At 39.3% G+C, this 115,078-nt stretch overlaps 2 protein-coding genes across 2 annotated transcripts; one reads left to right on the top strand and one right to left on the bottom strand.

Annotated features, from left to right (window-relative positions):
- Positions 1-1,140: 1,140 nt before the first annotated feature.
- On the top strand, positions 1,141-98,226 carry kctd16b (potassium channel tetramerization domain containing 16b). The gene is made up of 2 exons (XM_085364617.1): positions 1,141-2,469; positions 97,364-98,226. Exons 1-2 carry the CDS (start codon positions 1,632-1,634, stop codon positions 97,825-97,827), a joined length of 1,302 nt encoding a protein of 433 aa, XP_085220743.1. The 5' UTR covers positions 1,141-1,631; the 3' UTR covers positions 97,828-98,226.
- On the bottom strand, positions 15,668-18,049 carry LOC146624479 (uncharacterized; the record flags this gene model as incomplete). Its single annotated transcript, XM_085364826.1, has 5 exons — positions 15,668-15,883; positions 16,327-16,416; positions 16,866-17,021; positions 17,122-17,197; positions 17,937-18,049. Coding segments are annotated over 5 exons (651 nt in total), but the record flags the coding sequence as incomplete, so codon positions are not given.
- Positions 98,227-115,078: the final 16,852 nt, after the last annotated feature.

Here is a 115,078-nt window from a genome sequence, read left to right as displayed (position 1 = left end):
AACAGTTCTAAAGTGGAAACTGCAAATATGTTGCACGACAGTAACGCACTATGGTAAAAATAAACGTGTCCTGTAATGATGTATTTAAACTAAATGCCATGCAAATGGATTCAAGCTGCGGGTCAAATTACAGCATTGTGCTCTCGTTATAATAATGGCACAGCGATGGATGGAACATTTCTTCCTCTATGCACTGTAAGCGGCTGGGAAATCTTAAAAAATATATATTTTTCATTGCAGCTCCTTAACCTACGACAGCACCAGTTTCCCCACATTTGCATACAGCGGTGCTAGTATTACAAATGGCATAGGCTAATATAGCAAACTTTAGTGTGCTGTATATTCAAATAGGGACAAATGATTTTTGCTCACATGCGGGGTTTACTTACACAGATGCCTGCGTTTGCATGCGGGTACATGTAGGAGAGAAGGGGCAACACTGAAGACACCACCCAACTCTGTAGGGGAAGGGAGGCGGTACAAGTGTATGCGAAGGAGAGTGAGGAGAGTGTATGTTAGGGTGTGTGTGCTGAGGGAAGGGGGAAGGGGCTGAGGGAGAGAGAGAGAAAGAGAAACAGAGAGATAGAGAGAGAGAGAGAGAGAGAGAGAGAGAGAGAGAGAGAGAGAGAGAGAGATGCTCGTTTCAGTACCGCGGACAGTTCCCGGTAATGCAGCCAACAGTGGTTCGGTCCTTTCTACTGCTTTAAAGAAAGAAAAAGAAATCCAAACGGAGGTTTTAACACCTCTTCAGGACATAAAAAAAGAAAAGAAAAAGAGTCGTATATGGGTTTTATTGTGTGTGTGTTTTTTTAATGAATAGGAGGGTACTTTAAATCAGCGCGCACCAGGCGACATGTCTGGATGTTGTGACAAGCTACAGACAAAATGATTAGAGGACTGTGTTTGCAATCTCTGCGAGGTTTCTCGTCACTGAAAGGCTTTTTTCCTCCTCCTGTCAGTCTCTACAACCTTCAAAATCGTCTGCTCTTGAAAGGAAGTTAAAGAAAAAAAACAACAAAACAAAAAGAGAAAAGTGACAGCGTCGCATTTGCACCTTTTTCATTTCTGGCTAGATTCTAAAATAAGTTGTTCGACTTTTTTTCTGGTTACGTGCGTTTGTGGAAAAGGACATATTCCTATTGGATGTTACTTTCAAAAACTAAAAAGGCAAGCAAGGCAAGTGCTTCCCCCCCTCCATCCGGTCAAATAGCCTTCTTCCAGCACTCACTGGTTTTCCATGTAGGCTAATGCTCTTTTCCCAGAGGCGAAGGGAGTCCCACAACCACTAATGCAGTCAGCTTTTTGATGCGCCAGAATACACTCATCCTCTCTTACAACGACGATTCTTTACTCCATTCAAGTTGCTCTTTTCAGTTTTGCCGTCGAGACTACGAAGTGACATCTTCCTCTCCATTTTCGACAACTGTTAAAGACTGGTAGGTGATAATGGCAATGCAGCCATGAAAAATGCTCATTCGGATCGCTGTGAGATGAAGTTGGAGGTCCTGCGTCAAAATAACAGGGGGCTCAGCTCGGGCAACTTTTGACACGGACCCATCGCTTTTTTCTTTCTTTCTTTCTTTTTTGAGACTTGTGGTTGAAAGAGGTGTGTAGCCTGCTTGGAGCTGTTCATGACGGAAACGATGGCGCTGAGTCTAAACTGCAGGACTAATCCCAAAGAGCAGGCATCAGTTCAGAACAGTTTCCCAGATGTTGTTGAATTAAACGTCGGGGGACAGGTTTATTACACGCGTCACTCAACTTTGGTAAGCACCCCGAATTCGCTGCTCGGTAAGCTATTTTCTTCTAAAAAAGACGCATCTAACGACTTAGCAAGAGACCCCAAGGGTCGATATTTCATTGACAGAGATGGCTTTTTATTCCGGTACGTGTTGGACTACCTCCGGGATAAGCAAGTTGTCCTCCCGGACCACTTCCCGGAAAAAGGGAGGCTCAGAAAAGAGGCTGAATACTTCCAGCTGCCCGACCTGGTGAAGCTGCTGACCCCTGAGGATATCAAGCAAAGCCCGGACGACTACTTCCACAGCGACTATGAAGATGGGTCCCAGGGTAGCGACCACCGGCAGTGCCCGCCACCCTCTCTCGTTCCCGCGGACAGAAAGAGCGGGTTCATCACTGTGGGGTATCGAGGGTCGTGCACCATGGGCCGTGAGAGTCAGAGTGACGCCAAGTTCAGGAGGGTACCTCGGATACTAATATGCGGCAGGGTAGCCCTTGCCAAAGAAGTGTTTGGGGAGACGCTGAACGAGAGCAGGGACCCGGACAGGACCCCGGATCGGTACACCTCCCGGTTTTACCTCAAGTTCAAGCACCTGGAGAGAGCTTTTGACATGCTGTCGGAGTGTGGTTTCCAAATGGTGGCCTGCAACTCGTCAGTCACAGCTTCGTTCGTCAACCAGCACACAGAGGACAAGATCTGGTCCAGCTACACAGAATACGTTTTCTACCGTAAGTCACAGTGGTGCTTTAGTGAACGAAAGGTCACCGTTTGCAGGCGTGCACGCACACGCAAACTTGGAACGCCGCTAGAAGGCGCACATGGGTTGTCAGCTGGCGTGAGGGGAATATCTAGCTCTGGGGATGGGTGGGCCTTCCTAGCTGTGGACTCTTTTGACTGGTGTGAGCGTGCCAGTCACTTTATAGTGGGTGGTGAGATCCGATTGTCTGTATGGCAGTGCTCTTACACCTGACTTCTGCCAGCAGATTTGCTCGTTGACCAGCAGCCTGGAAGATTTCCACGATAAAGAACCATTATATATAAATTCCTTGCATGGATTCCACATTTCTGTGCCCTGTAGGTAGCCTGGATCTTCCTCTTTAAATGCAAGCACAGCTGCAGAGTCAGGTTTGCATTCTCAGTTGAAGTTTGTGGAGCGAAACCCATTAGAGATCATTTCCTGTGTTCCGATTCTGGCGTGTTCAAATCTATTACAGCATGCTGCAGCCTTCAGTGGGCTCTTATATTTCAAACGATTTAACCAGATTTTAAACATTTCACAACCATCTGAGCCAAGGCAGTTGTGAGAGCAGTGATTCATCAATGCTTGCCATTTCTTATCATGGTACAATTTGCTATTCCACCTCCTCTCTGCTTTTATCCAGCCCATCTTTTCAACTTCTTGCATTCCCTCATAGCTTTTGCTACTGCTTTCCTTCCATTTTTCCATCTTTGCTGCTCAGTAGCTGCTGGCAGAGTGGTAGTAAAGAAGATGTCATCATGACTGTTATACTGGCTCTCATAAGATTTTACGAGGCAACAAAAACATCCATATTTTTTAATCTGAGAGTATATAATTGATGACAAATGTCATACTGATACTCTGGATGTGCTTAAGTTTTCAGTACCTGACTACTTAGATGGCAAAGCTTTTGTCACACAACCCCTGAAATGGTAGCAGGGGGGCATTTTTAAGAAACCAAGAACAATTCTGGAAATAAAAAGGCCTCAGATTTGATTTGACATAAGATAAAACTAAGTCACTCAACTACCTCACTGCATTTGATCAGGAATTATATCATAGCATTATGAGTACATGTAGACTATGGGATCCTATACTGCTCATAGTTACCATCCCGTTCAGTTTCTTAATGTGGAAACAATGTTTGGTTCATAGGTTTTTTGGAAAATGGCACATTTTGTTTTAAATTTTGCCACTGTACACCTAAACAGAGTGTTTTAAATAAAAAAATCAGTTTGTTGGTTATTGGATGGATATTTCAAAGGATTTTATTTCAGTCAAGGAGAAATAGTCCTGCAGTCATGCACTTTACTTGTCTTCTGTGGTCTTTCTATGCACCAGATTGTTGATTTTGCCACTCTTAAAGTTTTTCCTATCTCCCTCATAGCTCTATTTGGGGTTTCCAGTTTAATGATGGCCTCCTTTATTTGCATTGACATCTCTGGGCATCTCATCTTGAGATGTCAGAGAAAAGCTGAAACTGCAAATTACAAGTTCAACGCTTGGAATCAACTCAACATGTTTTATATGCATAATTTTGCCATGAAATAATAAGGGAAGAGACCTCATTTGGCCATAAAACGTCTTGTCATTCAATTCAGATTACTTCTGAGCGTCTGAAAAGGACTATGTATAAAAATGGCTGCAAGTCCTAAAAAATGATTGCACTTCTTTTATGAAACTTTTTTGAGTTAAAGCTGAAAGTCTGCAGTTCAATCACATATTGACTATTTCAATTAAAACTGTGCTGGTCTATATGTGCAACTGAATGTATCAACAGTTTTATATTAAATTTAAGTCTTGTCACATAAGCAAGGTACAGAGGACAGCATCGTGAATATAGATGCAAATAAAACATTTTAAAGCTGACAGCAGTGTTGTGCCAGATATCATCACGTAAAAAAATAAAGGAGAATATGTTTCAGTGTTGTCAAAAAAGGTTACAGTTCTAAAAAATAAGAGTTGTGACCCGACTTATCTCCCAGGTAACACTCGTAATGCTGCAATCTCTCGGTTTAGTATTTTGTGAATACGTGTTCATTTTGCCGATAATTACATTATATTCTATGCAGAGTTCTGACTGGCATCCTTTTTATCCCAGCAGAAAAAGAAAACAGTGCAAATCAGCTTGTCTGTTGCAGTTTTTAGCAGCAGCCATGTTCTAAATTCCTATTCCATCCTCATTCCCAAAACATTTGTAATTACATAGCAGACCGTTCTCCTACTTTAAAGAACTGCAATAAAGCATTGGACACTGTTTTATATTCATAAGATTTTGTATTTCAAAAGGTAGGCATCTAACCCAGTTTTTTAGCACCACTGGCTTTGTTGTCTCATCTCAATGCCCAATCCTCCAGATGTTTGGCAAGCGAAAAGAGTTCTGAGCTAATCTGCACAAATTTTTACATATAACATTACATTCTAAAACGCTTATTTTTTAACATGTTCATACAATAAAATAAGGCCTTTATTAAATATTACAATAATCTTTTTTTGTGCATCAACAAACTTGTCATTGCCCCCAAACTTATGGACCTGACTGTTTTGCCTTTGTCCAGAACTATGGAGAATTTTAAATCAAACATTCAAGGTGCGATTGAAATGCAGACGTTCATATTTAATTCAAGGGGTTTAACTAAAGTTTTGTTTTTAGTGTTTAGGGTTTATAGTAATTGGTACACATAGTCCAACATTTTCAGAGGCTTGAAAGTAACTGGACACACTAACATCTTTCAGAAATTTTTAAATGAGTGCCTGATGTTTAGAATCCAGGGACATAACAAGATACTGTGTTTTGTCCCTTGAGATGCTCTGCTAGGGCTTTACCATCAGCTGAGACTTGTTTGTGGGTCTTTGCACTTGGTTTTGTATTTACTAACTGAGAAACATGCTTTAATGGGTTGAGATCAGGTGACTGACTTGGCCATTGCATTGAGAAACCCTTGGGTTGCTTTTACAGTATGCTTTGGGTCATTATCCATTTGTACTGCAAAGTGCTGCGCTGTTAGTGTTGCAGCATTTGGCTGAATCTGAGGACAGTATAACACCGTACACTTCACAATTCATCCTTCTATTTGTATGAGGAGTCACTTTATCAACAAACACTAATGGCAGCCTGTTTGACATGAGCTTTCTTTCCTTTTAGTTTTTTCTCCTCACATAATTCATTCTGCTATTTTTAATCTTGTCTGATCTTGTAGGTTGTTTTAGATATTCTCGACAAAGTCTAATCTGGCCTTCCTGTTATCAATTCTTTTAAAAAAATATCAAATTGTTGATTTGGCCCCCCTCTGTGAAAGGTTTATTTGGGGCTTTCTTCCTAACAAATATTGTCCTCTCTTGTGTACGTGTGTCCTCATGTCACACACATAAAACTGCTTGTCATTCAATTCTAGTATCTTCTGCATGTTGTGTCACTTGTTGATTAATTTGGAATGGTAAGTGGACTGATTCTTATGTAGCACTTTTCTACTTTGCCTGAGCACTCAAAACGCTTTATGTAACTTACCCCATCCACAACAGCTTCTGCTGAAGTGCTTTCTATCTAACAGTTGCAAACATTCATACTCCTATGGATGCATCAGAGAACATCTTGTGGTTAGTATCTTGCCCAGGGATATTTGGCATGCACACTGGAACAGCCAGGGATGAAACCATCAACCTTCTGATTAGTAGATGACCTGCTCTACCTCCTGAGCTACAGTCACCTCAGAATCCAGTATAGTGGTGTAGAAAATTATATATTTGAAAAAATAAAATAAAATAAAAAAGGAAAAAAACAAGCAAACTGATGGACCTAACTGCATTTTTTTCCACCTCTGGGATGAGGGCCAGAGCCCCTGGTTTCAAAAAACACAGAGTCATGCATTCATCAGCGGCCTTGGGGAAAACCAATGCTAATCACATCAGTCAAATGAACGTGTGGTCCCAGAGCAAACTGGAGTAATTAAAAAAACAAAACAAAAACAAAAACAAAAGAAAACAAATGAACAATCAAACAGAAAAACGATTTGCAGAACTGTGTCCAGAGCTCTGCATTAAATGCCGGCATAAAGCACAATGACTCGAAGGCTCTTGGCTCTCATAACCTTCAGAAGTAGCACTAACAAGCTAAATAAAGTGGTGTTGAGGGCTGCTCAGATGAACACACACACACACACACACACACACACACACACACACACACACACACACACACACACACACACACACACGCACATTGCTTATACAACATCTGTGGACTGCTGCTGCCTTTCCTTGCTTACTGACAAACAACAAATGCTTCCTGGCTTTGCTGACAAATGTTCAGCTTGTTAGAGGCCACATGCTCAAAGGAGAATGGCAGATGTGCTTTGGCCTGTACTTCACTTCACAGTAGATATGCACACAGGTAAGCATGGCATTACGGAGCTTGTATAATGCTGTGGAATCACTGCAGTCACTGACAGTCCCATGCTTATCTGCCTGTCACATTTTTGGCTCGCTCATCAACCCCCCTGTCTCCCCCACCCCCACTACGCACACACACACACACACACACACACACACACACACACACACACACACACACACACACACACACACACACACACACACACACACACACTCTTCCGCTCCTTCATTGTCTGTCTTCGGTCTCTTTTCTTTTCATGTCACCTCATTTTGCTCTAGTCAGTCATACCCAACTCTTCTCTCTTGTCTTGGTTCCCACTGTCCCTCTCCTCAGCTTCATTTTGCTACATGCGCCGCAGGGGTAAGGAGCGCTGTGGCGGCACCAGTTGCCTTTATATGCCTCACTGAAGCGTCACGCCTTCTGTCTTGCTTCTTATTCACATCTTTGTCTGTGTGACTCTGTAATTGTTTATTTTATCTCCAGATTTCTCATTCCTCATTTGAGGTATTCTATCAGCCTTTTTAGTGTACACTACTGTTAAGTCTGTTAAGTTATGTGTGCCTACTTTTGCTTACTTGTCATCTTAGGCTGTTTATTTTTTATTATTCTTGTTTCACCTTAGTAATGACCCCTGCACTGAGCAAGTTCCATAAAAAAAGATTTTTCCCACAGTGTTCTGGAAAACAAAAGACAAGTCTGCTGTGTATTTAGCCCTTCCTTTAACCTCACTTAACATCTTTTGGATGAATGGCATCATCAGCTGCAGGTCTTACCAATTTCACTGCCTTACTAATGCTTATGTGGCTGAATGGCCCAAATCTCTGCAGCTAGGTTCAAAATGTTGTTAAAAGTATTCCCTGAAAAGTGGAAGTTGTTATGGCATGACACGGAGGCCTGTTGTTTTGTGATGAGCTCTGCAAAAAGCGCATTTGCTGTCGGTGCAATGTTCAGTTGTTTAAAGAGCTTTGGCCATGTAGGCAATCTACCTGACACATCTATGTTACCATTACCAGCTGTGAATCATTTCCCTTAGGCCTCCCAGTGGGTGGTGTACCAAAGCACCCTACAATTAGCTAGCTAGTGTTACCAAAAACCTAATTGCTTGTTTTAGTCAAATGAGTATCTTCAGGGAAAGCAGGCTAAACAAGACAATGCTGTGTCAAGGTTTTTTCTTCCGTTTTTTCCATGGATAAATCTTTGCACAGAAACAGTCTTGATTGTCAGCTATCTTGTTATTTTATATTTAGAACACACACAGAGGACAAAAAAACCCATACACAACAGAAATGACTGATCTTTAGACACATTTGGACAAACACTTGATCATGAAATCTGGTCTTTTAATGAAGCGTTTTAATGAAGGTTTTTGTCTAAAAGCCCTGACGTCGGAAACTAATATGTTCCCCTTTAGGAAAGATATGAAATACATTTTGCATATTTGTTCGCAGACAGCAGCTCTAACTTGTAAATTTCCATCAGATAAGCAGCAAAGCTGTCCTGAGCCATAACATTTACACCACCATACTTTAGGCCAAACAGAGCATTTCAGCATCTCCTGAAAAGTTCTGTTTGACCTGCACCAAACTGTACCAAAGTCTACTGTTGCTTTGGCAAGAAAAATAATTGTGCTGCTAAGATAGCTCAGACAGTAGATAGATACAGTGTGACACCAAAAATTACTAAAGTTATGTGCAGATCCTGTAATGGCATATTAGGGTTGTCATGATTCGAGTTTTGAGGAGAAGACAAACGACTGCATGGTCTCAGTAGATGCCAGAATAGTGATCTTTATTACACACTTCTAAGACAGAAGCATGGGAAGACAAGCGTACAGCCACAGATCTCCGCCGGGCGGCGGCTCTCCATATCTTTTATATTATTCATGATGACGTCACACAGACCTTACTGGAAATGATATCAAGTCCCCACAATCCCAAAAGTTCTCCTTATATAGACATCATATGGTACTTTTAGAGAAAAACAAGTGTGTGATCTGTTGTGCATTTTGTGAAACTGTGAGTCCAACTAGAGGAGATGTCCTGAGACGACCTCCCTTTGTTAATAAGTGTGTATGTGAGGGAACGTGCGTGTGTTACATAAGTCTGTATATATGTGCACGTTAGTGAGGCCTGACTACGTGCATATCTGAATGTAACAGTCCAGCTCGAGTGGAGTGGTGATGTTGCAACAGTTTAAGCAGAGAGAAAGTAAGCTGGTGGAGAATTACCTTATAGCCGATTTACTAAGAAACTAAGAAACTGATAAACTGATGCAGACTAATGAAGTAATAATGAACTTACAACAGTGCATGTAAATGATATCAGTGAGATTAAAATAACATCCATTATCCTAACAACTCCTTTGAAACAATGTAAGACATTCAACATAATACAGGTCAATCCAACAGATCTAATGATTTTCACACTCTTCTAAGTCAGAGGTCTAATGCAAACTAAAACTACATACCATATTATAATGCAACTACTTTGATCTCATATATAAGGTAACATATGATAACAAATTAATCTCCACAGGGTTCTTGGAGACGTCTTTCTGCATCCTTGTCTTCCTGAGTTGAATTTGTTGGTGCTGAATGTAATGGCAGTTGCTTGAAATCTACACCACTTGTAGTTGATTTCCCTCAAGGTAACATAATTAATTCAAAATATTTCAAGAGCTCTTTGGATCCTGGCATCATGACACCACACACTTGAATCTCAAACAGATTAATTAAGACATATTTCACCTGCCACTTCATAAACTGGTTCATATCGTTGACAGTTTAGAACTCCATCCACCCAATCATGCATCCATGCATCCAACCATTTTCTTCTTCTTATCCTGATCTAGATGTGCCGTTTCCCTGAGACCATCCCTTTGTGTATTTAAATCATGGCTATAAGTAGAAAAAGTGAATTGTATGAGTATGTCATTTGTATTAATCTGCACTATTTAAAAAAATGATTGGATATTTGTCCTGTAAAAACATGTTAAGGAAGCAAATCTATCGGCTGTACTTTTTCAGTGACTCCAGATGCTTTGCTTAGGGGCACTGCAACAGTGGATGAAAAGGTAACTTACCTTCTATTCCCAACATTGTCAGCCTTCACTCAGGGAAATTGTATTTTCTTGCCATAAGCTGAACCTCCTTTATCTCTTCCAATCCTCCGTTTGCTTGTTATCCATCACCCTGTATCCTCTTCTCCTCTAATTGTACCTATCAATCTCTTTCTGTTTCAGGCTATTCAAATTCTGAATAGTCTCTGAAGCCTTACAATGCAAAGTGTATTTAGCAATTTGTTGCATGGCTGAAGTGATTGATAATCATCTCTTGTGACAGTTACTTCAGTGAATTGCTAACGTTGACCACAGCAGAACCTTCAAGCAAAACATCTACCATGTGGCAAAAAAAGAAATATTTAAAGTCTTCAGAAAAAAATGATTTTGTTGGATCAGGATGTTTTTCCATCGAGGCTTTATTTTTACCTCCGCGGAACATGCCAGTGAGTGAATTATGTGTCATCACAAATGGCCACTTTCATGCGCCCATGTATGCTGGCGTGTGACACACTATGCCATTAGCTTTTTACGCACAGACGAGTAACTCCTTGTGTGGCAAATGTGATTTGGCAGGTGGCAGCAATTACGGTGTCTGTGCTTGTGTGTGTGTGTATGTGATAATGTGTGACCCATGTTGCACTACCCGAGGCATTTGCACACCCGTTGAGCCGCCAGCTAAAACCACCTGAACTCTACCGCTCTAACATACACGGAAAGACACACTCATCACCATGTGAAACTACATCATGCTAATCCTGCAAGCTTCTCCCAGACCAGTCAGTGATGACATTAGCAGCAGCGGCCCCCGTGCTGCAGGCCTGTAGGAAGTGATTAGCCGAGGAGCAGACAGGCCATGACAGCTCTGAGGAGAGTCTTGATAGAGACAGCTGCTACCCTGGCCTCAGCACCACAGGGGAGTCCACCACCACACACCTCAAGTTTGCGTTATTTAGAGTGAGACAGAATGGGAGAGGAAGCAGGTGGGGGGTACAGTTCAGTGCCTGAAAGAAGGGACAAATACAGATACGGACACTTTTCTTTTCTTCTTACAAATATTTCTGCTTGTATAACTGCTGCTGATACTGCTTGCTCTCGCTCTCTCTATCTACATACATATATATTACTTCAGAAAATTGCTGATTTGACCATTTTCACAAGAATGTTTTTATGTTTCTTAAGCTGCTTATCAGTGACCTATGAATCAAACAAAACATAAAAGACATAAAAAGGCACCAAGCTCAATTGAGAAAAGAACCAGCGTTGAGCACTTCGTTACTAGCAGCTTGTTGCAAACACACAAAATTTGCTCCATTTTTTTTTTCCTCTTTTGTCAAATCTACAAAAATGCCAAAGATAATACAGTTTGACAGGCATAAAATACCAACAAGCTGATTCCCAAAGTGCTATTAGCCAAGACCTTAACATATCTCAGCATGCACGGTGGGCAGAGTATCCTTAATGAGCTTCTGGAAACGGGACTATTGCAGGTCAAGCTGCAGAAATAAAAACAAGCAAAGCAAAATGTCATGTCTTTAGGAAATTGTAAAATAGGGAAAAAAAACCTGACATAGGACTGGGGAGATGCACCTGGTCATCTATACTGTTTGCTGAAATCTTATTGTGAAGCTGGCTTCAAGAAACCATTCTTAATATGAAGGGAAGCAGGCAGAAAAGAGTGAAGTATGCTAAATTACACAAGAATGGGACTGAAAATCAGTGGCAACAGGTCAACTGTTTAAAGTCAAATGTTCAAATTCTCATCAATATGTACAGAGCATGTCACAGGAGAGGTACAACAGTGAGTGTCAACATTCATCGGTAAAACAAGGTAGAGGCTCTATCATGGTTTTGGGCTGTATCTCAGCCAGTGGTGTTGGGAATCTTGTCAAAACCGATGGATATGGAGTTTGATCCACCTTGCAATACCATCTGGAAAGTTAGACCTGTAAGTCTCAGTTTTTGATAATGAATTTCAACACATCTTTGCAAGTTTTAATAAATTGCTCTATTTCCCATTATCTTAGCAAGATATAAAGAAAAGGGGGTTTCTCAAGGCTCAGTATATGTAGACAGACTGTCTTATACCTGGGAACTGGCTATTCTAACTGCTACAGCTGTGTGTTTTTTTCTTTTTTAAAGCTGTCTCAGTTAAAGCCTCAATAGAGCTCCAAGAGGGAGAGAAGGAAAAAAAATGACAAGATAAGAAAGAAAAGAGTTACTTAAAGGTAAACTCTAAAAGTAGTCTAGGGCAAACAAAAAATGAACTAAATTTTCACTTTTGAAATAGAGTTTACTCACCTTTTGAAAGTGATAGAAAATACGTTATGGGATATGTTATAGATAGATGTCTTAAAAAGTAACCCAATCCTGAAACTGTGTATTGTTTTGCATTTATTTAGCCAGTTTCTAATCAATTTGGCACATATAAAAGCAAGAGGGCAACAAGGAAACAAGGAAAGGCCAAGTAGATCATATAGAAAGAAGTACTTGTTTGCATAGCCTCATTTTGAACTTCTCCCTTAGATGTTTGGTGTAGCTAGAGTAACTTTCCATGATCCCCTCCCACTGGAGAATATGGGGAATTACCAAGCTCGGAGACAAAGAAAGAGGAAGAAATACACAAACAAAACAAAGTAACAGTGGAGCATCAACAACAAGCTTTCCTAAGTCCTCGGTGACTCCCTACTCTCTTAGCCGTCTATCAGTCCATTTTCTTTTCCTCTGTGACTCCTGGCACTCTATTCTCTCTGCGGCGGTGGCACAGCTGATATAATGCTGATGCTCTTTCCCGTTGTGTTGAAATAAGTGCACTGTGGTGCGACGAGGTGTGGAGCGTTGCCATAATGACAGAAACTGCAGCTGGAGAGCCTCTTCACAAACTCAACCCACCAGCTGGCTCCTGCAATGCATCAATGCTTTAATAACCCTGCTATGTGCCATTCCAGATTGGCTGTAAATGCAATGTAAAGGGTATACAGCAAGTATAAAACAGCAAAAGTAAGAGGGAGTCTATGACGATGTTTTTTTGCTGCTGGTTCGGTCAATATTGTTTGGAGAGAGATCAAACTAACAGCTTTAGAATCAGCGCAAAAAGGGTGTAAACACAAAGCGCGGACCCGCCGAAACATCAGAATCAGCGAGCTGTCAGCTTTCAGCCTCGACCGTGTCCGTGCCGTCGGGTGAGAAAGGCGACATCTCACTGATTCTGATCTGCAGGTCCGTGCTTTGCGTTTACGTCTTTGTGCAGAAGCCGTGTACCTGCTCTCATTTACTGTTTTAAATGTTTGGTGGTTGTCAAAATTTTGTGACGTTCCACCTGAGATTCTGGAATTTTGGGCAAAATACATTTATATGAAAAAATCGATTCAGGATTTTAATGAATCGATATCACGTTATCCAAGCCAGAATCGATTTTAATCAATGAATCGATTATCAAAACCCACCACTATTTTCTAGCTAGGCAGCAAACCATCCACTACAGCTGTTTCTGCCTCTGAAAGCAGACCAACAGTCGCGATCCTGATCTTTGAGGATGCTGACGAGCTGCCAGTTCAGTCAGTCTAGAAGTATTCAGTGTTCTGCAAGTTCAACTAAAACAGGTGCTAAGATTGATATGAATACATCGATTGCAGCTTTATGGCTAGGAAATGTGCATCTATTGGTGACTGTGGATAGAAGAAGTATAAGGATACAATGAGATGGATGCTAATCTCTGAAACTGCTCTTAGTGGATCATGTTTGTCATTAAATGATAGTTTTATTCTTACACTTCCCTCTAATCCCCCCTTTACGGATTCCCTTTAAGTTGTTGTTTTGAAACAGTCATGTTATTGATCTTGTCAATTTTTTGCCTTTAAGTTCCTTGAATTTTAAAAAAACTTAAAGAAGTTTCTTTATTCAGAGAAAACCTCAAGAATCAGACGATCCCATTTGAGCAAGCATTTGGCTATGGTGGGAAGGAAAAACCCCCTTTAACAGGAAGAAACCTCTAAGCAGAACGAGGCACAGAAAGGGATGTGAGAAAGGGGGCAGCCATCTGCTGTAACTAGTTGGGGGTGATGGAAGTGAGACAAAAGACACACTGTGGAAGAAAGCCAAAGATTAATGATAACTAATGATTAAAAGCAGAGTGAAGTAGAAACACTCAGTGCATCCTAGGAAGCCCATATCAGACAAGATCTATTGCAGGTAATCTGAGCCACCACTAACTATATGTTTTATTAAAAAGGAAAGTTTCTGGCCTAATCTTAAAACTGAAGAGGGTGTCTATCTTCTAAATACAGACTTGGAGCTGGTTCCTCATAGGAGGCATCTAGAAGGCTGCAGACTCTGCTTCTCATTCTACTTTTAAATATCCTTGGAACCACAAGTAAGCTATCAGTCTAAGAGCAAAGAGCTCTATTTGTGTGATATGGTACACTCTAAAAAAAGATCTGCTGGCTTAACGTAAAAAAATTAAGGTAACAATTTGCATGGATCTTTTTAAGTTACTTCAGCTTAGCCACTATAGCGTAAATGCCACAAGAGTTCTCTAGTTAGGCAAACTCTATTCCTTACGTACAAACAACATGATTTGCTTTGTCCTCTACAAGCTTAATTAAGTTGAACCAACTTAATTTTAATTGTTTAAAAAATTACTCCATTTAGTTATTAAAACTTGTTTTTTTACTTTTATTCTACTCAGAAATATCCATGCAAATTGTTACCTTAATTTTTTTGAGTACTAGTAACTTACAATAACTTATAACTTACAATTATACAATAAATTACACATTGAAATTCCAGTTTTATGATCAAACTGTTTATTAGAACACCAGTCCACCATTCCAGACTCATTGACATTTCAATAGCAGACAAAATTGTTGCCTCCATAAAATAAATGACATAAAACACCCCTGTAAATCTGTCTCAAAAAGACTGAACATTTTGACAGTCATGCTCTGATTCAAGTTTGTTTGTGTTAAAGTGATAGTTTAGGTTTTTTTAAGTATGAAGTACATTGTGAGTGTATTACACACAGTAGACAGCAGTCAGCACATTCCTGCCACCAACACGCACGATAGGCTCAGTTTGTTTGTGTGACTTTGGTAAATCTGAACTAACCCGAACTAACACCAAAGTCACCAAATAACACAATTACACTTACTGATCAAGGCAGCAGGAGACCAGCAACTCCTGTGTGCTGTCAGGTAAAATTGCTGTTTTTGTCCATGGACGCTGGTGGGCCAGAGCGATTGAAACAACAAGCAGTAGAACTTCTCTTTCCTCACAGAAAAGGCTGTCTGATAGCAAAATAAAGCAGTAAACATATTCTTGATATAATGTACATTTAAACTGACATCAGTTTTATTAGGATGGAGGCTCATCTTGCGTGCCGGTGGCCCCGTCTGCTTCTCCGTAGGTGGAGCTTACTGACTGCCATCTACTGTGTGTAATACACTCACAATACATATGTACCTCATATACAGCCTCACTTCAAAAGACCCGAGCTATCCTTTTAAAGTGCATTATTTTTTAACTAGGTGTACTTAATGCTCAACGCTCAACTTTACACCTACTGCCTACTGTAAAGTATGTAACACAACACATTGCAAACAACAGTGGAACATTTCCCGTTTAATTTGAGGATAGCCTCACTCTTCACATTTTTTAGTACAACAGTTTACTTTTTAGTGACATTACCTTAGGACTGGCTTTCAGATCATCCAGCTCGAGGAATATCTTTTGAAACACTTCAAAAGTGTTTTTCAAAAGTGTTTTTCAGTTCTTTTGGGTAGCTGAGGTTGAGTGCATATATCAGCCCCATTAGCAAGGCACAGGCTCTGGGTACATCCAGGTCTGCTAGGACTTCTGTTCCTTCAAGTATGATCCTTGCGCTGGCTGGATCAGACGTTGTGGCACCTCTGGTTACAATCTTCATCACTTCATTGGTAATATCCCCGCCACCATCCTGGTAGATCAGAATCAATATAAATGTTTTAAGTAATCATACTTATACATGAGAGTAACACAAAATAGGGCTGCAACTAACAATTTTCTCGATTATCTGATTATGTCTGTGAAGGTTCTCTTTGCAAGCTCCTTTGACGATTATCTGATTAGTTGTTTGGTCCAGAAAATGTCAGAAAATGGTGAAAAATGTCAATGTTTCTCAGAGCCCAATATGATGACCTCAAATGTCAAACATATTCAGTTTGCTGTCATAGAGGAGTAAAGAAACCAGAAACGATTCACATTTATGAAGCTGAAACCAGAGAATTTGGACTTCTTTTTCTAAAATAATTACTTAAACCGATCAATCAATTATCAAAATAGTTGCCGATTAATTTAGAAATCAATTAATAATAGATTAGATCGTACCTCTAATACAAAGTATAGTCATGTCTGATTTACCTGCTCTTTGAAGAGATCCTCCTCCTTTTCCCTGAGATACACCACTAAGCCACGGATAGCGACCTCTCGCCTTCTCTCCACAGAATCGTCCTGTGAATAAGAAAAAGAATGTCGAACTGCTCTTCGAGGAGGATGGGTTTTTGATAATTACATCCAAAAAAAAAAAAGAAAAAAGGATTGACTTTATATGGCCTGAACTGTACCAATTATAGATTTCCAGTGATAATCAAAATAATGAATTGATCATTTCAAAGAGCCATTTCTCTGAAATGATCAATTCATGAACTTGAAAAATCCAGGTAACAAATAGAAAAACTGCAAAATCTTGCAAATTACTCTGCCAATCATGATCCACATCACCTATAATTTGTTTTATTATTAAGTATTTATAGTTTTAATTGATATTTGTGCCTCAAGCTCTAAACAATAATTTGACATAGTTGAGTTGTAAACAGCTACCTTTTAAGACTCAATATCACCTATTGGAAAAAAAAGTGGATTATCCTATTTGAAATAAACTACATTTCATTCATTCATACCTCTAGCAGCATGTTCTGGATGCGCCGAATGCGCATTTTTGCAGCCCCTCCTCTTGAGGACAGCAAGGACATTATTTTCTGAGAGTACTGGTCCAGCTTTGCCATGAATGTTGTCTCCAGGTTAACAGTGGTGATCCTTCTGAATTCTTGGTTTATCTGTATAAAAAAAAAGGCACAAATAGGCACAACATGTTAATGTATACAATTTACTTTAAAAGAATACATACTGCAAATTATCTTATGGAAAAATATTTACCTGAACTGCATCAAAAAGAGCAGGCCATCTTTCTTTCAGGTCATTGATTTTTGGTGCTTGATTGACAACTTCCTGCCTGCGAATGGAGAATGTTATGTTATGTTTCCAAATCAAAGATATTTTTTCTTAAGTGATACAACTGCGCTTATGTATCTGCAGTTAACACCCAAAAGAGCAAAATTATATTTTATGTGCTAATGCACACTCAATGTAATGTCATTAAAACAACTAGTTTATGAATGTTACTTAAGATCTTTCCTGTGGCGTTTCTACAACATGGCGTTCGCTTCCTCGCCCGCGTTTTTTGACTGAACTTTGACACAGGCTGTTCTTCAGCTAGGGCTCAATTAACAAACTTCAATCTCACATAAAAATAACTCTAGGACTTAAACATCAAAATGCATCGATGTTAAACCGAATGTATACTCAGTAACCTACATTTGTTTAGTCATGAATGTAAAATGGCCCAGCCTTTTGCTGGTCAAACCTTCATCAACGCTGCAACGATTTCAAAGTAGAAAGAAGAAAAACATGTATTACCCTGTCTTTGCAGAGTTAAAACTACTGCTACAGAAGCTCAGTGTCAATTAACACCATTTGGCTGCCACCGTAAAACAAAACTTAACAAAGACTAATGTTACGGTCGAATTACTTCACAAGTTAGCCAGAAGTGTAACGTTACTAGCTTATCACCACCACTCGCCGAGGAAGAGTTTAGTGTTGTGTAAAAAGGATTTCTTGCAGTGCGTGTTGATAGAGTTAAAGTTAGAGTTATTAGCTGCTGTGAATAAAACAAGGCAAAAAATTGTACTCACCACAAAGCTTTAACGTTTGATAATGTTCCGTACAAAATGCCGCTTCTCTGCTTTCTCTCTTTGCCTCCGTTTCTTTCGATCAGTGGTCTGAGAGCACAACATGTCCGGGCAAGTCAGCCTTGTACTCAGCTTTTAAAGGACGCTTACGAGATTTTTAAGTTGTATTAACTGAATACACTTTCATGTTAAGTTAACACAGAAATGTCTGTTCAAAATCGATATATTACTGAGCTAAGACTGTTTTCTTTATTTTCATTTCGACCAACTCATTAAATTAAGTTATCAACTGATTACAATGTGTACATGCAACAAACTTAATTTTTTATGCAGAAAAAGCTATTAATTTTAAGCTTTACTTACTAACCCCATGAATCATTTTTTAGAGTGTACAATGAGGTATTTAAGATGGGGCCTGATTATTATTGATTAATTATTGATGGATTTAAACAAACATTTACCTTCATAAGTTGGAGTTAAATGAAGGGGGTTGTAATGTGGCACTTTCTGAGTCCCGTCCAAGGTGCTTCATCTTTTTAATTCATCAGCACCTGCATTCAGCTCCATCAGGAAGAAAACTTCACAAAGAAACCTCACAGTTTGATCATGTTTGGAACCATTTCTTATTCTGTTGTGCCTCATTAGAATCACACATTGTCGCTCACACAGCAGGGGTCCACATCCCGTTTGAGCATATGGTCATACCCTTGTAATTTCATTCCTCTGTGCTTTATATCTTCCTGGGGCAGAATGACAGTGCCATTTCATTTAGAAGCAGCAACGAAGTCTTTATGTGTATTAAGATAGCTAGAGGCACTGGTGTAGTAACTCCAGAGGAAATTATCTCTGGCAGAAATTGCAAAGGTAACTTGTGATACCAGCCGAATGTGTCTTGGTCTTAGAAAAGGCTTTGTTTCAAATTTCCTTCCTTTACCACTGAGAGAAAAGATGCAAATAATTGTCAAATGTCGTTATCCTGAATGTGCTAGAGCCCAAAAGAGGAGAAATAATTAATCTCAAGCCATTACAGTTACATCTTAAACAGATACCTGAAACCATAAGTCATGGAGCTTCCAGAGAAGAGTGTCTGGGCACTTTTACAGTTGTGAATGTCTTAAAGGAGTATATACTATATTTAAGCAGTTAAACACTTTTAGCAGGCAGTACCACTGTTAAGGATTATTCCAAACTTCTACACTGTGTCTCATTAGTAATCCCTCTTTGTCATGTCAGGGTACTCAGCTGCTTGCTAGAGCATACTGTCATCGCCATTTCATTCCTAAGTATCTGTGAAGCTCCCTGTCCATTAAAACACACACACATGCTGTAAGCATATGCATGGCATGCATGCACACATGATCCCTCCTCCCCTCGCACACGCTCGAAGGTTAACTTTATATAAACAGCTCACAGATGAAAAATGGCTCTCATTAGAGAAAAGATTATAAATCAGACCGCTCACTTAAACACACTTAGTGTATCAACAGATACCGGCAATCTTTTCACTGTTGTGTAGCGTACCTACTGCCTATTAATTTCAGCCAGAATGAATTTTGTGCAATGCTTCATTACAAAGTAACACCTACCATGCACACAAATTATTAGACATACCATGCTGAACCTTAAGCCACCTCATCGCCTAACATTTCTGCTGTAATCTGTTTTCTTTGCTTTCATCTGTAGCTCCCTTTTAAGACTGAGGGGGATTTACAGGGTAAATATATCACACTGAGATCAGAGTTCATACCTGAACACAGTTGCACCTCTCTCTCTCTTCTCTAGAAAGCAGAACTTTCAGCTTGTTTACATGCACATGCCTTCATAGGCTGCAGCCTATTTGTCTCATCTGTGTGGGACCTAACTAGAACTAACATGTATACATTCGTATATATATATCTATATATATATATAGATATATATATATATATATAACCCCGACTTACGAAATTAATTCGTTCCCGAGGGTCTTTCATAAGTCGAAAATCGTCGAAGTCGAAGCACCCATCGCGCCTTTTGAGTGAGGCGATGCTGAACAATAGGCTAATTGATAACTAGAATAACAATACGTCATTCAAGTGGAACAGCAAAGCGCAATTACGAAAGCCAAGGGGTTGTCACATGATTCGGAAGGCTTTGTGGGCATTGTGGGCTCGGCCAATCAGAGCCAGTGGATTTTGTAACATGGGCATTTTGCCGTAACACGGGCAACAATATTGCCGTTCAGTGCGTTCGTAACTTGAATTTTTCGTTTAATGCGGTATTCTTAAGTCGGGCTTCCACTGTATATGTGTGAATAAAAACAAAAAGACCACTGAATAATCACTTCTTGGGTTTTTGGTTAGCTTTGCCTGATCAAAGTCCAGTGAAAATGAACAGGTGTTTTTCGACTGATAGTTAGGAGGATTTTTAGAAAACCAAAGCGTCCACTGTAATCCCATCTAGCCCACAGTCTTGTTTACTATTCATGCTATAATGAATTACTGAGAGCTGTTCACAGTAGACTGCCCAGTCCGTGGCAGTCCAAAACAGGTCCCTGGCTGTTTGTTTGAAAAAGTAATGGTTTGCTACTGAGAGCCCTATGTACACATACAACCTGTGTAATGGTCTCCTAACTGCACAAGCCAGTATTACCTGTGTGTAGAAGATGATTTGCTGTCTGTGAACCTGTGTGATTATGGTCTGCAGACAGGAGGTCTGTTGATAAATTGGTTTTGTGGGACAACAGCAACCGCATCAAAGTGCAAACATCCCACAGCACATATGCACAAATGCATGCAAGTACACACTCGCACAGACTATATAGATAAGATCAGACAGCATTCTGGCCCAGAGACACATTGTTTACTACTAGATTAACCTGGCCAAAGCTTTAGAGGGATTAGTAAGCAGTGTGCGCCTTTACAAAAGTCAACACAACCAAGGCACCAACGCTAACAAAAGTCCAATCTGCAGACCTGTCTTTGTGTCTGCATGCAAGTGCCAGCCATACCAGGGACTGATATGATCTCAGGACTGCAGCAGGCTCATTTGTACATGAACATGCTTGTGTGTGCTGGGATGAGAAACAAGCAAATGGAGCAAGACAATTATCTACATCCATCACTTCAGAAACTCATTTAGTCAATTAAAACTGTTACAGGCTGACATTTAGGTGCAATGATCCCATTTTAATAATTAAGACTGTCATGCACACACACACAAACACGCGCACACACAGAAATACACATACACACGCACACACTAAGCTGTTAAAATGGTAGGATCAGAGCAATAATGTAGTTGTCTCATAATATAATGACATGTCCTTGTTGAAGCGCAAATCTCATTCATCCTGATTAGGAGTGTGTGTGTGTTATATTTTCTTGTGAGTGTGTGTGTGTGTGTGTGTGTGTGTGTGTGAGGTGTAACAGGGGACACTAGCCTTTTCAGAGTTCACTCCCCTGTTTTCGTGTGACACTCGAAAACAAATGTCACTCTGCCTTCTGTTATCAGACATCATTCGCCCTTTGCAGACGCTCTTCTTTGTTCTACTTCTTAACTTCACCAAGCCTCACTTCTCTTTCACGGATGAATACACGATGAATACGTGATCAGCTATGCTTTGTTTCTTTTTTCAGCTAAAAAACATTGTGCGGCTGGAGAGATGTGCCACAATGCTCAAACCAACCAATCAAAATTAGACTCAAAAACAGACAAACGCTAAAGAAAAATATTTATATGAAATTGGCAACCATTAATCCAAAAATGAATATTTAAAATAACTATTCAATTTACTTTTGAACTTACAATCTCTTTAAAAATGTTTTGTTTTTTATCGTGTGTGTGATTTTGGGTAGTATGCTAGTGTTAATACCTTCTCAAGGCCTTTGGAGGACTTTGCCTTGTTTGGATTTTTGATTTCCAGCTCCTGTTTACTGGTCAGGTGGTTTGTGTTCTCACTGTAACACTTAGGGCATCGTAATTCTGTGCTGTTAAGCACACCACATGGGCCATCTGGATATTTGTTAATAAAGTTTTCAGTGCAACAGAATATTCTATGTATATTATATAAGCAACTCTTTTGATGATCAAATTACAAAAAAATGCATTTGTAATCAGTTACAGCTACCGAGATGGGATACATCCAAAAATATTCTAATTACCTCTTATAAAAAAATGTGTACAATATTTGTAGACTAAACCAGTCATCTTGTTGCACTGCATGCTTTTGTTCTGCAGGAATACCTTCATTTATATTTGCGGACAACGTGGGTTAGCAAAGTTACTATAATGAACTTGAATGCAACACCATGAAGAGGGGGATTCATTCACATTAGCACAGTTCAATTCATTTTGTAGTAAGCACAAAATGTAGCACTGTTTTTGACAAGTTCTTTTCTATTTTCCTTTTTCAAAATTTCAACCACTTTTTGTCTGCCAGTCCAATCGCTTTGCAACCAGTGAACGAGGCCAGGCTGCCGGCACTGTCGTTCCTTGGAATTCATTAACGTTTTCCCTTTTCAAATCTGTTAGGTTTGTAGCTTGAACCTATTCGCTGGAACGTTAAGACAATATAATTACACTGCAAGCAAGACACAAGTAGGCAAACTTCTTCATGGTACTCGTGCACGGGAGAGAACCGGACAACCGCTTGACTCCAGTTGGTCTCGTCCGTTCTCCCGTATCACTGTCCTTTTATTGAGGTTACATGAATATGCATAAGTTCATTAACATATGACGTCTACATACACAAAGAGTACCTTGCCTCTGTGTGTGTGTGTGTGTGTGTGTGTGTGTGTGTGTGTGTGTGTGTGTGTGTGTGTGTGTGTGTGTGTGTGTGTGTGGACTGCTGATCAAAGGGTCAAACATCCTTGGTCAGGAAGAGGGTAGCCTCCCCCTCACCCTAGATGGTTCATCCTAGATAACACGGTGAGGAAGTCCTGCAGTTCATCTAAACAAAGAGCACTTAGACTAGAACAGACGCAACTACGTTAATCCTACCATAAAATAATAAGACACGGTATGACCTCTCATGCTCCCAAAGTGCTGTCTAATACACACAAAGTTTGCAGACTATCAAGGATCAAAACCTCTACCAATCTACAACTAATTACAAAACTCTAAGCATATATAAGTAAATATTTCTAAGCATAAATGACAATCAACAATACAAATCTAACATTTCCCCCCTTTTTGACCTTTATGCCTGAAAAGTTCCCAGGTATGAATACCTCATGTCTGACAGTTTCAATGCAAACATTTTTATACTCAGCATATGTCAAATCACCCTAAATTACTGAAAAGGTACACAGTTCAACAAATGTATTAGCAGTTATCCCATTCATTGAGCTCATCTCATGGCAAACTGCATCTTACGAGCAAACAAAGAAATTGTTAATTTAATAGTGAAAATAAAAAAGTAACATTTTCAAAAACATCTCAGCTTGGTAATGCTTCCTCCAGGTGTGCACATCACATGTCTCTCTGCAGAGTGGTTTAAGCTCTGCAGGGCGTCATGAATGTCTCTTCCAGTTGTTTCCATCGTTGTCCATAGGACCAGAGTCCAAATGTATGTAGAATAGACATTCAAACATACCAGTTGGTTTTGTTGTTTGTCAACATGGTTCTCAGCTATTTCCAAAGCTGCAGACCTCTCAGCACTCTAGTTTTATGGCCTCCCATTACCTCACTTCAGGCCTTCGTCCTGTGAGGGGGATATTTATGACTCCTTCATTGTCCTTCATTGTCCATACTCTGCAGAAAACACCTCTGTGGAAAGGGTGCAGGGTTGTCTTACTGCTATTATGATCCCAGCAGCCTTCAGAGTGTCATCGTATGCACAGTACAGTGGCACAGCGTTAGGTGATGTTCATAGGAAACTGCTGTTATCACCACCATAGCTTCTGGTTCCTGTGCTTTTCACAGAATCATGATGTCATCCTCGAACTCCTTCTACGCTGTCGATGGAGCTTGGCACGCTCCTCATCCCTCGAGTTTTCATGTTCCAACGCTGCTGAAGGTTTAAGGCAGAGCACGTCGTACACCTTAGTTGTCTTCCTCAGCGTCAATATTGAATCTTTCATTGTATTTAAAATCTTGCTGTGGGAAGTCTCCTCTTGATTTCCTGGAAGCTTAGTAGCACAGCTCTCTGTGTGATGTCTGCTGTGCTGAAGATGATCTCTGATCCTCCTGAAGCCTCTCTCCCATCTTGTGGACGATCCTCTCCTCTATTTTGCAGGCAGTTTCATGGTCCTTGCTGTGGCTCCAAGGTCTGATTTCATGATGGGCCCCAACCAGCTTGATCTTTGACCTCAACCACTGCCTGGTCCTATCAGCTATGCGCTTCTCACTGGGCCTCTGAAGATTTCTCAGGAGATTACTGCTGCACCTGTATTTCCTTGCTAGGAAGACAAACTATTTGGAGAGTATGTCAACAATCATCAAACCACATTCTTTAGTTCAGTGAACTTCACTTATAGGCCATCAAAGCCTCATCTGAACATGGATGCACCACTTGCATAGGTTTAATATTTGTAAATAAAACGGCTAATCACACAAATCACTGCAACAATAATAGTAAACATTGTTTAATGTTAATCCTTGCACTCCACCTCTTGACGCATGGACATTCCCATGCGTCAACTCACCAAACCTGGATCCCTGTCTTAAAGAAAAAGATTAGCTAGATCATATCCCAGGCAACATCAGGGCATCTCCTCTGGAGTAGCTCCGTAACCCTGCAATAAAAGATGTTAGCGTGTGTTGCATATTAAGTTTGCTTAACACCTGGCTCTCCCAGGAGCCTGCATACACACCATCACGGCCTGGAAAACAAAATCTGGAAGTGAAATCAAACTTCATACCTGTAAACAATTGTATCATAAGAGTAATAAGCATTCAACATCAGCAAGACAAGTGTCATGTGCAGGTTTTCTCAAATCAGTAACTACAACTATTACCCTAATTCACCTCAGACATGGATTATCCCATGTACTCTGTTAACATTAATGTAATCAGTGACTTCTCTTAAGCAAAGTCACTCCACTCATATATTATTATTATGGGTTCAAAAGTGGCCAGCAAATGAGCCCATAATAAACTATTCCATAAATACCGTAATCTCTTATTTGTTTTACCCATGTCACTTGTCCGCTTCAGCTGAATCTACTACAGCATTCTCAAAGAAACAAACATTAGCAATACACATTGACTGTGGTCAGACGGAGGTCAGACACAGGTCAACGGGTTCCAGAGGTGCCATAAAAAGACCATAAAGTTAGCCATCTATAGCTGTGGAAAGAAGTAACACCAGTTCTCAACACAGGAAATTTCACACAGGTTATTCACATTATCAAAGTAACCTTCACATTTTCCCATCAACACAACGCAACAGCATCACCACTCATAACCTGTAAACACAGTTTTCCTCACACATAAACCCAGAAATCCTGTAGTAGGAAAAAACATCAACCAGTTGTCCTGGTATAAATCGCATCATCAATTCACATGAAGAACTGGCATGCTGTAAGAAAAGAAAATGCAAATATTAGCGCTTGCGCAGGCGTATGCATACTTTGTCACAGTTATCTCTGTGAGCAACTCAAGCCTATGAATAACACACCTGATAAATGCACAGACACAGAAAATGGCATTTAAAAGGTTAAATCATCATGCAACCTCGAGTGTTGCTGTCATCTTTCTGCTCCTGTAAAAGGAAACACATGGGTTCATCTGCACCTTTGTCAGGTGGGGGTTAACTTCACACAATCATGTTCAGTCAGTCAGTCAGTTATTTTAAAAGTCTTACTCATTCACTCAGTGGTTCCTTCTTTTGCTAATTGTGGAAATTATCATCGCATTCGTTTCCACGCTCAGCAAAACGACGTTATTTCAAAAAGAAAAATAATTTAGACTGGATTTCCTCGTTGAATCCTTTTTGGGGGGGGACTCTCATTTCCTAATTGTCCCAAATAAGTGGCTTTCTCCTGACCCCATTTTAAATGTGGAGAAACTCACTTGCAACAATTTTCTTGACGACGTGTAACGCTTTTAATTCCCGACTTGCAGATCTGCTCAAAGAAAAGAAATTCACAAGCAAAAATCAGTGCTTGTTCAAAAATGAAAAATAAAAAATAACAGAGATTATCAAACCAAACTCTCAGTGCACTGTGAAAGTATCAAAATAAAAAGGCCTTGTTAAGTCATGACACAAGCTCCTCATCTCAGGAGGGTAAATCATACCATTAGCATGGTTTATCATACCATCATACTAATCGGCAGGCTCAACTTCACAACAAAAGAAAAATCATCAGCTAGATTCACTCCAAATCAACCATCAGCTGCACAACACACAACATAAGCCTAATGTCTTATTAGCTATGAGTTTAATTACCAGGTCTGTGCTCTTCACTCATTTAGGCCACAGATCTATTTTATTCAATTTTCCTTTTTCCCTTCATCATAAAACATGTGACATGCTGTCATGCACTTCACAAAACAGTCTGTTCTGACGTATTCAGAGTTGTGTATCTAAATACAGGATTCACTCGCACATCAAAGCAGGAAACTCAGTGTTTTAGAGTCTCCACTCAACACACAACAACTCCAACACATCTCATTCACTCGTACTAGAATTCAGTCACCTTTCATTAATCTAAAACCAATCAACTAATTTGCATATCAGCTATTAACCCACTAAGTTGACAGGACGACAGAAAAGCATGTTCAAAATAGTATCACAAAAGACAATTTCCCTCATACAGTAAATTACATGTGCTGCCTCAATCAAGCAGGAAGCTTCTCCCAATTTACCATTTTAACAACTAAATTTATTGTCTGATCACTGGTTGGTCAAACCAGGATCTTTTTTCTCACAAAAGTTAAATTGTTGTCCTGCAACTTGGAGAGTCAATTTTTTTCTTTAGGATAAATTCAGCATTTGATAACAAGTGTCTGCTAAATTGACACTATTGTAACACTGATGAAAGATAACAAGCTAATTTTCATTACATGTGTTTGTGTTATTAGGCAGGTCTAATGCATGTCTGTGGAGCTGCATCTCCAGCAGAGCATGTTCTTAAAGCTGCCTTTCCTACACACTTCTCTGCTATTATTTAATCATTTCTTAACTAATGTGCTATGAGTCTTCATGAGTCATTTTGTGTTTGGAATTGTTAGTAGGGTTAATGCATGTTCTGCTTGTGTGTGTGTGATTCTGTATATGTTTCTATTTTCGCAATATTTCAGACTCCGTCTCAATTTTCCAACTTAAGCAGTCAGTTTTCTTTTCCCCAGGTTTGCTAACCCAAATTTTGATTTCCCACATTAAATAATTCCTATGTGTTCTCACCTAGTCTTCTCACTCTGTTGTCCTCTCCCACTTCAACAGTCCAACAGCCGGCAGTTCTCCTTCAGCTTTGTCCTGTGTCCCACTGTCTCTTCTTGCCATTTTACTCCACAGGTGGCAAATGTCAAACTCCAACTGTTCAGTTCTCCTCAAACGTTTTCTTCACATGCACAGTGAAGTCACAGCCACTCTCACTATTGTCCTCTGATGCGGTTGACTTCGTGCTAGTGGCTGAAGTGCTGCTGCTGCTGCCTTCCTGGGCGACTTCTTAGCAGCTGCTGCCGGTTTCTTGGCTTTGGCCGCGGCGGGCGTCTTAGCTTTGGTCTCAGTAACCCTGTTCATCTTGAAGGATCCGGAGGCCCCGGTGCCCTTGGTCTGCACCAGAGTGCCCTTCGCCACCAGACTCTTGATGGCGGTCTTGACACGGGCCTTGTTCTTGTCCACATCGTAGCCTCCGGCAGCCAGAGCCTTCTTGAGAGCGGCCACGGCTTTCACAATCAGCTCGCCCACGCTGAGGCCGACCTTCTTGGGCTTGGAAGTCATCATCTTCTTCTTCTTGGCCTGAACCTCGGCGCAGGGCGCAGGGCGTGTTTATGATGGAGCCTTTCCCACCACAGCGCTTGCACGTTGAACGCATCATGAAGGGTCCATTTCTTTCATGTCGCTAGCCAGCATGCTAGCTGCATGTGGCTTGCCCGAGTCACTCAGTCCTTTTTGAGCATTTCAACATGCTGCCACCGCAGAACCTGGCCTCAGATCCAGCAAGCTTAGCGCGCTGATCTCCAAAAAAGTCCCGAAAGCCAGAAAGACGTCAAATAAGTGTCTCGTGCTGAGAACTCAAACAAAAACTATTCTTCACGCCACCATCTTGCTCGCCCTTCCGTGGAATTCATCCAATCAGACAGGAAGATGGGTTTGCTTTCTTCTTCTGCTGCTGTTTATCCACATTGCTGCTGCTTGTTGGGACTTTTTTGCTCAGGACTTGATGCTGTCTCTTTATCATGTTATTGCTTTGGAGCTGCATTCCTTGTCTTCAGGGAGGAGTGAGCTCGCTTGTGAGGTTGAGAAACACATGGCACTGTAAATAAGTCAGCCAGAAACTTGGCCTGCATGTTTCCAATGATGTTAAACTATAACTTTCTTCCGACCGTTGCATGTGGAAAATTGATTCAGGTCTGCTTTTCACCTGAAAGTGACAAACTAAGACATTTCATTATTATCATCACTGCTTAATCAACACACATCTCTCTCTCTCTCTCTCTCTGTCTGTGTTTGTGTGAACAATCCTTTCTTAAAAGCAGAAAATGACATTGTAGTTGTTTTTCGGCTGATCAACACAAAACCTTTTTCCTATGATTATTTCTCTTCGTCTACAATGTAGTAATTTGTCTCTTTTTCACTCTTTTTTTTTTTTCTTCACAATAGCTGGTGGTCTGCAAAATCACCGCTCTCACTCACAATCAGAGGCAATCACTTTTGCACAGTGCACAAAAACACTGTGATGTCAGACACATTCACACTCACTTTTTCATCTGCATAAATAAACCATATGGCTGGAGATATGTGCCATGGTGATCCATAAGCATGATCACCAGTTTATTTAATTATTTTTAATCCAACAAAACAAATAAACAAAAACATGATGCTGATGCTACACACACACACGAGTCAAGGTGCAGAAAAACTGCTCATGGAAACGCTGCACACTCTCTGTTTCCCTCTCTTTGAGTAGTTCTCAGACAGCTCTTGATCTGATAATGTGTAGCTTGCTCATCAGCTCAAAAACAAAAACAAAACTGCAACGCGACATCACACAGTAGTTGCATGCTCTGCCCACAGTGGCAAAGTCTTACACTTTCATATTCAACACAGCTTCTCCATCATGTATTTTTAGATGTTTCATACAGGGTTGAGCATATTAGTTGTTTTCACAGGTGTGCTCTACATCTCAACAATGGCTCATAATAAGACGACAGTCTTCCACACAGGTCAAGTGCCTCTATGCACTTCATGAGTTTAAATATTTACCTATATCACTTCTCCTCACATGTCATTGTACTGAATTTAAGCAACCACAAGTTTAATGTAGGTTACTTTTAACAACTATCCACCTCAATGGTTTGGCACACAGGCTGTTAACATTTTGTGTCAGGAAGGGGTGGGGGGAAAGCCACCCACCAGAGCACAGCTGCTGATGTGGGCTGGCCTTTTCCACACACTCTTCAAGGCTGGTGTGTTTTCTGAAAACTTCTAACATTTGAATCTCTTCCATTTATAAGCCTGCGATTAACCGCACGGCTCAGGTCCGCGTGAAACCCGCGCGACCGCATTCGCGTGCACCCACGCAGCTGTGGAGCCTTCGCTCTCTCTCTTTTATACATAAATACTTTGTGCTGCCAGGAGCAAAGTCCAGCACAAACGTCTTTCTCCCTCTAACTCACTCTTGGTTGCTTAGAAACCCATGATAACAACAACAGTCGGTGTTACAGACCACGTGTTCTGCTCCGCACACACTCACACAACAACAACAACAAAAACGACGACGACGACAACAATGACAACAACACAAAATAGGCCTACTCCGGACTCACACCGGACCGCTCGGGACCCTAACCCAGTTGTGGGACGCTCACCCACTCGCGCGACAAAACCCAATGAAGGGACGCTCGGGACACACACCCAGGGCGATTTCAAAACCGGACACTCACCGGACGCTTGGGACCCTTGGGCGATTTAACCAAAACTTCTTTTTCGGGACACTAACCCAGTTATCGCTCCACAAAGCAGCGAACTTCTCAACGCCTCACAAAATGGCGGAGACTGCACAACGACACGGTTATAGAGTCGGCCTCTTTAAACTTACTTGGCGTTGCTTAGCGTGTAATATCAGCCTGAATCCCGCCGATCGCCATTCATCGAGGAGAAAGACAGACAGCGAATCCACAGGAACTTCCTGGCTGACGTCAGTCTTTCAGCGTGCCTCCCCCCCCCTCGGTGAATGCGATCCCAGGGAGCCGGCACCGAAGGACCAATTAATGTTAGGTTTGTAGCTTGAACCTATTCGCTGGAACGTTAAGACAATATAATTACACTGCAAGCAAGACACAAGTAGGCAAACTTCTTCATGGTACTCGTGCACGGGAGAGAACCGGACAACCGCTTGACTCCAGTTGGTCTCGTCCGTTCTCCCGTATCACTGTCCTTTTATTGAGGTTACATGAATATGCATAAGTTCATTAACATATGACGTCTACATACACAAAGAGTACCTTGCCTCTGTGTGTGTGTGTGTGTGTGTGTGTGTGTGTGTGTGTGTGTGTGTGTGTGTGTGTGTGTGTGTGTGTGTGTGTGTGTGTGTGTGTGTGGACTGCTGATCAAAGGGTCAAACATCCTTGGTCAGGAAGAGGGTAGCCTCCCCCTCACCCTAGATGGTTCATCCTAGATAACACGGTGAGGAAGTCCTGCAGTTCATCTAAACAAAGAGCACTTAGACTAGAACAGACGCAACTACGTTAATCCTACCATAAAATAATAAGACACGGTATGACCTCTCATGCTCCCAAAGTGCTGTCTAATACACACAAAGTTTGCAGACTATCAAGGATCAAAACCTCTACCAATCTACAACTAATTACAAAACTCTAAGCATATATAAGTAAATATTTCTAAGCATAAATGACAATCAACAATACAAATCTAACAAAATCGGTCCGATGTGGACTGTGATGAAAATGTAGTCCACATTAAAATGCTTGCTCATTACATTCAAAACTGCGTAACTAGTAATCTGTGATGTACAGCTACATGCAATGCCCTCCTTCCAAACACTGATAACTTGAACTAAATACATTTTTTAAAAAGGGGAAGCAAAACAGAAAAAGGGACAGCAGAGAAACAAACACATGATGGCTAATCAGAGCACAGCTAACTTTCCAGTAATGGTTTCAGTATATGTCTGCTGCATTACAAAGTTTTCTGTTTTTAGCAGTTTTACAGCTAACGTTATTGCAAACTATCAATGGATGCTTAGATATGGCTCAGTGGCAACACAGAAATATGCTTTGGAATGAAATCTACAAGTGGGCGTTGAGCATATAGGGCACAAGCATATTTTTCTCTGTTTTTTGTTTGTCTTCTCAGGTCTCACCTTCCTCTTCCATATTTCCTGCTGCTTTAAGGATTTGATTCTGAGCCAGTCATACAGATCAGATAGGTTTCAGTTTTCTCCCGAGCATTTAAAACATTGTGGTGTTGTGGTGAGAGCACAGCCTCCTCTCTTCCGTAAACAATCTGCAACTGCTTGTTTTACTGATTCCAAACATTAGACCTGAAGTGAACAGAGTGATATAGCTGCCAGTGTTGCAGCTGCCGACAGATGTTTTTTTTTTAAATTCAGGGTTGAGCTTCTGTCTCATTGTGTAGTCATTTCGCTTATTAGCCTTCGTCTCTCTATTTCCCTCCCTGCATTTCCCCCACCCACGATGGGAGTGTTTGGTAGGTGCTTGAGACCTTTGTTGTTTGCTGACTATATTCCCGTCTGTATTTGCTTCTCCTTAGCCCCCTTCATCCTGCAAGAAATGGGTTTAGCTGTGATTTCATCCTCTCTTTCTGGAAGAATTGCTGCCATTTCTTTCTATTCTCTGTCCTTATCATTATTGCTCTTTGCTTCACTTTTTCGTTCCAAGTGCCCGAGGAATAAAATCAGGGGCAGAGAAAACAACAGTCCCGTTGGTCCTTTTCATTCTGCGGTGTTTTATTTTCTGCTCCTCTCCCACTGACTCAAGCTTTTTATTTCTTTATTTCTTCAGTAGATTCTCAAACCCTTTCTAATGCTTAAGGATGAAAAGATGCACTTCTTGGTCTCTTGCGCCTCTTACATTAATCACATGTAGCATAAATACTAAAGAAAACTTTCAAAGGTCAGATCAAAAAGGGTGGGTAGGACTGAGTTGGTTGTAAGGGAGGCTGGGTCCATCTTCCTGCTCTCAATTGTGAGCAAGTGTTGCCCAGGTGTGTGAAGAGAAAGTCAAGGAAAAGGTCAAAGTTTTTAAGAAATCCATAGGCCTCTTTTGAAACTTTGTTTCAGTTGTTCCTGTTATACTATAGCTTGCATGCATACTAAGACCCCGTCCACTGAAAAATGACATGAACACATGAAGTGATCTTACAATATGGTGATGTATAATGTGTGATCTCCAGGGCTCTATTACCCACAATTAGAGCATACTTCATGACAAAAAAAGCATTTGTCTGTTTCTTCTTGTTTCCGTCCTACAACTTCCCCCAGCTGACGCTCCTACTGAAAGCAATAATACAATCCTGAAAAAAATTGACCCCAGTCTGCCTTTTATCTTTAACTTTTCACATGGCAGAGGCAACAGTGACTTAAATCATGAATAGTGACGTTTAGATGATTTAGATCTTAAATCCACACAAAAACACACACACTGCTTACAGAACTGGTACGGGACAAGACCCATCTTGCATCTCAACAGATTCATCAGTTTAAATCAGTGCAGTTGAAGCAAACTATGCATGTAGTCCATATGCCCTTTTCCCCGCCCATGTCCTTCAGGTCTTCCTGGGTAATCCTGATGTGTTTCCAGGTCAGATGGGGGTATTTAATCCCGCTATAATTTTTTAGGTCTTCTATCAGGTGGATGTGCGCAGACGCTCACAGTCCAATCATAATGTGGCTTCAGCAGTCACCTCAAGGTGACACTCACATTAACAATTTAGTGTTTCCAATTAACTGCATGTCTTTGGACTGTTGGAGAAAGCCAGAGTACCCAGGGAGAACTCACGCAAAAAGGGGGAGAACATGCAAACTACACACAGAAAGACCCTGGCTTGATGGTGGAATTGAGTCTGATATTCATCTCTGACTGACGCTTGCATTTCGAAGCTGCATTTGCTCCTAGCACAACGCAACTGAATCTCTGAATATCTGTCTGGACTGTTGAGTTGCACTTTTGTTAATGTAGGCATCATGTTCTGATAGTTAAAAAAACAAGAGAGTGAGAAAGAAAATAATTCCCGTTATGCTGCATTTTTTAGACGTTTCTGTTGTCACGGTCCCTAAATCCATCCCTAAACTGCTTCAGTTCAACAAACATTTAATAATGAAAGCTTGATTGCTTACAAAGCACAAACACAAACAAGGGAGATGGGGGGGAAAACAAACAAAAGAAGACCATGAGCCAGCCACACAATAGAGTCCATCTTCTCCCCTAAACTAATATTAGTAAGATAAACTAATCAAACTAAAAAACTGCCAGTAACTCCCAACTCAGCTCGTAATTCATAAATAGAAACCGGAGAAGCAGCAGAAGGATACCAGTGCTGTTAGAGGTGATGGAGGGACTGAGGCGTCAACTGCTAACTGCATGCTCTGTCTTTTCTGGCTTTATATGTGTAGCACTGAGGCTTCTGCAGCCAATCAGAAGTACGGATAAATTAGAGGAGAGAGCAGGATGAGAGACAAGGAAGATAGAAACACAATGGAAGGGTAATAAATGTCTGTGCACAAGTATTTTAAAGCTCGGCGATGCTAAATCATTTTTTGCATTTTGGTTTTTTTTTGTTTTATTAAGTGAAAGTAATGAGAAAAAAAAGCAATATTTGATTTCTTTTTAACAATTGGAATTTAATCTCATTTTTTGGACACTTAAATCATCAGATCATTGATGGAGGCTAAAAGAAAACTGGTAAAATGAATGTTGCTTCATTCAAACTATTTTATAATCATTGCTTTGGAGGCACACATTACAAATTGAAGATGCAATTGACTAACCAGCAAGGATATAGACGTATCTCAGCCTTGATTATAACGTGTATTAAAAGCATCAGGTGGCCTTGGAGCAACTTGGGTTTTTTAAAATCTCCCAGTTTTGGTGTTCCCTCTTTTTTCCCTAGTTAACATTTAGCCTTCAGTTGGTTTTCTTTGTGAAGTTTGCTTTTAAATCCAAGTGGTTTTGAACGGTTTGCTTTTGCATACCCATCCCTCCCATTCTGTTTCAGTGACAGTGATGTATTTTGGTCCTCCTGCTTACACAGATAGATGTGTCTCATATTGTAACCCTCATTCTTAAGAGGAAATTGTCAGCCTGTGTAATTGCATGTGTCTCTCTGTAACATAAAGTAAACAGCTGAAAGGAGATCGTGTCAGTCACATTTCTGGCATGTCAGTTTATATTGACTCTCCAGTTTTATGTTCAGCATGTATATATATGACCATATATGACATTCAGATATTGAAATGAAGACACCGCTATCCAAAAGTATCAACAAAATGGAGCACATTATGTTTTCTAGACACATATACTGCTGCTGAGACAGCATGTTTTCATAGCTTCAAAGGGCAATACACTGACTCTCATTCACTTCCTGCAGACTTACTAACATTACTGTAACTACAACTTGTTCAACTCTAGCATTACCTTAATCTTAACTTAACCTTAACCTCTCACTAAGCTTTTCCACAATGACATTCTATTAGGAATTTACAGTAGGTCCCCACAAGATAAGTAATGCGTGCCTGTCCACCCACCTGCGCACACACACACACACACACACACACACACACACACACACACACACACACACACACACACACACACACACACACACACTCAAATGCTTACGGTAAGACAGGAATCCATTATCAGTATGGAGTAGCCGAGAGAGAATGTGAGTGATGTGGTATGAGTGGGTGGGGTGCTAATGTGAATGGATGCTTCTCATATATTGCGTGCAGCCACCAGTCAACTGAAGTGATGACTTTGTGCATTCACGCTGAGCGGAGGACTTCCTGTGATCAACTTGGTTATGGTGTGATGAATGCGAGTCAGAACGACTTCATTTTGGAGAGGCGAGGTACTGGAAGCCTCTGCGGCAGGATGTGATGGCTCTGTTTTTGAATTCAGCTAGGAGTAACTTTCACACTGATAGACTCACCGGAGGTTCTGGTGCAGCAATAATCAAAGTTCATGTCTGGTTTATTTTAAATTGCCGCACGCTGCTGTTGTCCACTCTGTTGTAACGTCGTTGAGTCTGTTTCTTCCAGCTTTTAGTGAATTTAAGTCTGTCACACCCCACATTTCAGGATCTGTGTTTGTTTGAAATGGAAACGGTTGTTTTATTTCATTTTAATGCACTAACAAATAACAGCATGTCAACAATTAACCTGTATACTTAAAAACTGGTGTTTCCTTCATATTCTTGCTGCAAAGACCACTTCTTTTGCATTTTCATTGATTGATCATTCTTTTTTTTTTTTCAAGCATAAAAACAGCAATATTGAAATCGTAAAAAAAAGCCCTTACTAATGTCTGCAGTCTTCCTTATGGGCTGTGCACACAACTGCAGCAACCTCCATCAACAATGCAGGGAGGAAAAAAACCTTCAAAAATGGTCTGTGAATCACTCTTAATATTTCTTGTAAATGTTAATTTTATACTTGGGAAATGATTTAGAATAACTCTGGAACAGTGTTCTCCCAACTGTCTTTGGCTTTTGCGTCTAACAAACTCCAGTTGGGCAGTTCCCATATAAGTCTTTCTGAAAGGCCTCTCAACAGTGAATGAGCGAGTCAATCAGTCACTGCTACCCCTTAGTTTCTTCAGCTGGTGCAAACATTCGTCTAAGCCAGCCAATAATCTCTGTTTGCCCAGGAAATGTTTCTCGCGATTCCACGGCGTTATATGCACCATAAATTGTAAGGTCATGTGTTATGAAAGAGGTTATCTGATCTGGTATTATTAAGTGATATTTCCACTTCATGGGCTGGCTTTCACTGCTGCTTCACGCGCTCATGGATCATCAGATAAGGCAGCGCTTTGACAGGCAAGCTATTGGCTGCCAGTGCCTCTGGAGACTCAGAGACTCCACAGCTCATGCTGGCAGCAGAAATGGCCCTCATGTATGCATAAACACACAGACACAAACATACACACGCACACAGATGCTCAGAAATACAGAAATGCATGCAGAAATACAGACACACAAACAAATAACTGCAGTGGCAGGTAATAACTTTATTACACTCAACCCATTTTCTTATTGTCTGCATAATGAACATATGAGTGGGGTGGTTCTGGCCAGTGGTTGAGAAGATCACGCAGTTTATGGATTGATCTTCTTCCCATGTGCTGAAGTGGCCTTCATATGGATAGTGAATACCAAACGGGTACCAGTTAGTCTAGGTCAGGCAAACACCACAGCATAGCTGACCGCTGCTGGTGCCTGAGCGGCCAGTGAACTGGTGAATGAGTGGAACATTTTCCCAAATAGTGCACACATATTACACTTTCCAATTTTAAAGAAAAAAGGTCATAGCCATGAGGTAGTTGCACTTATGGTGCAAAGGTATGTGAAAATGTGTATAAGAATTGTTACCAAATAACAACAATAACAACAAAAATAAGTATTAAAATTAGCTATAACCTCAAATTTAAAGATTTGGTGAGTGACAATCAAATGATTATTATTTAAGTGTTAATAAGATATTGTATAATATTTAAAGATGTGAATGGTGCAGCTTTTTCCTGATTCTGATCACTACCAATAACTTGGTTTTGGGTATCTGCCAGTGCCAGTGTTTAATTAAAAATCTGTATTCCTCAGCAGAAACTCGCTCTTTTAATGTTTTTAAGAAACCATTAAGTTCGACTTAAACAGCTTCCCTAAATTGGAAAAATTCCCAAACTAAATCTGTGGAATCTTTGGTATTTATTATTTGAATAATAAATGAAAATAGCCCCAGGTAAAAAAAAAAAAGTATTGCATCTGATTTATTTTCACAAGTATTATTTCAGATCAAAGTGAGAGTCATTAGATTACAAACTGCTACCAAGTGTAAAAAATGTATAAGTAATTTTTAATGGCTAAACTGTACAAAGCAGCATATTTGTATTAATGATATATTCTAAAAAATGCAACTAACTAGGGATGAACCAGTGATGTGCTCAGAAAACTGAGAACTTCCCTGAGACCAGCTTGTGAACCAATATCCTAACCAAATATTACTAGTCTGTGCAAAATACTTTTCTGTACTAGATGAAAATTAAATAATAAAATAATCTAAAATTATACAATAATCTAAATTATTTAACAAAATAAAACCTTTCAAAACATCTTGCTGCTGTGGTGTGTAGCCCGTTGTGTTGGCAAATGCAATCTGTCATGTAACTGGACAAATGTGACCTTTAGAGTTTTGAGATGTGATCTGAAACTCAGATTTCCTGAAGCTTCACCAAGTTTGAAAGAAAAACTAACATTCATCAACACACTACTCTTAAGGACTTTTTGCAGATTTAGATTGTTTCTCCTCTTATTGTCAGAGGGCACATCACATGATCAAAGAACAAGTGGGACACTATGAAAAGACGAGATGAAAGAGCAAATGAGTCTTGTTTTCACCAGTGTTCTTTTTAAAGCAGTCTAAAAGCACCCAAAAGTAACTCTCAGTGTAGAATCTCTGAGAGAGAAATGACCTTGAGGTTTGCCTAAAAAACAAAAAGATTCTTCACAGTCTCTTTCAGGGTGGGGGCCTTTGAAGTCATGATTGTTCTGGCTGAAACATACTGGGTGTCTTTTGTACATTATGATACCAGTGCTGATGGCTCCAGGAAATGTCTGGTCCCAAATGGAATTCTCTGTTGAATTCAATTTATGTGTGTTCCAGCGTGCTCTGGGGACCACTAGCTTCACAGCATACTATACAGTGGAAAAGATATATAGCATGGATGTTTCATCCTGATTTCTGCAACACCCAGCCTGGGGCCCAGAGCTGAAATGAACAGGAAGAAGATTGCCTGGTGCATAAGTAAGAGTGCGGGTAGAAGGAGCTGTTGATGGAGTTCCCGCTTGTTTGTCATGTTTTTAATTCCCCTAATGTTATTTGTTATGACTTTTTCATGAGCGCACCATGATTAAAAGTATGAGCTTTGTGTTGACACAATGACAGCTTCAAAATGTGATCTGATAATATCAAAGCAGGAGCACAATCCAAGATTTCTTATTTTTAATCTTCACTTGGCAGCAATTATATAACTTTCATCATAGTCACACCAGATCCTCCATTATTTATGTGAATAAAAAAAAAGGGAAAGAGACAGATATCGGACTGTGAGTGGATATTGTACCGGACAAACATAAAGAAATAGTGCAACATTTTATCTTGAATATGGTGTAATGCTTCATCCTGAAAGATGCTGCCGTGTTGAGTAAATTGTTAAGGGCAAAACAGAATGCAATTATGCCTGTCACAGTCTGGCGAGAGCAGACTGTATGTATAGTGAAGAGTGGACCCAAAATGCAGACACCAAGGAACTTGGATCAAAACTTGAGTATCAACAAAAAGCGAGCCGTTTAATGAGGCTGGCAGAAAAGGTACAAATAAAGGGCAAGGCAAACAGAAATAAAACTAACATTAACCTAAACTGGGAGAACTAAACAAACAACATGGAAAAACCTGGACATGAAACCTAGAAACATGGCATGGAGAACATGGCGTGAACAACAGACGACCTGACAATCACACACTGAAAACAGAGGACTTAAATACACAGGAGGTGATTAGGGGAAGTGGAGACACATGAGGAAACAGCTGGCACACATGAACATAATGACGTCACAGTGGGAGAGTAAAACTGAACATGATGAACACAGAACACCAGACCTCTTCACAATAAAACAGGAAACATAATGAGACATAGACATGACAACCCGAACTTGACAACGTAAGACACAGACATGAAACGCATAAAGAGCAGGGGAGATTTAACATGGTTGGAAACACGAGGGGAAAATAATAACTAGAAACACTTAGGCATAATAATACAAACTTGATAACAAATGACACGCAGCATGAAACACGAAGGTTGAGGGGAAACTTAAATACAGGGGAAGAAAACACAAGGAGTCTAATAACCAAATGAACTTAGATAACCTAATGAACAAAATAAACTCAAACTTAAAACGCTGGGTCAAAAGACCCAGGTTCATGACAATGCCGTCTGACTGCATGGTTATATTTCCATTTTCAGCATGTTTCCTCACATGGAATTTGCAAGTGATTAAGTAGGCTATTTATTTCTCTGCTTGTTTCATGAGTTAAAGAGGTTGTATGTGGGTTTTGTTCTTAGTCCCACAGTGTCCCTAATGCGCTGTTTGCTGTAGCCTTTCGCCTTATGTTATCAAGAAAGATGCAAGCTGTATTCACCTCTGTATTTAGTGATTGTATAATATCTGAACTAAAAGATTGGTTCAATTTATGATTTCTATGCAAACTTGATTTGCATAAAAGCACAAAATTACACCAGCCGCTTCCAACAACAGACACACTAATTTGCATGTTAGTACATGATTGGGTAAGTGCTGACCATCTGCCTGACATTAGAGGAGTGACTGGATGATTGCATTTGATGACAATTAGGACACACTAGAGTCTAGTGCCAAAAAAGACATGACCAAGATATTTTGTACAGTTACCCGAACATCTTGTCCAGAGTGCTCTCTTATGAGAGAGTCTACCATTATCAACACTAGGTGAGGGATAGTTAACTCAAAATGAAGCTGTCTTTTGCAGTGCCATCTAACTCCACTGTCTTTCTCTCACCACGATTTAAGAAAAAGTAGTTCTGACAAATGTGCACTGTGTCAGCCTTTGCATGTATCCTGCTTCTAAATTCTCCAACCTAAAAATCTTAGAAACATGGTATTTAACCAGCGCTCCTCATCACCTTAAAACCGACACAAAGGATGAACACTCAGTAAAAAACTTAAATGTCATTAGGTCCTCTTAAATAAGAGATATTTAGAGAATGATTTCTACAATGATTTCACACCAAAAATATTTAAAGTGAAGCTCCTTCCCTTTTTAGTATTTAAATTATTAGTATTAAAATTCAGATTTGTATTTAAAAGAGATTTCAAGTGACTTTGGCTCACTGGCTTGTTTTGTAAACTGCAACTATGCTGTTTTTGTTCACTAGTAGTAAATTACAGCTGCTTTTTTCATGAACTAAGTTCTAATTAACTCTCTGTATACAGCAGCACCACCACAGTGACGGTGTTACAGAACAGCATATAATTCGAGCAGAACAGGTTGAGTTCCTCTAAGAATTAGTACCATAACCATTGACTGGAAACCTTAACACTAAAAAAAAAGATCTACGGTCTCGGCAGACTGTTCGATGTGTACATAGGTAACAGATTCGTCATTTCTTCTTCATAAGATATATCATGATTCTGTTTGATATATCAGAATCATGATATATCTTGATTCTGATATAGGGATGCACCGATACCGATACTGGTATCGGGTATCGGGGCTGATACTGTAAAATGTGTGTGTACTCATACTCGTAAAAGTTAACCGATACCATGAACCGATACTAACTTATTTCATTAATCAGAGGGTGGCTTGTCATTTTTGTTGTAGTTTTTTAGATTCGCCACTAGGGGGACATCCCGCGCTAAAGAGGCACAGGGTTAGACGAGTCAGACTGGCAGCTCCAGATAAAAAAAGAGAAACTGGAGGCTGCTGTAGCTAGGCTAAACAAAATGTCAGCAGTGTGGACCGGAACAGCCAACTTTAACTCAGGTTTTGGAAAAGCGATGAAAAATGTCAAGACAAAATCCACGGGCAGTTAAAATAACAGAGGCTCTGACTCAGTTTATCGCTCTGGATGACCAGCTAATGCCAGTTGTGGAAAACATAGGATTCTTCTCAGCATACTCGAGCTGCGATATGAAATTCCCAGCTGCCCACACATCAGGGAGATAATGGTGCCAAAACTTTCTAAAGAGGTAAAGACAAGCAGTGTGTGCGCGATGTCAGTCTTTGGTTTAACGGCACAGTGGACTGATGATCCACGGGCAGATGGGGAGTTCGTTTGTCAATGCCAAATACTTTCGTTATTTTGTTTGCAATAATTTAACAGAAGTGCTTATTTTTCACTTGAAATTTTTTTGTGGTCATTTTTATTAAGATATTATTTATTATCGGCAGAGAATAAAATAAAACCTGTCTTCCAATTCATTGCGTGTGTGTGTGTGTGTGTGTGTGGGTGGTAGAAGTATCGGTTTTTGTACTCTGTATCCGCAAGTACTCAGATCCAAGTATCGGTATCGTATCGGTTTGAAAAAATTGGTATCGTTGCATCCCTATTCTAATATATCATGAATGCAGACATGTATGTCACACATACAGTAGAGCTGGGCGATAGAACGATAACGATATGTATCGCGATATAACTTTTACTCGATAGAGAAATTAAGCTATCGCGATAGACCTCGCCGCTCTTGTCCTCTAAAAAAAAAAAAAAAAAAAAAAAAAAAGGTCAGCCAATCCAAATTAAGTAGCGCAGAGCCGAACCAATCACAGCCGCAGCGTCACGTTGCGTGGCTTGTTACGTACAGCACAAGTGCCAAGCCGCACGTGTGTTTGTTTGGGAAGCAGCCAGCGGGTAATGGAGCCAGCGCGTAATGGAGGAAATGAGTGTGCCGACTAGAAAAATCAACCGAGCGTGACCGAAGAGAAAACAGATGATGGTTCCAATGCCGGAGAGATTGTCGAACGGAAGAGCCATAGAAGTTCCGTAGTGTGAAGGTATTTCGGCTATTTCAAGTCTGACAAAAAACAGAGTAACGTGCACTGTAAATTGTGCCGAAAGCAAGTCTGGAAATACAATAAACTGGAGCATGCGTCACACTGTGCGCCACGTTATTGTTTCGGTGAAATGAATTTCTACAATACTGTTACTGTTAATTCTACTCTCTGCAGTGTTTAAATGCTTACATATACACACAGTTACTGTCCCTCCACACATACGACTCGGTTCTGCTTCTATGCCCCAGCTTTGTTTACTTTTTCCCACCGAGGCTTCTAGACTTCTGATTGGCCAACATTTCTGCACGGTTAGGAATCTAGCGCCACCTGCTGCTTTGGCATGTTCATAGCAGCGTTTTCCTTCATTTCTCCCTTTATGTGCGGACGGGATTATTTTTTAAAACGAAAACGGAAAATCTCCGTTTTCAAAAATACCCGTGTACGTGTGGACGTAGCCTCAGTCTCTGACTGGAAGCGCTAATTCGTCATTCGGCTTTTGTCAGACTAAAGTAACTGTTAAAACTGTTTGAAAAGCTAAGCTATACAACAAGGAGAGATTGAGAATTTCCTTTTAGTTCTCAGTTTATTTGATATTGACAAAAGTTAGTCAGTTTTGTCTGTTCTTCTGTAAAACAAACTAAGATTTATTTTTAGAATTAATATTTTGTTTCTAAGTGGAATTGACAATTTAGTCTGTTTCGTTTGTTCTATTTTGAAACTTAAACGCTTTAGCGGCTGCCTTTTGTGTAGTTTGCAATATTTGCCTTTATTTATCTGAAAAAGTCTCATGTTCCTTAAGTACATCTACCCTGTTGAACTTATTATGGGAAATAAATATTTAAATAAAAACAAGCTGCTGATTATTTCACATTTTACTTGTGAGCAACGGCACATTTAAATCTTACAAATATAGTTATTTGGCTCATATCGTGATAGATATCGTTATCGCCTGAAATGAAAAAAACATATCGTGATATGAAAAAATCTCATATCGCCCAGCTCTAACATACAGACACATATTTGTAGACATGTGTCTGTATGTGTGACATCACACATACATCACACATACAGACACATGTCTACAAACGAACACATAGACCTATAATTCATATATAATGTATATGCAATGCATAACTATTTGGCTAATGCTCAGTCATTTCCTTGAAAGAAAATATAGTGTCGCAGAGACACAGATAATAATAATAGAGAACTTTGGTTTGAAGCAACTTTACAATTGCATGCTATTAATGAATTAATTAGAGGCCGCTTTCTGTGAGAAGGAGGGAGGCACACAATGGCAGATAGAGTGAGTGCGTTTGAATTTCTTTTAAGCAAAATGCCACCAATACCCTCTGTGGCTGGAGGGCGAATCCTCCCTTAATAACAGTGAAGTGTGAGTGAGGTTGTTGCCGCTTTATAATCAGCAACTTTACCTTATCCAGGAAATTAATCTTAATATTCCTCCTCAAGCATGCTCTTTATAGCAGCACAATTTATATTCATATCATCACCTCAGGGGAGTTTTCAGAACAACAACTCACTACAGAGCAGCTTCACTGAAGCAATTGGACACTGTGTCTTGTGCTCACGAACATTCTGCATGTAACCATCCACCTAACCTTTAGGTAAACCAAATTGTGTTGTAAATGCCAACTGGGCTGCTATCGATAAGGTGAAAGAAAAAGGTTAAATGGTTAAAAGAATTTATTTAAAAAAAAAGATGTACACAGTGAGGCAAATTAAAATTTTTATGTGAAAGTAGCTTCTGTGTTTCTCATGCTGTTAATTGACATGACAAGATTATGTCCTACTGCCCAAGACTATGCACCTTTGCTTTTATTCAGACAACAAAAAGCCTTTTCATTTCAACTTTATTTTATTAGGAACTCTGAAGTATAAAATGTCAAAGGCATGGACTTGAAAGACTGCTGGGAGCTTTGCGGTTTTAATTTGATATTTGACATGTCATGGAATGTATTTTCTTTGTACTTAATGCATAGAAGAAACGTTTGAAGTACAATGTTTGCTAGATTAGAGTGTGGAGCTTATAGCTTGTGGCACGTATCCTTGTCTTTGCAGTGCTTTCTGAGAATTGTGTGACTTCTGAGAGATGGTGGCAATACATGAGTTTCTGGATATTCTATAAAACAGCGATACTCCATCAATCTACCCATACCCATCAGCCGTATGTTCTTAACAGGGGAGCAACTGGGAATTTGAAGTACAGTACAAAGTACTGCACTTAAGATAATGCTAATGCTTTTAAAGTCAGGTGGTTAAAAGTAAAAGTATTACCAAACTGATTTAAGTATATATGGTAAAGGAAGAAGAAGAAGGAGGGATGCAATGCCCCTTGTAAGGTAAGCTTTTAGATAAGGGAGTAAAAAAGACAAGAAAGGAAATTGGGTGAATAAAGAAAAAACAAATATTAGCAGTATCTTAGGCTGTGCTATCTTCTGTAGAATAGTGCAAAAGTGAAAGTAAGTTAGATATCTTGCTATAATACGCTCTGTCTGTATGATTGTTTATTTCTTTGTCTGCAAACTTTTCCTAGACCATTAGGAGGAAGACACACAGGTCCATTATAGGCCACTGAAGGTTCTTAACTATGTCATAAATTATAGTATCATCATGTTGCCAAGAAACCACCCCAGAATAGGGTAAAACAGCCTGGTTTTAGCAATTATACATCTGTTAACATGTTATAAAAAATAGTATCATTTTTGTTACAGTAAAATCAAATTTAGATACAAAAACTGTTTTATATAACTATTGAACTATATACTTGATTTATTATTGCCTGGCAAACACCTAATAGGGGCTAAAATTACTAACTTTTAGTATACAAATAACATCTACCATTCTCCCCCCCCCCTTTCTCAGTGTGATTATTTTGACCAGTTTACCAATGACACGAACAGTCCCAGTAATGCACATGTACTAGCAGGTTAAATGAATGAATATATCTGGAAAAAAACAAATAAAAATTAGCCCCTAAAGGCAGGGTGGATGTTAAAAAAAGTCAAAAAAAAAACTTTAGTAAACACAAATTTAATACCAGTGCATTTATTTTATTTTATTTTATTTAGCTCAGGGTTGTTATTTATATATATCTTTTCATGTCTAGCATTAACTGTGAAACAAGTATGTGCTCGCATAGAGGATGATGAAAACATGTTATAAATGCAAATGAATTTTGATGTCATGATCTAATATGGTTTAAGGTTTTGTTGCATAATTTAGTATCTTTACAACAAGCACCTTGATGGCGTATTTTCCTTATTGAAAGAATGAGACATATTGAGGACTGACTTTGACAAATCTGTTTTGCTCTCCATGTCACGATTACACATCCCAAGTCCTTTTGATATCAGTGGATTACAGCCTCTTTCAGGCCACAGGTAGTCACTGGAGTAAGTTGCCAAGATGATTTACAAGCATGCGTTTGTAGGGCTCAGAGTACCCAGCTGATGGACAGGGATGCACATTCTGCTTCACATTTATCAGTGACACTTCAGTGCCCTCTAATGCCACCTCATAGCAGATGTCCACTAAGGTAAACGGGACAGGATGATGACATACTAAGCTGACCTAAACCGGTGTGCACAGTGCACTCACACAGTGCACCCAGAGGGACAAACACCTCAGTGTGTTCTTTGTGGAGCTTGACGATTTAAAGAATCTAGACATATATGACCTGGACAAACACAAAAAACACCAGAACGAGTTACTGACTTTCTTTCTTTACTCCTTTGATTTCGAATGATTAAATTTTCAACAAAACAGAGGAGACTGAAAATGGTCTGTAAATCAAAAACAAAAGGTGATTAAAAGGGAGCACGAAGAAGCAGTGGCTTATCCAGTCCTGACCTTTAGTTTGCCTACAAAATGGTAACAATACACATGCACCCACAGACAAATACTCTCTCATATCTCTAACATAATGATATTCCCATTTTATACAATAGCACAGATAAAAACAAACAAAAAAACCCCCCAACAAAACAGACAAAACAAATTATACATCAATTATGTATTGCTCATATTTGTTCTTAAATTGTTCATGTTTATTCCTCTATCACACTTCTTTGGATCTGAAAATGCCATTCATTTGAGTCTTCTGGGAAGTGGGTTGTGTCGAACATAACCATATGAAATTTCTCTGGAATTGGGGCATAGCTCATTTATCTCGCTCTGTTTTTCTACACAGTGTTTAATATTCAGTCTCTTGCGGTGGTGGGAGACATTCAAATGCAGTTTCCTCTTATAAACCTGCTGCAACTTTCTGTGTCTGAGCCTGTAGTGGTGATGGCCATATGCGGACATATGCCCCTGTTGTATATTATGAGGCATTTGCAGTTACATTCTGAAAGTCTGTTATGAAAACTTATAGCTCAGATGAACAATGTAATTACGTTGTTGGTTTAATTTCCTTTATATTACAGGATAAAAATCATTTAGCTTTTACGTATAGCCAGGATCTGTGCTTTCCACCCACCCACACACCATTAGGCAAGTTTGCCTTCTCTCTTCAAACGTTTCTTTCCCTGTTTGGGGCTTTTGGAAGGAGCTGAAGACTTTTTTTTTCTCTCAAAATCTCGCACACATCAAAGTAGTCAGGTTACAAACAGATAAAAGAAGTTATGGAGGAGAGGGAGAGACCACAGAGAAAGAGATGATGGGAAATATACAGAGAAAGAGAGGAGAGAGGCGGGAGGGAGGCAGAATGTACTGTATCTCATCAGTTGGATGTATTTTTGTTTCCACATTCACTCACATGCTGCGGAATGGCACGCCACCTCTTCATTCCACACCCACCCACCCACCCACCCACACACACACACACACACACACACACACACACACACACACACACATACAATTACACACCTATGCACACAAGCACAATAACTTAGAAGAATGTCACTTTATCAGCAGCAGTGTGGAAAGAAAGTAGAATAGCTGAGAGGCAGCATCTCCAAAAGTCCTCAGTGATTCAGGACTAAACAGTTGAGCCTGTTAATAAGAATCAACAAAGCTGAAAAATCACTTGTGGCTATTCAGCATTTGTTTTCACACCTCTATTAACTTTTCCTATTATCTCCTCTTTTTTTTGTTTTGCTTCTCATCTCTCCATCTGCCTCTCCTCTCCTCTCCACTGCCACTCTTAGTCTTTGGCTATCTTTCACACTCTTTTCTTTTTTGGATGTCCTTAAGCACCCCCAGTTGAAAAAGAAACCTTTGTTTGGCTTTCTATTATCCCCTCATCCTCTCTGCTTAACTTTCTTCGCCTTTTTACTCTGTGTTGCTCATTATACCCCTTCTCCATCGACCACGATGCTCAAGTTCAGACCACTGCACCAATTTGGCCTGACAGCGAATTATGTTGAAAAAAAATCCCGCTTTGCTAAGCGGCCTGTCCTGGACTGAAGTTCAGACAGATAGGACATGATGGGAAGGACTGTCAGCCTAGAAATTGTGTGGCTATTGGAAAACAAAGAGCCAGAAGAGAACCCAGCAAAATACAGCCAGTTTACTTTCTTTGTAATTTTTAATATCTAGTGTTCCAAGTGCCACATCAGTTAAATGGCAACATATTATCACAATTATTGCTTTATTTTATTCCTTTTTGCAATTTTAATACCACTGAGTTAGAGATAGATTGAAGTCCATGTTAGTTCTTTCTGCACATTTAAAAACATTGCTCTGAACAACAAACCCCCCCCCCCCCCCCAAAAAAGAGCTTGCATGTCTATTTCACCACAACCAATATAAATGTGCTAAACTCATTCACACAGTTCACTAATCTACTGAACTGCAGTCTCATCTTACAAGAGACAGAAAGAAATACAAAACCTATTGGCATGCAGGCAAGCATAGACACACACGCACCATCAAGACACAGAGTCAAATGGCAATCCCAGCCCCAAAAATAACATACTACACACACACACACACACACACACACACACACACACACAAACATGCGCACACACACACAGAACACACATAAACACACACACACACACACACACACACACACACACACACACACACACACACACACACACACACGGCTGGTTTCTTGGGCATTCTTTGCCACTTTGTTGTCTGGTTGACAACAGCCCAACTGTACTTGGTGTTGGAGTCTAAGTGTGTCTGGTCATATCCAAGACAGCTTTGGGGCAAAGTCTAATTCCTGCACATTCAATAGCAATCTGATTAGAGCTCTAAATTGCTTTTCCGCCCAGCCTCTTAGTGCTTTAACAGTTTCTGTCTTCCCCAAACACCATATCTCAGACCTTTTCACTATCTTTCTTCTTCTCTGTCTGCCTCACTCGTTTTCTATCTTTATAATTACTGTCCAGCTTTCTATCTCTTTCCCTTTTTGTACTTATCGCTCACTTCCTTATGACTACTATACTGTCTCTAATACTGCTGCACATCTCACTTTCTTTTTACCTTCTTAATCTTTTGATTACTTCACTTGATCTGGTTCCCACTGTTTTCCCACTGTTTTGTTCTCCTTCCAGTTCCATGTTTTCTTTCTTTTTCTTCTTCCATTTTGTAATCACCACATACGTTTCTAGGGGTTTTCCTTTAACTGCAATAGTCAGAGTGGAGACTGTTTTCCAATCTTTTCCACACTCACCCATTAGCCCATTAGAGGCACGATGTGCATTATTTTGGTCTCAGTGGACAGCCTATCTCTTTCAGCGCAGTCAGAGAGTCCCAGTGAATGTTATGTAGCCAATCCAAGGGGGTCCAGCACGCCTTGTTAGATGTGTCTCAAGCTTGAACGATTAGCAATTACACTGTCTGGCTAAACTTCTTGAGACTTGATGGAGTCAGCACTCTTGTCCAATCAGCTGTCTGAATGAAGCTATTTTCTGCTAAGAGTGGCTAAGTTCTGTTGATGGCAGGTGTTACTGTGTTTGAAAGTGAAGGTGCATCAACAGAATAATTTGGCCTGGTCATCCTTAATACTGATATAAAATCACAATATGCACAATATCTTAACACAAAGTATAAAAATTCATCAACTAACAAATGCCACATCTATATTTTACTGCTACATGTTCTCATCTTTTTGTGTTTGGTAAACATACAGAAATCCTATGCAAGAACCCAGTTTCTTCCTCATGGTCCAAACAAAATGAATGTGAATGGGACATAGCATTATCTTCTACCATGTTTCTGGCCTATGATTGACTGGTGACATGCCCATGGTTTAACTTCCAGTTAGGGTTGGCTCCAGCTCCCATCTTTTTTTCTTTTTTTTTCGCCTGTCCCGTTTGGCTCTTTTGCCATCAGAATTGTTGTCTAAAGGCAAAGAAAGATGCCCAACGGATTTACTTTACCAAATTGACCATCCCAGCCTTGCCATAATGGTCCATTTGATTCACCTTTTATTGTTTATTTTATTTTCACTTACTGAACATGGGACAGACTTGACTGGGGGAAAGAAGGGGAGAAAGAAAGAGGGAAAGAGAAACAGCTGAGAAGAGGGACAGGGGAGAAGGGCAAAAACCAAAAACCAACAGAATGAGCAGAAAAAGAAAAAAAAGAAGAAAAAAAGAAAAAAAAATGCATATATCAATCACCTGGGTCACCTGCTGAGAAAGAAAAAAGAAAACAAGCAGAAGAGAACAAGAGTAATAGAATAAACAACATCACAATGATATATGGGAATATGACAGTAAATACTAAATATTAAACATTATTGTGCAGCACATAAGATCAACAGAACACAGTGTGCTTTGAGGTAGGAGCCAAAAAGGGTGTAGTTTGTGGGTGTGATCCCCCGTGTGTACACTTGTGAGCATGGACGCTCTTGTTTTTTGTTTTTTAAAAGGTTCCTTCATGTAATGATCTGCTAGAGGGTGTGGGGGGGCCACAGCCCCGTCCTCCAGGGCATGAAGCAGGTATGGAGGAGATCAAAACTCCAGACATCCAGAGGCCCCCAGAACACAAGAGACCAAGGAAGACCAACAGAGGGGCAGCCGCGCCACTGTCCCAGAAAGAGCTGAGGAGAGTCCCAAATGAGGGCTCACTCAGCAGCCGCGGAGCAGAAGCCAGGGGGAGTTGCAGTGACGCGCCCGTGAGCTCCGCCAGCAGCCAGCCGTGCCTGAGTGACCGAGCCCCAGGCCGAGAGGCCGGGGGCACCCCACCTCCAAAGTGGCCCGAGCAAGCCCCAGGCTCCAGGCCCCGATAAGCGGCCGCCAAGGAGTGAGCCGGTGTGTACCTGGACGCCCATCCCCGGACACAAAGAACCACCAACGCACCGACGTCTAAGGGAGTCCGCCACTGGCAGGGGAAGCTCCAGCTCCCATCTTAACCCTTTGAAAAGATAACTGGAGTTAACTAATGTCTGAATACACTGAAGGCATTCATACATTATTAAAGGGTTTCAAAGGAGGTGGTAAAAAGGTGTAAATTGAATGAGTCATTTTCTTTAATGAAGACATTGTGGAACCTTGATGATCACAAGGCTATAAGGAAGCTCAGCGGCATCCCCCAGCAAGGTCATCACTCTATTATCAAAGAATCTCTCGAGATGCATCTTGTAGTGTGTTGTTAGTCCACACGTATAAAATATATATCTCTGTTGACCAGTCATGGCCACTATAATTATAAAGAATTAATGGGAGTTTAATGCTAGGCTCAATAAGACCCAAACAGACCTGAAAACCCACTGCAAAAATGCATTACAATGACTTGTGTAATTGCTTTTCTATGGCAAATTCAGTATAATAAAAAGTGTTAGAAACTATTGAAAACTATTTTTATTTTAGTTAAAAAGACCCCAAACCCAAACTGTACTATTATTAACCCTCTAACATCTTCCACTTTTGAATGAGTTGAATAGCGTCTCATAACATATATAGCGACTCATAATATATTTTCATAACCATGTTCGTAAAAAAACCCCAAAAAACAAACAAGAAAAACCACCCAAAACAACTTTTGGGAAAATATTGCAGACTGATGAGAAAAAGCTTTAACTTTTTGGAAGGCTTGAGTTCTGTTAGATCTGGTGTAAAGCTAATACATCGTTCCAACTGTCAAATACGGTGGTGGTAGTGTCATGGTCTGGGGCCGCTTTGGTGATTTGGGACCAGGACAATTTGCTGTCAGTGATGGAATCATGAATTCTCTAATAGAAATTCCTGAAGGAAAACGTCTGTAATGTCTGTCTGTGTGTAGTGCAATTGGGTTGTGCAGCAGGAGAATGATCCAGTGACACACACCAGCAGGTTCACCTCTGAATGGCTAAAAAAAACAAAATGAAGGGTTTGGAGCAGCCTAGTCAAAGTGTGGGTTTAAATCTTACTAAGATGCTTTAGCATGAACTTGAACATGCTTGAAAAGCCTACAGTTTTGAGTGGGAGAAATTCCTCCACAGTCATATGAAAGACTGTTACCACAAATGCCTGATTGCAGTTCTAGTAGGTTTAGAAGGGCTAAAAATGTTTTGCATAGGGCCATGTAGGTATGGTTAGCTTTTTCCCCTTACTAAATAAAATCATTATTTAAAAACTCCATTTTGTATTTATTCTGATTATCTTTGTCCAATGTTGAATTTTTTTTAGATGATCTGAAACGTAAGTGTGACACATATGCAAAAAATAACAAATCAACAAGTGGGCAAAGGAATTCTGGGCTAAAGTGAATATAATGGGATTACTCTGATGAAGTAGTGTCAAAAACATAACTTCTTTGTTCAAGTGGCTCAGCTTTGCTTATTATCGCATCACATCACAACACAATGCACACAAACCTTTCATTTCCATCCATCCCTCTGTCCGCCTGTGTAACCCAAGGCTCTCCTACACCCCTTTAGTCAGTTCTGTGGCCTGTTGCCTGGACAGCAAAGTGATGGATTTGTTTTCATCAGACCTTGTGACCCCCCCCTCTGGCCATACACAGTGCCCAGACTGAGAATGCCATTTAGCCCTCAGCCCCCGTTCTCTGCAAAGACTGTATATGACCTTTAAACTCCGTCTTGCCAACAGCATATTTACTGTGCTGATGCAACATATATAGAAAAGCAGAGGGAAAAGAGGGTAAAAGTGAAGAGAAGGAGGGGTGACAAAGGTTTATAAGCTAGGGCAATTTCATGTTGTACTCATTGATCACTGTCAGCATTTTGCTGAGATCATAGAGTCAGACATTTAAGCATTAGCTAAACAAGCTGACTAAGCAATGCTGATGAAAAAATATGAATCCATGAATTATTCTGATGACCATGTACATGATTAAACCAACTGTTTGTATATATTTTCTTTGATTTAACTGATTTTACTTTAAAGCTCCTCATTGCAACTAATGTGTCCTAATATGACCTAAAAAAGAATAGTAAAATTGTAACCAAAAACCATTGCTAAGTATTTGTTGTTCTGTCTTAATGAATGATTTGAACACTGACAGAGATGCAGATACATCATCACAGTTACTAAAACAGCAGTACTGTTTTTCTTCAATGTAGAAGATAAAATAACTAAAAAGGGATTGTGAAATTATAATCGGTGTACTTTTATAAGTAGACTGATCGGACTTGTTGTCTAAAAATAAAGTGTATGTTCCCAGTTCATGTTAGTCTGTCGAAAGATTTGAACAGAGATGAACTAAAAAAAAAATTGAGGTTAGAACTCTGCTTAAACCATTAGATTGCAAATTTTGTTGGCTCTCACTATGTGCTGCTGTAACATGCTTTATATACAAGTATAGCAAAGAAAAAAAAAAAGCTTTAAACACTTAAATTCAAATAAACTTGGATTTTGAGCTAGTGTTGATCCCTTGTTATGAATAGACAGCTTCTCTTTTTCCTTATTTAATTCTCTTCATCTCTCCATCACCCATTATTTCTTCTAGCTATTCATTTTGCTGCTGCAAGTGCAGGGAGAAATGGATTTGTGCGGATCTTCAGCATAAGCACACTTGAAAACTGCAACAGGAGTGAAAAGGACGCATTGTTGAAGCCCAAACTCTTATGTCACTAATTGCTTTTTTAAAGTAATTACTTGCAGGACATAGGTGTCATAGGCGTTTAATACAACAACAAAAGTCAGGGTCATCAAAAAACAAAAAGACATATTCTTAAAAGTATGGAGGCATGAGTAACTGTAGTATTCTCCAAAATGAAGTCACTGACATTCTCCGGCGTCCAAACTATTTCTCTGATTTTTCCCACACACCATTCCAGTGGCAGACATGCAAATTTTATAGCCCTCTTACTGTCCCCTGCAGCGACACAAGATGTGTGCTTCATCGTGACAAGCCCTTAGCCCTTGAAATTGTCCTTCCATCACTTGCCTTGTCTCTTTATGTTATTCCATCTCTCTGTCTCTCTCTCGCTCTCCTACATGCTCTGTGTTGCTGAGCCACTCTATGACAAGTCCTCACCCCCTGCATGTTTTATTGGTTCAAGCAAGTCATTGCAAAGATGCCCCAAACAAATTTTGAGGATAGATATGTGGCTGCATGGAGGAAAACAAGGGGGAGGGGGATGGCAGGGTGAGTGGGTGGGTGTGCTTCTTCAATTCCACTCCCTCTAGGCCTCATACAGCAAAATACCAGCGCTAGAAATGTCAGACACGCTCACTGCTCTTTCTTTCACTCTGTGTTTGTCTGGCTCACTCTGCAGAGGCACATTCCCCATTCCTTTTTCTTGCAGCTCCCGCTGTCTGTGATTTTGACGTGCACCAAGCTTGTTTAGGCCATTGATAAGAAGGCTTGTCATTGATGTGTGGTCAAAGTGTTTCTCTGTGGAAGTTAGAGGTGGCTGTTTTGACAGCAGATAAGGGGGAAGGTGGGAGTCTGAATGCTAATGCATGACAAGGAGTCAGAAGCACCTTTCATCTATGGAGAACAGGGATGAAGCACAAGAGATGAGGGGAGACACCAGATACAGCACAGGGCAAGAACTTCAGCTACTGTTGTTTATTTTCTCATATTTCAACTGTTCTTTCACCCCATTAATGTCTGCCTGAATGCCTTACTCTAAAATTCTCAAACACTTTTATGATTCTATGCTACAGACGCTTATGACTGCTTATTTTAAAGGTTTAAGTACACATACGTCCTTCAATAAAAAATATAATTTGAGAAAGCAGCTTATTATAACACATGGTTATGTTTTATTGTCAAGTGGCATCTAGAGGTTATGTATATAAAATCAAATCAAGTCAGCCTACCATGTTTAATCACAAAAAACACTGACCAAAATGTCAATGCTAAAAAGGGTTTAATCAGTAAGAACCAATTAAGTTGATTAGGCAAGTTCATCTATAGGGGTCATTAATACAGTTGCCAATAATTTTCTTTTTCAAATTTGGCCTAATGTGTAAATAACAATTGGAAGAGCTATGATTATAGTAGAGTTATGAGCACTGTTAGTGAGGCAGATGACAGGTTCTAGAAGTGGAAGCAGTTCTACAGTTTCAGCTTTAACTGAGAAAGACCAGTCAGCCTTAATTGCCAGTCTGGATCCAAGGACAAAAAAAATGTTGCTTTTCAACTGGCCAAATAAATGATCTGGGGCATGAAGGTCTAACAAGTCTGACATATAACCTGGGACTAGTTCATTCCACTACTTGTAATTCAGGAAACAAAATGTAATAGTTAATTATAAAATGAACAAATACCCAGGCTAGGTGAGATATACCAATGTTCAAGTATGAAATTCATCCATTGAATGCCATGTGGCTAGGCTACTTGTCTCACCCCAAGAAAACTGCCAACAAAAGTCTACAGACAACCTACAAAATACAATGAGCAAAAAGAATGAACCAAAAAACAAAGATGGGTAGAAAAACACAGCGGACAAGCCCCCACTTTATGTTATGTCCTGGTCTAGGGGTATAGGAGCGTATCATAAGGGTTAAAAAGGGTGTCCCTGCCCTGGCCCACAAATCCAGACCCAACAGCCAATCAGCTGTTAAAGTTGAGGTTTATTGCTACCAATAACACCAAAACTGAAAGCATAAACTCTATTGTGAACAAAGGCCAAAATAATAAACAAGACAAGCTATTCGAAAGAAGTTTACTTAACCACTTAGTACTTAAAACCTACATGAAACAAAACCGAACAAAAGACAAGCACTATCTCTAACTCCCTAATTTAATAATAAAGAGAAAACCTACAAAAATTAAATAGGCAGTTTACCCAGTCTGCTTCAGTGCTATTTACAGTCTATTTACAATACTATATACAAATCCTGCTGCTGCTGCCAGAGGAACAACTCCTGGAGACAAGGTTTTTGAAAAACCCAGTTGATATTGGGGGCCAGTCAGCAGCTGCCAGGTCAAAGTCAGCCCAAAACAGTTCCTCCAATCAGAAAGAGGACCTGCAGAGACTCTTAAAGGCACAAAATACACATACACATGATTGAACTTAGCTGCATAAAATTGGGGCAAAGATCCTCAAACATAACCCAACTATTAATGTGTTTAACAAACCTTTACTATTACACTGTTATATACTAAGTAAAATTTCTAAACACAGATTTTTTGTTTTATTATTTGTGCCATCTGTCCTGCCACCAGCATACTAGATTATAGGAAAGGTACACTCAGATTTCCTGTACACTCACTGATGGTGGAGGATTTTTAAAACCAGTGGTGTGTGGTAACTTTTATAGAAAGGCAAGCAAAAATGATTGTATTCTCTTTAATCTCCAGCATCATCTCCAGATACAACACGACCGAGCTGGATAAAACCTCATTCTCTTCTGATGGCTGAATCCAACAATAATAGATCTACTTCACTGAGAAGTTCACTAATACTGACTAACAGCAGCAAAAACAGCCACACATACTGACAAGTTAAGGACATCCTCAAGAACTTACCTCAGTATCACCGTCATCAATCAGAAAAGAGCTTCACCACCTCATCGATCTGTATTGGACTACTTTCACAAAATTTTACAGCTTCCTCCTAGTAAATAAATATGGACACATTTACAGTTGACATAAACAGTGGACTGACCTTTTACACACTTATTCATTTTAAGTGGGACAAGTAAGAAAACAGACTTTATTTCATTGCAATCTGTAGTCTACTGACATCTAGTGGTAACATTTTATATACTGTAAGAATATATAAATTGCATTCTATCAAGCAAGTGATTTTTTTAAATTGTTAATTATAAAGTGCTGTTGGAACCTGCACCTGTTTAACTTGGCTGTTTTATTCAACTGGATATAACAAGTGTTGATGTCTGCTCTCCATCACCAAGGCTTTCCTTGCTAACCTGCCAAAGGAATTATTAAAGGTTTCTTAAATGAGACTTGATAGCCAAGGTAGTTAAAAAGAGAAAATAGATTTTTTTAAGATTGTGAAAACCAGAAGCTTGTTAACTTTTGTTTCTCAAATCTGCAGAAATTTACTGTTCTCAGATCAGCGACAGCAAAGCCAGTAGCAGCTTGTCTAGCATGCTGGTCTCCCATCTTCCTTTAACTGATTGGAGGTCATGCATATGCGAGCAACCAGAAAAAGCTGCTGGCTGCTCTCAGCAAGTTTAAGCCACTGTTAATAGGTCATGGGCACACTCAAGATATCCTACAGATTTGAGTAGAATTGAAGTAAGCAGAGATGATCTTGCTTCCAGAGCCAGTAGCCAACCACAGCTTGCTGGCTTGCCTGCTCTGATGAAACACAACTACTTAAAACATGTAAGCTTGTGTAGAGTTGGTCAGTCCTCTTTTTTAATTTTTATTAATTAGGATAACTCTACCCCAGATGAAAATAACTGCCAAATATCTAATCTGGTTCCTGACATTAACAATTTGGCCCTCAAAATTAGTAATGTGGTGGCCTTGGATGGAATCAAATTCCCAGCCTGTTATTGTCTCAGTCTGCTCCTGCCTGTCAGCTTCTGTTTGTGAGCTTGTGTGCATTACATAGAAAGATAATTACTGTATGAACAGTACAATTACTTTCCCTTTGTATGTTAGTCACTTTTCCAATTTCCCTATAATATTGCGAGAAAAGCAACCCAATTACAAAGGAGCACTGTTCCAATTACATAAACATTGATGTCTACTGTAGTTTGGCAGTGGCAGCTGGTTGAATGGTGTTCTTATTATGCTTAGCTGTTGTTTCATTTCTCTCCTTCTTAATTGCATTTCCAGAAAACAAAAAATTAAATGGGTCAAGTGCCTTCTAAAATAACCCTTAAGAAAGCCTTCTATTGATAGGTAATTAGCAATGACTAATACATATAGATCAGGGCCAAAAGAATAAGAACAAATAAAAAGGTAAAAAAAACAAGCAAGAAAAAGATACCCGAGGAGGAAAAAAAGAAACTGAAAAAAAGAGTGCTAGACAGTGAGCCTAAACCGAATAAATTGTCTAAGAAAAATAAAAAGCAGAAGGAGGCACAAAGCGACTTCAAAACCTGCATGCCTCAGTGAGTTGCCCCCTAGCAAACCTGCAGCTGTGACATCTGAACACTTACCATTATCGGTGCAACCTAGCTTCCCACAGATCCACTGATAGCTTCTTGAGGGCAGTATATTGGGGTCAAGGAGGATACTTTCCCAGCAGCACAGCCTGCATTTAAAGCCACACCCCAGGTGTGGTGGGATGGAGATGAGCCTAGGGTCTAGCTATTGGCAGGGCAGTGGAGAGGTAACCAAGAAGACAACTCTGAGGACACAAGTCCACAGTGGCAGGTTACTTGGTCTTATGCCCTGTGAGTGGGGGGTTCTGACTCTCTCATTTGCTCTCTCTTGCTCTAAATTTCTCTCTCTCTCTCTCTCTCTCTCTCTCTCACCTCACACACACACACACACACACACACACACACACACACACACACACACACACACAAACATACACAAACATTCCGTTTTACTGCAATAAAAAAATAAAAATATAGCCAGTTGCACGTGTCTCACAAGAATCAATTTTCACATTGAAGCATTCAATTTTGTCAATGTTTTCATCATAGAGCTGGGTCTTGGACACATCTGATGAATGTCCTAGGCCTGCAAGGTATGCACGCGCGCACACACACACACACACACACACACACACACACACACACACACACGCGCAAATTTCACTTAAAGTAAATCTATCCAGAGTTAAACAGGATGAATTCTAGTGGAAAATTAGAATTAGAATTATGTGTGTTTTTTTTAATTAATGGAGAAGTAAAGTAGAGGTAATGAAAATAATTAGAACATTTGGAATGTGCAGCAATATATTAAATTCTATTAGATGCCAAGATGAAATGATGCTAGGAGTTGTCACTGTGGTCAGAAAGTACTGTGGGGCAATGTACTGCACTGCTGAAATGACAGCAAACAAAATTAAGATTGTTCAAATGCTGTTTACTTGGCTTTTTCATTGAACATTAGTGAGTTAAGCACACAGTAAATGAAAGGAAGAAAGCAGTGTGAAAAGAAGATTATAATGGCAATTCCCTTTCTGCATGAAACTGCATTAATTCTGACAATTAGAATGGTTCATCCAATTTACAGAATATAAAGACCCACTGTGCCCTCACCTGTGAAAGTAAACGACATGAAATTCTAATTAAGGTGGCAATAAACCAGTGTGTTGTTAAAAATGTGATACGTGAATACTTGGCCAAGCATCTGTTTGAAGAATAGCTTTCATCTTTTCACTGCCCTCTCTTATCAGCAGCTGGTTCTTATCTACATGTATTGTCCTCAAATATCATCTCCATAAGTGATGGGCCTCGTTTTTGAAGAAAGAAAACAATAGCATTGGTTTTTAGGTTGAAGGCAGAATTCATTTAGCAGATCAAACAGACCCAACGAAGCACAGATATTAAACTTTATAATTAAAGTATTAAAAAAAATGTTTAGACATCTGTTAGAATCCAGGATGCAGTAAAACAGGTGCAGATTTTCAGCGATGAAACTGAATTCAGTGGTTCATAGTTCATTCATAACTTTGAGAACATGTATGTATACAACTTCCAACTACGGATGTAGATGACTGTACTGTGAATACATGTTGCCATTTTGCACAGCATGATGTCAAATTTTATTTTAGTTAGCTTTTTAAAAGCTGTCTGCAGTTATAATCTCATAATCTTGATACCAACAGGATTGACAAGAGATGTACAGTTTTTGGCCAAATCAGAACTCAGCTGGTGAGGGGGTATAGAAAATAGCTGGATATATCTTGATATAATATGCTACAACTAAGAATTTGGTAAATTATCTTTTAAAAAGTTGCATGACACATTTTACAGTGTTACACACATGCTTTAGATTTCTTACCCGAGAGGTTAAAAAATCCCAACGAATTTCTGTAGTCAACCTTTTATTATGTTACAGCATTACCTTAGGAAGGAATATGAAATAGTGTAACCATACTCTGGGCAATTGAACCACCTCTACTGGCTCCTTTTGATGTGGAGGAGTAGGCACTTTATGCTGAGCCCCTTCTTAATGCCCCTCACCCAATCTCTGAATAAACACCCAGATTTTTTTACAAAGGATGCTCATTTCCAGCACTTCTACCTGTGATCTCATTCTTTCGGTGACTACCCACACTTCGTTACCATAGATGAGGACTGGAACATAGACCTGTAAATGAACATCCATGTTATTCTAGATTGGGAGTGGGCAACTGATTTTCCAAAGGGGCCACATTAGAAACTGGAACTGCTGTGAAGGGCTGCACCAATAAGCTGAACTTAATTCTGCTAAATATTCACTTTATATTAGTCACTTTATAAGCTTATTGATGCGGCTCTCCATAACTAGTGTCTCATCAGTCGCTTGGAAAAATGAATTTCCCATCCCTGCTCTAGATGATCCACCATTCTGTGTCATTTACTCACTTGTGAACAAAACCCTGGAGTACTGGATGTCCTCCATTTCGAACAGCAACTCTTTCCCAACGTGGAGTAGGCACTTCACCCTTTTCTGACTGTGGACCATTGGCTTCAGACTTGAAGGTGCTAATGCTCATCCCTGCCGCTTCACACTTGGCCGTGATGAGAATAAACAAAACATCAAAACTCACATGGCACTGAAGAATTTGTGTTGTACTGAAAAGTGAACTGTATAAAATTTACAGGTTTTTTGGCACTACTCATGAAAAGTGTGTCACCGTTATATGCAAACACTATCTGACTTAATAAACTTGCTACAGTAAATTTAATGGGAGGTTCATTTGTGCTAGATCTATAATTGATGGCTTGAAGATAAATGCTCATGGCAGATTTGTTTAAATGCAAATGTTTTTCAGATTGAAACACTTTGATAACATGTCTGGAGGCCCATATTTTCTGGATTCTTATCATTTAAAGATCTGCAGATGTTATAGGAGAGCCAAACACTCACATTATTTATCTGAAGCTTCAGTCCAGTTCTATTTCTAGTTCTATTTCTATTTCTATATCTAAAATGTGGAAAGCAGCCTGTGTTTACCCGTTACTTAAAGCTGGCAATCCATTAATGTATTACCCAAATCTCCAAACTTTCAACCCTAGCTAAGATCCTCAAATCTCTTTACATTTAAAAACATTTTACGTGATGATGATGTCTCAGGCGATTTTCAGTCTGCCTTTAAAATTGGGCACAGACTGTGGCACAACTGTTGCCACACCTGTTATAAATTACCTCATTGCTGCCTTGGACAGGAGACAACACTATTCTGAATTTTTTGTGGATATTTCTAAGGCATTTGATTCAGTGGATGATTAACTGTTGCTGAAAAAAAAAGTTAATGATTAATCTTAATGCTGGTTTTAACCCTAAAGCTGTTAAGCATAGCTTTGCATGGCTGCTACCTTGGCCATGACTCATTTAAAGAATTTTAGATGATTAGTTGCATTTATTATTAAGCTGTAGAATGTTTTGGCACATGTGTGCAATGCTTTATTTCATAGTTTATTTAGTGTCCTTCTTCTTCTTTTGTGTAAACATTTCATGCTAGCATGGATTCTTTTTAACTTCTTTAGACAATCATTGCAGACATACAGGAAACTTGAAAGGTTTCACAAAGGTTTTATTTGTATCTGTACACTGGTAGCATTGTATCTTACAAACCTAATACCTATGCTTTGTCTTCAAACCACTACCGTTATTTTTGCTGGACTCCTTTTTCCAGTGCCACTCTACCAGTGGCTCAGGTGGTAAAGTGGGGTTTTCACTAATTGCAAAGTTAATGATTCAATCCCTGCCCTCTAATGCTTTTTATGGTAGCATTATTAACATTATTTTGTGTGTGTGTGTGTGTGTGTGTGTGTGTGTGTGTGTGTGTGTGTGTGTGTGTGTGTGTGTGTGTGTGTATGTGTGTGTGCTCTCTACTGCTGCTCTGTGTACCTTATAAAGTGAACCTAACATTATTTGCATTCTTAATAACTGGTGTTTAAAAGTCACTCTGCTGCACAGCGAAGGCTGATGTCATGGAAAATACAATATAAACAAAAACATGCATAACCTGCTCTTTTTAGTCATCTGTGACCAGTTAATAAAACACTAGGAGGAATTAGTAACTCTGATATTAATAACTTCATTTCAATAATTTTTAATTAGTGCATTCAATATAATGTCAGTCCAACTTTGCGCCTAAATTGGAGCCTAAAACCCCTCATTTGTGTCAGCACATAGCAAGCTGCAGTGACTTGAAGAATGACATGATGGGCTTACAAGATGCAAGATTAAAAATGTTCCAACAGTCCTGGGGGAAACCCATAGCAAAGAAAAGAGGGTGAGTCATATGCAACAGTTGACAAAAACCAAAATGATAGGAAAACAGCATTCAGTTTAGAAAAAAAAAACCCATCTGTATAGATTTCAGAGAAAAGACTTATTAGGTGAAAACTTGTCATATCTCAGAATGGAGTACTGTGTGTCCATTAACAAAACAAGGACAAAGACAGACAAAGAAGTGTCTGAAAGTCATGTCCTTAAGAAACAGGAAAAAATCCAGAAAGAGTGGCTGTCAAGAAGCCATTCTTAAGGAAGGAAAACAGGAGAAGGCTGATGTATGCCAAACTACACAAGAACAGGACTGAAAATCAGTGAAAACTTACAGAGTGATGAATACAAATAGGAAATTTCTGGGTGAAATCGTTGTCAGCACATACATAGGAGGTCAGGAGATAGATACAACACTGTCTACAGCCATCTGTAAAACATGGTGGAGGCTCTGTGATGGTTTGGGGCTGCATTTCATTCAGTTATGAATGCAGAATGTACCATAAGACTTTGATCCATGTTGCAATATCACCAGGTCTAATTTCATGCTTGTTAGAATTGTACAAGTAATGTTTCTGCCTTATTCTAAGATGTTAGTGAGGCAACTCTTCCATCCTAGAATTCCTCTTTGGACTATTAAAGTTGCTTTTACCAATGTTCTCTGTCAGTTTGATGGCCCGAAGGCTTGGTGTTCTGAGTAGCTCTCATCTCTCTTATGAGGCAGGCAGTTATTTCAGCAAAAAAATTGTAACCCCCCACTTTCCAATCACACAGTGCCAAACAACCAAAATACAAAAATTAATAATTGGTGAAATGGGAGCTAAAAGTGTCAAAGATGTCTGTACAACTCTCTCTGTCTCTCTCTCTTTCTCTCTCTCTCTATATACACTCAACAAAAATATAAACGCAACACCTTTGTTACTGCTCCCATTCCCCATGGGATGGACGTAGAGACCTAAAATTCATTCCAGATACACAATATAACCATCCCTCCCAAACAGTGGTCACACATCAGTCCAAATGTGTGGTAGTGGGCACATCTGCTATATTGAGATAATCCATCCCACCTCACAGGTGTGCCACATCAGGATTCTGATCTGACATCATGAGTAGTGCACAGGTGTACCTCAGACTGCCCACAACAAAAGGCCACCCTGGAATGTGCAGTTTTGTCTCACAGCAAAATGCCACAGATGCCACAAGCAATGAGGGAGCGTGCAATTGGCATGCTGACAGCAGGAATGTCAACCAGATCTGTCGCCCGTGCATTGAATGTTCATTTCTCAACCATAAGCCGTCTCCACAGGCGTTTCAGAGAATATGGCAGCACATCCAACCGGCCTCACAACCTCAGACCTCGTGTAACCACACCAGCCCAGGACCTCCACATCCAGCAGGTTCACCTCCAAGATCGTCTGAGACCAGCCACCCAGACAGCTGCTGGAACAATTGGTTTGCACAACCAAACAATTTCTGCACAAACTGTCAGAAACCGTCTCAGGGACACTCAACTGCATGCCCGTCGTCCTCATCGGGGTCTTGACCTGACTCTAGCTCGTCGCCGTAACAGACTTGTGTGGGCAAATGCTCACATTCGATGGCGTCTGGCACGTTGGAGAGGTGTGCGCTTCACGGATGAATCATGGTTCACATTGTTCAGGGCAGATGGCAGCTGAGAATGTCCCAGTTCTTGCATGGCCAGCATACTCACCGGACATGTCACCCATTGAGCATGTTCGGGATGTGCTTGACCGGCGTATACGACAGCGTGTACCAGTTCCCACGAATATCCAACAACCTCGCACAGCCATTGAAGTGGAGTGGACCAACATTCCACAGGCCACAATTGACAATCTGATAGACTCCATGCGACGATGTGTTGCACTGCATGAGGCAAATGGTGGTCACACCAGATACTGACCGGTTCTGGGTCCCCAGACCCCCAATAGCGCAAAAAACTGCACATTCCAGGGTGGCCTTTTGTTGTGGGCAGTCTGAGGTACACCTGTGCACTACTCATGATGTCAGATCAGCATCCTGATGTGGCACACCTGTGAGGTGGGATGGATTATCTCAATATAGCAGATGTGCCCACTACCACACATTTGGACTGATTTGTGACCACTGTTTGGGAGGGATGGTTATATTGTGTATCTGGAATGAATTTTAGGTCTCTACGTCCATCCCATGGGGAATGGGAGCAGTAACAAAGGTGTTGCGTTTATATTTTTGTTGAGTGTATATATGTATATACAATTATGTCACTGAATGTATAAACAGATTAGAACTACATTAAAAATCCTTTTAAAAAGGCCTTTTAGGTGGCTCATTTTGAGGTTACCTGTGATGTTACCCTTACCATTATAGCAAATTTTAAGCTTCAATCATTTGTCGGTATGACAGTAGAAATTCTGCATGGGTGAGGCTTTACTAGAAAATACACAGCCATCAAACATATGGATGGTACTGGTATATCAGAGATTTCCACATTTTATCTTATTGTATGCGCAAATTATTTTTTCACTCCATTTGTCACTTGTCAGAGCGCACCAAAGCAGCAAGTGAAGGGTATCTTGACCTCCTGTACCTGTAATAAATCAAAATCATATAAGCATATCATAGTGTGCCGAATCAAGCCTTTTTGAATAACAAAATATCTGTCCCCGTAGAACATTTCTCTTTACTGCTTTCTAACTTTTATAAAGGAGCAATATGCTAGTGAGAAAGAAAGGGAAATGTCCTGCTGCAGTTTGCCTATTTCTATCACCATGCATAATTTAAAACACTGGGCTATTTTAGGGGCATTGTGCAGGCTGGCAAGAGTGAGGCCAGAGTGTGAGCCAAGTGAATCTGAGTACAAGACTAATGATGGTAATGGCTGCAATTATATATATGGCCATGTTCTCATTTGGCTCGCAAAGTCACTCTCTTTTCCATCTCTCTCACTGCCTGTGTCCTTTTATCATTAACTCTCTTTGAAAGACAGCCACCTTATCGCTGCTTCTACCCAATTTTCCCATTTCTCACTTTCTCTACTTCGCTGTTTCTCTTAGAGTCTGTTTTAGCATCCCTGTCTGCGCAGACAGGTGATGAGAGAGGGAGCTCTTCGTTATCTCGCATCTGCTAACCTATATAGCCACACTGACACTGCCGCTGCACTGACAAAAATCTCAAGGTGCGTGACACCAATCAGATGGAGCTGCTCTGTCATCAACCATCACCTGGCTCAGTGTTTGACATCTTTAGTGTGCTTGTTCCAAAAGTTTAAAGAAGCACTCACCGGGAGATGTAAATATTTTCAAATTGTCACAGCCCTTTTTGAGAAAAGTTATATTTTGTTGCTTAAGAGTTTGTCTTTGAAACTGCATTTGGTGTGAATGGTATAAAAAGCTAACAAAAGTTTTATTGCCATTTAACATATTTCTGCATTGTTTATACTCAGAATAGCAAGCACAGTGTTTTTCTTTTTTTCATGTTTCCCATGTTTTTGCCAAATTACCACCTATAGATCAGTTCAGCTGGGTGATAAGTTATTAGTCTTTACTGTCAACCACATGTACACTCACTCACGTTCTCGTTTACATCGGTTTCAGAAGAAAGACTGTGTGAATGATTTAACCTGATTAGTTTCGAGCTAAATTCAAGTGTCAAAAAGATACGAGGGAAATGAATCCAATACCTAGTGATTAATCGCTTTTGTGTAATTTTACTGCGTAAAAAGTCAGCCTTAAATCTTCAATTAGAAGGTTTTAAATTAAAATAAATTTAAAAAAACATGCATGTAACAATGTAGCCAATGTGAGAAACCTTAACATGTTGTGTTCTGTGTGATGTTGCAACTTGTTTTTATATACTTGCATCTTTTATCAATATCAAAATTCCTCCTTTTCTATTATTCTGGCCTCATCTCCAACCTTTTACAGCATCTGCTTTATCATCGTAATCATGCACATTTTGTTTGCATATCTAAAATATATATGTTATAAACATTTAAATACAGCTCTGCATTAAAACACTGTACGTCCTCTTTAAAGTTTCATCAGTATTCAGTACAGACAGCACAACTTGCATGTTTGGCCTTCTTCTTTTCAGCATTCAGGGTTTTCTCTGAAAGAAAGCTAACAGCGCTTGTGTCACAATATTCTTGAGGGAGCAAATTCTCTCACATGCACTCATTTCTCTCTCCCCTTCAGTAGGCATCACATGCTGGTCAGGATGACATGATTTATAGAGTTCTCTCTGAATAAATAATCTATTGCAGTACTCGGGAATCAGGTGTAGGTGATGCATAGGCTTACTAGAGTGATGGAGAGGAGTAGAAATGGGACAGTATGGAAGATAAATGAAGAAATTGAGTAGAGGGAACGATGAAGGTTAAAATAAGGAGAGAAGAGGGAGGCTCCATCTGAAGTTCTGTGACTGGCTATAAAAAACAAAAGTTGTGCCTGATATAAATTTGGCCACAATCCCAGCTAAAGTAGTCACCTTGTACCACTCTCAGAGCCCTCCCTGGAAGTGCTGTACTGTAAACACCTTAAGCACCATCTGCAACTAAATTGCCTCCTTTGTGTCAAAATGACAACCCTTAGGAGCGAATTACCTTTTGGGAAAAAGGATAAATTTGCAGGGAACAAATTTTTTCAAACACTATGGGTGGGGAGACATTACAAGACTTTACAGTATAAACTGGTGTTCACAGCATGACCCTGAGCAAGTAATTCATGGTGCACAAGCCTGTAACAGAGAGGATAATAAAGAACGTGCTGTTGGTCATGCTTATGACTCGACGTGCCTTTAGAAACTACCACACAGCAAAAGCTTCGGTGAGGTCTTTGCATCAGTGGAGCCAGTGATGATCCTTGACATGAACATTGCATGAACCTAGGTCTAAACTTGCCACAATATACAACATTTTATTTTACCACAAGCAGGATGTGAAACAGTGAGAAATCTGCTCATACAACATTTAGAATCATCGCATCACAGCTGTGTGAAATTGAAAATGTGGCAGCTTGTATTCATATCCAGACTTGACCTTTTCCTTTTTGAATATGAAATGTCATCACTTCATCATTTTACTGAATTAGATGTGTGTGTGGAATTTCATCATAATTAGTGTGAATTCTTGAGTTACAGCCAAAGGCATGTTTTGTGACATCGCAGTTACATTTGATCTTTGAGCATCGGAGTCTAATCAGTTTGTCCTTGAGCCGAAGTGGACATTTGCCTGCAATTTGAAAAAAGTATATTTCATATATTTACACCATACTTGAAATGTCGGTGATGCTTAGTGTAGTGTTTGCTTTCATTACAATAGTTGTTTGGGCTTTTCACATCTATTTTGTGTGTAAATTGATCGTTTGCTGTACTTTTTGTTGATTGGTGCAACTCCCATCATAGCAAAAGCATTCATGCAAATACCCAGAACATCTAGCATAGTTCAAAAGTTACTTAGGTGAATGTGATGACAGCAGACACGACAACAGTGAACATGACATAACATGTGAGAGAGACAGAGGCCAGTGGAGATCATCTACTGAAAGGTAGTGATTGTGAAGGGGAAAGAAAGTAGAGCGATGTCTCATGCAGCTTCGTCTGTCTCTAAAATGAGCATGCTGGACATGTCTTTGATGCCAGATTGATCCCTTGAACTTCACAGCAATTTGCATATCAAACAAACCCAGCATAATGCTACATGGATTATGCCTTTTGCTCGCAAAATGCCAACCCCGCATCCCAAACAGATTTTTTTGAGTAATTTAACTGAAATGATAATTCATGAACCACAGTTGATGGGTGGAAATGAAAGCTATAAAACATATAAAAATAATTTTCATGCAGAAAGAATATTTTATGGTGAAATTTAGAGGGCTCGATGCAACATTTTGTTTTTGTTCATTTTATATGTAAGCTCCAAACCACGATAGAGACTTTACCTTGTTTTATGATTTGAACCACAATTTGGATTCATCGCTCCATAAGACCTGTTTCCACTGATTTTTTTATTTAATTTGGCTTACATCAGCCTTTTCTCCCTTTTTTCTTTTCCATTTTCGATGACGCTTCAGTGAATAGTAGTTGGATCAACTGATCAGATGTATCTCTCAGATGCTGTGTCAGATCTTGCTAGACCTTTTCCTTTTTCTCAAGAAAACTACTTTCAGATTCTTTTCACCTGCTGTAGGTTTTACACCTACTACTGCTTCTTTTATCCTTTACTTGTACCGTTTCCTCAGAGATTGCCGTCCATGCTGAAATATGGCAAGCTAAAGAAATAATGGTAGCAAAATGACATGTTTTTGTGAAAGATGGCAAAGTTCGTAAAAATAGGTATACGTATGTGAAGACACAACACCAATTGATCCCTTTAATTAGGTACTATTGTTTAGCCCTTGAATGATTCAAAGATCAAATGTCAAGCGGCTAAACAAAAAAAAAATGCTCTGAAAATGGTAGGACTTCACTTAAAAATGAGTGTCAAAGCTGCCAATGTCCAACACAAAAACTCGGAAAACTATTGCTCGAGACCAGTGTAAAAAATTCCAAGAAGTCAAGCTCCTTGGGGATGGCTCAAGACTTTTTTTTACAGTACTATATGGAAAATTATTTCTGCTGTTTTAAACAGTTATTATCAAAAAGTAACTTGTCGTACCACTAAGTTAAGTTTTTGGTGAACATATTGAATAAGAAAAAAGAAAACAAGCCCCCCCACAAAAAGCATAACAAAAAGGATGCAGTGACTTCTTTTAAATCATCTCCGTGCTGTCATCATCCATACTTGTGTTCCAAATTTGCCTCAGTGTTCTTTAGCAATCCAACATCTATATGTTTATATGTGATCACCCTGGGAAATCTATGTCCCCCGTTGATCCAGATGTTGGATTTGAAAGCCCAATCCCTTGCCTCATCAGTAACTGTATGTACCTTTCTCAAAGGATTTGGAGAAATAATGTTGTGGCTTGTTGTTTAATGTGAAGGGACCTTCGTCAAAGCCTCTGCTGGGGCCTTAAAAATCTCTGTCAGCAAAAGAAAATTGTTCAATGTCTGCTGCCAGTTCTTAAGGGAGCCCGAAAAGAGTGTTTGGGATGTCTTATAGTCTCTCATTACAGTGATGGAAGACTGGATCAATCTCTCTGTCTCTGAGATCATTATTCAGTCATTCTGATTCTGGGGCTGCTCCCAGACAGAGTATTTCCACCAGACATGTGCAACATATCTCACCTCCAAAACTCGGGTTACATCATTATGTTTCGACAAAGTCATTTGGTCAGATCAGTTCATTTCCAACAAGTTACTTGATTTATTTTCGTCTGGCTTTGCTGATACCCAATGAGAGCCTTTGATGAAAGTGTTGTGTAATATCCACATTAATATGCAGTCCTATTAACTGGACTTTGGCAACAGTTGTTGCTGTGATGTGAGGAAGGATATGACTTATGAAATCTGTACTCTGCAAGCATTCTAAACTGCACATCAGTTATTCATTAATTCTAGTCGCCCTTTAAAAAAAAAAAGACACACACTCTTTAGATGATTACATCTCACAATCATAGCCCACTGATACTGGATGTGCTTTCAATTCACAAACAATTTACCTGACCTGGGTTTCACTTTTGAGCTGTTATTGGAGGGGGGCAATAATGCACTACTGAGAACTAAAGATTTGTCAACAGAGAGCACTGGAGCAAGCTAACGTCAAACCAAAACCACCCACACTCACCAACAAACCACAACATAAGTCAGGGAAAGAAACTGTGGTCCAATAGGGATTTGTGTGTTCTTGTTGTTCTTTTATCTCCCCTCCAGGACAATTCAGTGTTCTTTTTGATATTCGTCCTACACGTTCTCCAGAGGAGTACAAGAGTGAAGTAGAGTGTGCTTCAGAGTCCTTGTCTGTTCTGCTTTGTCTGACCCGCAATCTACACATGGGCCCCTCTCCTTTCTCTCTCTCTCTAACTATTGCTCTCGATTGATTGCTTTAATCAAACACTGGGCTGTAGTCAGGTTGGATGAGAGTGCCGCGCTATTTTCCACTTCTCCAAACCATGCAGTGTGAAAACTCCCATTTTCTGCACAACCAGGCCAGAGAGCAAATGAGGTCACAGGTAAAATGAAAAACAAAAGCAAAACACAAAAATATCAACACGAAGAAGAGGTAATTCCCTTTAGAAATGTGGCAAAGGAATACCTCAGGCTGTGGTTTAATTAGATGTATTTGTAATGACGGGAAAATGGCACAGTGTGGAACTGTGAAAGTGATTAGGCCTTCCTGTGTATTTATTTATCCCAAGACATAATGCAGTGTTGTATTTTATTGAAAGATAGAAGTTATTCCTTCTTGTCATGAGGAGTGCCAGTAAGTACACACAACACGTCAGGAAAAACACGGAAAACAATAAGTGAACCCAAGTTAAACCTCTGTAATATTAGATGCGGTCAGTGGACACATTAAGTTATTACTAAAACAGAAGAGCATCTGGAGGCTGCACTCAGCGTTGAGGTCAACAGATCTCACCTGGAGCCAAAATTGTATTTAATGGATGCTTTGCTTCCTCTGCTTCAGATTTCTAGCAGATTTCTTTAAATGTTGGATGGTATTTTTGTCTAATCTTACTGACTCACAAAGCTTAGCTTAAATTACTAAATGATAATAAACTTATTAGTGTAGTTATTATGTTTTGGAGAACTTGGAAATTCTTGGATATTTTGGACATGTATGACTCACAGCACTATGTCACACTGTGACTGAGCTTTCTTATCACAATGATGTAAGAAATACTGGAGCCAATTAGTGTCAGCGGTTCTCCTGCTGCCTCCAAAACTTACTACATCTATATCTTTAATAGCATCCAGTTAGTAACTACAGCAGGGATGACAGAGTTCGCAGAAGTGCACAGTCTCATTTAAATTTCCTGAGAATGATGAGTTGAAGAAGTGGCGAATTGATTTTGTGAAGTGCCCCACTGATGTAGAGCTATAAGGATCACTACCAATACAACCCACTTCAGTTATGATCGGCTCATGGATTATTCACAGTTACTGGCTTTTTTTTTCCTTCATGATTTTGAAACCTCAAGTGGAGGAGCTTAAGCATCTCGGGATCTTAGTTTCCAGTGATGTGAGAAACAGGTGATTGATGCTGTACTGATCTGTTGTGGTGAAGAGAGACGAGTGTAAATGCAAAGCTGTCGATGTACTGGACAATCTACATTCCAATCCTCACCTATAACCACGAGCTGTGTGACAGAAAGAATGAGATTTAGAATGGAAGTGTTTGGAGAGACAGTGGACTCTTCCTTATGCATGCGGTCATCTGGGAGGGGCTGCTACTCCTCCACGCCGCTAAAGAAGTGGAGGTGATTTGGGCATCTTTCCTGGATGCCTCCCGAGGTGAGGTGTTCCAGGCATGTCCTACTGGGAGGAACCCCTGGGGAAGACCCAGGACATTATGTCTCTCAGCTGGCCTAGGAATGCCTCATTATCCCCTTCAGATGAGCTGGAGGAGGTGGCCCGGGAAAGGAAGGAAGGAAGGAAGGAAGGATGGATGGATGGATGGATGGATGGATGGATGGATAGATAGATAGATCCACGTCATATGCTACTAAATTATTCACTCTATTATAAAATATATTTATGTTGTTTTTATACACTTTTTAATCGACGCATGTAGTATGTGCTTGTGTCAATATTTTGGGGAGTTGTAGTTTGCTGGCAGATGTCTTTCAGCCGTGTCCTTCATGCAAAGTAGTGGCTGTTTGATGTCGTGGAATGATTACAGGAATCTGCATGTCGGTGTGTGCACACAAGGACAGAGGCAGCAGCAGGAACAGAGCCAAATAAAGGGGTAGAGCAAGCGATCGAGGTGCAGAGCAGTCAGAAAACAATGGAATAAGATAAGATGAGAGCCCATAAGGGCATGATGAGACAAGGAATGGGCAAGTGAGAGATAATAAAGGAAGAAAAGAGAAACGGGAGAGAGCCCGAGCCAAAAAGTATGAGTCAGGGCAGAAGTGAGAAAAGCAAAAAGAAAAAGTTAGGAAGACAAATGAGAGGGACACAGAGAAATGTGTATGTGAGTGTGTGTGAGTGGAGGAAAGATTAGGGAGGCAATATCAGACTGTCCATCAATGTCACAGAGCTTGTGTCCTCTGTAAGCCATGTCATCCATCAGCCCGGAAGGCCTGATTGTGTGTAGTCGGCAGTCTCGGCCTGTTTACCTATTCTACATTGTGACACTCAAATCCCTTTCTATAATGCCTGGTCTAGATTAGGGCTCTCTGGAAACAACCTACAGATGTTATTAGAGATAGAGCATTGAAAGCAGTCCACAAATCCAAAAGTAAAGCATATTTTTTATTTGCATCCACTCTATGGAGTGGGACAAGTGGATCAAATATGACTTTAACTCTTAAAGTTTAATGTAGCACCTATTTGACACCATCTATTTTTGCTGGCCATAAAATGCAGAAAAAAAGGTTGTGACAATACACTCATAACAACACAACATTTATAAGCTTTGACAAGGTGATTAGAGCTCAATTAAAACAAGCTTTAATGACCGAACGTGACACTGTCAGACTGAAAAATATCTGAAGTGCTTCTGCTACAAAATCCCCCCACATGCCGCTGTTTAAAAGTGGCATTGCTTTGAAAAGGGAGAAAGGGCTGTTGTAGGTTACAACTGCTACAGGGTGATTCTGAGCTGATCCAGCTGAAGTGATTAACCCATCATCCACAATCTTTACCACAGAAGTACTGGCTCAGTGTTCGTATAATGAATGTTTCCAAGATGTAAATATCCTCTTCTTTTAGCTTTTGACAGAAAGCCTGACGAGCACAAGACGAGACTACCTAAGGGGTCTTTCAAGGTTGTTTTGTATTTCATATTTTAATTGGTCTAGATAACAGTAAGAGCTTTTCAGGAATATTCACAGATTATTAGGCTCAGAAAATGTCCTAATTAGAGGCTGCACACAAGGAGGAATTTTAGCAGCCTGTTTGAAATAAAAAGCTGCTATTCTTAGCTCACAGAGATTTTAGACATGCTATTGTAATTTGGGAAGCAAGAAAAGGAAACTACTCCTAATGGGTAAGTACAGTCATTTTAGCTTATATGTTCTAGCAAGATGACGCTATTCGGGATGCTGATTTTAAAGTGGGGAACCATTTCACCTCTGGATGTTTGTTTTTATAACACACACACAAAGACAAAATTTGTGTTTTTATTTCACAGCTCAGAAGTTCCAGCTTGTCCATGTCACATTTCATATTATTTATGACATCTATTCATCTATATATTTTGAAACTGGAGCCTATCCCAGTTGACAGAAGTGACGTTGCCAGTCCATCACAGGACTGACCACAGATCAAAGAGAGGCAGGCCATAATTAATGCTAATATGCACACTTACCATCAGTTTTGAGTTGCATGAAAATCCAAAGACAAAGGTTTTTGAGTACTTCAGTTCAACCAATTAGACTTGCGTTTGTTTTTTTTTTTTTAGTTTTTGAAGACATTTCATCTCTGATTGAGAAAGCTTCTTCAGTTCTAAAAACAATTCAGGATTCTCAGGTATTTAACCCTTTGTGGGGTTTTCACTTTGGAAATAGTCCCTATGGTTTTTGGCCTGCTCTGTGACCATGTTATGGTAAATTTATGACTTACGTGTCGATTTGCGTAGGTATTTCACTTTGCAGAGCTTAAGCTGATGGATTTTTAACCTATGCAAATGTGCTTGAGTGCAGTGCTCTAAAAAACAACAGTGAGTAGCTTGGAATGGATAATGCTGTGTGTAATAAGTTCACCAAAAACTAGAGAATTTTGAAAAAGAAAATTTTAATGAAAGATAAAACAAAAATATAGAATGAGAAGCACAGACGACACTTTTCATTAGCTATTTCAATTGCTGGCAAGAAACAACAACAGCACGAGCAAGAGTTGCCCACAGACTGGTTATTTGTGGCACTGCTGCCTGGTGATAGCAAACAGCTACAGCATGTCTGTAGGCTGTGTAGGATCAATGTAGAACCTTGTTTCCCCCATGAGTCATTAACCTGCATTCGTTTGAGTCATTACCGTCACCAGGGTTAAGGTGTGAGTGGGGAATGGGATCTCAAGGACGGGTTAGTGTTGGCTAAATATTAGTGTTGTAGGCCACCACCTCTGTTCTGTGATGGTCAAGACATCCACACAGAAAGACTCTGGCCAGCAATCAAGTATGGATTGAATCAAAAGAAACAGCAAACAGAACAAAAAAAAATCATGGGTTAGACATTACAAGTTATGGAAGGCGATTTGGTCTGTCATAGACAGATTACCCCAACAGATACTGATCATAAGATAAAAACATTTTATAAACCGAATTTCGCTTTCTTTATTATCCTCTTTTTCTTTACATGAACTTGTGCGGGTTTTTCATTTTGTGCCGTGAGAGAGAACATCCATCATCTGTTTTTTTCTTTGTTTACTGGTATTTGGTCAACCATGACAGAGCTTTATGAAGTTCTGCCCTGCGCTAGAAATCACTGATTGTTACCATTTTCAGGCTCCGCTTAGGAAAATAATCTGGTGGGACCGTTCACTGCTGGCTTCAAATAAGATTTTCAAACCTACATGTTTCACCCAGGGGAATTTATTCATTTTCCGCTCTGTATGCATGCACATATTTGAGAAGCTCAGACATTACAGTGGTCCAAGAAGTGCATTGTATTCACACAGCTTGGAATAGAGGTCCCTTTATTCAAATGGTGCATGAAAAGTGCCGTGTTGCAAAGACATAAATGTGTATCCATAGTATGGTGCTGCCCGAGGAGTCTGTTAGATTCTGTCTGTTAGACTGTTAGATGATGAGAGTCAAGTTGTTGATACCAATTATGGTGTTAATTTGCTTATTACACAGTAAAAAGAAGGATAGGGTAGGAGTAGAACTGATAAGCAACTCTTCTACCAACACAGTCACAGTTGTCTTTCTTTTGTCTGTAACTTTGCCTCTCTCCACCTCTGGTGTCAAAAAAAATATTAATAGATGTATCCTTGTTTTGCTAAATAGTGTACCGTATGACCCCTTTCTCTCATCCAATCTCTTCTCGAGCACGATGCTCCATCCATTTACATCGGTCATCAAAGTCCATTAAAGGACTGTTCATCAAACAGGCCACACTATGTCATTCAGTGAATAATGCATCATTTGAGAGCGGCGGGGACTTGGAGGAGGGGGTGGTGGTGTGAGGGAATTAGTGGCATTGATTGAGAACCAGGTTTCAATTGATTACCTCTAAGCTGATGGAGCATGGAAAGACATTTTGCAAACCCTGCTCACTATTCCATTTCAAGTACGTGCGAAATATGGGGAAAGAGATGAAGAAAAGAACAACGGGGCAGTAATAAAGACAAATTAAAGGAGTGTTTATTTCGCCGCAGCGTTGAGATTGAATGGCTGTTGCCTTGGATACTGTGAATTTAAACAGAGAGGATAACAGCAAAACGGGCAGAGAGTGAGAAATAGAGAACGAGAGAAACAGCAGGACAAGTCGTTTAGCATTGTGCTCCTTATCGATTCCACCCTGTCATTGCTCAGGCAATGGCCAATATTACCTACCAATTAGGAGATTAGGCATGTGGTGTATCTCAGGAGGACAGCTGGATGGATGGAGAGTGGCGGGACAGGAGGAGAGCTGTGTAAGAGTCCTTAAAATCCAATTGTACATGAAAAGTGACATATGGTCACCAGAGCATAGCTGGGAAAGAGACATAAGAGTGAGCACAGAAAGATGTTGTTCCCTGTGTTGTCTTGCTGAGTCAGAAGTATTGCCTAAGGGATCTGACACACGAAATTCTTCAAGCACAAATGCAAAAAAGGAAAAAAAAACAAAAACGAAATCCACCAGGACTTGCTTCTTACAATTAAGACCCATGCTGCAATTGTTGATACGCTTTTGGTGTTAGCCTCCGAAACTCTGTAGGTACGTCCATTTGGAAAATTATCCTGGTGAGTTTTTTAATCTTGAAACCATCCACTGTCTGTCGTGGAGTGTATTTTTTGTGTGCTACTCTCAGTTTGTAGGAAATTACACAAACAGAAGAAGCAGAGTGTGCATTAACTTATGGTGTGAAACAGCCTTGTAGTTAATGCGATGGTTAAATGTGTAATAATCGTAAGAAAAGAGAGTCCAACTCAGTAGGGGATAATGGTTGAAGCGTAATTTTGAAATGCCACTGCATGTACTGGCTTTACTTCAGGCTGGGATTGGTTGCGTATTAAACATGTGTTTGATCCTTCAAGGAGGAATTAAAAGGACATCTATTGGTTTAGATATTTATGACCAAACCCTTTTCTCTTTTGTTAATCTGACCACTTTCTTCCAGCTGCCACATTGCCCCAGGTCTCTGTTTTCTGATGTGCTTTTGCCATTGTGGTTTACATGAAAGCCACCAAAACAGGCAACATCATTTATAATCATCATATGACTGTTCAGAATTATTTCGTCATAATTCTTTGGCCCATTTACTGCCAATAATCCAGTGAATAAAACCTGAAGAGCCATATGACGTTGTAACATTAACACGTAAGTCTGGACTGAAAAGCAAGACTGATAGAACAAGCAGGTAGAAATGAAAAAAGGTTTTACAAAGTTACTTTGACTGTGGGTAGAAGAAAAGGTCAACGAAAAAGCAACAATAACAGACTAAGACAGCACAGCATGAGTACAAAGGGTGTTAAATGATAAGTGAAATAGAGCCTATTATCAGAGGTTAAAGTGGGATTCGGCAGGTTGGGAAACCCTAACAAGTGCAGCGTGGGGAGAAGAATCAATTGGAAATGAGTCACAATAATTTGTATTGTGAATTCTAGCAGATTTTTCTTTAAGTACAGTCTGCAGATCAGCTGACCTGTGCTGCTGCTTTAGCCAGCTAAGTGCCAACGTATGAACAGATGTTTTGATAGCCTATTATGGCTGATTTCCAAGCCCAAGACAAAATAAAGCTGTCATAAAAGGTCAAACTTGTAAGTGAATCTAATCAGCATCATCATTTTAAATGATTAAACTGCTGCCCTTAGTGCAACCTAACTTTGAAACCTATGAACACCACCGGCTGCTGTGCACAAGACTTTTTTGCAACACTGTAAACTTCACAACAGTACTACGAACTAACCAGTAACTACTACTAACCTGCACTAACTTGCCTTATATTTTGGATCCTTTCTGATCCTTTCCAAATTTCTGAAATAAATTGAGGCATTTAAGTTTTAAATTTCCACTCGCTGAGCAGTCCTTAACTTTAAAAATAATTCCCCATCCTTCTCTCATTTCCTCTCTTTCTTTCATCATTCTCCGTCTCTGAGAGTGTCACACATTAGCCTAACGTTCTTTTTTTTTCTAACTGTCTCTGGGAAACACATGAACTGTACGCTAACTACATCGCTACTGAGATACAATGTCACAGAAACAAAGTTTTTGTCTGCTGATATTAGCTGCGTTTGATATTACCAGCCACTTGAAATAACATTTCTCTGTTTGTGACAAACTCTCCTTTAGTAGCACCAGCTAGATGTGGAAGTATCGCCAACACAACTTTGACATCTGCACCATGAACCACACATTTAATGTGCAAATATTAGAAGTTGGGTGAACTGCCATGAATAAACAGTTAATTTGTCATGTGTAGCCGCTTGATCAGGACTCCTTGATTCTATGTTTTTAGACACTCTTTACTTTTTTCTTTTCAAAGTTTAAACCAGTCTTCAAAATTTGAGATAGATAGAGAAATTTTTTTCTGTGTTTTTCTTGTTATTGTCATCATGGTTCATTGTTTAGTTTCAGTGCTTAAACAGTGACTGGAAATTAAACTTAAAAACCCTACATGGTTCACAAACTCCCATCTCTTCAGGTGACACTCCTGTGATCCTTGTGACTGACATCTCTGTTGCTTCCTTTGTGGACATTTTTTATTTGATTTTTTTGTACTTCCTCACCTACAAAGATGTTATTTTGGAGCACTATGCTGTAGTATAAAAAATTAGGCCAATAGTGTGTCTTGTGTGTCAAAATGACCCGAATAAATATCCCCATGTTACAGGCTGGGAGTTTGAATGTGTTGAAACAATAGCTTTAATTTCCCTGCCTAAACCAATCAAAAGGCATTTAGAAGAAAAGGACACGACGAAATGAGATAATTCAATAAGCACCTGTCAAAAATGGTAGCCACAGTCTGAAAGCTAAAATATCTATAATGACTATGTTATATGTTAAAACTTACATTTTTTTTTTCAGCACAGAAAGCGTTGCTTTAAATGCCGAGCTTCCTAAGAGTACGCTACCTCTGCCAAAATGTGAGAGCTAGTATGATATACTGTAAATGCTTTTACTTGTGGTTTGGAGGAAAGGAATGCAATTTGGCCATCTGGACTTGTTACTAGACAATTTATGGTATTGAACAGGTGGAGTTAACCAAGGATTCGATGGCAAACAAGCGCTACTGTGTGTCAGAAATAACTGGTGGCACCCAGTATATATGCATTAGAATGCATTTGCATAAACAATGCCTCTATGTCTGTTGTTATGCTGCAGCTCTAAATGGATGCCAGATGACTGAGTAGCTCAAAGGCGTAAAAAACCTCTGTGCTGCTGGTGTCTCAGCTGCATGTGCTGAGCAGTCCCAGCTGCATGTCGAGCACAGGCAGACAGATCAATTAGACTAAAACTGATAAAGTTCTAAAATTCATGTTATAAATGAACTTGCTTTTTACCATTAACTTAAAAATCTGCAACATCATCATAATAAATGTATTGTAATTGTTCAGTATCTCTTTCTCTACCATATCATATTCTATGTGGTTTACTGAAAATAAAAGGCTTGCTCATGTATTGAAAATCACGTACATGCCTCATTCAGCAGTTTTGACTAAATGTCTACTTTCAGAGAGACGTGCGTGACTGCGAAGTGTGACTGCTTTGGGTCCTGTTTGTGTGTATGTATGGTGGGCTACCTATTAAAAAAGCATAAATCACACAATGTGATGGGTGTATGAGGTAGAAACTGAAAGACACCATATGGAGCTCTGCCAGTGAGCTGAAGAAGAGCTAAATGTAGGATGACGGAACACAGCCTGCTTCCACTATATTCACACACCCACACACACCCACCCACCCACACACACACACACACTTACACACACACTGCAGCTCACAAACATGCTCACTCTCAGTCACACATTGAGATATACACATTCAGGCTCACCCCAGCTGTGTGAAAAGACGAGTGGCTTAATGACACTTAACATGAGATCAACTCTGGAGATGCTCTAAAAGTCACAATAAGCCAAAGCTGTTGCAGCTAATGATCCACCACACACTCAAAGACACTTAAATGTATACACATAATACAAACTCATGAAGGAAACAAAAAACTAAGCACTTGAAATTATTAAACTAAACTGAGAAAAAAAATCAGAGGACTGCAAACACTCACTTCAGTTCGCTCATCTTTCTGTCAAGAAGTGTCAATCACACAGTTTGTTTATCTTTTCATCTGTCTAAATTTGTTTCTGCGATTTGCCTGACACTTTCTGCACACAGAAGACCTGACATATCATTTTACTGCCAATTACTTCTGTGCTCTGTCAGGCTCTCTCCCGGCACCTGCTGTGTGCCTGAACGTACTTGTATGAATGTGTGTGGGTAAAAAGAGAAACATACATGTGTGATTTTGTGCTGTCTGTGCTTTCGGTAGCTGTGCCCTACTTACTCCAACTACCCATCATACATAGTCCCTAATGAGCCCCCTGGGAAGCTGTCCAGGGCTTTCGGTTCTCCAAAAAATGCTCCAGTTCCAACTCTATTTCAAAGCTGTTGCCTTGAAGGCTGTACAGCCTTTGAACTGGCATGGTTGGTAAACAGCAGTCCAGCTTTGTCACTATCCTACTGATAATAACATCATCAGATCTGGCCTGTACACCTAAATATTTCAAATAATGATGTATACCCATTTGTTTACACACATTTGCACAAGCGGATAAAAAGTGCTCTTTCAGACAAGCCAATACGTGCATAAACTGGTTACAGCCACTTTTGTGAACTGGTTTTTGCTTGCACAGGCTGTTCCACTTCCATTTTTCTCTAATTTCTCTTTATGAGTGGTGCTACAGTAGAAACTGTGTTTACTTATTTTTTTTTTTTAAAGAGTGGCCTCACACAGGGAACACTGATGCCTCCTGCTTTGATAAAATGCCAGCACATTCTCAACATAATGAATGACTGACAGAGAAGCAAGAAGGAAACAGAATGATAAGATAAAAGCTACGTGCAGTGATAACATCAACATGCTGAGATTTACAGTAGGTTACGCTAAAGACTGTCATGTCCCCATGAGGGAAAAATTCCTTTTGGTCCACCAAACACTCGTTTTCTTGCACACCCTATCCTGTGCTGTTTTCTTTAAATCATCCCTGCCGGGAATACTCCAGGTGAAATGGGACAACAGCGATGAGCCGTTTACAGATGGTGCTCCAGACGGAGGCTCTTAATGTGAAATGGATGCTTGAAGTGGTGTGTAAAGGGGGAAAAGCAATTCTCGAGTAGTGTTTTGTTTTCAGAGAGTTCGTGGGGATAAGATGGTAAACTCTCGAAAGCTTGCCGTCTCACAGCCACCTGCAAGGAGCGAAAGCACAAAAGAGAGATATTCACAATATGAAGTGATGTAGTGCTAACACCCTGCCTAAATGCCTCAGTTGAAAATGATCCTGGCTGGCCTCATACCAAATCTCTCCAGAGCTCATCGCATCTGTTTCCTATCTCAGCTTTTCCTCCCAGTAAAGAAAGACAATCGTGCGGCATGTGGCAACCCGCTTAGAAAGAGTAAAACAGATCGAGTAAAAAGAGATGATGATGGAATGAGAGATAAAGAGGCCAAATACAGAGAACCCTGCCAGGATGCGAGAGGATTAAACACCACGGCTATATTGATCAGTCTGTATACCTTTCAGAGCCAACAGTCTTTCTTAAATCTTTTGATGTTTCTACTTTTGAGTCAGCCCTTTCATCACTCCAACCGTCCGCCACGGACATCTACATTGATTCTGTCTGAATCCAGAATTGCTCATGTTTGTTTTAAACTCTTGTCTGATCTTTGAATTATTTGTAATTCAGAGATGGGGCAGAGGTGTTGCTGCGATTCATTTTCTGAACTGATTTTGAAAAAATCTATTTCAGATTTGACCGTCCATCATTTCGCGTATTTGTTTCATTCATCTACTGTTCACACATGCAACACATTCATTGCCCAAAGACTTCAAATGCCCGTCTGCAGACCGCACAGGGGAAATTAGTGCCAGTCATGTGAACTGCTAAACTCATTTTACAACTATGTATGTTAATTGGCAACAGGTCAGTAACATGATTGGATACAAAAAGAGCTTCTTAGAGAGGCAGAGTTTTTCAGAAGTCAAGCTGGGCAAAGGTTCACTAATCAGTAAAAAAAAACCCCAAAAACATCTATATATTGTGAAATTGTTTCAGAATAATCTTCCTCAGTTTGAGTTTGAATATGTTATCATCTACAGTACAGAACATCATCAAATCTGGAGAAATCTCTGTGCACCAGGATCAAGGTCAAAAGTCAATATTGGATGCCAAAGCTTCTCTGGGCCAAAGCTCTTTCAGAAAGGACTGAAGTGAAAAACTGTTCTGTTGTCAGACGGAAATTGCAATGTGAAATTATTTTTGGAAAACATGGACACTAGTTCCTCTGGACTAAAGAGGACAGGGTCTATCCAGCTTGTTGTTAATGCCCAGCGCAAATCTGATTGGGATGTGTTAGTGTATGGAATTGACAGGTTGCACATCAATGCTGAAAAGTGTATAGAGGATTTAGAGCAACATCTGCTCCTGTCCAGATGACGACTGCCTGCAGTCCAGATCTTGAACTCTATAGATTCCTATATCAGACAAGAACGGTACAACATTTCTTTTCCATAAGTCCAGCAGCTGGTCACCTCAGTTCCCAGACATATACAGACTACTGTTTAAAAGAGGGGGTGCTACACAGTGGTAATCATGGCCCTGTCTTAACTATTTTGAAATATGTTGGTGCCATCAAGCTCTAAATGACTTTTATTTGTTAAAACATTGTATATTGTTTTTATGTTCTATTATGATATAAAATACATTTAATGATCATTTAATTCTTTTTTATTTACATTTACAGAGAATCATACAGCATTTTTGGAACTGGGTTTGGAGAAATAAAAAACACAATTCACCAGTTTAACTGCTGGGAACCTTCATGACTTTCATGACTTAAAAAAAAAAAAAAAAACCCAAGATGGTAGTTTAATTTACAATACTTTTTATTATTATTGCTGCTCAAAAAGAGCCAGTCTCCTGGGATGTTACTGCTGCGCACTGTCTTTAGCCTCCTGAGCAGTCTTGTTGATGAAAACATAAAGAGAAATGTCAGAAATGGAAGCCATGATTCTTGCTAAACTTTTTATGATTTTCAGCTTTTAAAAAAATCTTCGAAAAAAAACAGAGGACGAAGTATGCACAGACATTTAATTTTGTTGGCAGAAAGGCATGAGAGGGGTTAGATGACAGATTTGCGAGACAAAGGAGGAAACTGATTGAAGATGGATGAAGAAAGTGGATGATAGCTGAACAAGACTGATGACTTATGTGAGAAAAGGAAAAGAAGAGAAAATGAAATAGTTGATGTTGGTAATGATGGAAAAATAATAGTCATCTTTAGAAAGATGAAAAATGAATGTCCACCTGTGCAAATGATGTTGCTAATAGAGGAGTTAAAATTAAACAAAGTGCCATTTAACCTCGAGTTTGCAGTCATCCAGATGCAACTGAAACAATGCCAGAGTTGAGATAATGTCAGTATTACAACAGAAACATTGAGCAATCTATAAGCAATTACATTTTAAAAGCCTTGTCTGTGTCGTAGATTGATAATGAGACTGTGTATGACAGAGGGACAGATATAGTGGACTGCGGGTCTCCTCCTGGGAGGCGATAATGCCAAAACAATTGTTTGCAGATTACAGCTAGTTTGTTGGTACAGATATCATCTGCACAGATCTGCACTGTGCCACGGCATTTTGGTTCACTGGCTGCACTATCCCGTGTACACTTATTGCCACAAACGTTTGCCTGTAGCTGTGTATTCAGAGTAAACAATTGCCAGCAGTGTACTTTATCTAAATATTTAATAAACATCCAACATTTGCTAATTCTGTGACTTTTTAGCTGTAGAAAAATCATCTTTTCCTAAAGATATCAAGGACCAGATAATGATGACTTTTGCATTGTCTGCATCATTGTTTTGCACCCCTTTGTCTGTCAAACATTTGTACTTTACCTTCCTCTCAGATGATTAGTTTGACTTATTGTTAATGCCATGTGTCATCATCTGCATGTGCTGCATTTCCTCTTAATGCCTACTGCATGCTTGCAACATTTTCCGCTGCTTCATGCTGCTCTGCTTGGATGGATTCAGATTAAAAACCACTCTATTTTTTCATAGGCTCCCATTAGTCACCTGTGACTTTATTTACACATTCATGTGGATGTTTGCAGTCACTGGGAATTAGCTTAGCTTTTTTCAAATCATATAAATAAGATCCTGATTTGCATAAACTGCTGCAGTCATTACTGCCACCGTTTTTTGTCTTATAAGTCATTTTCTAACTCCGAGAGACATTTTTACCCTTTGTGTCAATGTTGTGTTTTAAGTTGTTATTTTTAAAAGCATGGCAGTACATGAATGAAGGCTAGATTTGTGGAAAATCAGCAAATGGGTCAAAAGTATTTAATAATAATTGTGTATTTATTTACTCCTTTAACTGTATCTGCACATAAGTAACCAAAATAATTCATTATGTATGAGAAATGCAATACATATTTTAAAAACACTGATTCATTCAAGGTGCCAGCTGCCACGAGCTGGTGCTATGGGTGGATCCACTGATCGGCATCAATGTTTCGGTGGATGTTATGTGTCAAATAATATGTCAGTACTAGGAATGCAGTGATCTGTGATTTGAATGGGGTATTGATCTGATACTGACCTAAAAAGTAGGATTGGATATCAGTGACAGTTTATCACCTGATCCATTCAGTTCAACATTATGTTGTTTGAGTTTACTATATCCTACCAGCAACAAGCAGCAGAGCTAACATACAATAGAAGAAGCAAGCAGCAGAGGGACAGTAGTTTGGTGGAAGGCTATTTCAGAAAGATTCTACTTATATGTTGGCAAATGTTTTTACTTCACTACAAACTGTGATCAAAGTGAACTAACATAGAACAACAATGCTTTCTGTCTCTTCATTTCTCATAGTGTTTGGGCTGTCCTGATATAAAAGCTAGAAGAGCGTTCTTTCAGTTTGATGCTCATTTGTAGGCTTTTATTATGCTTATGCTAAGAAAGCACACTGTTGTCAGTGTGATTAAATATCTCACTTCAGCTGTATCCTATTAGCTGCACACCTGTGTGTGAGGGAAAAAAAGGTGAAACTACTGTGTAAATGACAGCAGTTTGCTGCTTAATGAATCTCACCTTGATCCAAAATAAGATCAGTAGAAATAAATCGGATGAATGACACCGACACATTAATTTTTTTCACCATGTTTATCCTGGGTATGCTTTCATTACTTATTTCATTAGCGAATACCAAAAAATGCAGTGAATTTATATTGTTGGATTTATTTACTTATTCCATTTTGTGCTACAAAGATACTAACGCCTTTAAGTCCAGCCTAGTGAATATCTTCCTCAGAGTGAGAAACAAAGATTATTAATTAAGGCTGGTACTGCACTCCATATCCACAGATACCTACAGCCAGGGTATTGGTATCAGATCAGAACCAGAAAAAAATGGATTAGGAGATTAGGTTTCCCAGCAGACAACTGTGTTGTTACTGGACAATGTTATTCAGCTCTGTCAGTACTTTAAAGTTTTAATTGTTTTGTTTTTTTTACTTGTGACATGCATGCAAAAGCCTGTTATGTCAGCGAAAGTCTGAGTGGCTAACACTACGTACATTACTTTGATATGTGTGCTGTATGTAGCCATAATTGGAAGGCAAGGTAGAATGTAACGTAGAATTAGTAGAAGCTACTGACTTACAGTCTGTGCTTTGAGTTTGCCCTTTTTCATATTTATTAATGTAGGCAGGCTAATTAAAGTTGTAAATATAAACAGTAAGTGTATGAGCACTGATGGCCTGGCATTCAGCATGAGCTGGGAGACACAGAGTCTCAGAGAGGGATCATTAGTTTGCATCATGATGAAAGTTTAAGAGGGCAGTCTGGATGTGGCGGTTATTAATGAATGCTAGCATAGGCTGGTGTCTGTTTAAAAAAAGAAATCTCTCAAATTGAACCTTTTTGAACATTTGGAGAGGAGGAGGAGGAGGAGGCTTGATTAGTAATCAGTAGGACTGGTCTTCAAGAGGAAAGTTTCACTGTGCCTGCGTCAGCACAGCTACTCTGAAGTATTTCAAATTACTCAAGTGCCCATTGCTACAATTAGTTCTAGAGCATGTTAGTACAGGGCACCACTAGTTTATGTCAGATTTCAATTTCTCATTCTCCTTCATTCTGCAAATACTCCAATTTTTCTACATTTGAGATGAAACTGAAAGGAGAAAAAGTAAGTACAACAAGAAGTTTAATCAATTTGCAGAAATACCTTTTGTAATCTAGAAGAATGAATCCTGTAAGTTTTTTTTCTCATCTGTAGAATGCTCTGGCTTTGTGTTATATATGTACTTTTCGATGACTGCAGTCTAACAATAGACACACTGCATTTTATAATATGGAATTTACAGACACTCTAAGAGAAAGAGAGTGAGGAAATAAGCGGGAAGAATGAGGGACACAAAAACCCTTCAGGGGGTGCTGCAAGAAATGGAAACTCCTGTCAGCATGTAGTGTCACTCTCAGAAGCCAAATGTAACACCTGCTCCACCCAGCAGACACACAAAACAAACACGAGTGCAGAAACGCACTCACAAAGAGACAGAGTCTTAAAATGAAGGGGTGAGAAAATGCTGGCATTAAAGAAGAGGCCTGTTTAAGAGGATAGTCAAATGCATCAGCTCACACTGCTTTGCAAGGGACTAATAATGCTGCATTATGAGAAAGACGGGGATGGAGGAGAAACGCTTCATTCCAATTATCTACTGTGCTAACCTTGCAAATATTCTTTGAACAAACAGCACAGTTAAGGAAAAATGCCTCTTTAATTCAGAATATGCTGAATTTTCATTTGACAGCTGACATCTTTACCAAGAGCTCATTCCTGGGGCCAGGAAGAGTTTAATCAATATCTGACCAACCAAGCTTCTTCCCACAGCTAATAGCCAGACAGAGATGTAAAGCAGGCTGCTGCAGGTCCGGACTCCTGACTTGACCAGCATCTATCACGCTGAACTGTCCTTGAGCAAGATGCTGAATCACTGCCAACTGTAATTGTTGTTCTATTGACCTCCGCATGGAGCCAAGAAAAAAAAAAAATCTTGTGCACATATTTTTAAAACATCTAACCAGACAGAAACTCTTCATTTAAATATGTGCTTCTTGTAAAACTTATAAATTAAGTTAGATGTAATAGTAAAACACGTTGACAGCAATTACCCAGTGAAAAAAAATAAACACTGTAAAAAATCAGTATTGTAAATATTTTAGCCAGGGATTATGTTTGTCACCTAAAGGTGATTGGGAAAACAATTACTTACTTAGTTTCTAAGGGACTGAACTTTCTTGGGAAGCCATGAGAGCACCAGAAGCTTCTCTACTAACGATGAAAAGCCGACTGACTTGTGGATCCAAAAACGCATTTGTCTGAGCTTTTGAGCTAAAATAACATACACTATATAACAGTGATACCAACTCTGAACCAGAAAATAGACTCACATCCCCAGAAAATCGCAAAGAGTGCAGCCAGAGTCTCATTTTCCCTCTTTTCTGATTGATTCTCTATGGTGCCTCAGATCAGTTTGATGCTCAAAGGAAGAGCAAACTCTTACTTTCTCTTAGCTTTGTTTTTGCTTGGATCGCCTCAGTTATATAATCTCTACTTTCCCAGGGATTGCAGTAATACTGGGTTGAGAAACATTAGTAATTCAGTTTTAAACTATATAATAAATTATCAGCAGTTCAAACCACTTGTCTCCTGATTGCTGATGTTCTTGGGAGCGTGGCAGTGTAAGCCTTCTGATACAGACACTTGTAACTTATCCTTGTGACTAAAATATATGATCCGTTTTCATCGGGTGGACCAATGGCACGAACAAAAAAAAAAAAAAAAAAAAAGAGAGAATGATATGCAGCATCCTAAGCCTGCAGTCCGAATTGCAGTCTTGAAACTTTGTGCCAAAATAAACTGTCTTGCATGAATACCGCACGGTTATGCACAGTCTCATATATTTGCATTTAGTGTTTAGTTAAGACCCCAAATACAGGATGCTGGAGGTGCAACAAAAAGTGATCCATAATAGCTAAATCAAAACGTAAATGCAGAGGAAACGGAGACCAGAGTACTTAAGCCAAGTGAAGAGATGCAGCCAGAACGAAACACAAATAGCAAACACAAAGTGGGAACTGAAGCTGAATGAAAGAGCCAAGGACAAGAAAAGCAAATCTTCTTAACAGGAATTCAATCTCCACGAACACAAATACATAAATACAACTTTAGCTCAAGATACTTTAATGATAACGAAATCAAAATAGTAATTCAAATACTTACAACATTAGAACAACAGAGACACCAAACAGAAAACATTTAACATTGATCAGTGCAAAAAACCTAAAGTGAAAACCCTGAGACCAAAATCAGTGACCATGACAGACTGAAATTCCAACCAATTCAATTGTAGAGAAACATGAACTCGAGGGCTAGCTGAAAGGAAAAGGCATTTATTTTAAAACTCAGCATGCCTGGTGAAGCTTGCGTTAAGCCAAACTTTCCCAGTAGAGCTTTAGAAAAGAAAACATCTAATACAAGTGTCTGCATACTACTCATAAGTAAACATTTGGTATTTAACATTTTTATTCTGAATGGTACATTTAACTTATAGGTTGCATTTATTTTACAATTCTGAAAAGACATGTAAATAGTGAGAAATCAAAACACGCAAACACAAAGTATCAGCATGGATTGAAGGTGACACTTCACCAGTTATTGTCACTAAGTTGTGCAAGTTTTAAAGCACTTACAGCAGTTTAAGATTTCTTTGCCTTTAAGTTAGGATGCCGACACGTAATTATCTTCAGCTGTGAGCTTCCCCCCCTCTTATGGTGTGTTGTCTTGATGCATGATCAATAATTTATTTGGCTCAGTGTATTTGGTTCATGTACCGAGTGTTTTTCATAGGAAAGGAATGAGACACATATTTACAAAAAACAACATCTTGGTGGCCTCAAAATCCCAAAACACAATATGCCAAAAATGGATCAACACCAAGGATCAAGATCCCTGGCACAAACAGAGCAATATAGCGTATGCAGTTAAATGCCAAGAGGATTGCTATAAATTATACACCTGGGAAAACAAACAATGCTAATGGGTGGTACAACATATAAGAGCCACCTTGTCCAGCTAGAGACCCACAGTCTACTTACACGCCAGTAGCCACTTTTTCACTGATGAGAACCTGCACAACCTGGACGGGAGTCACGGAGATCATGCATGGAAGAAGGGAACAACTTATTTGAACTGAGGAAGAGATTCACCATTGTACCATGCTGCCATTAGAGCACTTCCCCGACTCTCTGTGAATAGCACTCATGGCCACTTATCAGTAGTCATAATAATTTGCATATTAATAATCACGAAACTGATCTTGTGACTCATTGTTAGGCAATGGTGCTAGTTTCGTTATGCAGTCAATATGCAGTCTGGGGAAACTGGCAGTCAGCTGAGACTGAATAAGTGACTTGGATGAGTGATGGAACATTTCTCTCATGGAAAACGCTGCATCCAGATGAACTGAATCAACTTTGTGGGATTATTTCAGCTTATTTGAGTGCTCTTGTGAGGAAATTATCTGACACTGAGTGAAAGTAAACGGCTGAGTTTGTGATCGAATTACAGGCTGAATCCATGCATCATATTAAAAAAACACACATACACAATGAGTGTGTGTAATATAGCACATTACAGTGCTATATTACACAGTTCATTATTGCATTACTCCTACTTGCTATTTGGCATAATGTTCTTCACCAAAAACTGCCTCGGCTGACTATATTTTGGTCTCAGTTAAAGTAAAAAAAAGTTTAGTTTGCAAAATTAAAATGATCTCAGAGACGATTAGAGCACAGGGCCGTTCCAAGCGACTCGCAAGCCGTCACTGTCAGTCTTTGACGTCGCTTCCATTTTGTACCAGCGCTCAACTTTCATACAGAGGAACATCCATCACAAAAGATTAATGGGTGTGAGCATGATGCATTCTGACTCCCATTTCTCAAGAGAATTCAACTAGAAGCATTCAGGCATTTCTGAAAACTTTAACCAAACAGAATTAGAAGTAAGTAAAGTAAGTAAGTAAAATTTATTTATATAGCACTTTTTTAAGAAGAGATGTAAGAGGAGGAGTGGAGGTGGGTACACCAAAAGAACTTGTTGGGGCAGTTCCTTGTTAAAATACCCCTTAAAGACATAACGTGTAAAATTACAATCTCAGTCAAAATGACTGTGATTAATGTGTTTCAACTCGAATGAGTGAGTTTTCATTTTGAGCTGCTCATGTATTTTCTGCTGTTATAATTCCACAAAGATTTAATCATTTGTTTGTTGTTTGTTAAGTAACTTGGCTGTAACACTTCACTGAAGCGCTCCATTAGAAAACTTGAGGAACCATACAGGTATCTGACAGAAAACCTTTTGTCAAGGGGCAGCTGATATGCCAAGATGTGGTGCGAAGCACTATAATTAGAGAGAATAAACAAAATACTAGAAACAACTTATGGAAATAGAAGAAGCCTTATTCTGAGACAGAAAGACTGATAGAAGAAGGCGGGGGAACTAATAAAGCAAAGGGAGGACAGAGAGAGAGAGAGACCCAGGTAGGGAGCATGACACAGAAACAGAGTGATGCAGACAGCAGAGGGGAGGTGGGAGGCAGAAAAAACTGACAGAGTGAGGGAGTGATAGATAGAAGAGGTTTATTTGCTTTTGTTGTGCCAACATCATTTATCTCCAGTGAACAGCCTCCCAGTGCTGAGAGGCTATATGACAGAAATCAATCAGAGGGCAATCGTCCATACACTTCCACTGATGCGCCAACCCATCGATACAGGCTTTAGGAGAGAGAGTAAAGGAGGGAGGCATGGCAAGAGAAGGAGAGAAGGGAAGGAAGTGCAGAGAAAAATGGAAATACAACAAGAAAACAAATTAAAAGAGAAGGCTTTTTGGCTCCAAAGGCTCCAAAATGAATGTGCAGCATGTCTCTATCTGCTCATTCAAGAGTCATTAAAAAGTCCTTTCATGTTTTTATGACCACCAAATACTCCAGCAGCCTCTGCCTTGTGTGCTTGGAGCTCTGTTTAAGAAGAGCAGATTTGTATTTTTCAAATTTTCTCAAACCAGCATATTTGGGTAAATATCCGAGGCTGTTTGAACATGTCACGCATATTTGGAAACAATGGCACTGAATGCTGCTGCATGGGCTGTTAGAGACATTTTAAAGTATGTTTATGTGTTTTTGGACTGCTATTCTCTTCATCAGGGTGATGAAGCACCACCTGTCACTGAGTGCGGTGTGCAAAATGCCAACTAAGATTTTCTCAGTAAAGACAAATTACATGAAAAATGATTAGGCATATATGGTAATGTTCTATTTTAGAATATCTCAGCTTATACTGCAGTAGTGTGCCAAAGTCTTGAGTCACCCCTTATTTCCTCATATTTTGCTTCCAAGGAGCCAGAGTTTTTTGTAATTTTTTAAAGTGGTCTTCAGAAGTAGTTTTCCAGGCTTTATAAAGGGCTTCCAATGCGCTTCTTGGGAAATCGACTACATCTTTAGTTTAGTCCTTGTACTTTGTACCATTTTCAGAATTTTTTTTTCTTTCTTTTTTTTTTTTTTTAGTGATAATCCAGGAAAGACCTGACAGAGAAACTGAGAGATGTTGTGGTTTGTAGCTGTATTTCAGCCAGTGATATTGGGGATCTTGTCAAAATTGATGGAATTATTAACACAGAAAAGTACTGTCAGATTTTGATCCACCATGCAATACTATCTGTAGAGCATTTGATTGGCACCAGCTTCATTTCTCAGCATGACAATGATCCTGAACAGACTGCCTTTGCAGTTAAAGCATACCTGGGTAGAAAAACACACATTGGAATACTATCAGTCATAGACTTTACTCTACAAAGCCCCAGATTTCAACATTATTGAAGCAGTATGAGGTCATCTTGACTTAAAACAGAAAAAAAGGGCAGCCAACATTCAAAGAAGCGCTTTGAATGTCCTTTAAGAAGCCTGGAGAACTAATCCTGAAGACGACTTAAAGAATTTTTTTTTCAAGCAATAATGGTTAAAAAGCCAAATATGAATTAAAAAAGATTGTTGCACAGTACTGTATGCTTGCATGACCACCCTAACTGTTAAAACATAATTACTGGACCCTTCGACAAAACCACATTAGAAAACACGTTGTAATTCTGCTTGACAAAGAAAATGAGCAAGCCTTTTTAAATAATAGCTGTTGGAAATAAATTATAGATAATGTATGGATTAGTAATAAGAACATTAATTTCATTTTATATGTGCTGTGTGTGCTGTGACAAGCTCAGTCTTTTTACTGGCCAGGGCTAACACAAGTTGTGGAGGGCCCTGCTGAGATTAATACATCAGGCACCTGTCAGGAAGCACTGTGTGTTTGTGTGTGCATGTAATACCATGTGACAGTCATTAGACTTTGGTCCGACCTCCTGCCCACCTGCCCGGAAAAGAAACAACACGAGATCACATAAATCATCTGCTTCACATAGAATACGTCTCCTGCAGACACACACCCGAAGCAGTGTGTGTTCTGAGTGACCCTGGCCAGAGGCATAGCTGACAGCCTGACACCTCTGATGACTTGAATGGGAGCCCGCCCTGACACCAGAATCCCCTTTTCTGCCCAACAGTGTACAGATATTAGTTCCAAGGCCAATATCGCTTACACACTGAGGGATGACCAAAGGCGGGCATGCGAACTGTTGATGTATACCTCTCTCCCTCAGATACACACACACACACACACACACACACACACACACACGGTTTAAAGATAATATTTTGTGACTTATATCTGAGTCGGCGTTACTGAAAACAAATTTCTTTTTAACCCAAGGTACCTTTGAGGAAATAACAGAAATTTCTCCGCTTTCGATTTATTAGTTTAACACAATCAGAAGAGGCTCAATAACACAACAGTTTTACTGTCTGTCACTGGAGCTGTTTGGCGATCAAGGCCCTTTTCTCGAGGCACTTCTAATTCACGAACTCAACCCAGGATATGAGTTTATACTGGGTAACATGGCCACCTCTCTGACCTGTTTTTAATTTAATTAAATTTTTTTTGTTTTTTGATCTAACTGTGCAGCTGGACTCTAATACTACACATTGTACTGCATATTCTATTTCTGTGTCTATCTTCTGTGAAAACCACAGCTACATGAATTAATTGAGTGTAAAGAGTGGATTTTATAAATCAGCCTTAAGATGTGCCCAGCACCACGACTCTGAAACGACTTCAAATATTTTATGGTGAGAGAAGTGTTGAAAATGCACATGATAATTTGTATTATTTTGGTACAAATAAAGTCAGTAGTTTTCTTTCTGTCCTGTTAGTGAGTCTAATTTATAGGCCTAACCTATTTTATTATTTCCTCAACAAAGTTAAAAGTATAATTTTCTGCTTTTATTTTCATGTGGATTGAAAAAAAACTGAATGGAAGATGTTTTCTGTTCTTCTCTCCTTTGGTGGTATGTGGGTAGCACTGTCACCTCCAGGTCTATAGCACAAATCCACCAGCTGGCCTTTCTGTGTGGACTTGACAACTTTTGTCTAGTTTCCTCTCACAATCTAAAGATATGAATGTTGGGTCAGCTGACCCTGAAATAGACTGGTCTGTCCTGTAACAGCTGGGATAGGTGGGAATACATGAATCTCTGGTTAGGTTTTGACAGCGAGGCTCATTTAGAAGAGTTTCATGTAACCATGGAGAGAACGTCTCACTAACTTAACTCATCTAAGGTGACAATAATTGTACCTGGCCGTTTTGTACGATGAAATTAGGTTAGAGTTGAATACAACTCATGCAAGGTCACCCGTTATACAGCACAGGTGTCATCACATTACAATAGGTCACACCATTGGCTTAAAGACTCACTCTACATGGTCATTGCTCATTAGGTAGATGATGCAGGGATATTTATCTTACGGTTCAGACAACCTCAGGCAAAAAACAACAAGCAAACTTTTAATTACAAATTTTAACCTGAGTGATGGATGCAAGCATCCTTTGGGACACTCAGCAACAAGATGAATCACTCCTACCCAGTATAATTAAAATCAGTTTGTGTAGCAGCTCTAGCCTTTCAAACACTAAAACCTTGACCTTTAATTATAACGCTTCCATCAGTGTAAATTTTGAAGCTGTAAAACACACTGTCAAAATGCATCTATGGTGATGCAAAATTGGACTGAGGGCATCTGAGATATCACACTTAAGGTAAATGAGATTTCTCTTATTTGCAGATCAGAGAAAACATGGAAATCAGTGCAATACTCATTGGAAAAAAAAACCAAAACATAAATGATGGTGGTATTAACAGAGAATGAACAGAAATATTAACCCAGTTCTATATGAATGAAGTCTGACCTCACAGGGTTGTGACAATGGGCTTGGATCAGTTACACTGGCAAGTTTTTATAGTGTGATGCAAAGATGTAGTTTACATATGTAATACAAATCAATGGCTAGGAGCAAGTGCAAAAAAGGAGAAAGTAATGTAATTACATGTAATTACAGTGCTCACGTGACGATAAGAGACATACCGTGAATTTATTTCCTTAATTTTGATGACCAGGGTTTGGATTGTTCTTGTAAGCTCTTATAAGCAGTGTCTTCAATTAGATTTTTTGGCCAACCAATTTCTCTCTGAAGTAAAAGCTTTGACAGGAAATTCAGCTAGTCAAAGTGACAAATCAGATTCCTCCTTGTAGTCTTTAATGTTCGCGAGGCTAATAGCTACTCACAGTACCTGTGAATTAAAGCAGCATGTCAATGTCAAGACTTACAGGATAAAAAGCTAAATAGACCTGGATATAATTACCAAATGCCAAAGATTAAACAGAATGTCATATATCAAATGCACAGACGTATAGCCACAGGGACACACACAAACACACACACGACACGCTGTTTTACTGATTTGTTGTAACAGTGGTACCCATTGTGTTAAATTTATGTGGACAGGCAGATTGGCTACTAGCAGATTCGACAATTCTCCAGGGTATAAGACCATTTTTCATGTCACCAATTACAAGCCTGCATCTCATTGATTGGGGGGAGCCTTTCACTCAGAGTGACATAAATTAACTCATGTGTCCAGTAAAAAAGCTGGGACGAGATGGCTATCATGGGGTTAAATCCTCTACGTTGCAGCCAGGAGTGCATCTTTTTTATTTCTTCTGATCTCATTCTAATTGTGTTTATACCTGTAAAACTGCAAGTTGAAATGAAATATCACATGTTCTATCTTTTCTGTGAATGTGTGCATGGAAGTTTAAATCTCTAAATGCCAGTGGTAATTAAAGAGATTCACTGCTGGTAGAGTGTTGTGTTCCATTTCTGTCAAGGACTTTGAAAGGTGAATTTTGTTTAATATACAGCAGGCAGCAGTGTATTTGGGTGTGCGCTTTGGATTCAGTGTCAAAGCTGTTTACAACATACACAGCAAAATATAACTTCTACTATAAATTTCTATTCTAACTATACTCACAAAAATGTAGTTATGATGAGTTGTGACTATTTATGAGGAACAATAGAAGGAACAAATCTTGGATGGATCAATTGTTTTCCATTCTGCTGTCTAGAAACGAGCCAAGCATGCTGCTGAGTATAAAGGGAATTAAAAGCAGGGGGGCATTTATTTTAAGCAGAGTTATTTATAGTCTTCTACAATCTTGTTTGAAGTGAAATGCTCAGCAGCATGAAAAGAAACAATGGTATTATTGAATGTGATGAGCAGAAGATGCGTGGAAAGCTGAGTCCTGTCAGAGCTTGTGTGTGGAGCTGAGGGGAGGTGAGGGGTGGGGCTCAAAATCAGAAAGGGAGGTGGGGGCATGTGTGTGTTAGCCTCGGGGAGTTTGATCTCTCGCTTCGCTAAACAGAGAGAAGTCCATCAGCAACAGATACCCGTTCAATTATTCAGGAGGTTAGCATGAAAAATAAATGGCTGCTTCCTGCAGGGAGAGGTGTGGCACTGCGCTGGTTCCTGAGTGTTTCAGGTTATTGTACGCTCTCGCAGAGGTTAGATTGAGCAACTGCTTCCATTCTGGAGTCGATCAATTATGTGAGACCGCTCGCTTAACCCCATTAACACTAATAAACTCCACAATTTTCTTAATACGTGTTTCAAACAACATCAGCTTAAATTAGAGTAAATCAAAACAAAGCAGGAAAATACAATAACCCACATCCAGTCAATATTCATTGTTAAATTATCTTAAAGTTTCTACAGTTTCTGATAGCTCCTTAGCTTTGCAGCATTCTTCACAGGAATCCATCAAAGCTAAAGGTAATGTTAGCCATATACAAAGTGGCTAGCGTCGCTAACTAACAATTTTCCAACAGTTGGAAAATGTGGGGTGACTATTACTACTATTACTACTATTACTACTACTAGTACGACGACAACTAATAATAATAATAAAAGTCAACTTGGATTTTAGTTCATGAAGTGCATGAAGATTTGTCTTTGTACAACAGAAACAATGACAGAAAGTGAGAAGTTACACGTTTTGGCCCTGTCACTTTGTGGAGCTTTCAAATGCACAAAAAGGCGAAAGAGGAAATACTAAATATGGGGTCTTTCATGCTACAGTCACACAAGGGAAAAAAGTGGATGTAGACCAAACCACAACAAAAATTATTATGACCGAGTACAATAAACTTGCAATTTTGTTGCCATGATGGAAATGAGACATGGCTTGTTGGTTGTCAGTCAGGGTTGACATGGTTACTTCAAAGATAAGGACCAGGTCTGAGAGTACTCACTGTCAGTTCCTGGCTTCAAAGTGTCTATGTGCATCAAGACAATTATAAAATGGCAATAAAATGGTGTCAGTCTGATAACTGTCTGCAGTTTGCCATTACATGCAGTCCGCTGGAGATAATGGAACAAACAAGTATCATAAATCACCAAAAATCTGTTGTCTGCTGCCATCTATATACACACAGAAATTCACCTTCAAAATCACTGCTTGCATTCAGGGTCAGGCCAAAACTTTGACTTAAAGTAGAATTTTCTTTATAGATTCTTAGAACCTATTTTTTTAACCTCCTAGGACCTGGCGTCCACATTAGTGGACATTACATTTTGGGTTATTTAGACCAAAATACTAAATCTTGCTCTACAAGGGCCTGATATCCACTTACGAGAAAATTATACTGCAACTGTTCTATTGAAATTTTAAATGAATATCCTCATATGTGGCTCTCATTTTTCTTAGAAACAAAAATTAGGAAAAAAAAAATCTGGTATAACTTTATTTTTACATTCATCAGGTTCCAATCAGCCTAAATATCAAAGAGAAATTAAAAACGCATGCCATGGAAGAGTTTGGGTCTTAGGAGGTTAATATTATTTTTGGTCACTATTGGATAGTGACAGTAAAGAAGACGTGCAGTAAAGAGCCACAGGTCAGACTCAAACCCAGGCTGCTGGTCTCTGGCCACACAGCAGATGGGCACCTGCTAACCCGCTGAGCTAAACTGGTGTTGTAAAATCTCCTTTTTATATAGGAATATAACCAGAATACAATGTGTCTACATACAAGTTGCACTTTATTGATGTAGATTGGCTCACATTGATTCCAATGTGCTACATAAATTTGGTTTAATTGTGGTTTTCACTGTTTAAACTAACCACAACTGTGCATTGTCCTTTGGTTTCATTGTTAAAGAGATTAATACAGTATGATGGCAAATAAGACTACACATTTCAGGGGAATCAAACTTGTGCAATCTGCTATTTGTTTGTCTTAAAACTGACCATTGCTCACATTGTTTTTTTTCTTCCTCGGTTACACACATATTTGCAGTGTAGATGATTGTTTATTGTCCTGGCTCTTCTTCCTACTGTTTTAGTATGAATACATGTAGGCTACAACGTATAAATCTGGACCTTCATTGTCTGTTTTCAAAAGGCTTTAGCTCCTCCACTTGTTTCATATGACAGTGTGAATCTATGAGGGTAGTTCTCTGAACAATACAAGCTTGTCACATAGTCAGCCAACTCACTTCTATGACTGGAGGCCAGCCAGCTGTCCCCGATGTCATGTCACTCTGTCCTAATGTGATTGCCATTTGGCATTAGCTGACTTTTCGTCTTTGTCTGTCTGTAGCGCTTGTTACTTTTCCTTTCTTCTCCTGTCTCTGTAATTTGTGCCACTCTTTGTGCCACTGTCTCATTTTTCTCTTCACAATGATTGGTCTTAAAAGAAAAGAAAAGGTGGAAAAAGTAGCATCTAATATTGGCTCCCGCTCTGCTTCCCTCTCTCTCCAGGTGGTCCATCACGTTGGTCGTCCCCTCCATGTGACTGCTGCTGCAAGAACCACAAAGGTGACGGCGAGGGTGAGAGCGGCACCTCCTTTAATGAGCTCTCCACCTCTAGCTCTGAGAGCCAGTCAGAGGCCAGCTCTCCCCAGGGAACAGTCATCTGTGGCCCAGTAAGTCGCCAGTCGCATCCCCGTGCCAATGTCCAAACCCTGGACAGGCCGCTGAAAAAGGGCCCTGTCACCATGGTCCAGCAGTCTGAACAACGACGCAAGAGTGACTTGCTGCGCACTCTTACAGCCAGCTCCCGTGATACCAGCAGCTGCAAGAAAAGGCCCACAAAAGAGAAGCTCACAGTTGAGGAGGAGTTGGAAAAGTGCATTCAAGACTTCCGCAAGATTAAGATCCCAGAGAGGTTCCCTGAGAGGAAGTACATGTGGCAGGCTGACCTGCTGAGAAAATATCGTCTCTGAGGCAGGAAACACAGCTGAAGGAGCAAACACATGAGGCCAAGAATCAGTTCAAGCGTTTTTTGATCATAAATTTTGCAACAAAGGGGAGAGAACACTAAACTTATTTAAATCAAGTTTCTGAAAGAAACCTTACTTTTATGCCAGTGCGCTGAGAGTCTAAACAGAAGCTAGAAGGAATGATAAAGAAAAAAGAGACTGTTCTATTATTGACGTATGTATGGTAGTAGGCTTTGTATGTGTGTTCATGTAGATTAGGCCTACTGTATGTACTGTAGGTGTGCTGTAACTTACTGAATGCCTTCAGAACTTTGAATAATTTATCCCAGAGGACCAATACAAGTGGATAAAGACAATGTCCATGAAATGATCAACCACCAGAAGGCTTGCTGATGGCTACACTTGGGGCTATTGATGGCTGCTGGACTGCACATGCTGTAATCGGTCATCATTCACTGAAAAACCATCGCAAGAGCCACGGTTTTAGTCAAAGCAGATAAGCACTGGTCTAGTATGTGATTGTATGTGTTTATGTCTGTGAAGGTTCTCAGTCATCCAGGTCATGGTAATCTAAGGAGGTTGAAAGAAAAGCGAGAAGTGTCAAACTGAAGAAGCTTCTTGGATGAGAGGTCAAAGGTTTTCTTTCCAAGCTCCTTAGATGTGTGTGTTTATGTGAGTGTGCGTGTTTTGTGTCTGTTTGCACCCGGGTGGCCTAGAGGTCACACATAAGTCCACATTGGGACCCAAAAACACTTCATACTGTTCAAACAGTGCTCTCACTATAAATGCACGCAAAAATGTCTCATGACAGGATGGCATGAAAAGCTGGGTTAATTACTTTTAAACAACTTCTGGAGACTTCCGAGCTGGTGTAAGCACAGTTTTATCAGCAAGTAACTTTTGCATAGATCTTCACAATGTTGGTTAGATGTAGAGCAATACCCACATTACTGTGTGAAGGGGAAGCAGAAGAGTGAAGGTACCAGAGATTCAGTGAAGTTCAATAAAAATATAGCACACACATACACATTTTCCCCATGTACTGAAAATCATATTCACTGCAGCATAATTACATTCCAAAATGAACAAAGCAATCAAACTTTTATTCACATACTGACACACAGAGCAATCAAGCACAGTGTCATTTAAACTACGCTTAATATGGCACAATAAATATGGAAAGGATAAAAGGGGACTGCTGTATTTGCTTACCCAGTGAACACAGACAGATGCCTTCTACACTGACTGTTGACAAGCTAATCAATAGTTATTGATGATAGAGTCTGTTGATAGAGCTGATAGATGTAACTCTTGTTTACAATTACTAATGAAGCTCTTGGGTTACTGACAAAGACAAGCTGCTCTTCTATTCAGTCAAAATTAGTCATTATTCATGTATTCATTTACCTACTACTTGGCTCTGTCAGGGTCTGCGGGATCTATTGCAGTGTAGACAGTCAACTGCTATATTAAAGCAACACAATTTAAAAGCATGAGTTAATATCCCCTGGAAGATGATTGTTATTCCTTCAAAGTCCTTGCTGAATAAAAAGTTACTGCCAATGGCAAAAGCACAGAAACGTTCACTGATGGTGCAATTATAAGGCATTTGTCTTTAGATTTCATATTGTTATTGGTCACTTAAAGCTGCCGTTTACTTTTTCATTGCCAGGTTAGTTCATTATTATTACAATACTAACTGCAAATGTAAAAGAAGAGTTGATAACTATATATATCACTGTTTTTGTAGATATGTATTAAAAGTGGTGGGATAGGGATTCACATCGATGAGAAGGCTTCTGATTATGAGACAGAATTATTCCATTTTTGTCATGAAGGTATTTTCCTTCATGAGGAAGTAGCTGATAAATTGGTACATGTGTTGGTCAAGGCATTCAATAAAATCACAGTTTTTCTGAATAGTTGGGTAGCTGTGATAAAAGATGTTAGCATTAGGAAGCTATACATCTAAATGAGTTTCTTTATATTGTTGAAATTTCAGATTGACCTTTTGATTAAAAAAAAATAAATAAATATATATATATATATATATATATATATATATATATATATATATATATATATATATATATTAAAACAGAGGTGAAAATGAAAATAATTATATTACACAAACTTGGCTGGACTTGTATTTATCATTGAGGGTTATAAAAGTGCAGAGGAGTGCGATCTATAAACAATCACAGCTTTTTGCAAAGCAAGAAAAAAAAGCACACACAACTAAGAGTAAAATATGCATAATGTATACTTGTCAAAGATCAGTTAATTTAAAACAATCCCTGATATGTTAAAAAGAAGGATGATTTAAAATGTTTTATTACACTTATTTTTCTATCAAATGCCCTTTAATTTAATACACCGTCGAGCACTTATTCTGCCCATATAATGTATTTCCTGTGAGAGAAGTTAAGTGGCAGTAAGAGTGCCAGGGATAGTCATAACCATATGTCTGCTAAAGCTCATTATAGTATAGAGTAAGTGGTTGCAATAGGTGCTAGATATAAACTAATCATTCTCCTCATGTCAATACAAGTAATATAATTTATTTTTCTACATTACTGGAATATTACATTTTCATTTTGAAGTCATTGATCTTTTTCGTTGAAGTTGAAATATGTTAATCCAGGCTACATATCATATGTAAATAAACACCATAAATCATACCTAACCAGAAAAATGTATTATGCTCTCTGTATATAACATGCAAATCCATGAGGCATTGCTGCTACTCTGTTCTTAATGTGCAGTAGACTGACAATAATGTAATACAGCCATTATTGTTTTTATTGTTTTGTCATTTAGCGTTGGGCTATCAGGGATTAGGGAAATATAAGATATATCTATAACAGATCTCATATTTATATTGTTTTTTTTTTCCAAACAACAGTGTCATAAATGGACTTCTCTAGCACACTCATCTGTGTCACAATCACTGATGACTATGATGCTGATTTTCAACCAGAATACAATGGAGTGTTAGAATAGTCATATGTTTTTGCTGTTTTGGCTCTGAACTTGATTTGAAATGAAACAGTGACTATAAAAGTACTTTGAGGGTGTTTACATCCATTTTTCCATTTCAGAAGAACAGTGTATAAATCCCCTTTAGCAGATGCAGGAAAATGCAGCAGGACAGTAGTTCTAAACCCACACAACAACAACAAAAAGCTTTTCATCAAAGAATTTTATGTTCTTGACTTATCATTTGTCCCAAGCAAAACTGAGGATTTTATCCCCAAGAATATACAGTCCGAAGATCACAAGAAACTGCTCCAGTAGGTCTTGGGTCATGGTAGTCTCAGGTCCCACTCACACGGCCTAGAAACGTGTGACTGTGTGACTGGGACCTGGGGCAGTGACCATCTGGTAACTACTGGGACTTGAGTTGATAGTGTGGCTTCTTTTCGGGTAAATTTTAGGATAAAACCTATCAAGCCGCTATGTCTAATGGATTAAAAGCCTGACAAAAAGGGTGACACAGATTAAAAATTATACATTCAAACATACGATCCCACAACTCCTTAGCACAACCTTGCCATTCTCAAACCATCCCCTATTTAAATTTGGCTGAGCTTATAGATCATCGTTTTGGCAGCACTGCGGAACTTGTTAAAACTCAATGCCGTCTAACCCCAGTGGACAAAGTACAAAACCCAATCAATGTTAAAAAATGGTGAGCATAGTTCTGAGCATGTCAGGGCTCTGTGTGCGGGCAGGCAGAGAGGAGGATCCAAATGCAGGACTCGGAAAACGGAATGCAACTCAAAAACCTCAGCTTTATTGCTGGCCAGAAAACAAAACATGAAGTGAGGACTGAACACCGAAACCAAAAACACACAGGCATAATCTGAGGGTACGACGCGACACTGGGCATGGGAAAACACAGGGCTTAAATACACAGGGTAGTAATGAGGAAATGGGCCACAGAAGGGAGACACAGCTGGGAGAGATCAGGGCTAACGAGACATGGGGAACAAAGCTGCACACACTAACATAAGACAAAGTCTTTCACAATAAAACAGGAAACATGAATCACAACTCAGAGACATGGACTCAACACAGAGACAGAAAATGAAACATGGAACTGAACTATACATGAAACCACCATTCCTAAAACATGGATAATAGAAACATGAAACTCTAATAATAATAATAATAATAATAATAATAATAATAATAATAATAATAATAATAAACATCACAACAAGAGAATGAGAAACAATCCAAAACACCAAGATAACTGAAACACAAAGTACCAGAGAAACAAAGAATAATCCATGATGCAAAAGTGAACCAAAACATAATAAACTCAAAATACTGGGTCCAACGGACCCAGAACCGTGACAGAGCATACCTAAGACGTCAACACTGTGTGTTTGATTAATGACATTGATTTGATGTTGGCACATTGTGAACTCACAGCAGGATACATTGCAAGTGGTCAGATAGGAGAGTCAAAGGAGTGATCTAAAACCAGTACTGGAACTAAGGAAATGACCTTAAAGGTGGAAAAATGTCAAATTTAAATCAGGTATTGTAGCATTTGAGTTGTATGGGGTGAGATTAGAAGGTTTATGATCGTACCTTAAATTTCTGATACTGTTCTTTTCATGTGGACGTAAACACCCAGAAGATAAAGCTGAAGATCACAACTTCTTGTCATAGTCTGGCTAATCAATGAAAGGCAGTCCAAGATTAGCTGAGTACAAAGCCAGTTCACAGCGTACATAGGTGAGAGAATTTATGTATAAATCTTTCTATATGTTTGCTTGGTGTGAACCAAACGTACATGCATACATATAGACAGAAAAACAGTTTTGTCTCTGGCTGATTTAAATTTTTTAGAGTAGGTAGCATACTTAAGACTGATTCACATTTAACCCATAAATTGTGTGTTTTTAATTGCTGGTACAATTATCATCAAACTAAAACACAAGAGCAAACATAGTTTATGTGTAATGTGAGGGTCCAGCTTTTAGTTTTTAGCATATCGTTTGTAATTTTTTAATATGTTTAATATATTTTAATATGTGCAATAGTTTGGGTTTTGCTGTCCATATTCAGCTATGCTGAAGTGACTTTATGGATTCTGTTTGCTTGACTCTACCCATCAGTTTAAAAACATCGTTTTTTTCTTACTTAGAGATGATTCAACAACAAGGTCAACTGTCATGAAAACCTAAGAGCATTTTCAAGCACAGATTTTCACAAGCTGTGATTCGAAATGTTGCTGAACGGACAAAGAGGGAGACATATACCAAGACACCTGGTGGCCTTCTAGAGTAGACTAAAGACGTTGTTGCACAATTTACAAAAAAATATAATGTAATACAGAAACACAGTATTTTAAATGAAAGAAAGTTAATTAACTTACACGTAGATCACAGTCACAAATAAGGTGTCTGTCATTATTCAAGCATTTGTTGTTTTTGTAGATTTGTCTGGTCAGTTTTCATCTTCGAAGCACAAGAGGTGATTTTCAGTTCAGTAGAAATGTGAATTTTTTGATAAAGAATGACTGCAATCTTGTTTTCAGACAGACGTATGTAAAGGATGGGAGAATGAATTGATTATATGTTTGTTGACTGAGATCATTTTGGATTGCACCTATTATGGTTTGTGATTTTCTTGCCTGTGTGAAGTGAAGCCTGTGTACATGACTGCAGGTCTTTTTATTTTCCTCCTGCCTTTATAAGCCTGCTAATCGCAAAGAATATCATAATATTCTAATACAACATGGCAGACCCGGCAGATACTGTACGAAACAAAAAGGGGCGTCGGTTTTGATGTATGTTGATCTGACACACACACACACACACACACACACACACACACACACACACACATACAGAAAAACAACAAATGAAAATAAAAAAAGAAAAAATGGTTCAGAAGCATTGTGAGCATGTTGGTATACAAAACTTATAACAGATTTGACTTAGTCTGTTCTTGTGAAAAAGATTATGTTAAAAACTGATATTTGACAGAAAAAAAAGAAAAAATGAAAAAAGATAAGCACAACTGTGTTGATAGTGTCTGTTGTTCCTCCACCGGTGTATAACATTATCAAATAAAAACTAAACTGCAGTTTGACTGAGCTCTGGCAAAACAAAGCAACTCTCATCAGGAGCACATAGCTCATGGAATAAAACTTCACCACAAATTCTCCTGAAAGGTTAAATCCTGCTTTAGTAACCGTGGCATTATGAAAGTCTTTATTATATAAATTATAGATTTACTTTTCAGAGTTCATCAGATTGAATTGTCAAACAATCACTGCTGGTGAGAGTTGCTCTGTATTCAAGGCGTTACTTATGTCTGCCTTTAGAGACAGTACAGTTCATCTGAGAGTCTTTAGATACGAAGCATATAGTAATTTTAAAAATGTATGAGTACAACCAATAAACCAGACATTCTGTACAGTGTTCTATGAGTTTCATTTATTTCCAAAATCTTACAGAGTTCAACGTTTTCAGCACTTTTCACTTGTTTGGGTTCTCGTAAGTTTCTGTGGCATTATTAAAAGCAGCAGTGATATATTCAAATCTTCAGTATTCATTTGATATTAAAGCTTCATGGATGAGCACTTGAGTGGCCAGCAGCTCCTTATGTGCATTTCAGTGGCATCACACTAAAAGTATTTTTTAGCATCACCCCGATTTGCTGTACATTTTTGCAGGGCGTTTGGATGCTAGCTCTGAAAACGAGCTATGAATGTTATCAGCCAAGGAGGCCTAGCAGGTGACGCTTTCTTTCTACCTAGTGATAGTTGAACTACTGACAGTGGCACACGAGTTCAAGGTGAGAATTTTGCATGCAACATTTGTTATTCCTGCTTCATTTGTTTTTTCCTTTTCACTTTTTGTCACTCTAAGCTAAAGAGAAGTCTATTTAGTGAGATTTAGGCATCAGAACAAACCTCCATTTGCCAGCTTCCTGTAGTATTTACCACCTGATATTGTCACTCATATAATTTGTCTTGCTTTCTCACTCATTATAACCAGGAGTTAAAGTGGGATTTAGCAGCTTGGGGTATCATAAAATCTGGTGCACTGGTGCAATGTGGGAAAAAGTGATTAGAAAGTCACATAATATCTTGCTTTGTGAGCTCCGGTAGGCTTTAGTTTGTGTACAGGCTGTGATCATTTGACCCAGGCTGCTAGTCACTGTTCTTTGTGGGTTTAGCTAGCTGAATTCAACAAGATATAAGCAGATGCTTCACAAGCTTTTGTGGCTTTTATACTAAAACTAGTATAAAAGGTAGAATTTAATGAGTGAATTTATTTGCACTCATCACCTTTGATATATTCTGATTTTGGCTACCCTTGATGTAAACTAACACTGACCATGAACACCACAGCTGCTCTCGACCAGCCCAGTATAACATATTACTATAAACTTCACCAAAGTACTGTGAACTAATCAATTTAACCTGCAGTCATACTGCTAATATTAACATTACAACATCTTGATATAACCTTTAAATAACAGAAAATTTGTATAGTCTAGTTAGTTTTGCAGGACTTCTCACAAAGACATAATTGAGCAACACTTCGCATATAGATCCAGTATCTGATTTTAAAATCCGACGCCACTGATGCTTGTTCCTTTTCTCTACAGAAAGCAACTTTTTTTTATATCTGCACCATGAAACATTCACAGCGAGGAGAAGAAAAGGGCGATGAGGGTGTATGTGGACTGTGGGATGGGGTTATTTTCATATTACCGAACAAGAATCTCCATACTGTCACTGAAGCAAGGCTAGACTGCAGCACATGAAAAATTAACTCATTCCGTAGTAATATGCATTAACCTGCCTATCAGATTTAATTGGTCATTAACTGAAGGTGACAGAATGTCTTTGAAATGTTCCAGCCCACTTTAACCCCTGATTACAACAGACGATAATGATGCTCAATGATTCCTCTACAAGATATGGAAAGATGCCTCTGGTCATGTATATGGGATTAATAAAGGCTGATAACAACCCAGTCTGGAGTTCTGTAACACTGTTTTTTCTACAGTGTGATAACTAAAATAACTCGTGGAACTACTTCTCTCTGGAGTTACTCTATAATTTAATTTGGAGGCAAATGGCAAAGAGTAAAATTAATATTAATATGCACTATTTCTAAAGACCCACAATGGATTGAAAAAAAAAATCCATTACTTGTGTGCATTGCATTCTTTTTTCTACTTGACACCAAACAGCACAAATCTACATATAGTATCGTACCATAGTCCCGAGAAAATTTCAATTAACTCCACTCCATTTGTTAAACACTATTTACTGAGTAGTATATAAAGTTGTTTTTGTCCAGAAGCTGCAGAAAAGATTTATATATAGCCCAAAAGGATGATTTTTTTTATGATTTTGATAAATTACATCACTTATCCTGGTGTTGTCAAGAAAAAATTATCAGCTTAACCACCAATACGAATGGACTGGTAATTATGTAGCACATTTTATTCAGTTTGAGCGCCTATAGTCCTAGTCATCCAATCACACACATATGGTTATATTGATACCTTAGCACTTTTAGCTAACACACACACACACTCCGATGGCAAGTCAGGGTTCACTATGATACTTCGACACATGGTTTGTAGGAACCAGGGATAAATTCAATTAGTTTGCGACTGGTAGATGGTTTGCTTTACCACCTGAACCACAGCTGCCCTGTTAATTGAGCTGTTTTTACACCTGACATTTTGATATGTCAAAGTAGAAAAATTACTGGTGAAAGCAAATGGTTCTTGATGGTTTTGTTCCTTCATGTATACCAGGAAAACCATGACAGTGGGCTCACTGCATACCATACCTAAAGTTCTTCAGATTCAACTAGAATACAGTCATATTTAATGCTCTCACCTGTGCTCTTATGACTATGACAAGCAAAAATGCTGTAAAGAAAACAAAAAACCCATAACCCAGGTACACATCCCACTACACAACATGTGCTATGAGGCTAATGAGGACATCTGAAGGAGCTGAACAAGCATGCCAGTGATCAGCAAGAAACCTGACAATGCTTGCTGTTGGGCAAGTCAGGACTTTAAATGACAGGTGAGTAACAACACACATACACACACACACACACGCACACAATGTTTAGCACAACAATGTTTTATCACAGTGTTTTAGCACAACTATGTTTATATTTTACATTATTATCATTATTGTAGGGTCTTTACCTTATAATATAAAGCATCGTGAGGCAACTGCTGTTGTGATTTGGTACCATATAAATGAAATGGAACTGAAAAATTGGATGGTGTTTTCAGTTATCATATAGAAGCAATTTGTGTGCTTCATCATGTAAAGGTCTCTGTCCTCAGTAATATTCCCAATCTTTATAAAGTAACCAATTGCACTATGGGGACTTTCATGCAGCCGATGTCTATTATAGTGATGATTTAGTTCTTAGAGTGCCGACTGGGGTTTGATCAGAGACTAATCAGTTATAGGAAATGAGAATTATGGTGACCTTTATGTACTCAGTGAAGGATGTAGATATGCAATGTTAAAAAAATCATTAAAAAAACTCGAAAAACTTCTCTTCTACCTACTTCAGGTCCTCTGACAAAACTTCAAGACAATTAAATAATCTATTTCCAAAAGGCATATGGAGACAAATCTGCTATTTCTGCCAGACTAGCTCATCCCCCGGACAATACAGTTAATTATACTGATTTCAAAGTCACAGTCAGAAGGAAAATGTCTGGCTGGGAGGGAAGAATGCATGTTTCATGTCTCTCTTTGTGGCTGCCAGTTCTCCATGGAAAGGAAGAGGGTGGAGAATATGCATGACAGGTCCTAAAATAGCATCAGTGGGATCAGCTATCTTCTCAAGATCAGGGAATGGGGTCTGCATGTGACTCTTTGAGCTGGACAAAGTCTGCGATAAAGAGACAGATAAAATAAGAAATGGGTTGATGGGGTGTGAATAGAAGTGTAAAGGAGAGGTGATAAACAGTGTTGAGAGAGGGAAAGGTATTGAATTAGGATGAAAGGTGAGAAAGGGAGCAGGATGAGGTCGAGGCAATGAGCGGAAAGAGTGGGAGAGGTTAGAGGATGGAAAAAATGAGTAGTCTGGATGTCTGCATAGAGGGAAGGAATAAAGACAGAAAGGACAAGAGGAAATAAGGAAACAAAATAACTAAATACTAGCTGTTACTGATAGGAAAAGGCACTTTACAGGTAGAGAAGGCATGCTAACACATGAAGCAGGTGTAGAGACAGGTGGAAGAGAAACGTAATGAGGAAGAGAACAGCAGCAATGAGCAAGAGGTGCATAATAGAAAATAGAGATTAGGGGAGAAAGCAGGAATAAGCACACAAAGCCTGTGTTGGCTGTCAGCATCCATCTTTAAGATAAGAGCTGCAGCTACATGATCTGTTTTCCAGCATTACAGATGAAAGCGAGCACTCCTGTGCGGCAATCAGATCAGCCGTGTGTATCGCCATTGTTGCCACTAGCCGGGATGATTTTCTCAGCAACACAGCTGAATGATGCACACTGCCAAGCATTGTGGAGCAAACAATGGTACAAGTCTTTGTGCACAAAAGGCTGATCTAGCTTCAGCTGTGCCATGGTTCTGCAATCACACTGACAAGATTAGTAAATAGACATATAATGCTATATCTCTGTTAACTGAAGTAAGCCAAAGATTTTTTGAGGTCTTGTCATTCCAGGAAAGTCACAACGCAAACTCACGGAATGTCAACTGGTAACAGTAACTATAACACATAACATTTTAGAGCTGTTAAGTTAATGCTGACCGTGTAAATCGACTGAAACAACGACAACATAGCATGCTGTTCTCTAGCTACAATTTACAAGTGTGTCTTAAAAAAAATAGAAAATTGGGAAAATTTTTCACAATTAAATTCAAAAGGTTAAACTTTAAATAATCTATGTTCATTGTAAATAAGTGAAATATATCAAAGATTTCTTTTGTTTGTTTTGTTTTTTCCACATTAATTTAGATGACTGTGTCTTATAGCTCATCCCAGAAAGTTGATTCTGTTCATCTGGATGAACAGAATGGGTGGGAGGAACGTTTAATTTCTCATCCAAGAGGAAGACTAAGGAAGTCATTTGAATAAGTAACAAAATAAGAATAATATTTCTGAGATTTTCCTACCTTCTTACGGTAGGCTATTAGAATATTTTCTAAGCTCAGTCAAGTATTTTCAATACAGCAATGTCCAACTTCTGAAAAGCATGTTCATTTACACACTCAGTACTTGGTTGGAGTTCTTTTACCATGAATTGCATCAGTTGTATCAATGTAGGATGGCATGGAGTGAGCAGGCTGAAGCTGCTGAAGAGAGTGAAACCCAAATACAGGTCGTCTGTGTTTTTCCATTGGGTGATTATTTTTTTTAAATATAAAAATTCCTCTTGACAGTACTCCATACAGTCTCTGTGGGTTATATGTGAGGTGAATTAGCTGGCCAATTAAGCACAGTAATTACATGGTCAGCAAACCATTTCATAGTACTTTTAGGACCATGGGTAGGTGCTAATTCCTGGTGGGGGAAAAAGTAGGCATTTCCGTAAAGGTTGTCAGCAGATAGAAGTGCTCTAAAATATACTCACCTTAAATCACCACAGACTAGGACCATGAGTTCCCAAAAAGAGGCAATTTTCTTTTCATCTGAAAAGAGAACTTCGTCTGCTAAGCAGCAGTTCAGTCTTTCAGTGCTAAAGTCTAAAGTCCCCAAGCAGGACAACACAATCACCAGATGGCACACCCAACTGTCCCCCACCTAGTGACTCCAAGAAGATGGGGGACAGTTCTTTTTATAAGTTGCAGTAGATATTTGATGCATAAAGGGTGTAACTAGCCTGATGATGTTCACGCCCCTGCAAGTCCACTCGAACTACATTTTGACTCAACTACTGTTTCAGTTATGAGTGCTCAGTAGCATAAAAGAATAAATCATGTTTTCATTCACACAGCACCAATGCTGCAGATATGTTTAACACTTGAGCACTTCACCCTATAATTTACACATCAATCTGAGCAACTGCAGGCTAATGGACTGGGGTTGGGATTTGGTAATGGAAATGACATTTCCTTCATTTGCAACAACCCAGCGTACATTTATGAGAACCATTAAAAGTGTTTATCACTAAATTATTCAAATCAATGCACTTGATTAGCAATATCAGGAAGTTAGATGTCAGCATTGATCTGTTAAAATCAGTAAATTTTAAGTTGGTGCTTTTAGAACTGTTTTTGTAATTGTTACATGTCAGTGCTATGTGTCTTAGTGGTATACATTTGGTAGTAATAGATGAGAGGGATAACGCATAAAATGAAAGAAATGATATAAAAACATTGAATTAGCTAGGCTTTGGGGAAGGGACTCAAGAGAGAGTGCCTGGCAGCCAGGTCTTAGCCCATGGAGCCCAGTTGGGCGCAGCCTGAAGAGGCAACATGAGATTGACAGATAGTCAATCAATGTCTGCAGTGATGCAGATGCTGTATGAGTCTATTGTAATGAAGAGTGAGCTAAGTGTGATGGATGGATAAAAGACATTGCCTCATCTAAACTTTACTAGTGGTACAAAGTTAGCTGGAATTGTCCTTTATTCCAGTGAAACATAGTATCAAATGATTTAATAACTAGTGAACAGTAAAATAAACTTTAAAAAATTATAGTATTTTTGGTCATCTGGTTCCTCAGGACAGGGGGCTACAGCAGTGAGTTTAAAACCCTCAAGTTCTTTTGGTTTATCTGTACACCTTTCTGTGATACTTGCAGTCCATTACCTGATTGACTCTATAACATAGTTTCTTGTAGCTTTCTAGCTTTGTAATCCATTCCAGACTGATAGATGTCAATGACTCAGCTATTCCTCAGTTTCTTTAGATCATGGCGTTATGTGTTAACCTTTAGAATACTTCACTTAGTTAGACAGGTTTCATTTAAGCGATTTCTTGATTCAGTAGGTTTAACAGTGATCAGATATGTGTGTGGTTAATGAGCTTGAACACAGCTTTTCAACAAATGTGGTTAATTGCAGTTAATTCATTGCTTAACAAGGAAGGAAAGTGATTTTTTTTTATATAGGGCCAGAAAGGTTTGGGTAGCATTTTCCTTTTAATTGATGAATTTGAAAACCACATATTTGTTTTGGTCATTTTATCTTAATATAAACATTTATTTGAGGATCTTAAACATGTAAGTGTGCTAAGTCCACAAAAAAACTAAAATGTTGACAATCTGGCACTGAACAAGTGAGAAATAGGATTGCTTCTAATAAACTACTGTGCAATCTTTTTTGCAACCACAAGAGTTACCCCCTGCTGTCAATTACAAAGAAAGCAGTTTTTAAGCATTCACATTCATTTTTCATACACTGAATGTGAATATAACCATTCAGTTCGCACCGTGCATCCCCTTTCAAACACTGAACTCAATAGGCCTTTTGCAGTCACAGCATGGATTGACAGAAAAAGCAAAAGGTCAAGCGCACATCATTGTGGGTGGAAGTTCCTCATTTCTAAGTCATAGCTGCAGCATTCATGAGTCTATTAGCATTTAGCAACCCAGTACTGACCTCTCGGTTGCATAGGTGAGTTTGATTTTTATCACTTAGTGAGCTCTTGCATGAATTGATCATTTGTGAGGCATAAAAACATAATGATGCAATTTTTAAACTTACTGCATGGTTGTGCATTTTGAGTGCTGTTCAAAAACTGCTATCATGAGTTCCTGCTCATTCTGACAGTCAGCAAATGACAGTCAAGCATGATGAGCACTGAGCATCACTTGAGGTAAGATGAGCTCAGAGCTCCACTCGCCATATTTCTACATGGATTTTTAAAAATTGTGTCCCGCAGCACTTGACACATAACTTTTTCTCTGGTGCAATTCCTGATTGACTTTCTTTCCATTCTTCTGTGGCTTAATGTGAGAATTAAACTGCAGCTTAGCTCCAGTTTAGAGCTTAAGATAAAAAAATAAAAAAATAAATCCAAAATGAAAGTGATATAAAAGCATTTCACTGAGGTTGTGTTGTGGTTCCCCCTCACCTTCAGAGTTGTATTCTATAAAGGAAGTTCAACACAACTAAGCTTTCTTTGCTTAGCTAGCTCGGCAAATCCTGTAGTCCCAGTCAAAAAACAGTGGTTTTCAACTTTCTCTGTGAAGTCGGCTTTGTGTGTACGCTCCACAAAATTAGTGCCGCCTCCAAGTCATAGACATTAACAGATGATGATGATAAAATGGTGATTAAAAATGTATGAAGATAAAACAGTAAAATGCAACACTTTTGCAAACAAGACAAGAGATTAATGTTGCAGAAAACTAATCTAGTGATTTAGTGCAGTGAGTGGTAAAACTAACATTTTAATTCAAGTTAATTAAGTTGCACTTTCTGAAACTGGATACATTTAAACATTAAAGGTTACTGTCCCATTGCCTTACAGAGAAGCTGGGGGCATAGCTTTGACTGACAGGAACATGAACAGGTACACTTGGGGTGAGTTCTGTGTTGTAGTACCTGTAACTCCAGTAAAATAACAGACTTATGATTATTATCAAGTATAATAGCATTTATGTGTTTTCTGCATCACAAAATTAATACACAATTTGCATGCATAATACATCATTTGCACATCCTTGTCAATACAACACACAGTGTGCATTTCATTCAAAGGTTTTAGCAAGGCACACTTTGACAACTCAAAAAAGATGCATCTCTAGCACAGAATCTATCACCCTATTTTATATTATATAGGGAGTGCAGAATTATTAGGTAAGTTGTATTTTTGAGGAATAATTTTATTATTGAACAACAACCATGTTCTCAATGAACCCAAAAAACTCATTAATATCAAAGCTGAATGTTTTTGGGAGTAGTTTTTAGTTTTAGCTATTTTAGGGGGATATCTGTGTGTGCAGGTGACTATTACTGTGCATAATTATTAGGCAACTTAACAAAAAACAAATATATACCCATTTCAATTATTTATTTTTACCAGTGACACCAATATAACATCTCCACATTCACAAATATACATTTCTGACATTCAAAAACAAAACAAAAACAAATCAGCGACCAATATAGCCACCTTTCTTTGCAAGGACACTCAAAAGCCTGCCATCCATGGATTCTGTCAGTGTTTTGATCTGTTCACCATCAACATTGCGTGCAGCAGCAACCACAGCCTCCCAGACACTGTTCAGAGAGGTGTACTGTTTTCCCTCCTTGTAAATCTCACATTTGATGATGGACCACAGGTTCTCAATGGGGTTCAGATCAGGTGAACAAGGAGGCCATGTCATTAGTTTTTCTTCTTTTATACCCTTTCTTGCCAGCCACGCTGTGGAGTACTTGGACGCGTGTGATGGAGCATTGTCCTGCATGAAAATCATGTTTTTCTTGAAGGATGCAGACTTCTTCCTGTACCACTGCTTGAAGAAGGTGTCTTCCAGAAACTGGCAGTAGGACTGGGAGTTGAGCTTGACTCCATCCTCAACCCGAAAAGGCCCCACAAGCTCATCTTTGATGATACCAGCCCAAACCAGTATTCCACCTCCACCTTGCTGGCGTCTGAGCCGGACTGGAGCTCTCGGCCCTTTACCAATCCAGCCACGGGCCCATCCATCTGGCCCATCAAGACTCACTCTCATTTCATCAGTCCATAAAACCTTAGAAAAATCAGTCTTGAGATATTTCTTGGCCCAGTCTTGACGTTTCAGCTTGTGTGTCTTGTTCAGTGGTGGTCGTCTTTCAGCCTTTCTTACCTTGGCCATGTCTCTGAGTATTGCACACCTTGTGCTTTTGGGCACTCCAGTGATGTTGCAGCTCTGAAATATGGCCAAACTGGTGGCAAGTGGCATCTTGGCAGCTGCACACTTGACTTTACTCAGTTCATGGGCAGTTATTTTGCGCCTTGGTTTTTCCACACGCTTCTTGCGACCCTGTTGACTATTTTGAATGAAACGCTTGATTGTTCGATGATCACGCTTCAGAAGCTTTGCAATTTTGAGACTGCTGCATCCCTCTGCAAGATATCTCACTATTTTTGACTTTTCTGAGCCTGTCAAGTCCTTCTTTTGACCCATTTTGCCAAAGGAAAGGATGTTGCCTAATAATTATGCACACCTGATATAGGGTGTTGATGTCATTAGACCACACCCCTTCTCATTACAGAGATGCACATCACCTAATATGCTTAATTGGTAGTAGGCTTTCGAGCCTATACAGCTTGGAGTAAGACAACATGCATGAAGAGGATGAAGTGGACAAAATACTCATTTGCCTAATAATTCTGCACTCCCTGTATATCTATATCATACTTAAAATGTGCTATAAATAAAAGAGTCAGTGAATACAAAGTGTTTCCAGCTGGTTTTAAAATTTAAAAACCTGGAGCATAACCTGCTTCCAAACAGATTATGTGTTCAGCACAAGTTACCACGGTGATTAAGCCAGATAAAAAGAGATCCACTTTCATGACACAGAAAACTCTCACTTTAAGGTTGACATAGCTCACTAAGCCATTCATATTGATTCATAGTACACCCCTCAGGTGCAACCCCACCATCTCCCCATCTCCCTCCAACCTACTGCGTCTTTTCTCCCTGTATTGTGTGTGTGGGTGTGTGCTTACCTGGCTACCTAGGCTTTAGGTGATGCACCTGCTGCTCATTATACATGAGAATTTTTTTTGTCTTACATAAGCTGTTTGTCCTCCTCTGTCACATACCCCTCCCCAGTGTGTCAACCTGTCCCACTCAAAACTTCCCAGTGATTATGTCTGTGGAATCCAGGAAAGCCTCAGCTGTGTTGAAGTCTGAGCAAGCTGGACTCAAAACTAGAAAAGACAACAGAAGATTGATTTTCTAAAACTTGAAGTAGAATTCTAAGTTGCTATACTTACTTGTGTTAACAATTAAAAATCCTGTTGAATTTTTCCTGTTGCATCCATCAGTGGGTGGCATGGCATCGGATTTTTTTTTTTGCATGGTAAATGTAAATAAAATAATGCAAAATAGCACTGCTAGATTTAATGGATTAAATTTCCTTTTTAAACTAAATTACATGGATTAATTACAGTAGTTAAATAAAATTATCTGATGTCATTTCACGTATCAACACTTTCGAATTGAGCACAAGTTCATGTGTAGTTCTGTGAGGCACAAGTGGAAAGCTGTTTGTAAACAGTACAAGCCTAAGGGTGAATAAAGAATTTCATAACACTTTGTGAA

The sequence above is a fragment of the Diplotaxodon limnothrissa genome, linkage group LG10, assembly GCF_057381915.1.
Source record: "Diplotaxodon limnothrissa isolate DT_005_m linkage group LG10, D_limnothrissa_male_GT1.1, whole genome shotgun sequence".
In the NCBI taxonomy this organism is placed as follows: Eukaryota; Metazoa; Chordata; class Actinopteri; order Cichliformes; family Cichlidae; genus Diplotaxodon; species Diplotaxodon limnothrissa.
Note: the sequence above shows the minus strand (reverse complement) of the source record. Positions and strands in the feature narration are given on the sequence as shown.

Excerpts from the sequence above, each read along its gene's own strand:
- kctd16b (XM_085364617.1), top strand. The coding sequence starts at position 1,632 with ATGACGGAAACGATGGCGCTGAGTCTAAACTGCAGGACTAATCCCAAA. Across the intron at positions 2,470-97,363 it reads CACAGAATACGTTTTCTACC|GTGGTCCATCACGTTGGTCG; the intron begins GTAAGTCACAGT and ends CTCTCTCTCCAG.